The 142,144-nt window shown below is 52.3% G+C and overlaps 1 protein-coding gene across 1 annotated transcript; it reads left to right on the forward strand.

The window, feature by feature from the left end:
• The first annotated feature begins 2,384 nt into the window (after positions 1 to 2,384).
• BMP7 (bone morphogenetic protein 7) lies at positions 2,385 to 74,079 on the forward strand. The gene is made up of 7 exons (XM_084775023.1): positions 2,385 to 3,363; positions 27,577 to 27,769; positions 49,928 to 50,076; positions 63,190 to 63,387; positions 67,747 to 67,823; positions 69,471 to 69,581; positions 72,170 to 74,079. The coding sequence occupies exons 1-7, from the start codon at positions 2,949 to 2,951 to the stop codon at positions 72,317 to 72,319; spliced, it is 1,293 nt and encodes a 430-aa protein (XP_084631149.1). The 5' UTR covers positions 2,385 to 2,948; the 3' UTR covers positions 72,320 to 74,079.
• The last annotated feature ends 68,065 nt before the right edge of the window (positions 74,080 to 142,144 follow it).

Here is a 142,144-nt window from a genome sequence, read left to right on the forward strand (position 1 = left end):
GCCTTTTCTTTTCTTTTTTTTTTTTTTTTGAGACAGGGTTTCTCTGTGTAGCCTTGGCCATTCTGGACTCACTTTGTAGACCAGGCTGGCCTCGAACTCACAGAGATCCGCCTGCCTCTGCCTCCCGAGCGCCACCATGCCCGGCTCAGGCCTTTTCAGGTAGAGGAGTCAGGAGGACCCCACCCCAACCACTACCACCACCACCACCACCACCACCACCACCACCACCACCAACACACACACACACACACACACACACCTGCTCCTCCCTCTGGGATGTCCTCACTCTGCTTGCTGGGGACATACTCCTAAAGATGAGGGTGCATCTGAACCAGGAGGCTTCTTTGAGCGACACACCTTAACTTTGGTGGCATTCTAGACTTTGGAAGGAGACCTCTTCCTTCAACGAAGCTGGCAGTGGGATCAACACAGTGTCTGTAGGGGCCTCGGCCAAGGCCGCAGGCAGAGCTGGGGCACGTGCTGGCTGGGCTCTTCTCTTAAAAATCTCTCCTTCAGAAACCCTCTGTCCCACCTGTCACCTCACTGTGTGGCCCACTCTCTCTGTGGGGACTGGAGTGACCTGGGGTCTCATTTTGTGTATTGTTCTATGGACCCTGCAAGCAGCCGCTTTCCTGTCACCTCCTCTGCAGCCCCTGTCCTCTTCTACCCAAAGCCTAGCCAGGTGTCCCATCTTTACCCTCTTGGGTGCCTCCTCCATGTGGCTTTGCTGCTTCCCATGGAGAAGAAAATTAAAAGGATTTTACTGAGGGACCCTGTTGTTTCCAGGGGCCCGAGAACCAGCCCACCATGGAGGTCACCTCGTTGGCTCACTCACTGTTTTGTCTTCCTGCCTGGTCCTATGTGTGATACCCAGGGTGCCCACCGGGTTCTGAAGTGAAAGTAGGGCCCCTTTGTTTATTCAGTATCAAGAACGCAGACCAGAGGTCTTATCACCAGCTCACAGCCTGCATGGCCTCAGTTCACAAGCCATAGCAGGTCCATGGGGGGGGGGTGCTCTTCTCAGGGCTGCACTGGCCAGGGACTCAGTACTGTTGGCACCCATAGTCTGCGCTGAGACCTGCAGGCCATCCCTGAGGCCCTCAAATAGCCACCTCATCTAAAATCTCCACAAAGAGGCCCCAAGAGTCCCATGGTTGCCATCTCTGTTCCAAGAAGCCTGAAAGACCAGGCTGTCCCTTCTCACTCTAGAACATCAAGAGGGACCCCTACTCAACGTCCTTCCCCAAGCTCTACCATCACTCTTCAGACTCGCCTGGAGCCTCTTGAAGCAGAGCAGGGAGGCCTGGCCTACACCCCCACATGCCCAGAGCCACTCTGGGTGACTGCTGCTTTGCTCCTATTTCTCAGATAGGGAAAGTGAGGACCCAAAGCGCAGCAATCCACTAAAAGCCCAACCATTGTATGGGGGCCTTTCTTTGTGTGAGGAGAGGGTCGCTGGTCCTTTGGGACAGGAAAATGCATCTGGGAAGGCTCCTGGACTTGACCAGCTTCCTGCTCCTCAGGCCCTGCCAGGGGCTGGGGGGTGGGGTGGTGTTAGAGAGTGAGGGACCAAAGGATTCCTGACAGGATAAGGGGTGGGTGGAACCTCTACCCCTCCCCCCCAAAAAAGAGGAGAGGGTGAGAGTCTCAGATTTCACTTATGCACTCAACAGAGCTGCAACATCAGGGGGTCCCACAGGCTCTGGGTTCAAAATACTAGGGAGAAGCAGCCTAGAAAGCACCTGAACCCCCTGGGTGCTGAACTTGGGGTGTGTGTGTGTGTGTGTGTGTGTGTGTGTGTGTGTGTGTGTGTGTGTGACAATAGACTGTAAATCGAGGGGGGGGGGAAGGAGGGAGGCGTGTCGGGTGGGTGTGAAGTGAAGAAAAAGAAAAGTAACATCTGTAGGGGGAAACAATCTTATCTCCACATTATCTCTGCCCGACCAGGAAGGTTCCCAGAGGAAGTGGCACCCGAGGGGGGAAGGGCCGGGAGAGAATGTCCTCTGAGGAGGAATGGGCAGGGCAGCAGAGCTGGCAGGCAAGTAGGAGTGTGGAGGGGGTCTGTATGACTGGAGCAAATGGAGGAAGGAAAGATGAGCCAGGTCCAAGGCCAGCCACCTCCAAGGAGCCTTCTCAGATTCCTGCGCTCGCTCCCCGATGTTGGCCACTTCCAAGCGCTAGTTCCGAGAGGGCAAGGCTGCCTTGGATTTTTCTCTCCGAACTCCTGGGGCGTCCGTCCCTGTACCGGACACCCGGTGGGCACTCAGTAAATATTTTTAGAGCGCCCTGGGAGGAATGAATGAAGCCATTGGGCTAGGCTTGAGGAGGGCGGGGCCGGCGCAGGTGGGAGGCCGCGGGCGCGGGAGGGGCGGGGAGGTTGGTCCTCCCGCTCCTCCTCCCCCTTCTCCTCTTGCCGGGCCCCAGCGCGCCCAACTCTGGGGCTCCCGAGGCAGCTGGCGGGCGGTCGGGGCGCCCAAGGCTGGAGAAGCGACCTGGGACCCCTGTGCTGGGCGCGGGAGGTAGGAAGAGGGTTTGTTGCGGGTGCCCGCCGGCCCAGGCGCGACAACAGCGGGAGGAGGGAGAGAGGGCTCCCCGGCGCCCAGCCGCCTCCCCGGCACTCGCTCTCCGGACTTGTAGGTCTGCAAGCTGCTGCTCCTCCCACCCCGGCCCGCCTCCTCGCTCTCTCGCCTGCTCTCCAGAGCTGCTGTACCAGCCGTGCCGTGTGTCCCGGCGAGTGAGGGCCGAGGGGCCCCGGGCCAGAGCTGAGCTGAGGACAGGGGCGTCCAGGGCAGAGCGCAGCCGGCCGGGAAGTGGCCATGTGTGGCGAGGCCGCAGCGAAGCTTGTCTGCTCCAAGTGACCTCGGGTCGTGGACCGCTGCCCTGCCCCCTCCGCTGCCACCTGGGGCGGTGCGGGCTCGGTGCCCCGGATCGCGCATAGAGCCGGCGGGATGCACGTGCGCTCGCTGCGCGCTGCGGCGCCACACAGCTTCGTGGCGCTCTGGGCGCCTCTGTTCTTGTTGCGCTCCGCCCTGGCCGACTTCAGCCTGGACAACGAGGTGCACTCTAGCTTCATCCACCGGCGCCTCCGCAGCCAGGAGCGGCGGGAGATGCAGCGGGAGATTCTGTCCATCTTGGGCTTGCCCCATCGCCCGCGCCCGCACCTCCAGGGAAAGCATAACTCAGCGCCCATGTTCATGTTGGACCTGTACAACGCCATGGCGGTGGAGGAGAGCGGACCCGACGGCCAGGGCTTTTCCTACCCCTACAAGGCCGTCTTCAGTACTCAGGGTCCCCCTTTAGCCAGCCTGCAGGATAGCCACTTTCTCACCGACGCCGACATGGTCATGAGCTTCGTCAACCTAGGTGAGTGGCGGAGGGAGGAGGTATATCTCAGACGGGAGCCACTTTGGGACGGGGAGAGGGTCGCTGCTTACGAGCCACCTTGGTCCACCTTCCCATTTACAAAATATCAGTGCCCTCCAGAGGCACCGGGGTCTTAATGAACCCTAAGCTCTGCGCGTCTCCGGTAGGTCTTGCTGGCTTGGAGGGTTTGTAGGGGCTCACAGGAGGGAAGAACCAGCCCTGACTTTCTTTGCCTGCTCCTCCGCGGCGGGTTCAGGAGCCGGAGGTGCGGGCCAGGCAGCGGCTCAGTTCAAAGCGCCAGGCTGGGTCATGTGAGCTGAACCGGCCATAGCGGCCCTCGCTACCTGTGAGAGGGCCCTTGTGGGCAAGGCTGCCTTCCCGCCCTTCCTCCACTCCTCCACTCCTCTCAGTCCATCTTGGCTCCGGTATCCCGCTCATCCCCTTCCCTTCCCCACTCGGGCCAGCCCTACCTGTCCCTTTGCCGTGCGCCAGCCTCAGCGCGCGCTCAGAGTGCCGCGACGTTCCTCTCCCAGCCGCCCGTCTCCCACCTTTGGGCTCTTGGTTGGAGTCGGGGAAAGAACGTTGCCATTGCGAGCTTTCTATTTTAAATATTTAATGATAGGTCCCGGGCGGGCAGAATCCATTTTCAGAGTTTATCACGTGTGGCGCGCAAACCACGGGTTTTGGCGATTGGGTAGCTGGGGACCTCGGAACAGAGGCCGCCACGGAGTGGCTGGGGAACCCGCTCTCCTACTGGAGTCCCAGCCAACCCAGTGATGCGAGGCTGGTTTGCGGTTGGTCTGGGACAGCTCCCCCTGCATCTAGCGCGCACGTATCTTACTTGCTCAAACTAACCCCTGGCTGGGTGCTGTGGGACTGATCGTCAAATATTTGGCTTTGGTGATAACACGCCCTGATACTACCGTTTCCTGAGTCGTTTTTATTCTGCTTGTGGAAGTTGCTGAGAAAACCCCAAGGCACCAAACACACCGCGGGCACAGTGTCAACTTGGAAATCATGAAGCTTGAAGGCCACCCCTCCCTCCCTGGGCACCCGGGGCGCAGAAGGGGGTCTCCGGGAAGACAGGGGCCACGCTAATCCTTTCAGCTCCAGATAATGGCTCAGGAGTCCCTGGGAAGCCATTGTCTGTCTCCATTAAAGGTCAAAAATATAGAGCACCTTTAAATTCTCCGTAGGCACTGTTAAGAAGAGGATCTGCTTTGGAACAGCCTTCAGGTGGTGAAGGTAGGAAAAGCCAGGTGCTGGTCAGCCATAGATACCTGGGAATTGCAGAGAGATTTTCCTGAGGGTAGGGCTTAGGGTGCTGGGAGACAGAGGCTGTTTTTCACTGTGTCAACTTAAAAAAAAAAGTGGATTTATTACCAAAAACTAAAGAAGACCCCTCAAATATGTGTTCAGCAGCATGTGCTCAGCATGGGTGTGTGAAGCCATCCAAAGGCAGGGGTAAACAGGGCTTTTTCTTTGGTGTGAGGGTAGGGGCTTATGGCATCTTCTGTTCTCTCCTGTGATCTCCAGGATGGTAGTAGGTCCTAGCTGATGGTTCAGAACCTTGCTGGGCTCATCAAGCAGAGGTACATAATCCCTGACTTTGGTGGCAGGTCAGGCAGTGTGGCCCCAGAGGGCCAGGGCGGCTCCTAGGGCCCTTCTGGGAACTTGGCGAGGTGGTTGCTCCTGCCCCCCCCCCCCCATCTCGGGTACAAGCTGGGGCATGCTGGGGAGGCCACAGCTGGGTGGCTTCCTCTGACTGCACACACCTTTCAGTCCATTCTTTCATGTTGAAAGGACAAAGACTGGCTTGTCTGGGCCTCTTAATCAGTGGGGCCAGCTTTGGGCTTTTGTGGGATGGTCCTGACTTTCTCAGGCCTGGCCTTCTGGATCACCGCTCCCAATTAGATAGCAGAGTGGCTTTTAACAGAACCCTGGACCCAGGGTCTTGTTTTCTTTCTCTTTCTGTCCCTAAACTAGAGGTAATTAGGGGAAGCCCCAAACTGCAGCTGCTAAGGACTTCCTGTAGGTGCATCTTTAATCTCTGCTGGGCCACAGCACGAGCATGAACCTCCTGCCCCTGTGAGTGTGACTGGGGCCGGCAGCTGCGTGACCTAGAGACCGGTGGTATGACTGGAAACTTGTCCCAACACTGAGTTTGCTGAGAAAGCTTAGTCAGATTGCCAGTCCTGTGGATCAGAAACAAACAAAGTTTTAGAAGCCCAGGTCTACCCTAACCCTTCTCTCCTGGGTGAGAAAATGTTGCTGATTCTTGTCAAACCATGTCTTGTCACCCTTACAGCATTTGGTGTTGGTGGCAGAGACTGACTCCCCAATCACCCCCAATGCCCTCCCGCCAGGCCTGCCTGATCGGGGACACCCCCCCACCCCCCACCCTCCCACCCCCCACCCCCCCACCCCCGCCTCAAATCCTGAAGGCTTTTACAGATCAACTGCTGTTACCCTTCTGTCTGCAGCCAAACTGGTTTTTATTCTTGTAAGTTGTTCTCCCTGGAATCTGAGCAGTTTGCCAGGCCGAGTGGGATCTCCACTAGAGGAAAATTTACAACAAAACCAGGTGCAGCATGTGAAGACTTGACCAGCCCACACTATAAAGCCCCTGGAAAAGCCAGTGAGCCAGCTGCTTGCCTGGGACACCCATCTTCCCGGCTCTGGCCCTTGAGTTCAATGGCAGGATCTATAAACTGGTTTGGATTAACAAGCCCCCTACTCCTCTGGGTAGATTTGATTTGGAATTCAAAACAGGCCACACTCTCTCAAACAATCCCCAGGCAAAGTTGATCCTGCAGAGTCTAGCCACCAGCCCTGACCACACTTTCTTTGGGATCCCAGCATCCCCATTCAGAATCTTCTAGAAAGCCAAGTGACTTGGAGAGGGTGTATGTGACCCCATGCTTATTGCTGGGCCAGGCTAGGAAGGAATGAAATTTGTTTAATCTTCGAAGCTAAGTTAGAAAAAAGGAGCCAGTTAGAGCCCTGTCATTATTGTAGCCAGCACATAAAAGTGGCTTTTGTTAACTTGTTCTGGGAAGCAGAGGCGAGGCCTAGCAGTTCGGTTTTCACTTTACCCCATCTGGCTGTCCTTTCCTTAGACAAGTGTTTGGCGTTAAGATCTCTCCTTTACCCCTCGGAACAGGGCCCTACCACTGGGGAGCAGTAGGGAAAGGTTCTGTTACAATTTAAACATGTCCTTTGGGGAGTGCTCCACAGAGCATGGCTGCAGGCGCCTGCAGCTGTAAGCTGGCCCGCCTAGAATTTGGAAGGGGCTCCTTTGCATTCCAGCCCTTTCTGGTTAGCAGGGGAAGGTTAATACAGATGTCACATGGCCTCCCCCTTCGCTTGTGTGTGTGTGTGTGTGTGTGTGTGTGTGTGTGTGTGTGTGCGCGCGCGCGTGCACACGCGCTTTCCCCCCCCAGATCAACTTCACCATAGGGGTGCACCGACAGCTGTGTTTTCCGTAACCCTTTCAAAATCACTTTTAAACCTCATTTTCCTGGGCCTATAAATCAAAGATTCCCCCCCTCCCCTTTTCCCAAGGATATTATGTGACCCAGATTTGAACTGTTTTGGATCTTTTGTGTACTTCCCTTCTGCAATCAAGACAGGCTAAGGCTGGGCCCTGGGTGGCAGCTCAGATGGCTGGTTTGGGTTCTTATCCCAGGGCAGTCATTTGGGTCTGAGATTCCTTGGAAGGCAGGAGGTGGTGGGGAGAAGAGCGAGAGAGCAGTTGATTGTTTCCCTGCATGGAGAGAAGAAAGGGAGACCCTCTGAGACCCAGCTTCAGGGAACTGGGTTGGGGCCTTACCTCAGCAGCGGTGGTGGCAGCCGGCAAGCCCTTGCCTAGATAAACACAGAGCACTGACATGCCTGTGATGTGAGCGCATGTCACATGCCTGCTGAACTGGGAGACAAGTGATGATTTCATCCCAGGCAGAGTCCTGTGGATGATTGATCGCCCCGATCACTTTCATATCTCGCCCACCCCGTTTGCTAAGGTCATATTTGGCCGTCGTTGAGCCGCACAGTGTCCTCCGGCTGCCTCCTCCACCCTTCCCGCCCTGCCTCTTGGTGTAGCTGTGGAATGGAGACCTTCCCACCCAGACTGGTGGCTGGGGCCCGTTGTCGTTGACACACAGGGGATGTGGCTGGCCACTGCACAGCTTGCCTTCAAGGGTCCTGCTGTTCTCTGGGGTCAGGGCGCAGGCAGGGATGTATAGGATCTGTCTTGTTATTGTCAAGAGGAATGCACTGGGGGGATTAGCAGGAGAGCATGGGGGTTGGAGGGAGCCACAGCTGTGTACACTTATTATAAAAGATTTAAGTCCCACTGGTAAAATCAATATATTGAATTGCACAGCACTCTGCTTTTAATTAGTTTAAATCAAACGTGCCCATGCTGTTTTGCCTTCCCTTGCCTCCATGGGGTGAGGAAACACCAATATTTACATAGAAACTGATAACACGTTCAGCTTCACACACTCCAATGGCCCAGGCTTGGCTTCATGGATCCCAGATCGATGTGGCATTGGGAGGGATGGTGGACATTGATGATGCCCGGGACTCCCCCCCCCCCCCCGCCAGAACCCCCTACTCCCCCCCCCCCAGTGTGGGGACATAATAGGTGTCCAGGGGCAGTGTTGGTGAGCTTGAACTTTCAACAAAAGAGCTCACTTTTTGTATAGGCAGTCAGAAAAGCTGAGATTCACCAATTCTCTCCCTAGAACATTCTTGCAAAACCATTCAGGGGCTCCGCCAGCATGTGGGGTTCTTTGTGCCGGGGCAGCTCAGGGCGCATGCTTTATTTGTTCCAGAACTTGCCTTCCTAGTCCCTGCAACTGTTTATAGAGGCAGGAGGGCTTGCCTTGCAAGCGATCGCATGCAGCACCATGGCTATTATGTGAGCTAGTCGGCATTAGCTGTGTGCTCAGCTGGGATTGAATTCCCTGGGTTTTTGCAGCAAATGGCATTTGACAAATACTATTTGACAAAAAATGTGACTTGGTATTTCTTAATGTGGAACAGATATTTCACGGTTAACCTCCCCCGGGTGAAAAATCGCTCGACCCCCAAGTGCAATGGCGGTGCAGATGAACACCAGGACTGGGCCGGGTACATCCCCCCTCCAGGATGGGCTGTTTATGATTTGGAGGATGTCAGGAGTGCACGGAGCCTGACACGCCCCGTTGTGAAGCTCAGAGTAGCATGTGCCAGGCTGTCCTTTCAACATTTGTGTCGGAAGGCATCGCGGGGAGCGGCGCAAAGCCTCCGCTGATCCTCGAGGAGTGGATCGAATTAATGAGGCCTCAGCGAGCACCAGGGTTTGGGTAACTGCTTTATTGTTTGGGAGCCAGAGTGCTTATAATCTGGTTCCTGTACCAACATGTTTAACGTGTGTTAATGCATTTCCAAACCGGAGCCTCTCAGCACAGCCCTGCTTTTCATTAATTGATGTCAGTAGCATGGTACAGTATTTCAAAGGGCCGGCCAAGCATAAACTGTGTTTCCAATTTCCTTCCTTTCCTGTGTTTGGGATGCCATTGTTAATTTGTTCCCATGCAGGAGCCGGGGCTGCCAACCGGCTTTCTATAAAGGGCTTCACAGTGAAAGCTTCCAGCCCTCGCTCATGCTCCGGCCGCCTGGCCAAGTTTCCTGACACTTTGCAGTTAATTCTGGATGATCTATGGGGTGGGGGGTTGGGGGCTTCCCTGGCGAGGAACGGAAGTTCTTGGTGACAGCAGTGGGTGTGGCTTGGCAAGGGAGCCCTGAGGAACATCCACAGTAATTCTCTTTAGACACGGCTTAAACCCATGCGCCTGTTTCCACCCTGGTAGGGTAGTGGCTGCGTGACCTTGGGCAAGCTACTTGAACGTCTCTGAGTCTGTCCCCTCATGCCATAAAAATTGGATGACAGTCCTCTACTTAACAGATTCTCAAGAAAACACAAGTCCCACCACCCCAGAGATAGTAGGTATATAACAGATGTGCTTCCTGTTGTTGATTGGGGGTGGGTAAAGCCCTATTTCTTTTGGTATGTTAGTCTAAATTTCAGTTAAATTATTTTGTAACACTCATTTATTTTTAAAAGACATTTATTATTTATACAGTATTCTAGCCAGAAGAGGGCACAAGATCTCATTATAGATGGTTGTGAGCTACCACGTGGTTGCTGGGAATTGAACTCAGGACCTTTCGAAGAACAGACAGTGCTCTTAACCTCTGAGTCACCTATTCAGCCCCTACTTATTTATTGGGCAGGAGGTGCCTCTATGGCACATGGGGAAGCCAGTTTTCCCTTTCCACCACGGTGGCTTTGGAGATCCAACTCAGCTGGTCAGGCTTGGCAGCATGTGTCTCCCCTTGCTTTGGTTTAAAAAGATTATTTCATTTTTTTTCTATGTGTGTGTGTACATGTACTCACACACGCCCACTGAAGACAGAAGAGGATGTCTGATCCTTTGAAGTTACAGCCATTTGTGAACCTCTCTATGTGGGTGCTGGGGTCACAATTGGGAGCTTCATGGCTGAGCAGTAAGCTCCCTTCAGCACCAAGTCACCTCTCCAGCCGAGAGCAAGTGTTGCCATACTTGTCCCTTGGTCATCAGAGTTCTTCGTCCAGCATATAGGAGGCCCCAGGTCTGATACCCAGTGCCACATCAAGTCAGGCCTGTAATTCCAGCACTTGGGAGGGAGAGGGAGGAAGATCAGGAGTACAAGGATAGCCTTGGCTGTGGGGCATGTTCAAGGCCAGCCTGGGCCACACAAGAATCTATCTCAATATCTCAAGTATCTCAGTATACAGATACCAAGGTCAAGTATTTGAAGTGTAAGCAAATGTCCCTAGTTAAGTTTCCCTCTTTTTTCAAAGACTTGGAAGCTGACTTTCTCCATCCACTCTACTGGGTTCAGCAAAGCCACTCCTCATGATGCCCTCCAACTCAACTGGGAGCAGAGCAAATGCTGACTCTTTCTCTGGATTTTAACATCTGCGCTTATTTGAAAAAAAAAAAAAATCACTACCTGGGAGACCAAAATGGAATTAAAGGGTCTGTATAGAAAGTTCAAATAAAAACTTATTCCAACATGAAAAAGTTTAATTAAAAGAGAAATCTCATTACTCAAGTATTTCTTCCACCCCTTTCTGGAAGCTGGTCAAAGTACAAATAGTCTTTCCCTTGGGGCAGGGAGTGACAAGCCCAGAGCATTCATTAACTGAGCCTGTAGTTTCCCACTTGTGATTGGAGCAGGTGCAAGGTGCCCCTGACTCCTGCAGCTGGGTCTGTGCAGACCAATAAAGCCTGGTGTGGATTCCTCAGAGGCCAGAGATGCAGAGATCATGTCCGAGGCTTGAGGCAGATGTGGGCCTCCTTCCAGGGCCTCCCAAATTCCTGTCAGCTCTCCATGTCATTTGGAGAGTCCACCGTGGTATGTAGATTTCTCAGTATCTCCGAGGCCATGGGTTTGGCCCCTTCTTTATCTCCCCAAAGCCTCAGGCTCCCCTCTCTAGTCATGCTTAGTTGAATTTGTCTGTGAGTAAGAACTTGCACTTGGTGTTCGGAGGCCTTAAAGTCTCAGCGTCACTGTTGTTTTCATGTGGCACTGAACACTAGCTACACTCTATAGCTGGTGGACCAGGTGCTCACCTGCCGGGTAGCTCTACACAATCATGCGCATGCAGATACAGGCACAAACACAGGCGTGCATGCACTTGCAAAAAAGCGTGCTTGCAAGCATGTGCAATATCCGCACGTGTGCGCACGTATATTATGCATGCAGCCTAGGGCCAGTGTCTGGTGGCTTTGGCTTTGGATGAAGGACTCCTTCCTTGATGGGTTTCTCAGCCCCCCTTGCTGGCTTGCACAAGGTCCCAGGGTGCACCAGGTGTGTTCACATGTTGGCCGCCTGGCTCTGTGTACATGGGAATGTACGTGTGTATGTTCCAGCCAGAGACCTGTAAATGTGACTGATCTCGTGGTCCCTCCCCGGTACATTTACAATGTGCAGCCTACATAGACAGTGTTAAGCAGGGGCCCTAGAGAGAAAAAAAACAACATGGCATCCTCATGTTTGTTTATCAAAAGGGGTTGAGTGTGAGCTGTCCCCCGCCCGCCCACCCGTGGGTCTGACCACCTGGTGCCCAGCTGGTGGGGGTGTTTGGTAACCACTTAGGGTTTATGGGTGAGAGCCTGGGGATGAGGACACAGCGGTTGCTGTTTTCCCAGAATTCCGGGTCTTATCTAACCCTCCCTGAAAGGGGTCAGGCTGATCTGGCACATTTAGAGCTAGCTCTCTGTGTAGTCCTTCATTAGGATCCCCCCCTCCAACTTCAGCCCCACCAATTCTCCCCCCCCCTCCCTCCACCCCCCATTGACCTCTCCAGTTTTCTGAGGAGTAGGTGCCATGGGGTAGCCCTACCTTTCCTGGTAAGCATGGGCTGTACATGCCAATGAGTACATGCCTCCTGGGGCTGGGAGGAGGCACGGTAGATGATACAGGCTATTAGAAATAGATAAAGATAGACGCTAGGCCTTGACCTTGACTTTGTGGTCCCTTCTGATGGGTGAGAGAAAGAGAGGCAGGCACACCTCTCTCCCTCTGGCTCTCCATCCTAAGTGCAATCAGACCTCTGTCTGTCATTATGGCTAGAAAAGAATTGTCAGGGCCAAGGGCCTGTGTGCCCATAAGTGGGGCCCTACGTGTATCCTACTCCCTCTGAGGAAACCCTGGGGCGGCTACAGGGCTGTGTGGAAAGTTCTGTGGAAACAGCCTTCCCATGTGCCAGAGCTTCCAACATTGCAGCTGTGTTTCGATCAGGAGAGTCGCCCTTCCCTGGGTGTCCTCCAGCACGTGTGTGTGTGTGTGTGTGTGTGTGTGTGTGTGTGCATGTGGCATACATATTGTGGGGAACATTCCGATGGCCCTGAGAGTAGATACAGCTGTGCAGTTCAAATGCAAAGACCTCTCTGTGTGACTTAGAACCTGTCGAGAGAGGAGGTGAGGAGCAGAGCCTGTTTAGGATAATGTGGACATTTGTAGGCTCAGCACATAGGTTCACTGGGTCCGGGGTGTGCGTGCGTGCGTGCGTGCATGCGTGCGTGCGTGCGTGCGTCTGTCTGTCTGTCTGTCTGTCTGCAGACTGTGAGCTTCTATGCACTGTAGTAGGGCCCTGAGCATGGAAGGGACTCAGGACCTGCTGGGGGAGGCCAAGAGAAGAGGTAAAGACCAGGCACACGTGTCCCAGTTGAATTCCTTTCTTGTGTGTGTGTGTGTGTGTGTGTGTGTGTGTGTGTGTGTGTGTATGTATGTGGTGTATGCATTTATACACTTATGAGTGTGTGCATATGCCAAGGTGTGTATACACCTGTCAGGTGTGTTTATACTTGTATGTGGAGGAACACGTGGTATCTTTCTTTCCCAATAACTGTCCACTCCTTTTCCCCCAATGAACCTGGAGCTCCATGTTAGAAGGGCTGACAGACCAGTGAGCTCTAGGGATCCATTTGTCTTTCCCTTCCCGTTGCTGTGGTAACAGGTGTGTGTGTGTGTGTGTGTGTGTGTGTGTGTGTGTGTGTGTGTCTCATGTAGCTTTTTATGTGAAAGTGGAGGATCCACAGTCTGCTCTTCAAGCTTGCATGGCAACTGACTGAGCCATCTGCTCAGCCCCTCAGGCTTTCATTCTTGTCTCAGTGAGAAACCAAAGGGGGGAAGCACAACATGATGTCTTGGGGTCAGACCTTGGGCAGGACAGCAGTGACACACTCATTCCCAAAGCTCCCAGCACTCGGGGTCAGCAGCACACCAGCATGACTCTCAGTTCTGCTGTGTACAGAACTCACACGGGGGAACTGGGTAAAAGGCGTAGGTAGCAACTCTACACACCGGCTTTGAGAGTCCCTTGCAAATCTCCTTATTCCAAAAAGAATTGATCTTATTTTATTCTCGTGGAGGCCTGGTCTCTCTAGTTTGCTATGAGATCAAGCTTTTCCCAAGCCCGGGCACACCAGACCGCATCCTACTGGAGATGCCGCCATGAACAGCCCACATTGGGTCTTTCTGTGGCAGGGCGGCCCCTCTACGGTGGTGCCATGGTATCATGCCTCAAGGATCAATAACCAATAAGTCTCCAGACCCCTGAGCACAAAAGGGCCAGCGAGCAACTGGAGACCCAGTGGGGCAGTGCCCGGAGACATTTAAAGCTCCCTTGCCTGTCTTGAAAGTGCTTAGAAGAAAGCAGGCATTTGTTCACGGGGCTGGGGGAATCTGGGGTCTTTCCCTTTGCTTCTCAGTCTTGAACTTTGTGAAACACCCCCCCGCCACCCCTTCCCCTTCTCAAGTTCCACTTTCTGACTGACTTGACCTTAACATTTGTTGAGAGACAAGCCCTTAAAAATGGCAGTGGGGGCCTGGAACTTTCCAGGGCCAGTAAATGTTTATAGGATGGAGGCACTAGTTGGTCATTCCCCTCAGGAGGAAACAATAAATGAAGTGACTTACCTTTCACCCACTCAATGCGATCTGGGTTGTCTTAATGTAGCGGTGGGGGTTGGGTAGGTGGAGGGGGGGGTGGGGAAGGGGATCTGGGAGGGGCCGGTGGTGTGGCTCAGCCCCCTGGGAACATGGAGGTACCCTTTGTAGGCAGCATGTGGCTGCTGATGAGTGTGGTCTGTGGAGTCACCCTGCTCTGTGTACTGTGGAATTGTCAGCCATTCCCTGGGCCCTCCAGCAAGATGCCAGGAGTGCCTATGCCCCACGTGTAACCTCACACCTGGCCCCTCCTCCCAGTTGGAAACCATTGATTCTGGGTGATTTTTCACAAGTTTAGAGAGTTAGCTGCAGTTTTGCAGCAGCCAAGCAAGGAGTGGGGATTCTGCATTTTTGGGGGTGTGGGTCCTTTTATGTCTGCAATGAAGAAAGACTGGACTCTTGGACCCTGCTGCCTTCCTGAAAGATGCCCCAGAGATCAAGGTGGAGAGGGACGCCATGAGAACCCCTGGAGCCCAGAGAGACACGCCCCCCCCTCCCTACAAGCTCACGGTGCTTCAGTGTGCACCTGGACCTGTGGCCTGCCTGGGCCCACGCTAGGTCTACTCACAAGCTCTCTTCCAGTGTCCCCAAGAGGAGACTGGATGTCCTTGCCCGGTGATCTTTTTGGATGGACAAGATGGGCAAGCCAGCTTCCTTCCTATGGGCTTCAAAGCTCCTCAGATCGGAGAAACCGCCTTAGGCCTCAGCTGGTGTCAGATCACAGCCTCAGACTCAGCCTAGCCACCCTGTGATCTCAGGACGGTTTGTTTGTTCATCTAAAACACGTGTCAGGTAATCAGGAGACATGATGATTGCCCACAACCCAAGTGTCAGGGATGCCGAATGCACAGGCCGGGTGTGTTCTCTGAGGCCATTTTCAGCCTATAGTGGCCCGCCAGTGTGGCTTTGTCAGACAGTGTGGCGGCCAAAGCTTGAGTGTCCTGATTGGCCTGCCACAGGCATTTGTAGACCCCTGTAGTGAACATTGCTGACCTGATCTGTGAACAGACTGTTGTCTGGGCACACCATCCTTGTGCAGGGGCTCTCTTTGTCTCAGCGCATCCCCTTCCTGGTTTGGTTGGACCTATATCACCTCTGATGTGGTTCCCCACCCTCACTCCAGGGCAATGCTCCACCCCACCTGGCTTTTCCCCAATTTTGAAGATTTTGTTGTTGTTGTTTTGTTTTGTTTCTGTTTTTGTTTTTGTTTGAGACAGGATTTCTCTGTGTTAGCCTTGGCTGTCCTGGACTCACTTTGTAGACCAGGCTGGCCTTGAACTCACAGCGATCCGCCTGCCCTGCCTCCTGAGTGCTGGGATTAAAGGTGTGCTCCACTACGCCCAGCTGAAGATTTTTTTAAAGCACCCCAGCTCTGGGGCCCCTTCCTGCCCCTTGGTGGATCCAGGATTTGGTTCCATCTCTACAGCTGACCCTGATCCACCCCTGGAGCCGGCTTGACAGGAGGAGAGAAGAGACTGGTGTGTTGGTGTGTTGTCACTAACTCACCCTGGTCCGTCCAAGTGCCCTGCATCTGGGGCGCTGGATGGATGTGGCATGCCTGAACAGAGAGACACCTGCTCAGACAGAAGCTTGCCTGTGTTGACAGGGCATGAGGAAAAACAGGAAGTTGGTGTTATCATGCTGGGGCTGATCCTGTTACACTAGTAAGTTTATCTCTTGGCTGATTAAGATCTGCTATTGGTCAGGGTTTCTTAAAGAAACAGCGCTGGGTACCAGCTGGAGGAGTGCCCCAATGGAGTGCTGGCAACCTCCCCTGTGGTTCCCTAGAAGATGTTGCCTTCTTTGACTCAGCTGCAAGCAAGGGCAGAGAGGAGTGCTCCAGCCTCTAGCCAGCTGTGCTCTGGAAGACAAGGGGAGCGTAGGCTGGCTGTCGGAGCCATATTCAGTGGAGTAAAATGGTCTCTCCTTCTTGTGTTTTCCTACATTGCATACTTGTATTTAGGAAGGCATTGTATGTGTGGGTGAGTAAAGCCGAGGCTAACCAAAGACTGCGCCAAAGCCTGCAAACATAGCAGTGTGCTGCCGTGTGTGTTCACAGAAGGCTGGTTGCATTTGGTGTTTTATGTTTATTGGTACTGGGAACGGAACCCAGGGCCTTGAACCTACTGGCGAATGCACCACCTCTGTCCTGTGACCTTGGCACATTGCTGTTAACCAAACTGCAGACTACTAGTGGTTTCTCATGAACCCCAGCCCCAAAGGTCTGGTCTTGAAGACCCAGCAGAAGTTGGGCATTTGCTGCAAACATGACCTGTAGAACACTTCCTATGTCCTTCCACAGGGCGAAAGCTCTTGACAGTGATCAGAGGAGGCCAGAAGTCCTGTCCCCTAGGTGGAAGTACAGCTGGGTGGGTCTCTGTCTGAGTCCTGCTCAGGGACCCTTGACAGCTGCCTCCCTGCTCAGTGTATACACAAGGACAAGGTGCAGTGAGTGCCACCAGGAGTCTAGTCCACATGTGAGCCGTGTGGCCAAGGCCTTCTGCCTGAGAGCTGTGGGTGGGGCCTGAACCCTGGCAGACCCTACATCGGTGGGTAGGGTCTAGCCTCGACCCTTCTGCTGCTCGGTCCCCCTGCGGGATGCTGGGCCAAAGCCTGCGTGTTTCTCCTGCTGGGTGGTGGGGGAGGAAGAGGAAGGGAGGTCGGAGATATTTGTAGGATGCTTTCTGGCCAGCGTGTATTTGTCAGAATTCCCTGGTCGTGGGCATTGAAGCTCAGTAGTGAGTGGCTTATGGGGGTGGGGGGAGATCAGCGCCTCCCCAAGTGTTAAGAAAGGACACACTAAGCCAACAGCTGCCGAGTCCTGGAGAGGATGTAGGATCTGTTTAATAGAGGTGCTCAGTGCTGTCAGTAGACAGACCATGAGCCCTTTCTGCCTCTCCGCTACCTGGCCTGTTGGAGCACACACCAGCTCCTGATTACAGGATGAGCCCTCCCTCCACCCCCTTTGCTTGCTCAGCTTCCCTGAAGCTTGAAATGGCCTTGGGGTGTTATTCTAATTAGCAGACACGACAGGAAACCTGTTGGTTGTACAGCAGGCTGAGAGGTGGTTCAGAAATAATATTTGGCTTCCCACTGAATGACTGCCAACCAAACAAAATGCTGTCTTCCCCCTCCTTTCCTTGCCTTGAGTGTGGTTCTGTGAAGACATGATGCATGGTGCTGTGGCAGCTCTTTTGTGACCAAGAGGCTTGGGGGCCCTGTCTGTGGCTTGGCATGTGTCTGCCGTCGGAAGAACCTCTTCCTCAGTTCCACAGTGGGTCCACAAGGTCTCAACACACAGCCCTGGCTGGCCTGGACTCAACAGAGATCCCTCTGCCCTTCCTGTCTCTGCCTCTGCCTTGAGGGCTAGGATTAAAGGCAGTGTGCATCCTCGCCACCATGCCTGACTCCACATTTTTTTGTAGTTTAGACCAAGAGTTCGAGTGTCATTTTTAGAAATGTGAACTTGAGGAAGTGAGAGCCTTGAAGATTTCCAATTTCCACCAAACCATCTCTAGCTACTCAGATGAGGTCTTTATATAGGTCCACACCAGCCCTTTCCCAGGAGCGAAGTCACTACAAAAGACTCTTATTTTGAAGGGGAGATGGCGCCTGCTCCTCTCTGAGGCACCTGCATCTCTGGGGCTAATGAGTTTAGGTTGATGGAACCCAGACCTCAGGAAGGATTATAAATTCTCATGTGATCTGACTTGCTGCTGAGTACCTGGAAGCAGCTGTGCTTGCCCAGCTGACCTGCAGCCCCAGCTGCCTGGGGCGGTCTGGGTCTCCCCTCACCCAGTGGGGAAGGAGAAGGGCAACAGCCCCACTCACACCTGGCTGGTGGTCCCCCGCCCCTGCCAGGCTGGTCATGTCCTTAGGACCTTGGTCTGCCACATTGAGTGCTGGCCTCTGTTGTCTCTACTTTTCACTAGACTCCCATAAGTAGGGGTCTCTTTGTGGCCTCGTGTCACAGGGGGAAGCTGAGCCTTCTAGAGATGGGCTAACTTGTCCTGAGTCCCTGTCAGCGGTTGGACAAAAGCTGCACCCCATTGGACCTCCAGGCCCTGGAATTACATAAAGCTTTTTTTTTTTGCCTCCTGGAGTGGAATGGGGCCAGAAATGGAGTTCTGGGAACTGAGAGATGTTGGTTAGACTATCCCTCTGCCACCTTCCCAGAGAAGCTGCTGAGCACCCGGCTGCTGAGTGGTAGGCAGAGCTGAGGTGAACGGGAGAGTGAAGGCAGCCATCCTTGAAGATCTTTGAGTGTGCTGGAGGCGCCACAGCTGTCATGTATCCCAGCAGTTGTCAAAATGGGGTCTCCAGGCAGCGGTTACCCTTGGGAGTAGGGGGTCTCCAGGCAGCGGTCACCCTTAGGATAGGCTGTGTCCGACCTTAGCACCTGTTTGACCATGTTGCAGGTGAGGTTCAGGCATAAACATGGTGACAGTCTGCATCTAGGGGAGCAGTCTTGACCTCCCTGTGGCCCAGGTCACTGGGTCCAGAGCAAGAGCCACATTCCCAGAGTGTGGGGCCAGGACTCACCCCAGCTCGGACTCACAGTCGAAACTGGTGTGCGGTTCCTGTAGTAGGCAGCAGATGAGCAGCCGGGTTCTAGACGGGAAAGGATGGAGGCTCTGATTTCTGGACAGCTGGGAAGGGACCAGGGACCAAGGGCCAGGTGGGTCTGGAGCACAGCCCTGCATGTTGTCACCTGGGCATGTCTGACAAGTGTCTGTACAATGACATTAGCCACATGTGAGGTGTGAGCATCTGCTCCCAGGGACTCTGTGACCTGAGCAGGGCTCTTTCTGCTTGCTGTGTGGGCAGAACCAGGAACAGCAGTCTCCAGAGTCCATGAAACCCACATGTGAGCCTCAGACCCCAAGCTCTGGAGTGTGTGTGTGTGTATGTGTGTGTGTGTGCAGGTGCATGTGGAGGACAGAGGTTAATATTGGGTGTGGATCTCTTTCCCTCTTTTGGGAGTGGGGTGGAGTCTCTCAATGAACCCAGAGATGATCGATTCAGCTACACTGGTTGGTCAGTGAGCCTCAGGGATCCTTGTCACTTCCCAGCACTGGCCTTCAGATGCATGCTGCTGTGCCCGGCGTTTATGTGGGTGCTAGGGGTCCAAACCCACGACTTCATGCTTCTGTCACAGTTACTTTATCCATAGAGCTATCTCTACAGCCCTTTAGTGGAATTCTGATGTCCATAGAGCTTCTCACCTTAAAGCCTCCCCTTTGAAGACAGCCATCTTGCGTGTCCCACACGTGCCTCTTCCCTCTTTGCATCAACTCTACATTTGTTGGCTGATTTGGAGCAGGTGGTACCTGGAGCTGCAGAGCAATGCTGATCCACAGAACTTTCTACCATGCTGCAGGAAGTCCACAGGCCACATGTGGCTATTTAAGTTTGAATTAACCACAACAACAAAAGCAAAGCACCCAGCCATGGTGGCCACATGTGGTCCGTGGCTCCTGCCGTGGTCAATGTGCGTGGATAGAGAGGCCCATCCTGAGCCACATGTAGGTCAGGTTGGTGGGGTGCTGGCAAGTGTGTGTGACATGACCCACTGGAAGAGAAAGAGGACTGCAGAGTGATGAAAGGCATCGGGGTCCCACCCAGCTGGCTGACAGCCCAGATAGCAATCAAGTCCAGCATCCTTGACCTCTTGAGGTCTGGTTAGCTCAGAGCCTCTCAACACTGCACAGTAACATCTGGGAGGCATTGTGGAACACGCCTGCAGCACTAGGGCTGAGGAGATGGAGATGGGAGGATCAGGAGTTCAAGGCTGTCCTTAGCTACATAGCAAGTTCAAAATTAGCCTAAGCTACAAGAAATTGCATCTCAAAAAAAATCAGAAATGGGCTTAGGGCTATAGCTCAGTGGTAGAGGGCTTGTCTGGGGTGTATTTAAGGCCCTGGGTTTAAATCCTATCTTTCTTTATTTTTTTAAATTTACTTTTTATTAATTTATTCAGATTATATCTCAATTGTTATCCCATCACTTGTATCCTCCCGTTCCTCCCTCCCTCCCTCTCTCTTTCACCCTATTCCCCTCCCCTAGATCTGTGACAGAAGGGGACCTCCTCTCCCACCATACGGTCACAGCTTATCCAGTCTTATCTTGGTAGCCTATCTTTATAATGGATTAACAAATGAAGAAGAAAGAAAAGGGAAAAAAAAAATAGAGTGAGTCTCACCATTTCGCTGGGCTGTCCTTGAACCTGTAGGATCAAGTGACTTCCTCCCCTCCCCGATTCTTGTTTTGTGTTTTCAAGACAGGGTTTTTCTGTGTAGCTCTGGCTATCCTGGAACTTACTCTGTAGACCAGGCTGGTTTCAAACTTACAGAGAACACCTGCCTCTGACTCCCAAGTGCTGGGATTACAGGTGACCCTATTACAGTGGCTTTCACAGTAGCCAAGATCCCAGAAACGAGCCACTGTTAATCCTCCATTCAGCATGCTGGGTCTGTGCAGTGCTTTGTAGGGCATGGCAACATTATGGCCTCATCCTACTAGATTCTGGTAACCCCACGCACCTGTGTGATGCCTATAGCTACATCCAGGTGCCGCTCAGAGTGGCCATGTGCAGAAGGGGTTGGGGACAATCTTCCCTGGACGGGGGAAGCTGGTCTAGTGGACCTTCATCATGACTTCTGTTGTTTTCCTGTTAGTAGAGGATGAGACTGGGACCAAACAGCCCTGGGTATCTGATCTTCATGCAGGGAACGCGAATGATAAGTCAAGGCTGACCACTGGTTGGTAGAGGGAAGAAGGCCCTAGACCGTGGACCATCTTTTCACTCTGGGTCTTTTTAGGCAAACAACTGGCCCAGCCCTGGAGAGACAATTAGACACGTCTTTCCCCCCTCTCCACCCAGCCAGAACCCTCAGCTTCATCCAGTTTACAGTGATGATTTGTTCGAGCTCTGCAGCACATATGTGGACACTAACGTGTTTAATCGTGCAGCAAAGACCTTACTTCAGCCTCAGCTTTGCCTCTGTTCCCACATCTCTGTAGGCTGCAGGCTGCAGGCTGCAGGCTGAGGACAGAAAGGGCCCCCTATGCCAAAGTAGAGAGAAACCCACAATGCCAAAGTAGAAACACACCCCATGCCAAAGTAGAGAGACACCTCCATGTCAAAGCAGAAAGACACCTCCAGTGCCAAAGCCTCCTAGGACCCTGTCAGAGAGCTGGTGTGGGGACTCTGGGGGCCTGCCGGTCACAACAAATATTTGGTGGAGTTCCAGAGCTGAAGTGACAGTGAGATGAATGTGAACCTTCGGGGAATTGCTGAGGGCTCTGTGCACATCCAGCTCCCATGCTCAGATGCACCCCCACACGCCGGGTGGTGGTGGGGCTTGGCGCTGGTCTGTGGGCCTCCAGGTCTCTGTGGCTGTAGCCAATGACTTTCATGCTGAGCATTAAGTGTCCTGAGCTGTGAGACTCACGAGACACACCTGCCTTGGAGCAGGAGTTGCCTAAGGGTCAAGGATGTGACCTGTGGGATGGAGATGGGGCATCAGGCCAGTGAGGGGGTATGTGAGGGGGTGTGGGGGGTGGGGTATTGTGAGGTGTGTATGTGTGTGAGGTGTAAGTGTATATATATGTGTGTGTGGTGTGTCTGTGTGTGGTGTATGTGTGTGTCTGTCTGGGTGGGTGGTGGTGGTGGTGGTGGTGTGTGTATGTGTGTGTGTGTGTGTGTGTGTGTGTGTGTGTGTGTGTGTGTGTGGGGACTGGAGGTCAGCCTGAGGTATCATATGTCAGAAGTTGTTCACCTTATTTTTTAAGTCACAGTGTCTCTCTGTGACCTGAAACTCGGCAGTTTAAGCAAGGTTGGCTGGACAGTGGCCCCACAGACAACGTGTCTCCAACCACACCCCACACCCCCCAACTGCTGTGGCCTTGGGTACATGCCACTATGTCTGTTTTTTCCATATTGGTCCAGGGGATTGAATTCATATTTTCAGGCTTTTGCAGTGAGTACTTTACTGTCTTTCCCAGCTGAGAGGGCTCTTAAGACAGTGCCCCCCCTCCACACCTGTCGGCTGCAGTGACCACTTGCAGTCTCTGATGACATGTGGAGAAGTCGGGGCACAGTGTACTGTGGGTGGAATGGGCAGCCACTCTGGCTGACAGTGGTGGAACAAGCAGAGTTGGTGTCTGGGTCAGCCATTCCTCCTCTTGCTCTCTACCCCAAAGAATGCTAAACAGGGTGTCCAGGAACCGCTGTACATCCATGCTGACGGGACACTTGTCGCCATAGCTGGGACAGAAGCTGTTCAAATTCCACTGGAGGATTAATAGATAACAGGGTGAGGTCTAGCCACTCGAAGGATTATTATTCAGCCCTGAAAAGGGATGTTCTGACACCTGTTAACTCTTGGCCAATCTTGAGGACTTTGTGGAATGAAATGAGCCAATCACAGGACAGATTCTGATAGGAGGTCCTTGGAGGAATGCAGTTCACAGTGGCGGGAAGTGAAGTGTCCAGGGCTGGGGAAGTGGAGCATAAGTGAGTGTTCAGTGTGGACTGAGTTTCAATTTTCCAGATGTTCTAGATACAGCAGAGTGTGAATGTGTCTCACACAACAGAATGGCATGTGTGCAGGTGGCAGGACAGTGTTTTGTTACCCACATTTTCCCATGTGAACATTAAAGTTTAGCAGTTGTAGAGGGCTGGAGAGATGGCTCAGCACTTAAGAGCATTTGCTGCACCTCTAAAGGACTCAGAGTTCAGTTCCCAGCACCCTCATCAGCTGGCTCACAAACCACCTGTAACTCTAACTCCAGGGCATCCAACACATTCTTCTTCTTGCCTCCACAGGCATGCATAGTCATGCACACTTATGCATACGGCACCCACACCCACACCCATACCCACACACCCACCTAAAATCAGCGAAAAGGAATCTTAAAACTCATTGAGTATAGGGGATTTTTGTGTTGCCTGGCTTAGAGGCCACACTGGAAAATATATTGTGGATGCTATGGGCTCCACACATTTCTCTCTGATACTGACTAGCCAGGGTCTGGAATCCAAGCCTCAGCCTCCATGAGCATCGTGTTGACTGATGCTGTAGCTATGGAAACTGTTACCTTGCAAGCCTACTTCCTCCCTCCCCAAGGAGCAATGTGGACATCCCAACCTCTCCAGTATGACACTGCTGCCCTGTTAGTGGGGACACATTTCCCTTAAGAGTCCCAGGGTTTCTGGATCACTCGGCTTCCATAGACTTCCAGCGGCCTTGCCAAGCTCTTTACTCATTGCCCTTCCTGGATATTTCTCTCTGCTTTCTGTTGCAGTTTAAGATGTGATCTCTCGGCTTACGGCTCCAGCTGCCATGCCTCCTGCTGCTGTAGTCTCTCTCTACTGTGGTGGTGGACTCTGAGCCCTCTGGAACCAGGGGTTCAAATAAACCTTTCCTTCTAACATTGCCTGATTGAGCTCTGTGTCATAGCCCCAGAGAAATAAATAACACAGCCCCTTTTTGTTTATTTTTATTTACTTATTTATTTATTGCCTCATGATTCCTTGTTTTTCTTTTGTAAGTGAGCCTATCCCGGTGTTGTGACGTAAACACCCACAGGTACATCCTGTTGTCTGCACTGATCGGTGTTCTCCTGCCTCATCATTTAGAGGCCCCGTGACAGTGGCAGACACCCTTTGCTATTACTTCTTAAGAGCCACCCTCTGTGACTGCCAGGCCCATTACTGCTATCCTCTGAGAGCACAGGTCACATGATCCAGGCCACACAAATAGTCAGTGGCACATCAGAGACCAAACTTGCAGGCCTCAGAGAATAGAGGTCAAAAGTGTGGAGCCACAAGATCCAGTCGCCCCTTTTGCACTGGGGGTAAGCTAACTGGCTTTCCTCAACTCCAGTTTCCTCTCTGCAAAGCAGGGATCCCTCCAACCTCACTGGAGCCCCCTCAAGGCAATAGCCAAAGATTTTCATCATGGGGTACCTTCGAGCAGTAGCAGGCCAGTCCTCTTTTCTGGCTGATCTTTTCATTTGCCAGTGGGACTGTTCTGAAGCCTGGAGGCCCAGGAATAAAACTTGGTGTTGGGATGGCTGACTACATTCCAGCTGAAAGCCCATGGTGCTTCTGGGCAGACACATGGGGCAGCCCTCTTTGCTGGGTGTGGAAGCATCACATGCACAGGGAAACATGGCCTGCTCCAGGAGGGGAAGGAAAGGCTCTTCCTGGTATCTTCTGTAGGGGGAGCAAGGAAGAAGTTGGAAGACACAGTGAGGGCTGCCTCTCACCAATCCTGACACTCCACAGCGTCACCAGACCCCAAGCAGATGTCCCCATGAGAGCCTGGTCCCATCTATAGGCACAGTCACCCAAGTTCAGCTGTGCAGCTGGAGAGCAAGGAAAGGATGGAAGGGAGGACATAGAACTGCTGATGAGCGTTAGGATGAGGAAGAGAGAGGGATGGCACATCTGGGGTGTTTGGGAGAGGGTTCTGCTGGAGCAGACAAGGATGAAGGCTGTTTGGTCAACGTGAAAACGTATGAATGAGTTGGGGACTGACTTGTCCTTGATCTGAGAGGCCTACATCTGGCAGTGTCAAGAAAGGGCAGGGCGCATGAGCAGGAGGCTCAGGGGAGACAGCCAGGTACCAGGGTAAGCCATGTGAGGATCATTTATATGCTGAGAGCTATCCCCGTGTTGGAGCCATTAGTGTGTAGGTGGTCATCTGTAGGTGGGGTCATTTTCATGCAGGGAGCCATCTGCCTGTGGGTTGTAACTTCCCCTTGGGTGGATGGGCTCTCCCTGGGGAGGCTACAGAGCGTGAGGAAGCCAAACTGGAGTCTAGGGAATGCTTGCAAGGTGGACGGAAGATGACATCTCAGCAGCTAGGGCCAAGAAGAGATGGTTAAGGAGTCAGGAAGGCCCCCAACAGTTCCTAGTGCAGGAGATAGGAAAGGGCGACATGCATTCAAAGGCAGGGGCTACGTGTTGAGTGCTACCCTCTGGCGGCTAGCAAGACTAGGGCTGCCCATTTGGGTTCCAGCTAGTCACAGGGTGGCCTTTTGTGACCTTGCTTGGGTAGAGGCTTAGGGGTGTGCAGTGGGGGTCTTTTTGGGGGCAAGCAGATGGGGTGCGGGGCAAGGAACTGGCTGCTTGCTGAGATGCTCTCGGGACTTGTGTCTTCCTCCTGAGCCTCAGGCCCCCTGTGGCTTCACCCTTCCTAGTCCCCTTCATAGGACCATCCTCCTGTAGTTCAGGTCCCACGTGCACCCTCATAAACCTCCCTGCCACTTTAGGAAAAGAGTACTATCTTAGGGTTTCTGTCGCTATGATGAAACACTGTGACCAAAATAACTTGGGGAGGGAAGGGTTTGTTTGGCTTACACTCCCACAGTGTTGTTCATCGTCAAAGGAAGTCAGGGCAGGAACTCAAACAAGGCAGGAACCTGGTGGCAGGAGCTGATGCAGAGGCTGTTGGAGGGGTGCTGCTTACTGGCTTGCTCCCCAGCAGCCACCAGCCCAGGGATGGCCCCGTTCACAACGGCCTGTGCCCTTGCATGCCAACCACTAGTTAAGGCAGTGCCCTCCAGGCTTGCCTACTGTCCGGTCTCATGGAAGCATCTTCTTAATCGAGATTCCCTCCTTTCTAATGACTTTAGCTTGTGCCAAGTTGACACAGAACTATGCGGAACAGGTATGCACAAGCAATGCCACCAACAAAACATATTCTCCGTGTCAGAGCGATGCTGACCTAAGAGTCCCTCCCAGGAGCTGTGGAGCAGGGAGTTCTGATGGAGTCAAGCTGTGGCGGCTTAGGCAGCCCCAGACAGTCACAGTAACAGCATTAGAAACATGTTGTTAAGGAAATTAGATGCGGAAGAGCCTGCACCCTCACCGTCATTCCTGTCAGAGCGTTGTAAACAGCAACAACAGCCCCCAGCTGGAGGGTCCCGGCCAGGCAGGACTGGCGTGCTCTAGCGTGATGATCCAGAGGGGATCCCACCAGGAGGACTTTTGTGAGGGTCTGTCGGGTTACACACGTGTTTCCTGAACACACGTGTAATAGCACAATGTGACACCTGTTAAACAAGTAGAGAGCTGATGCCGCCAAGCTGCTCTCACTATCGCCGTGGACTTGGGGTGGTGAAGGTCCCGGGCTTGGTAGGTCCTGGTTTGAATCCCAGCTTTGTGACTCCAGGCAGGCTGTTAGACACCATGGGGTCTCAGGTGCATGCTTGGCCACTGCTGTGTTACACCCCTCTCCTAAGGTGCCTTGGGCACATGCGCTGGTTCATTTTAACTCAGTTGGTACCACCTAGAAGTCACATGGGAAGTCAAGGCATGGTCTAGATCAGGCTGCTCTGTGAGCTTGTCTGCGGAGGACTGTCTCGATTGTCATAGAGAGACCAAGGCCTGTGTGCACATTGGCATCCCATAGGTGGGGAGGCCCTGACTAGAAACCTAACAAGCCAGAAGGCAGCGTGGATGCATCCGTGTGTCTCTGCTCTTGTCTGTGATCAAGTCCTTACCTCTAACTTCCCTGAAATGATAGATTGTAACCTGGAATTTTAAGCCAAATAAACCCTTTCCTCTCAAGTTGCCTTGTGTCCGGTGTTTTCTCAGCAACAGAAATGAAGCTTAGCCAGGATGAAAGGAACTAGCAGATGACAGGGACTGTCCTGGGCTTTGCGCCTTGCCTCCTTATCCAGCGTCACCTCCCTAGGGCTCTCAACATCCAAGAAGTCGACTGCCGTAGTCAGAGGCTGCTGCAGCAAAGGAGCATTGGCCTGTCAATAGACCCGAGGGCCTGGTGGCATCTCTCATCCGTCTTTCTCATATTAGCTGGGCTTTCCTGTGGGTTGATATAGAAGGGATGTGCTTCTTGTGAGACAAAGAGTAGTCAGGAGGAGAGTCAACAGCAGGAGACAAATGGAGGGTTTCTGGAGCATTCTCTCTGGCCAGCTCTTGATCCCTTTTGGAGCAGTCGTGGTGGGCCTCTCTTCCTACCTGTGAGGTCAGTGGCTTTGTGTCAGCAATTGAACTCTCTTAGGATGGTAGCATTTACACTATAGGAATTGGCAAGCCCTTCTGAGAGCTGGTTATATTACCAGCCCACCATGACCAGGCATCTTTAATTGCTAATAGCATCCACAGTCATTATTTTATGCAGCCAGGGCTGAGGACCACTGTCCTACACTGTCCCAGGACAGGTCTAACAAGGCACATGTTCACCAGTGGCAGTTACCTAGCCATAACATTATCTAGCCGCTAGCCATAACTAGCCGCTTATGTGAATTAGGTCCCTCACCCATCAGAGCCTCACTTTCCATGTGGCAGAACCGAATTCCAGATGGGGTATCATGAATCTTTCTACTGCCATGGTGCTACTTAGTGGCCGAGGCTGGATTCGAACCTAGTCCTGGGCTGATAGGAGTCCAGTCGAGTGTGGCTGTTGCTGTGGTCCTGCTTCACCTTCCCCAGCAGGCTGGGTACAGAGCCGAGCTCTTGTTCAAGATGGCCCTGGGGTCTGGGCCTGTGATAGTCAGATCCACAATGTGCCTATATGGGATGGAAGGTTGTCACATAGGCAGTGTCCACCCAGCTCAGGTCAATTGCATGGACAGAAAGGAACCAGACACTAAACTGTTTTGGTGCTGGTGTGTTTTCTTCCCCTCCAGTGGAACACGACAAGGAATTCTTCCACCCTCGCTACCACCATCGGGAGTTCCGATTTGATCTTTCCAAGATCCCTGAGGGGGAAGCAGTGACTGCAGCTGAATTCAGGATCTATAAGGACTACATCCGGGAGCGATTTGACAATGAGACCTTTCAGATCAGAGTCTACCAGGTGCTCCAGGAACACTCAGGCAGGTAGGTTCTGCCTCCTCTGTGTCGGGGTGGGATGCTGAGCTTCCTGTAGCTGTGGAGGAAGGAGCGGGTGACTGGCTGAGGGTCGGGCCAGCAACAGTCCTGTGGCCGCCTTTATCAGTCCCCAGTCCAGAGGAGCATCTTAAAGGTGTGATGTGTGGACTGTTCCCTCAAACTGTGACCCTGTACAGTCTTGGGTAGGGATACTGGGAGGCTGGGATGCCTGGGGCTTTGCCTCCATGGGCAGGTCTACAGGAGTGGTCCAGGAATGGTGGTGTGTTCAGAGAGCGAGGCGGGAGGGAGAGGTGGTTTTGACTGTCCTTCCATTCACTGTTCTAAGCAATGGATGATGTCAGTGTCAGGCAGCCAATGAAAATGGCCACTTATGGTCAAATGCCAAGGGGGAGAGAAACAAAACAAAACAAAACAAACAAAACAAAAAACCAAAAGCAAAGAGCTGGAGAACTCTTGGCTGTCCAAGAATTGCTAGGTCAGGGACCAACAGTTTGGTTTGAAAGACTGATTTCTGGAGATCCTTTCACTTTGGAGCCCCAAGAAAGGCTTAGAGCTCAGAGGTGATGGCGAGCAGCCCCTCAGACACATTCCAGCCGCCTTTCTTTGTGGCTGGGCTTTTGGGCTCTGAAGCTGTGGGGCTTTTGTCACGGCCCACAGATGCTGTGGCATGGAAGTTAGTGGGAGACTCTTCAGCTAGGACAGGGCAGGGACAAGGGACACCTGGTTCTGGTGCTGCTGTTGGGCAGCCCATCTTGGTGTTGAGGGAAACAGAACTGTGGTGTGTTTCTAGTGCCTCGCACCCGTGCATCATCACTTCCTGTGCACACCAGACCAGCACTCTGCCGTAAGGAGCCTGTGAAATGGGCAGGATCAGAGTATCCTAAAACCACCACAGAAGGGGAGAGAGAGAGAGAGAGAGAGAGAGAGAGAGAGAGAGAGAGAGAGAGAGAGAGAGAGAGAGAGAGAGAGAAGGAGGGAGGGAGGGGGGGAGGGAGGGAGGGAGGGAGGGGGAGAGAGCTGCTGCATGAGAATTTGGCCTGGTTTTGGGGAACTAGAGACCAGGCTTATGAAAAGCCTTTCTGATAACGATTTAATTTTGAGCTGACTTTGGTGGTACCCAGCCACCCAGGAGGCTGAGACAGGAGGACCGTGTTCTTTTAGTTATACCGTGACTCAAACTGAAAAGTAAAATAAGAGGTCTGGGGCCGGAGCACAGCTGTAGAGTGCTTGCCTAGAGTACACAAGGCCCTGGGTTTAATTCTCAGTGAAGCAAGGAAGAAAAACTTAGTTTTAGATGGGCGACACACACACACACACACACACACACACACACACACACACACACACACACACACACACACACTCTTCTCCCATCTCTCCCTGCAGGAACATGTACCCTCCCGGGGGCTGAGGGTCATTGGGTCTCTGGAGATCACCTCTGACCCCTCTGACCCGAGTGCCTCTTACCTGTGCAGAACTCACTCCCTGATACCACAACCTTGCACTCTCTTCTTTCTGAGCGGCAGTGGGTGTGGGGGTAGGAGCATGTCTCTGTCCTGTGCCTGTGTGTCCCTGCTATACCCTGTGGTGGAAGGTGCTGGAGGCCAGGTGGCTTTCCTGACATTGATGAACAGTGGGCTCTGTGATTTACTTATGAGCCACTTTTGTGTGCATGCATGCCAGGTGCTGTTCGCAGAGGTCAGGCAGTGGGAATAAATGGGGGAGGGCTGTGAGGGCATGAATGTCATGTGACGTTTGATGGTGGTACATCTGAGTTTCCGAGGATGCTGTCTTGCTGAAGTTCCACAAACAGGGCAGCCGAGAGCACTGGGACTGGATTCCCTGGAGGCTGTAACTTCAGAATTAGTGGGACCTGTCCCCTCTGAAACCTGAGTGTGTGCATGCATGCGTGCGTGTGTGTATGTGTGTGTGCACATGTGTGTGTGCACATGTGTGAGCATGCATACGTGTGTGAATGTGCATGTGTGCATGCATGCGTGTGAGCGTGTGTGTGTACACACATGCGTGTACCTGATTCTGCTCTTTTTGAAAGTTCCTGACATGGCTGTTAGCTGCGGTGCATTTAGGCCCAGTCTCCTCTCAGCATGACGCCGACTGTTTTCACCTGGACTCCTCTCCCCCTGTGTCTCCTGTGGCAGGAGGGGGTTTACCCCACTGTGCTATGGGTACCATTTAACTCGTGTCTGCAGAGACACTGGTTCTGAGTGAGGATGATTCCATTGACAGGTCTGGGGGCTTAGGGAGGAGATGTGAGTTCAGGAGCAAGTGTGGAGAGAAGTGGATGGCTTGGAGCTGAGGGGGAAGGTGGTGGCAAAGTCACCAATGCCCTTGTTGAGCTGGGGGTGTTTTGAGTGACAGCAGCACTGTCAGTGAAGGGCAGATGCAGCATCTGTGGGGGAACCACAGGAGTCTTAGGGTCACATGAGGGAAGAGAGAGAGACTTGCAGGTGTTGGTATGGTTTGGACCACTCAGGATTTGCATAAAAGACAAGCCTTTGTGTATCTTCCTCCCTCGGCTCCTGAGACCCAGTGATGGATCCTGACATCTCTGGGAGGTGAGGAGGTGTGCATTTTCTGACAGAGGGACATGTGGTATAGAAGTCTTCAGTGCCCTGCTGTGTCAGGGATGGCTTATTGCTGAGCCTCTGGGGGCTTCTTACTGAGGAGAGGAGGGGGACACAGAACAGCTGGAAGAAGCAGAGTTGATTGACAGCAGGAAGGCGGGGACAGTGGGCTACTAGGTATCCTTGCTGACCTCCACAGGCGGAAGCAATGAGACCTATCTCCAGGAGGCAAAGTTTTAGCTTTCTCTGCTTTGTGTTCTGGGTTGCTTTTGAACCTAGGTGCTTGTGCGGAGGCATGGGGGTGGGCCGGGCCGCCTTACAGGAGCATGGGCTCAAGTCCTGCTAGAGTGGTCGTGGGAGCCATGGCTCAGTTTCTCCTCTGCGAAGAGATGATCCTGGGGTCTCCCTCCCAGGGTTATGGGGAGGTGCTTTAGAGAATGACTTCCACAAGGTAAGTGCTCACAAAGCGTCCATCCAGTAATGGTCTCTGCTTTTTTCCTTACTGTAAGTGGGGGAATCCATAGCAGAGTGGAGAGCTTCCGGCAACTCTGCCTGCTTCTCTGGGATTCTGAATACTTGAAGCCTAAGAATATGCTGGGGACAGAGGCATGAACTGGGTCCATATAAAGGGCTCCTTTGCCTGTCCGCAGCTGCGCATCTTCCATTACAGCCTCCTGCTTGCCTAGCCCTCCCCGAGTCCTGCTACCATCCTGGGCTCTGTGCTTAGAGGATGTAGCTCTGCTGCCCCCCTCCAGCCACCCAGCTGTTCAGGGCCTGGACATCTGGTTCCTTGGCAGGCTCCAGGGACGCTCCAGGGGTGCAGGGATTAGCCAGCTGTGGGCTGGCCTCAGCATTTCTCTCCCGTGGGAGTCACTTTCTACAAAGTCCTCTTGATCTCTTGGAGTTGGAGGCCTTCCACGGTCTGTCCCTGCCTCAAGCCAAGCTCCAGATAGCTGAAAAGGCGGGGAGAGGTATGCCAGAGCCACTCTTGGCCAGCTGTGGGAGAGCTCAGAGGTGGGCCTTGCGATGGTGCTTGGTTCTGGAGGCTTGGCTGGGTTGATACAGGAGGATCAGCAGCTTAGCTTTACTTCCTGGACCCTGGGCCTGAGGCTAGACCAGCCAGCTCCTGGGACCTGGGCTTGCTTCTGTCCTTGTTGATTCTTTCTGCAGGCTGGGGGTCACCCTAGGCACTCCATCCCAACCTGTGCCCTTCCTGGGAGCTTCCAGGCTTGCTCCTCCTGCACTGGAGGGCTGTGCTTGCACCAGGAGCCTCAGGAGGCCAGGCCCTGTCACCACTGAGGTTGAGATGTTGTCTGCAGCTGGATGAAAAATGTCCCCTGCTCCATTGCAGGGGGGTTGGCTGCCAGGAGGGTGACCTCAGCTTTTCCAGTGCCATGATTTGGCTCAACTTCAGCCCGAGTCACCATGAGGGAGAGGGTCTAGTTCTGCCTGTTCTTCCAGAGAGAGACTGGGGCAGAGGAGGCCAAAGGATGGCTTACTGGCTCCCTCCTCAACCAAGTCCAGCCCTTCTTGTTCCCGAGTGCCCCTAGATGGGGACAGCAGCCCTCCCTAGGACATCTGGCTCTTGGTCCCACGTAGAGGAGATGTCCCTACCAGAGTGCCCCTGCTGCAAGAACATGTACACACCTGTCCACAGCTGTTCCTTGTAGCCTGTTGCACCCAACCTCTGAGGCATCTTAGCATGGCCTCTTATCCACACCAGAACAGGCTGTGCCTCTGTACCGTAGGGCACACACATGGAGGACCACAGGGCACACATGGAGGACCACCGGACACACGTGGAGGACCACAGGGCACACATGGAGGATCACAGGGCACACATGGAGGATCACAAGACACACATGGAGTACCAGAGGGCGCACATGGAGGACCACAGGGCACACATGGAGGGCCACAGGACACACATGGAGGACCACAGGGCACACATGGAGGACCACAGGACACATGGAGGACCACAGGGCACACATGGAGGACCACAGGGCATACATGGAGGACCACAGGGATTTGCTGCAGAGGTTTGCTGGGGCTGAGGGCAAGAGAAAGGGCATCTGGTCTTCATACCCCACAGTGGTCTCAAGGTAGCCCCTGGGGTGACACCTTGCTTTACCCTGTCCTTTGTGGGTACTTTCAGGTGCCATCACTTTGGCTGTAGGCTCAGGACTTGATGACCATAGTATGGAAAGGCTTTCATATAACCACATTTATGCAGAGGTCATGGACACAGCACTAAGACATCACCAGACTGTGAGGACTGAGGCCTCTCCCGCTTTGGTGTTTGCTATTTGCAGTAATGTGGTGGGTGTTCCACCTCCACAGTGGGTCTTCTCAGTGTTAACCCCCTTCCACAGACTGGGTGGCTCAGCTGAGGCCACATAGTCAGGAAGTGTCCGATGCAGGTCTTGAACCCAGGTCTTTGTGACCCCACTCCCTCACTTGTGTTCTGAGCTGTGGTGAGATTCTCAACCATGGCCATGCATTATTATCAGTTAGGTTGATCAAGATCCATCAAAGCTTCCTGTGTAGATGGGTTGAGCTGGGTGTTGATATTTCTTGAGACAGCCCACTTGTTCCAAATGCCAGGCTCTGAGCAGGTGCCTGTCATCCCTCATGTCGTGTCTTGGCCTACTCATCTATCAGATAAGTGGAACATAGGTCATTTCTGCTTCAGCCTTGGCTACCAGAGGTGTGCTTCCTTGTAGATTTGTTCTCCTTCTCACAGGACAGAGACCTATTCATGTGTCTGACTCTGATTGCCCATCTCACTGGCATAGGCAAACGACTAGCTGAGAGTCGGGATCCTTCCAGAAGCTTCCAGCTTCCCACTACTGAAGGCCACTGTGCCGGCTTTCTGTGTCTCCTGCCTGGCATCTACCTCTTGCCACTACACCTCAGCCCCAGGGCATAAGCTTAGGATTTGAGCTCCCTTAGCTGTGAACACTAGCTACCTGTAGTGCCAGTGATGTCCCTGAAGGTCATAGGAGAGGACCATGAAAAGCCTGGGTTAGGCTGCCCGGGCACCTCTCTTTGAGGCCCCTTTCTCTGGGTGCCACTCCAGACCCCAGCTCTGAGCCTCGGACAAGGTATGGACCTTAGCACTGCTTGGTTCCCTAAGGGCGCACTCAATAATTCACAAGGATCATTCTGGAAAAAGCTTACATTCAATGCCACACAGCAGGGCAGGACAGCAAGCCACTGTGTCCAATCTAGTTAGTTGTGGAAAGGCTGTCAGCTGGTCCCGCTCTGTGTCCTGGAGCCAGATGCCCACTGGCTTCCTGTCCTGTGGTCTGAGGCCAACTGGTGGGCTTTGGCGGCTGTTTTGATCTCTGTGCCTTTTTTCTCCTTTCCGTCATTTATCCACCGCCTGGCTTCTTGGGGACTGGGTGGCAGCGGTAACAGGGTGTATCTGTGGGGCACTTGTGATAAGGTCCTGTGGGGCCTCAACAGTGGTCTTGATGGGTGGGGGAGGGGCTCTCATTTTCTTGGACTCCTCTCAGTCTGGCCAGGGGTGCCAAGTCAGGCTCAGCATCATTGCAGCCCTGTGCATGAGGAGGCTTGTTCCTTACAGCTCGGCTCTTCTGCCCAGTGATCTGCCTCTGTGCCGGAAGCAGTAGCTGTCCTCTTGAGCCTCCTGTCCTCTCTGGACACAGATTCTGCCCATGTGGCTACAGCAACACCCCAGGAGAGGCTTCCTCATCACCCGTTTTGCAGAAAACCAAGGCACGTGACGCCAAGATGAAAGCTGATGAGGGCAACCTGTCCATTCTCTTCACACAGTTCTGAAAACTGGGCGATAAGTCAACTGAATTTCCACCAGGGAAACTGAGGCAGAGAGGACAAATGACTTTCCTAGCTTGTCCTAACAATGCTGTGAGGAGGCCCAGACTGCCACCTGCAGCCAGCTACCTTCAGTTTCACAGCTGTGTGGGAGTTGGCAGCCTGCTGGCCTGGCTTCATTGACTGCTGAGTGAATTCTGAGTGGCAGCCGCTGAGGCTTTCAGTAGGAGGGAAGTCTATGGCACACAGTAAGCACTCAGGGGGCTACCTACTGCAGGGTCTCCTGCTGTGGGGGTAGGGCCTCTTGTATGGAGGTATTACGGGGACATGCCCACAGGTACCTGCTACGTGCGCGGGTGCCAAGTGCGTCTCCTCGTGGGCTGGTTGGTCCACCCAGCACACTTTGCATGCTCCCACTGCGTTGTTTTCAGTCCTCTTGCTTCAGCATCTGAGCGCAATTTCCAAAAAGTGAAAATTGCCTGTAATTATACTGTGTTCGATTCTCCGAAAGCTTTGCCGTGATGACTGTAATTATATTCTGGGGAGCCAGGGGCTGCCAGGGGGTCCAGAGGTCAGTGGACTCTCTTTGACAGTGACAGGGAAATGGAGGCATGTGCCGGGGCCCTGGGTTCTTAGTGCTGGGCTGCATCCGGGGACAGTGGGCTTTAGGATCGTGCTGTCTGGATAACTTGATCAGATGCTTTAATTCCACAAGCACTCCATTTTTGGATCGGGACCTCTGCTTGCCTATAGGAACCTACTTTTCCAAATGTATTAACATATGTGTTTCATATCAGGGCCTGTAATTGCTTTAGCCTTCTTGGCAGGAAACAAAGGGAATTAATATTTTTCAATTTGGTTGTAAGCACTCCTCTCTGTAGCCAGGATAACAAATGCCTTCTCAGATGCTAACTCTGTGAGGAGGGGGGAAACAGGTGCCCCCGGGGGAAAGCATTGTTTCCAAGTGGCCAACTATTTCCACAAAGGCCTCTGCTATCTCAAACATGGGATCAGAAGCAGTGAGTGTTCAAGGCTTTTTCAAACTCTGGTCTCTTCCTCTTCCCACGGTCACCCCCATTAGCACCATCTTTCTCCTTGAATTGTGTTTGCTGCTTCAAGTATGGAAGGAGAGAAACTGGACATTTGGCCTCTATTCTAACACGCTCTGCCCTAGTCTCCCTCTGGGAGCCAAGGCAGGCATGACTAATGGATCACAGCACTCCTTCCTGCAGTGCTCAGTGCAGCTGCATGAAAGGGAAGCAGCCACTGGTGACCAAGTGAAGTCTCCAGCAAGGGAAGCCTGCTTTGGTCAAGGTTTCTTCAGGGTCAACTGTGAAGTGTGTGTGTGTGTGTGTGTGTGTGTGTGTGTGTGTGTCTGTCTGTCTGTCTGTCTGTCTGTCTGTGTAAACCAGAACACAACATCAGGTGTCTCCCTCAATCACTCTGCACTTTCAGTTTTGAGAGAGGGTCTTTCACTGAGTCTGCAGGTTGGCTAGACTGGCTGGCCAGTAAGCCAGGGTCCCTTGCCCTCTTGTCATCCTCAGCACTGGGCTTATAGGTGCATCTTCTCGCCTGGCTTGCTGTGAACGCATAAGGACCTGAGATGGGTCCCCAGCACCCTCCTAAACGCCATCGTCCGAGCCTGAGATGAGAGTTTGTGACAGGTTCCTAGAAGAGACCCATAGAACCATAGAAATACAGCGGGTGGGGCCAGGAGGGGAGGATGGTGCTGTGCAGGGCCCCGAGGGGGATAGGTGTGATCCGCTCCCCTGCTGTGGATGCGGAGACAGAGCCACATACTCTCCCTGCAGTAGTTGGGCAGGAACTCCATAGGGCATCGGTTCAGGCAGGGCTCCCAACTTTGGTGCTGTGGGCTTTTGACCCTTTCCTGGGGCAGGCTGATGGTGTGTTCGGCAGCCTCTCCAGCCTTGGTACATAAGATGCCGGGCACACCTTACAGCACCCAGGTGCAGAAACAGAATAGCCAGTGAACTTTGTTCTGTAGGGTCAGAGTGGTCCAGGTGGGGTAGGGATTCCAATTCACAAGGAGCCAACAGTGAGACCCCCCTGGGGCCTTGGTGCCCCAGCAGGAAGGTCCAGAGGTGCCAGCCTTGGGGAAGGCCCCTGTGGAGGCCACCAGAGCTGGCTGTACTTGGAGTGGGAAGTACTGCAACTCCGTCGCTTCATCCGACCTCATGGCTCCTTATGCTTGCCCGTGCCGCCCGCTTCCCACTGTCCGCAGAATCCCACTCAGATCAGAGAGACCCTCAGTTCTAACCCAGCTGTTAAGAAATCTAGAAGCAGCCGGGTGGTGGTGGCTCACACCTTTAATCCCAGCACTTGGGAGGCAAAGGCAGGTGGATCGCTGTGAATTTGAGGCCAGCCTGATCTACAAAAATGAGCCTAGGACACTCAAGGCTACACAGAGAAACCCTGTCTACAAAAACAAAAACACAAACACAAAAAAAGAAGAAAAAAGGAAATCTAGAGGCGTTCACTCTTGTTAATACATGCTCTCGGGACTAGCCCCACATAGAGAAAAAGTGGATATATAAATGTGTGAAAATGCCATCTATAATCTTGGTCCTCAAAAGGCAGAGGCAGGAGGATGGCCATAAGTTCAAGGCCAGCCTTGTTGACACAGTGACTTCCAGTCCAGCCAGGATAACATAGTGAGACCCTGTCTTTAAACAAAACAACAAACAACAAACAACCAAGCAACCTGAGCCCTGTTCCCAGCGTGTTTAGTGTCTGGCCTGGCTCTCGACACTTGGCAAGTGCCTAAGTATGATCCATTTTTCTTAGCTTCCCCTTTTCCTTGCTCTCTCCGGCCCTCTGCCTTGCTTCCCGGAGCTCCCATTTGCCTTAGCTATGGAGAATCAAGTTTGGGAATGATCACAACCACTTGTCAGCAACACAGCATTTCAGGTCTGTGTTTGTCTAGCATCAGAGTTTATCGAAGAACATCCGCAAGCTACATCGGTTTCCTTGGTGTGGGGATACTTGAGCCATTGATACTATAGACTTAGAGACTATGGGGGTCTGTGTGCTCACTACCCCCTTGGTGGGACCCACTTGGACACAGTGCAAGTACTGAGCCACCGTGTTCATCTGGTGACACATCGAACATCATCACAGTGAGACAGCAAAACCTTAGGAGCCCCCCCCCCCAAGAAACCGTGAGGAGCCCTGTGGAGCTTCTGAGTCAGCTCGGTGTCCTCTTGATGGACCTTGACTGCGGCTGGTGGCCCAGAGGCAGATCTTTCCAGACTCCCTTGGTTGCTGCATTTCTGAAATGCCACAAGCTAGTAAACAGCGTTCCCCGTGGCCTCTAGAGTAGCTCTCCCCTAGTGTGGGTACTAGGGGTCAGACTCAGGTCATCATGTTTGGTGGCAAGTACCTCAAGCCACTGAGGATACTGTGGTCTTCACACTTGGTCATTAGGCTTGGAGGCAAATGCCTTTGCCTGCTGAGCCGTCTCGCTGGCCCAGGTGCCCCCAACTTTGCATGATCCAGGTGAAGTAGGTGCGTCTTTCCTTGGCGTTATATATGTCTAAAAAACAAATGGGCCTGCTCACTGTGATACGGTTTTGCATATGCTCATGTGTGTGCATGTTTGTGTGTAGGTGTGGCCCTGTATCCTTGTGTGTTGAAGCCAGGACAACCACAGATAATAATCCTTGGTTTTTGGTTTTGTTTTGTTTTCTTTTTTCTTTTTTACATAAAGCCTTCATTGGCCTGGAGCTCACTATGTAGGCTAGCCTGGATAGCCAATGGTCTCTGGACACCTGCCTATGGTTGCCTCCTTGGTGGTGAGGTTACATGCACACACCCCAGCTTTTACATACTTGCTGGGGAATTGGGCTCAGGTCCTGGTACTTGCAAGGCAAGCACCTTACCAACTGATCCGTGTCTTTAGCTCTCTGAGGTGGTTTTGATACACCCACATGTCCACTTGTTCCAGACTTAGTTTGATTAATTTGATAGCTGGTAACATTTCATTTGCATAAATCAGTTGTTTATCTGTTCATGCCTCATGATCTGGGCTGGAGAGAGGAGTGTTGACTTGCAAAAGTAAGATTGGCATCCTCAGAAGCCGCATTTGACGCTCAGAATAGTGGTAGCCTCTGTCTTTGAGGGTAAGATAAGCCTAAAGGTGACAAGACTGTCTGTATACTTTGGAGGGGCTCGGTGTAGGGCACAGCCTGCCTTCCAGAGGCATAGCATTGCTTGCTTCTGTCTGCAGCTTCATGGGCTGCCACTGTCAAGTTCGTTTTCTTACTCCCCTCCCCTTTTGGTCTCTGGGTTTTGGAGTCTTGAAACAGTCTGTCTGTGGTTCTTTTTTTCCCTTAAGGTTGGAGAGATGACGCGGTGGGCAAGCTGTCAGCGTTGGCTTGTTCCTACCCTGAGAGTTGGTGAGGAGACTGAGGTTACCTTGCCCTGGTTCAGTCTAGGCTGGAGGAAATGCAGCAGCCAGGGGACGTCTGGAAAGATCCGCCTTTGCACAGCCGCAGGCAGGGGTCCATCAAGAGGACACCAAGCTGACTCAGAAGCTCCACAGAGCTCCCCACAGTTTCTTGGGGGGAACCTCCTTAGGTCTCGTCTATCTCACTGTGATGATATTGGATGTGTCACTGGGTAAACAGGGTGGCTCAGTCCTTGCACTGGCTAAGTGGATCTCACCAAGGGGGAATGAGTGAGCAGCCGCTGCCCCCAAGTTTCCAAGTCTATGACCCCAGGCAGGGTTCCTGTGGGAGGTGGGAGGAGGTGCCCAGGGTCTCTCCTTAGTCAGTGTGGGTGATCACCCAGGGTTTGGGAGTTGGTTTCCAAGGTGATCAGAGTAGGACCTGTGGGCACAGGCCCTGGGGAATTGGGAATCCAATCCGTTTCTGGTGATACTTATGAAATGCAAAAATTTTGTCACTCTTTTTCCTTTAATTTTTTACATACATATTCATTTTCTGTACATGTGTGTGCGTGCGTGCGTGCGTGCGTGTGTGTGCATGTGTGTGATCAGAGGACAATTTACAGAAGTTGGTTCTCTCCTACTGTGTGGGTCCTGGGCATAGAACTCAGGTCAGCATGTTTGGTGGCAAGCACCTTAAGCCACTGAGACTCCTAAAGGCCCCTCAGAGCTTTTAATGTATATGCATACAGCAAGACATCTGTGAAGATCAGTGAGCTTGTTTCACGAATAGCCCTTTTGGCCATTGGCCCTCTGCTAATGAGCCACACTTTGGCGACCCCGATAAGCTTCAAACCCATCTTCTTGCAGGCAGGCTCTGGAAGCCGTGAACAGGAATGGCTGCTCATTCCCTGCCTGGTAGCCGTTCTGGTTTCTGTGCAGGATGTCCCAGGCCTTCCAGGATGCCTGGTGGGCTTCCTCGGTGGGCAGCCTGCCAGTCCTGGAGTGGATGGGAAGGCTGTGGGTGGCCCCAGCTCATTCTGTGGTAGGAGGTGCTGTGGCTTTTCATCTGTTTTTCCACCTTTCTCCCAAACGACTTAATTCAGGTCTTCCTGGATGTGTAAGGCCTCAAGAAAGTGGTTTATAAAAAGCATCGGCCTCTGACTTCATCGGCCAGTCTCAGGGACGCCAGGACCACTTAGGTCCTTGTTGGAAAAGCCGGGCATTTCCTAACACTGAGGTGGGCAGCTCCAGGCGCCTGGTGACCCGCCCCTGCAGGGCTCAGGACTTTGATCTGCCCCCTGGGCCTCCCTGCAGCCTGGAGTGCTCATGCTGGGCTGGCTCCAGGTGCAGGATCCAAGTGCCTTCTCTCCTGAGTCATGAGTGCTCGACCCACATGACATCATGCTAGCCTGGGAAAGCTCCCTTCACTCTTTGGCTCTCTCTCTCTCCCTGCCATGTTCTCTCTCTCCCCTCCCTCCCTCCTTCTCCCTCCTCCCCTCCCTTCCACTTATGCCCAATACAGTGAAGGTGTGGAGGGCAGGGAGGGGGATGGGGTCACTAGCAAAGATTCTACACACACACCCCACCCCCCAACATGCTCCATTTTCTTCAGTTCTTAGCACCTGACTTGCAGTGGCCAGAAGTCTGCACAACCACCTGTACCCCCTCCTCACAGGTCTCTTATACTTTCCATACGGTCTGTTCCCCTGTCAGAAACACTTGTACCAAACATCTCGTCTGTATTGGCTTTCTTCATTCTTCTCTCGTCCTGATAGGGTGTCCCCTTGGAACTTTCTTCTCCGCAACTCTTGTACTGTTCTTTTGCTCTTTCAGAAATATTTTCTTCCGTATGCTTTGTCAGCATTTTAGTCACTCACCCAATTTGTGTGTTGCTATCCTGGCCTCTGGTCCTCAGACTCCATTCTGGCTGCTCTTGTCCCTAGTTTGGCCATAAGACAAGGCGTCCCCTGCTGATGACTGGATTGCTGTAACAAGGAACCGTACATTTAATGGCTTAAAATAGGAATTCTGGGGCTGAGGAGATAGCTCTGTGGGTAAAGACCTCGATGCATAAACGTGAAGACCCGAATCTGGATCTCATCACACACATGAAAGCTGGGAACTGCCAGGCACAGTGGCCACGCCTCCAATCCCAGCATTCAGGGGGTAGAGGCAGGTAGATCTCTGTGGATTTGAGGCCAGCCTTGTCTACACAGGGAGACCCTACTGCTCTCCTCCTCCTCCTTCTAAATACAGGGCACAGTGATGTGAATCGGTGTTGTAGAGGGCAGAGACAGGTGTGTCCTGGGGTTCTTGCTGGCCAGCTGGTTTGGTCAACCCTGAACATGAGTGGTTTTAAGTTCTCAGAGAGACCCTCTCTCAAGAACTCAGATGGCAGAGTGTAGAGGAAGACACTAGATGTCTGAATTGGACTCCAGAGGAGAACTCAGCTCCTAGCCTTTTCTGGCTTCTAGAAGTGACCTCTTTTCTTGGTTGGGGATGCCCCACCAACAGTCACATCACACTGACAGCATCTGACCCTCCACTCTCTTCTTTAACTCACAAAGACTCTGGTGACTTTGAACCACCGGGACCACCTGGAAAATTGCCTCAGTCCAGGCGTCCCTCATTTCTTCTGTCTTTGGACCCCTCTGCCACCCATGTCGGCACACTCAGGTCCTGGCCCTCCACTCAGGACTTCTGAGGACCTGCTATTCTGTTTGCCTGTTATCTCAAATGCGTTTCGTTTTGTTTGGTAGTGGAGTCATTCAAAACCAAGCTCCTGTCACCTCCTATGACTTGTGGTGTGATTCCTGGCTGGCACTGTCCATGACGATTGCCCAAAGTGTTTCTCTGTAACAGCCTGGGGCACTTACCCAGCAGGCACTCTGGTCCCCAACCACCTCCACCACTAAGTAGGGGATCACTCTTGTACCTGTATCACAGGATGCAGGGAGGTTGGGTGAGAGAGACAGGTGCCTGGCTGGGTACTAAGGCCTCCTGGAGACTCTGGGGAATTCCAAAGGCTGTCCTTTTCAATCTGCGGCATGTGTCTGCTCCCTGTAAGTGGTGAGCTATGCCTGAGGGTCCCTCCAAGTGGTGGGCTGTGTCTGAGGGTCCCTGCAGGTAGTGGGCTGTGTCTGGGGGGAGGTCCCTGCAGATGGTACACTGTGCCAGAGGGCCTCTGGGGGAGCACCAACTGAGTCTCAGGCTGTGATATTGGGAACCCCTCCCTCAATGGCGAAGTTTGAATCCAGGGCCCAGAGTCTGCTGAGGATGCACTTTGCCACCGAGCTGCATCTTTTTCTGTCCTGTTCCCTCCCCCATCTGTCCCTCACTGTCACTCTCTGCCTCTCGTTTTTTATCTTGAGGCAGAGTCTAGCCAGCTTTCCCAGACTGGCCTTGAACTTGAAGTTGTCCCGATAGCTACAATTGTAGGTCTATACCACCTTGTCTGATTTTCAGAATACTTTTAATTACACCACTTAAGATTGTGGCTGTCACACAGATTCCCTCCCATCGGGTACCAGCAGCAGCAGCAGCAGCAGCAGCAGCAGCGATACAGATGCTCCCCACCTTCACCTGAAGCCAAGATGTCATGCAGGGACTCCAAGATCCTCCTGGGCCCTCGAGGCTGGCGCTGGCTTCTAAACAGAAATTCACTTATGGCTGAGTGTCCTCAGATTTTCCAGAGGGCCCTTCGGTTTTTGTTTTTGTTTTTTGTTTGTTTTGTTTTTCAGGAAAAAGACTACCCTCGGTATCCTTGATATGAGGACATGTGGCTATCTCTAGAGGAGGGTTGAAGGCCCCTGGGGATTGCAGACTAGAAATAGCCTCAGAGTAGCCAGAAGTCCCAGACAGGACTCTCCACCCTCCCACACTGGAGATTTAAAATACCCACTTTCCACAGTGGTAGAACTTTCCAGGGGAGGTTGTGTTGAGAGTCCTGATGTATGGGGGGCGGAGGCTCTGCCCACTTCCCCTCCAGGGTTAGGTTTCTGCTGTTCATGAGTTTCCTTGGGAGGAGGTGCCATGGACCCAGTAGCTTGCAGTGCACAGCCAGGTGGTTAATTATTAACATCACAGTGCCAGCTCAGGGTCAGCCTGGGTTCACGCCTTACAGAGCAGAGCTCTGGGGTAACCTGGGTTTCTAGAGGGGAGAAGGTGACCTTCTGTGTCTTCCTGCTGCTGCTGGTGTGTGTGTGTGTGTGTGTGTGTGTGTGTGTGTGTGTGTGTGTGTGTGTGTAGCAGAGTCTACTAGAGTGCACAAGCAGGTTTCCTGTGTGAGGGATGCAAACTTTAGGAAGTTATTCCTGCAGGGGGTGCTATGCTGAGTATCATACACCCTCACCCTTGAGTTTTATTCATTTAAAAAATAGAGTATAACCTAGTGCATCTCTCAGCTCCCATCAGAGAAGCTTCTTTTTGCAATAGATGGTGATTAACACAGAGACTCACAGCTGGTCAAGGTACAGACAGTAAGAAACCATGGGATGCTCAGCCTTAGATGACACATCTCTATTACACACACACACACACACACACTCCCCCAAGACTCAAGGATCATTGCAGGGGAGGTGGTACATGACTGCAAAGGAACATTGTTGTCTGGACACAGCAGGGCAGCTGCTTATAGGATGCACAGCAGGTGTGGCAGAGGACAAGGTCTGTTCACACTCAAGCCAGAAAAAGAAATTACAGCCTGGAGAGGAGAGGGAGCACAAAGTCCTTCCCACCTCCGCCAGATTTCTGTGTGAGAGTAACAGAGAGTGTGTGTGCACGTGTTCCTGTGAGTTCACGTATTGGGTGGGGTGCATGTGCTTGTGTTAGAGGTGGGAGCCTGAAATGCAGTCTGCCTTCTTATTTGAGACAGCATTTCTCGCTGAAGCCGGTGCTCACCAATTCAGCGAGGTTGGCTGCTAATCAAACCCCAGGGTTCCACCTGTCTCCGCCTTCCAAGCACCGCCGCACCCAGTTTTTAACAAAGGTGCTGGGGATTTGAACTTGGGTTCTCATGTTTGCACTACAAGTGCTTTGCTGACTGAACCGTCTCCCCTGTTCTTTATATCTTTCACATTTTGTTTGTTAGTTTGCAGAGGACAACCTGGGGCGCCTCTCTAGCCTGTGGATTCTGGGAATTGAACTCTGGTCACCAGGCTTGGCAGCAAGCATCTTTGCCCATTTTAATTTTCATTTGCTTTCCCCCCTGGCAGCTAATGCAACTGCACGTGTGTGTGTGTGTGCGTGCGTGTGTGTGTGTGTGTGTGTGTGTGTGTGTGTGTGTGTGTGTATCTGTGTGTCCATGTCCACTGGGGTTGTTTGTTGTGTGTTTAGAGAACAGCCTGTCAAGATTGGCTGTGTCTATCCTCTGAGGCAGTGGCGTGCTAGCTTTGCTGTGTGGGCTTGGAACTTGTCCTCCACTTTCTGGACCAGCTGAACAGGAAGGAATTCCTGTTGGTTTTGGTTATGAGCCTTTAAGGGCTGAGCCATCTCTCCAGCCCTACTGTTGACTTTGTAAAAACCACTCAAAGCAGATTGTATCCTCAGATGCTTACATGTCACACATTCTGCCGTGCACACCTTTTGGTCAGTGTCTGTTTCCCTTTGCTACCAAGTAGGAATGTGGTTCTGTGAAGCAGCTGTAGAGTGCTGTCTTGCCTTGGACATACGTGGTGGTTTTTTGTTTTTTGTTTTGTTTCTTCTCCTCCTCCTTCTTCTTCTTCTCCTTCTTCTCCTCCTCCTCCTCTTCCTCTTCCTCCTTTCTTTCTTTCTTTTTGGTTTTTCCAGACAGAGTTTCTCTGTGTACCTTGACCGTCCTGGACTCACTTCGTAGGCCAGGCTGGCCTCGAACTCACATACCATAGTGTTTTAAGAGGTCCTCCTGGGAGATAGTTTTCAGTTTTTCTGCAATGTGCATCATGAGTGTTGCCTGGGTTGTCTTTTTTTCTGGGACTGACCATCTACAGTGAGTGGCTTACAATGACTGCCATGCTGCCCATTCGGAAAGTGTTTAACACCAGGCGCTTCTTCTGTTCCTGGGGCCGTGAAGCTGGGAGCTGAGAGGCCTAAGCTGATGCATCACCTGGGGGATGGCTTGGTCTCTTCCCTCCTTGCTATGCAGGCTCCCTCAGATTTGAAGACTCAATCCCCGCCTGGTGATGTCTGGGGAACTTTTAGGAGGTGCGGCCTTGTTGGAGGAAGTGCGCCACTGGGGGGGGACGGGCTTTGCTGGAGGAAGTGGGTCACTGGGGGCGGGCTTTGAGGCTTTCTAGCCTCATCCACTTCCTGTTCTCTTGCTCTATGTTCTGCAGGGCAGTTGAGCTGTCATCTGCCAGCTTTCTGCTCTTGCTGCTGGGCTTGTTTTGATTGACAGCGAGTCTTCCCTGTCATGGTAGAATGCCTCTGCTTTCTGGAGACATAGTTAAAGCAAATTCTTTTTGTTTAAGTTGCTTTTGGCCATAGTGTTTATCACAGCAGCAGCAAAGTCTCCCCTGAGCCATCTCTTTCTCCCTCTTCAGGAGGCATTGTAGTCAGGGTCACTAGTGCTGCGATGAAAACACTGTGACCAAAAGCAAACTGGGGAGGAAAGGGTTTACTTGGCTCACACTTCCACATCACTGTTCATCATTGGAGGAAGCCAGGACAGGAACTCACACAGGGCAGGAACCTGAAGGCAGGAGCTGATGCAGAGGCCACAGAGGGGTGCTGCTCACTGGCTTGCTCCTCAAGGCTTGCTGAGCCTGCTTTCTTATAGCACCCAGGATGGGCTGGGCCTGCCCACATTAATCACTAATTTAAAAAATGTTCTGAGCCGGGCGTGGTGGCACACGCCTTTAGTCCTAGCACTTGGGAGGCAGAGGCAGGTGGATCACTGTGAGTTGGAGGCCAGCCTGGTCTACAAAGTGAGTCCAGGACAGCCAAGGCTACACAGAGAGACCCTGTCTCGAAAAACAAAAACAAAACAAAACAAAAAAATGTGCTGCAGGCTGCGTACAGCCTGATCCTACAGAGGAATTTTTCTAATTGAGTTCCCTCCTCTCAGATGACTTTAGCTCGTGTCCAGTTGATATAAACCCACCCAGCACAGGAGCATCCTGCCATTCTCCCCTCCCCCTCCCCCCAGTGCAGTAAGGCTTGCTGACTCAATTTCCAGGCCAGGGGGCAGATCCAGAAGAAACCCAGATTCTCAAGGCCTGGTCCCAGCTGGACCTTGTTCCCACAGGGACCCGTTGACACAGTGGGTCACACCATCAGCCTAGACATCAAAGATGGAGGCCAGCCTCTTCTACTGTATAAGGGGGTAGGTCCTGGATGCAGACAAGAGGGATTGCTGATCATATCTAGAGAGCCTCTCACAGCTGTGAGCGCCTCTTTGCGCGTGTGTGAAGCCCACCGTTGACAGTCTTTACGTGGATGGAGGCTTTTAGTGTCAGAGCTTCTCAAGCAAGTCCTGACCTCAGAGTGGCCCCACTGTAGGATTTCCTAGAGCACAGCAGGAAGAAGTCACCCATTCTGCCATAACTGGTACCGTGTGTGTCTCGGGAACACTGGGAGTGTATGCCCTGTCTTCACTTGGCTCTTCCTAATTGCCATTCAAGATGACACTGTCCTCGTATTACCCAGGAAGACACCAAGATGAGCTGTCTTGGCTTCTCTATTCACCCTCCTGGCTCCCGGCCTTCTCTCATGTTGTCCCTGTTCCATGTAATTCAGATACAGCCTTGTCATTCTCCCTCCTGCTGAGAAGCAATGGGGACAAGGCTTAGGGATAGAGACTCTTAAGTTAGGTTTCGTATGCCACACCTAAGTCCACCATATAGAAGGCTTGCCTTGGGGCAGTAACACCATGTCCCCATGCCCACTTGTGTGACATGGTAACCACGGTAACCATACCTACTGCCTGGAACTCATTACACAGATCAGATTTATAGCTGTCCTGTACCTGCCTCACTGGTGCTGGGATTACAGGTGTGTGCCACCATGCCCAATGTGGGAGTGACCTCTGCCATGAGCGAGGGCTGGGGGAAGTTCAGAGTTCCAGGCTTGGAAAGCACCCAGGCTTCAGGAGTGGTGAAGGTAAATGAATGCGTGTCTGTTCCTTGGGGCCCCAGCACCTGCGCCTTCCTCACCTCTGTACTTACCTGGGATGGGCAGGTAAATAAGAGTGTCCCAGAGGTCCATTCACGGCTCTCTCAGCTGTACAACCAGTGTTTGCAATGCTATGAGAGGGACCAGGAATTCACTTTCCCACTCAGTTGGGAGCATGCTGTGGAGTGTATACCTGCTGTCCCCTTTCCCATGGTCCTGCCTCTGTTCTGGTGAGGTGTCTCTATGCCTCCATCCCACTCCTGTCCCTTCAGATGAGGTGTGGCTCTTCCATGCGTGCCTGAGATAAACTGCAACTGTGATGGGTACGAGGAGTGGCCGCCTTCTTGGTGATCTGGGGATGAGTCACTTCTGGCCTGACACATCTGGCCTTGGTGTCCTGGCCTTTAATGAAAGAAGGCTTAGCGTGCGTGGGCAGGGAAGCCTGTGTGAAGGCTTGCTCTGTCCCCTGGTCACGGGCATTGCTTCCTGTGCCAGCATCTGCTCCCATCCTCCTGCACATCTGACTTCCCAGCAATGCCACCACCCAGGTTTCTCATCTCGGGCTTGGAGCAAATGTCCCACCCTTGACTTGGAATGGCATCTTTTTGCTTCCGTCCACTGACTGTCAGGGTAGCGAGCCACTTCACTGACAGTCCCAGGAGCTCTCCAGTGTCAGGGAAGCCCTCGTCAGGCAAACTAAAGATGGAGCTAGTCAGATGTGCCTGTATGTGGCTTTGAAAGCCATGTAGGATATCCCCTCAAACAGGTCCTGACATCACTGCATCCGGGTAGGAGAGTAAGTGGGTACTGAAGACTAGGTTGTTATGATTGTTCAGCTTGGCGGTCAAAGTCAAATTTAGGGTCTCTCAAACCCCGTGTGACCCTAACGAAGCTTCTGTCCCTGTAAAGAGTAACCGAGAGGACAAACTACTACAGCTCTGTAGGGACTTTGGTCTGGCCTCCTAAGGGACAACATAGGCTCTTGTCCGCCTGCTGATTCACTGCTGGTTTAAGATGAGCATTTGTAGCATCTTAGTTTGTTTCTGCGGCTGTAACAAATTTCCCAAGACTGGAAAACTTACAAGAACAGAAATTTGTGTTCATAGTTTTGGAGGCAGGAGGTCAAGGCACCGGTGGGGACTGTATCTGTGTCCGGCAGTGTCCGAAAATGTTAACTCTGTTTCAAGATGGCACCTTGTTACTACATCCTGTGGAAGGGGAGTGCACAAAGGGGATCAAATGCTGTTCCTCGAACCTCTCCTGAAGACTAGTCCCATCACAAGGGCAGTGCCTGCGTTGCCTAACCTTGAACAGCTCCCACCTCTTAGTAGTGCCACATTGTAGATTAGCTTCCAACATGAGTTTGGGAAGAGGCACGGCACTCTGGCTGGAACAATGACGTCATTCAACATCTTCTAAGTCAGGCGTGAGGGAGTGTGCGTGGGGACCACCCACGCCTCCACCTCTGGTCTTGGTGATGCTGTCCATGTCTGAAGTGCCCTGGCCACCACTTCCAAGCCTCGGCATGAGACTTGCCTAGGCCACCTAGGTTCTCTGTGCCCACTCTTTTGATGGGAGGAATGAGCAGTGGGAGAAACAGTTCAGAGCATTCCTTTGATGACTTTGACCCATGAGAGCGCCAGTCCCCTCATGGCTGCCTTGGCACTGGCTCACTGAGTCTGGCTGTGTCCACATTTGGTTTCTGAGCAACTGTTGAACTCCCAGAGCAATGCCAATGGGTTCTGAGTGAAGAGAAGTTGAAAACGCTGGCTATGGGTCTAAGTGCTAAGGGTCCATTTACAATTTCACTCGCTGCCTTGTGTGTGTTGGTGGACCTGGTGGCTGTAAAATGCACTATGGCTTCCAGCAGAGAGAGAGAGAGAACTCAGAGATGTCTGAGATTGTGAGACTGATGACTGGGGGTGTCCAGCAGTAGTTTAGGAGGAGGAGGGAGCTGGGGCCGACTGGAGAGACTTTCTAGACTGCCATCAGGTGTGGTTCTGACAGTGGAACACACAGCAACGAGTGTGACTTGTCAAGGCTCCGAGAGCCTAGACAAAGCCCCACCGGCCTGCCTTCTGCCTTTCTGTGCTGCCCAGGGAGATGTGCCCAGTGATTGTTTCGAGGACCCGGTGACAGGATTCTGGCTGAGCTTTCTTCTCCAGAGCCTACCGAGGGAACTGTGCTCAGCCAACAGTTGCCGCATCTGTGGCCTTTGCGTGTGAGCAGCGAAAACGTACCCTGTTCCGGGGAGGGCTCGGGGAAGGGTCCAGGTTGGAGAGGTGCCTCACTGCACCCCCAGTGCCAGAACAGCATAGGTGCTCTAGTATTTCAGTCGGCCCCCGAAGGGCTCCGAATGTTGACGCTGAGTCTCGATATAACTAAAAGCCCACAGAGCTGTATGAATCCCTCACATATTGCATGCAAGGCAGGGGCGGTGTCCATCGAACCACTCATCTGTCCTCCTCCTACCTCCACATCCACCCGCCCGCCCGTCTCCTTCTCTTCACCAGTCCTCCCATGTACCTCTCTATCCATCCACCCGTCACCCAGCCATATGTCATCTATCGAGTATTTCAACTCATCCATTATCCACTCATCCATCTATCCACCGTATTCCCATCCGTTCACTTATCCGTGCATTCACCTATGCTCTCATCCACCCATCCACCCATCTACTCATCCATTCCTCCCATCGTCTGTCCATCTCTCACCTCTCCACCTACGTGTCCACCTACTTACCCACCCATTCACCTTTCACCTGCCTATTCGTCCACTCGCTTAACCTACCCATCTACATAACTACCCATCCATCTATTGCTCCAACCCCTGGCCAGCCAGCCAGCCAGCCAGCCAGCCACCTTCCGCCTCTCACAGGGTGCATGGAGTTCTTGGTGTGGTACCGAACACCTGGTGAGTTACCTTGTTGGCATTGCCTTCTCCCCTAGAAACTTGTAGATGGAATATTCCTGCCTCTCCTGTGTCCTGCTGGGGCCCCCCCCTGACATCTGGTAGAGAGAGATGGCCTTGGGTCTGTTCCCCACTTCCTGGAAATCCTATACTTTTTTTTTTCCTCCATCACAGCTGCTAAGAGGCCATTGTGCCCGGGTCTCTTCTGACAAGCCCGTGTGTGTAGGGGACTGGTGCCCAGCCGCGACTTGTCCTGTTTGTTACACAGGGCTTCTCCTGTCTGGTAAGCTACTGACTGTCAAGGTGGCTGAGCTGTGACCTGCCTAATCCCGAGCCTGTGTCTCTCTCTTCTCTTTCCAGGGAGTCTGACCTCTTCTTGCTGGATAGCCGCACCCTCTGGGCTTCTGAGGAGGGCTGGCTGGTGTTTGACATCACAGCCACCAGCAACCACTGGGTGGTCAACCCTCGGCACAACCTGGGCCTGCAGCTGTCTGTGGAGACCCTGGATGGTGAGTTCTAAGCATCAGCACCTCTAGCCCAAAGGGAACCTCCAGGAGGGGCTCCTCGGCCGCCCAACACGCTCGTTTTGTCCTCTGCCTGCTCCCGCCTCGGTCAGGCCTCACCTCTGGTTTCTCACCTACACCCAGCACATCCTCTTGTTCCTCACAGGAAAAGATCAGGAGCTGGGCAGGCTGGCTAGGGGTGGCCTCACTGCTCACAGGGTGGCAGTCGCTTAGAAATGTGGAAGTTTGGGTCAGTCCAGTCCTGCTTCAGGAGAACTGCATAAGGTCCCCAAGGTGACACAGCACACACAGCACAGCAGGGTATACCAGGCAGGTTTTTGCCTCCTTGCCCTTGGCACTCCTGGCATCCTTAGCAATGGAACATGGTGGCCAGCATCCCTGACCATCTAAGCGCTGGATGGTAATACTACCACCCAAAACGTCTTCAGATGTTGCTCGGGTTCTCTGTGGGCTGAGACTGATGCACCAAAGACACAATAGTGGTCTGAGTTGCAAAGTCCAGGAGAAGCCATTGTTAGTAGTAGGGAGCTGGGGCAATCCTGGTTGTGGGCCCCCCTTGTCGCCACACACACACCTTCTAGAGCATTCCTTTTGCCTGATCTTCAGAAAGCTCACCTAAGTTCAAGGCTATGTGGAGGCCGCCCTGTTTTGATCACTCCCTCTCAGTCTTTATCAGCTTTTCCCGAGACCCACAGAGGTCTCTGGAGACACTAGAGCTCCGTTTTCTGTGTTAGGGGTTGGTAAACAAGCGACACCCTGAAGGCCCCTTTCAGCTTGAAGCCTATTTTTGTCACTTTTGACTTTTCCTATGTTTTACTGTGTGAGTGAACGTGTCTGTGTGTGTAGGCGTGGGTACGCAGGGGGTGGGTGTGCATGATACATATATACACACACGGGTGCGTTGGAGGTCAGAGGTCAAGGCCAGCTGTCTTCCCCTGTCACTCTCTATCACCTGCCTCCCCTCCCCAGCCACTGAGCCGTAATGCTGGAGTTAGTTACCCACGCATGCAGCCATGCTCCGCTTTTTACATGGTTGCTGGGGATCCGGTCACATCCTTGTGCCTGCCTGGAGAGCACTTTGCCCACCGGTCACCTCCCCAGCCTGAGTTTTCATATTTTTTAAATGATTTCCGACAAACCAGAAGAAAACTGCTTGGCCCAAGGAGTGATATGATAGTCACTTCATTGTCCCCAAATGTGTCAGGTGGCAGCAGTTACGCCCATCTGTCCCTGCGGTCCACAGCCCCTTTAGAGCTCCAGTCACAGAGTTGGGTAGCTGTGACAGACACCCGATAACCTGCCAAGCTGGGCATATGTAGTGGCCCTTTTGACAAAGACAACTTCTCAGGAAAGTGTACAGCACTGGGCCTGCACCAGCCTTCCTCAGCCAGTGCTCCCTGAAGAGCTGCAGGTGGCCCTCTGAGGGAAGGACTCACGGTCTGTTAAGTACGAGGAATGCCAGGCGAAAAAAACTAAACAGGCTTCTTCTCTTCAGGACTTACCAGAGACCATTTTGCCAGTGCCCCTTGTTAATCTCATGGTGAGGGTTTCGCATACAAGAATTCAGAATGTTTGCTGTCACAGAATAATTCATCTCTTAAAAGTCCCCGTGGGGCTGGGCGTGGTGGCTCACGCCTTTAATCCCAACACTCGGGGAGGCAGAGGCAGGCGGATCGCTGAGTTCGAGACCAGCCTGGTCTACAAAGCAAGTCCAGGACAGCCAAGGCTACACAGAGAAACCCTGTCTCAAAAAAATAAAAACAAACAAACAAACAAACAAACAAACAGTCCCTGTGGGCATGTGGGAGATGAGAGAAAGATGAGGACGGAGTGTGGAGGTGAGGGTGAGCTTCACTTCCCTCTTCACTTCCCTCTTCACTGTGGCCGTTTCTTTGGATTTGGGGACACCTGTTGGGGCTTCTAGCTTGACCCCGTGGATCCTGGGTGTCTGTATCCTGCCGGCCTTGCTGGCTCCCGGGCTTAGCTTTGATTTTCCTCTTAGGAGGCTTGTCCTCAGTGGCCAGGGTTACCCTCTTCTCTCCTTTCCCAGAACTGCTTTGGGACTCAGCAGGCTTTGGGGTAGGGCAGTTTGGGGCTTAGAGCCAGGTGGCCCAGGCTCAAATCCCAGCCTTGCTATTCCCAGGATAGATTATCAAGAACAGCTCTCTTCTCGAAAATGGGCCAATAGCAGTTCCTGTGTGGGGCAGTTCAGGATGCTCATCCATCCACTTGGCCAAGTGGCAGCCAGTCTGCACGAGAATCTTACTTCGTTGCCTCTGGATATGCCATGGCCACACAGTAAGGAGATGTCATCATCAACAGTTCACAGTGCAGGAGAGGAAGCCAAGTACCAGAGTGCCCACTGGTTGCTCTAAATATCAACAGCCTATCTGGAAGGCCCCTCCAGCCTGTCCTGTCAGGGTGAGGCTCAGGCTGTACCTGCCTCCTGGGTGAGGCACAGAAGGGAAGGCATACCTGCCCAGGTGTAGAGATTTCCCAGGAAGGGCTTTCATTGGTCACCTGGCCAGGGAAGGCCTGCCCTCAGACCATCCTGACAGCTATGCCGAGGAGGTCATTTGGCTGTGTGGGTGAGGGCCTCTGGGGACGTGTTACAGAGTAAGGTGACTGGCACTTCCTACCCTCAGGCTCATAGTCTTCTCCATCTGGTGGCCACCAGTGCGCAGGGTCCCCATCCACACGCCCCAACAGAAAGTCCCCAAAGGTGACTCATGACCGTGTTCTTGGACACCTTGGGGTCTGGCTAGGTAACAACAACAAGAGTGATCCTCTCACACCCCATGTTGGGGACACCCTGCTTATGTGGAGAGCTGGCTGACTGACAGACGCCGCACTCGCAACTGCATGGGTGAAAGGCTCACGAGCCCACTAGGAAGTCAGTGTCATTAGCAGCCACTGTGTGCTGAGCCCTGAGCTAACAGCAGAGTCCCCTGTGCCCACCCCGAGGATCTGAACTAACTCAGGGAACCTCAGTGTTTGGCATAGCTCCTACAGAGGGCAAGCTCAGGGTGACACCAGGGTGGAAGGAAGCAGGGTACCAATCCTCACCCTGGCGCTAACAGTGAAATCCAGACTGCCAAGCCTTGAGGCTACACCCCCTGGGTGAAGAAGGCCAGCCTTTGGCCAGAATTGGAAGCTGGTTTGCCTGTCAGGCCTCAGTTTCCCTCCATGCTCAAGGACATCTGCCTCCATCCAAGTGCCAACACCACAGAGTTCTTTCTGGCAGCCTGATGTTTTTTTGGCCTGACATCAGACCCTACCGGATGGCAAGTTGCAGAGTCCCCCAGCACGCTCATCGCTCACTTCCTCCATCTGGCCCTGAGGGAGGTCCTGGGTCAGAGGTGCCCTTCCCAGACCACCCAGGCAGTGTGTAAAGCCTGCCCCTGTTACCCCTCCTTCCAGCTGCAGCCCCCTGTTAGTCACCAGAGCATCACAGCTGGCCTCCGGTGTCGAGCATGTGGTGTTGGATGGAAGTCGACACCTTCTGGACTCCTTGGCTCTCAGAAGACAGGCATGCAGCATGGGATGGATGGATGGATGGATGGATGGGGGGGAAGGGGCTCCCGACTCTGCTTTTCACACAGAAGAGACCACAGGAAAGGTGGTGGCCCCTCCTGCCAAAGCCCAATGGCCTACTTTCTCTACTCCCGGGCCAGCCATGTCCTTCTTGCACACCAGGCTGGTGCTGCTCGTGGGGATGTAGGGTAGGGTAGAATAGGAGAGAAGAGAGGATGGTTACCCAAGCAGGCTCCTGTGGCTTTGACTCTCTCTCACCTGTAGCTACTGGAAGCAGGACAGTCCTGTGGTCCCTGGGCCACCATTGCTGCTCCTCAGGTCCCTGTGAGGTTTCAGCCCATCCAACCTCTTGGAGTCTCCATCCTTTCATACTCTCCATGGGCAGATAGATAACATGACCTCCTCTGCAGCAGCTGGGAGGATGACGAGTTGAGTTCATGGAAGATGCTGAGCCTCGGGGCAGCCCTGAATCCGTGCTTCCGAAGGGCAGATATCTATGTTACTGCCGATTTTCTTAATTCTTGCAGTCGCCCTGCCCAGGGAGCACAGCAGCCCCTCACAACCTTTTGTAAACAAGGAAACTGAAGTGGAGGAAGCTGGGGGTTTAAGTCATGTGTGGCTCTCAGTTCAGAACGCAGAACTTGGGTTCTTCACTGGAAACACCTTTAGGGAATGTGGTACCTGTGACCTGGTGAGGGAGGGAGTTGTGGGGACAGTGGATGCTTAAGAGGCTGTGCTGGGGTCACCAGGGCCAATCAGAAGAGGCCCAAGCCTCTCTCCTGGGGTAAAGAGAGAAGGAATTCCCTGTGGGGCCTGCGGGATGAGCGTGTCTCCACATGGCATGGCCTGCATTCCACTTTTTATGGCTGTGTTGGCATGAATAATCCTGGCGGGAGGTGAAAATAAAACCTTTTCTCAGCAGGGTGTGGTGCGGGGCTTACATCTGTTATCACAGCAAATGGGAGGTAGACGCAGGTGGATTGCCACGAATTTGATGTTAGACTGAGTTACATAGTTGCAGGCCACCTTGAGCTATAGATTGGGACTCAAATAGAAAACAAAAACCAAACCAAAAAAAAAAAAAAAAAAAAAGAAAGAAAGAAAGGTTTCTTTTCTGTTTGAAGAGATGCCAGAGCCCTCAGTGTCCTGGTTGATGTGGTGGTCCAGGGCACCGTGGAGTCACGCTGACCCCAACCCCATGCCCATGTGTTCAAAGCAGCTTCTGCAGCCAATAGCCTATTGATCTGCAGAGGTTGGAAACTTGTGTAGCCATTCAACAAACAGCCTAAAAAAAAAAGTAGATTTACTATCAGGTGACCCACAGCCTCTCCCAAGGAAATGGACAGTGGCAGAGGCCTCACACTGAAGGAGAGGGTCAAAGACTCTCTTTGCATTGTGGGGAGTGCTCAGAAGGGCTCCTGTGATGCACAAGTGGACATGCCTACGTTCCCAACTTGCCCTTCATCTCCAGAGTCTACTGTAGGGAGTGGAGTCACTCACAGACAGACGCTGACTCCTGCCCAGGCAGAGGCACCTTGTTTCCATCAAGAGGGTCCCAGCCACCCTGTTCCCAGTGTCTGTGGTCATCCCCCAGCCCCAACTCTTCGCTCACTTGCCTGCTCCAAGAAGAAACACCTATTGACCCCGCCAATCTCAGAAGACGGCCTGGCGCTCCCATCCACCCCACCCACCTCCCTCCCCTCACCACGGTTTCTTCAGGAAGCAGGACTTATGCCTCATCTCCTAAACTTCGAGGCCACAGTGCGCCTTCTCTTTTTTTTCCCCACCCTACTTCTACCTTCCAAAGCATGTGTGCCCCCTCCCTCCTTCCCCGCCTCCTCTCTGTGTGTATGTGTGTGTTGCCCCTGGATTTTCTGCTCTGGCACATGGGAACTCGTGTTCCTCCTCTTGACCATCCCAGGTGGATCAGATATGGTCACATGGCATTTAAAGGACCAAAGGGCACGTGTTGTCCAAATGTGATGCTGAGTCAGCTGGGAAGAAGGCAGGGACTGAGCCTCCGGCCTGTAGTTGGGGACAGACACTGCGGCGTAAAGCTAGTCTGATGGGTAATCTCACAACACAGCTGGTTAGAGGCGCCTCTGCACTCCAACATGACTTCACTTCCTTTTCACCGAGAATCCCAGAAGACAGAGAACAGAACAGGCCCAATGGCCCAGCAGCTGAGATCTAGCCTCCCAGGATAGGCTCTCTAGGTGTGGGCTGAATTGGTTCGCTGGGGCCAGAAAGAGGTCACAAGGGTTAACTGCATTCTCACTTGTCGCTGGGACCTTGAGCCTTCCGAAGCACTGGCTGGAACCCATTTTTCTATAATTAATGAAGAGCATTCTTGGGCTCTCCGTGGTATGGCTAGGGTCCTGGGCCTAGAGAGCAAAGAAGCCACAGGAAAGCGGGACACCGCCCTCGATGTGGGAGGATGCACCCTCCTTTTCCAGAAGCCCCATTTGTACTCTCTGCCTGCTCTGGAATATTTCTAAGAGCTCTCAGCTGCTGAGCTCTCTGATTCTGCCCATGCCCCGAGTGCCCCAGTGCATGCTGGTCCCTGCCCTTAACTCATTGCCCAGGGCTCCATGCCAACCTGATGGCTTCCTGGAAGACCCCCCTCAAGCCTGGTCCTGACATCTGCCTGGACACTTTGGCAAGTGGTACAAAGTGAAGTAGGCCATCTTGAGTCAACTAGCCAGGTATGGATTCCATCTCCACCCTCTGCTGCAGTGCCTCACATTGGTGTGAAGAAGGGTGGGATGTCACACTGGCACTTAGCAGAAACATGATGGGGTCTTATCTCTGGGGCGTACCAATGGTTTTCCTTTTTCCTTTCTGTCTTTCTTTCTTTTTTTAAGTTAAGGCCTCATGCAGCTCAAACTGGTCTCAAACTTGTTATATTTAGTTAAGGGTGACCTTAAACTTCCAATCTTTCTTCCTCTGCCTTAGCAATGCTAACAGTAAGGCCTGTACCACCAGGCCTGGTTTTATGCAGAATCAGAGATTGATCCTAGGGCTCTGTGCATGCTAGACCAGCACTCTACCAACTAGAAATAAGCAGGTCCAGAATCAGTGTGGGTTAGAGTGAATGTCAGCAAACACCTCTAGAACATTCCAGAGGCTGGGTGTTTCATGTTTGGAGGGGGAGTTGTTAGCACGAGGGCAGCCAGAGGCTGCATTTCTGACTATGCACCGGCTGTGTTCTAATAAAACTTTATTTGATAAAGCAGGCAGTTGGCCAGATGTACTTTGCTGATTCCTGGGCTAGAGTGTCTGTGGTATCACGGCTTTTCTCTTTTGGCCCATCACTTAAGTACATTGGCATTTTGGCCCAGACCTTAGCACAGCACACTTGGCAAAATGACTGCCTCCAGCTCAGGCCCCCAGGTGTGGAGGGAGAAGGGATTCACACTTCTCATGCCAGCCTTGTTAGGGAGGAAGACACTTCCTAGAAGCCGGCAGCGCCCAGCCCCAGAACAAGTGAGGTGGGAGAAATTCTAGTCGGCCTCCAAGGAGGAGGGAGGGCCAGAGAGCAGGGGTGGGCAGAGAGGCCAGCAGCTGGCTCCCTCTGCCCTCTAGACTCTCTGCCTGGGCCTCTGGACGAGCCTCGCTGAGCTCTTCTGGCCCTTCCTCTGCAGTGTGCTGAGTTGGGTTGGAGGAGCTGGGGACATGAAGGATCTTCTACTCTGCATCAGGAAATGAGAAGGCAGGATCCCATGACAACCTGTGTGTGGCTGCTTCCCACCATATACAAAATCACCAGTCCTGGGCACTACCCAGGGTCTCATCCAGTGACCAGACAAATGGACTCTGATGTGTGTTGTGACATACTACTCAGCAATATAAGGAAATAATGGAAACAGGGCTTCATGGAAGAATCTGGAAGCTACAAACACTGAAGTAGGTCAGTGCAGAAGACTGGCAAGTGCATGTGATGGAGCCCTAGTGAGGCCCCAAATCGCACTTAGTGGATCAAGATGGTCCCCTGAGGGATTTGCCAGGGGCGTCGGGATCCCCCTGACATTTACATCCCTAGACCATGGTGTGTGGCAGGAGCCCCCTGCTGAGAACTAGAAGAGGCAGTGGTGTGTGGTGTATGTGGTAGGTGTGCATGTATGTGTGTGTGTGTGTGTGTGTGTGTGTGTGTGTATGTAGTGTGTAGTGTATGTGGTGTGTATGTATGTATTTATGTGTGTATGTGGTGTGTGTGTGTGTGTAGTGTGTAGTGTATGTGGTATGTATGTATATATGTGTGTGTATGTATTTATGTGTGTATATGTGGTGTGTGTATGTAGTGTGTAGTGTATGTGGTGTGTATGTATGTATTTATGTGTGTATGTGGTGTGTGTGTGTGTGTAGTGTGTAGTGTATGTGGTATGTATGTATATATGTGTATGTATGTATTTATGTGTGTATGTGGTGTGTGTGTGTGATGTTATGGCAGCACTATTATGTATTGACTCAACTGGCTGTTGGCAGGCATTGGACACACATGTCAGAATACAGATTTGCAAATAAAACACCATTAAAAAAAAACCTCAACCTCTAAAAAGTCATTTTTACTATTATTTAAAAAAGAAAGAAAGTAAACAGGCGGGGCTGTGACTTGGTGGAGACTTCCCACCTTGTTTGAAGTCCTGGGTTTGATCTCTAGCACCTCGTAAAGGGGCTGTGTGGTGCACGCCTGGAGTTCCAGCCCTCTAGAGGTCGAGGCAGGAGGACAGGAAGTTCAAGGCCAGCCCCTGCTCTATAATGAATTTAACACTAGCCTGGGCTATGTGAGACCTTGTCTCAAAACACAAAACGAGGGAGCAACAACACAGAGGACCAGCATGAGTTCCAGGAGGGACCAGCCACCTCGGGCCTCACCCTGCCTGCCTGGCAGGCTCAGGTACGCCTGCCCCTCCTGCGTGTTGTAGCTCCAAAGAGGTCCTTAGGACACAGTGAGAAAACTGTCCCAACCCAGGCTTAGGAGACAGAAGATGCCAGTTGAATTTGTGTGACAGTGAACACTTGTATAGTTTCATTTGGGGCAACCTGCTTTTGTATTTCCAAACCCTGCCTTTTCATAGGCAAATCTGTGGGCTTGGACAAAAATACTCATCTAGCTAACCCTCAGCTAAATTAGAAAGATTTAAATTTTTTTTTTTTTTTTTTTTTTTTTTTTGCCAAAGCCAGAGATTTTATGGTTCAAAGTATTATGTGTATATCTTTTTTTTTTTCTGCCTGGATTAATTACTTCACCCACTTGTACCCCATACCTTGGTTCAGGAACTTGCTGAATATTTAAATACAAACAGTCAAAACAAGTAATTAGGAGCACTAACTGAAAGTGTCATGCAGAAACATCTCAAAGGGAAATGAATTCTTACAATCGCTCTTTGGAAACTTCCCCCTTGTTCAATATCAAAAGGAAGAGCACAGCAATGTGGCTCATGCCTGTAACCCCAACCCTCCCGAGGAGAAGTAGGTTCAAGGCTGGGCCTGGGATATGTAATGAGACCATATATCAAATATGTATGCGTGTGTGTATATGTGTGTGTGTGTGTGTGTGTGTGTGTGTGTGTGTGTGTGTGTGTGCCTGTGTGTATATATGTATGACTGTCTACAGACACACCTCTGTATAGAACAGGTCAGTTGTGGTTTGTCATCTACCAAATGCTGGGCATGACCCAGGGCCTCCCTCATGCTGGACAAGTGCTCTGCCTGGGAGCCACACATCAATGATTGTTTTGATTACGTTGTATATGAACATCTATGACAGCTGTAGCTTTCCATCCAGGGTCTTTTGCTTCTGAGGAGACGTGTGACAGTGTCTGGGGTTCTGGGTGGAGGCTGCTTGAGCACCCTGCAGTGCATAGAACACTCTCTGGGACCCATACCTATAGTGTACCCTTCCTGCCCTCTTTGTACCCCATGTGCCATGCTGGGCTTTTTGCTTCCAGACTATTGCGAATGGTGCTGCTGTGGACTTGATGTGTGGTGTGTGATGTGGGCTGTGTTAGCCACATGGCTGTGGCAAAACACCCCACAAATGCAGCTTAAAGGAGCAGGGGGCCTTCTTTGCCTCATGGTTTGAGGGGACAGTCTGTCACCGCAGAGACACTGGCAGCTGGTCATGGTGCGTCGGCCGTCAGGAAGCAGAGAGCTAGGTGAGTGAATGCTGCAGCTCGGCTTGCTCCCTCTCACTCAGTGTGGGCCTGTGGGCCACCACGTTCGTGGTGGTCTGCCTTCTCCAGTTGAGCCTCTTGAGAAAGTTCCTCAGACTCTCCCAGGGGTGTGTCTCTGGTTCTAAATTTAGCCACCCTGGCAGAGAAGGGGAGCCGTCACTCTTAATAGGGTGTGTTTATGTCTTTCTAAAGATGCCCCAGCCGGTTTCCCGACCCTGCTTTCTGCTGAAGGCAAATGAATGCAGTTGGGATGTCTTCCAGGCTTTACATAGAAAACCTGAACCTGTCCCCACGTTAGGTGATGAAGTCAGAAGGAGCAATCGCTCCTGAGGGCCAGCTCCATGCTGGGCCCAAAGTCTGTCTGTGCCCATGTTCTTCTATCCACAGCCTTTGGGGGTGGGGGTGGGAGTGGGGGTGGGGGAGGAACAGCCATATACCAGGTTCTAGATTTAGTCTTCAAGGTAGGGCATTCATGGTGATGGTTGGGATGAGAATCCAGGCTGCAGGCTCCCTTGAATCCTGTGACAGCTATGTCACAAGAGGCCCTGTCTGTGCGGTTCCTCCCATGGGTAGCCCTTGTTTGAAAACATGGTTTCCCTGAACTCAGTAGATGGAGATATTTGTACACTGGCAACCCCTACAATGCAGGCAACTCCTACACTACTGAGAGAATAGGTTTCTTCTGAACATAATAGCAGCAAGTATGTTTTCTAGAAATTTCCAGGACACCTCTCTTCAATGTTTTGGCTGAACTGGGTCATATCTCACCCTGGAGCAGTGACAGCAACTGTGCAAGAGGATTAGGTGCCTCTTAAACCACCTTGTACCCAGCCTGGAGGCCAGGGTGGAGTCAGCTTGAGCAAATCTACCTGGGTGAAAAGGGCTCCATTAACTAGGGAAACAGGGACCTGAGACTGGTGGCCTCATCCTGGTGGCAGGCGTGGGTTTTGGTTCCTTCTTAGCAGAGGTTGTGACAGCTGGAGATGGCTTTGCTGGCAGCCTCCAGCACTAGCCGGCAGGTCAAGAGGGCTGCCGGGACTGGGGCCACTCTTGGCACCTGGATTTTAAGGGGTCCAGAGGGGCATCAGGGTTTCAGGCAAGGCATTTTTATTCTGCCCTAAAAGCCTTCCAGGGGGGAAGCACAATTCCTCGGGGGCCTGCTTTAATGGTTTCTTTTATAGACTTACTCTTGTTATATAGATGGATGAACTGGGGGGGACCCTGCTCAAGAATGCACAAGAACTGGATGCTGACGGGGGGGGGGTGAACCATGGGGGTTGGGGAAATGTGTGTTTTTAAACATGAACTCTTAAAAACCATTCCAACTGCCGGGACTGAGCCAGGCCCTGGAGGCTGGCTTCCCTGTGTCTGACCTGCCTGGGGGACACTAGCTGATGTGACTTCCTGATGGGCCAAGGCTCTCCCAACCATCACTTTGCTGGCCTTGGCTCTGTCACTGAACTTGGGGGTGTTGTAGCTGCAAGAGTGAAGCCACACGCACTCACGCATGCACACACGCACACATGCACGTACGCACGCGCTCACACACAACTCAGCCTCACCTGGGGTTGGGTTCAGTGTCATTGCTTTCTGACTCTCTCAGCCTCTCTAGTCTTGTTCTGCTGTGAGCAGTCGGCATTGTCTCTCTGCTCTGAAGCATCCATCACCAGGTATGACGTTCATTTTTGTTTCTAAGAGTCTCCTTGATGTTGGCCCGTGGGGAGATGGACAACGTATCCTTATCGCCAGAGCTTTGGGACAGGCCAGGACCTGTGTGTGCTGTTAATATTCTCAGTGCTGTGACAAATTAGCAAAAGCAACTTAGGAAAGGTCAGCTTTGCCTCTTGACTTGAGGGTACAGTCCATCATGGCGTCAGGGGCGCGAGGCAGCTGGGCACGCTGTGTCCACAGCTGGGAAGCAGACAGAGATGGACACTAGTGCTCAGCTCTTTTCTCACTCTAGCATCCCAGCCCGTGGGATAACACTGTCCTCCCAGCTCAGCCACCCCAGCCTAGAGACTTGCTCACTGACGTAACCAAAGGACTGCTTCCATTGACGGTCACGAATGACTGTTGCAGCCCGGATGCTATTTCCTGTACTTCTAACTCTGGTTTCTGGGTTACCAGGCTCTCTCGGAGTTCCTTCCTTCTGCCCATGCATTTCAAGACCCTGGACACTGGAAGAGAGAGGGTATCTAGGCCCATGTTTGTCTAACCTCAAGTCTCAAACAGAACTGAGCCCAGCTCTGTACCATGGTGGGGGGAGAAGGGTTGTTAAAGTGAGGAGGACTCAGGAGCCTAGCTGTACTCATTCTCCAGGTAAAGCTTGTCCATTCGCTCTGCTAGGTCCTGCCCAGCCCAGTGAGGACCTCCTGCGGCCCGCATGACTCTAACCCTAACCCTTGGTACCGAGAAGGGATTCACGCAGCATCTGTAACACTAAACTAAACTTTGTCTCCCGTGCTTGACGCCGCAGCCCCCTGCCTCGGCTGCCATCTTGTAAAGCCTTCGTGGCTGAATGGCCAAGGACGTGCCAGTCTCTACACCCTCTTCCTGTTCCATTTTGGGTCTCCCTGACCAAGTTCCACACACTGGCAGTTTTCAAGCACCAGGGCCTTGCTGTCCCCTTGTAAAAGCACGGATCCTGTACCCAGGTGTCCCTCCCCACACCCCCTGCAGGCAGCCTCAGCTCCTGGCATCTGTTGGTGATGTGTGGCCTCTCCCTTCCTTTTTGCGAAGCCACTGGTGCCTGGAGAGAAGCCTGTCCTGCATGGCCTGGCTGCTTCTTAAGGACTTACACCTACAAAGACCTTGTTCAGGCAAAATGCTTGCCACTGGGCCGGAGGTGCTCTCTAGCCTATTACCAGTTCTCACCCTGTGCGGCTGTTCTCTCTCCCAGCAGGCTCTCACACTCCTGGAATCCAGCCTCGGCTCTTCCTGCCAGGCCTTTAATTCTGCAGGGCCCTCCACCCACAGCACCCTTCCCGACTCAGGGCTCATTCCTCCCTGTCACCTGGTCTCTCCTCCGGTGGCCTCTCCATTGTCATTGGGCTGTTGTCAGCCATGCACACACAACAGTTATATTTCCTACCCCTCAAAGCCTGACTGACCAAGTGACCAACCCTGGCCAGTGAAGTGTGAGCCACGCATTGCCGAGCTCTCTAGCCTGAGACCTGCAGGTCTTAGCCTGGCTTTGCCTTTCCTTGCCCTTCACCCTTCAGGGCTCAACAGAACAGGGCACCTCTAAAATAGCTCCTGGAATGCATCCGATAGTCCTTGTCAGATGAATTGATAGCAAGTGTACACGAGTGGGGTGTGAGGGGAGAACAGAATCGCGTCCCGCCCTCCCCTGTGTCCTCACCACGATATAATGAACCCCTCTCCACAGGTCAGAGCATCAACCCCAAGCTGGCAGGCCTGATTGGACGGCATGGACCCCAGAACAAGCAACCCTTCATGGTGGCCTTTTTCAAGGCCACAGAGGTCCATCTGCGCAGCATCCGGTCCACCGGAGGGAAGCAGCGCAGCCAGAACCGCTCCAAGACGCCAAAAAACCAAGAGGCACTCAGGATGGCTAGTGTGGCAGGTAGGCCAATGCAGGTTCGGGCAGTCAGAGGAGACCAGCTGCGTTGTAGAGGCTTCCAGAACACATCAGCCTGTGAGCTGGGGCGTGCCAGTCCAGCATGTAGCTTCTCCAGGCCTCTGGTGACCTTGAGGCAAGGGCTAGACACAAGCAAACCAAGCATGTGTGAGGGCTCTAAGCCGACTCAGTCTTCTAGCTCCTGGGGGATTCTGAGGAAACACCCTGGGGGGTTTGGGCTGTTTAGAATTAAGTGTGAGACCACCAGGCCATTCCACTCCCCTGCCCTGCCCCTCCCCTCCCTCCCGTCCACTCCAGGTCACCTTGCATTACACGCAGCTTCTTCCTCTTGTCTTGAAATTGATAGTCATTTTATTTCTCAAGAGAGAAGGTAGCCTATGGGGCGCAGTTAGACTTACTGGTTCTAGTGTGTCCCCAGTGTCCCGGGTAGATGTTGCTGGGTAGAGGGAGTTATGTCAGAAATATAGACCGGCACAATCTTATCTTTCCACAGCATAAGAATTTAATATTGACTCAGAGCCTATGCCAGTTTCATTAGCTTTAATTCACCATGTACCACTTCCCCTTGGTAGACAGGGCCACTTCCAATGACATGTTTTTATTCCAATCCTAAGTCAGTCTTAACTACTTAACTTATATCAAAAGCTCTTAGCGCACATTAAATACGTATAGGATGATATATTGAATATCTAACACACACGGCACAGAGTGGCTAAAAAGTGGCTCAGAAAGAGGCAGCACTGCTCAGCGAGACTGCCCTAACTCTAGGGATGCAGAGCTGGTCTGGCCACAGGCAAAGTCTCTCTGGGGACCAAATAAAGGGGTCTTAGGACCAGCTCTGAGCTGTTTGGGACAGAGTCTCCAAATGCAGATCTAGGTGAGTTTTGGTGTTAATTTGCAGAGGTCTGAGGGTGACAGGCAGAGGCTGAAGCTGGGGCCAAGGGACAGGTGGAGTCCCCCGCTGTGGCAATGTCCTTGGGCAAGGCTCGTGATAGTGATGAGGGCCTGGGCCACTGTGCCTGCGTGTCTGTGTTGGCTGTTCCTCTGACCTAGTCCAGGTGGGAGTGTTCCTCCTGGTCTGGCGTATGGCTTGGGAGTCCAGTGTTTCTGACATCAATATGTCCCTAGATAACATTGTTTATAGACGCAAGTAAATTGCTTGTTGGCTGAGTTTCTGGTGTGGAGTGTTGCGGTGCCGTGTTAAATAAGATGCAGAGTTGGTCAGCTTCGGCGCCAGACCCAACATGAAGCAAGTCAAGGCAGCATAGCAAAACAGGTTAAGTGTGGGCGAAGTGCGCGCTGCCAGCAGCCGTTGTGAGCACAGAGTTGCCTGCCTGCTCTCTGCTGGTGGCCGGTGGCTCCTTGTGGATAGCATTCTCTTCTGTCAGGTGAGGCCTTTTAGACACCTCAAAGGGGTGTGTGAGCCCCCAAATAAAAACTGAGTTCCTTCATATCTGGGGACCTTGTTTACGCTAGGATTGGAATTCCATGGTGGAAGTCTAGAGATAGGAGCCATTTGGGAAAGGTGGGTGTGGCTGTCCCCCTTATCCCTGTGCAGTGACAGGCCCGGGATAGGGGCTGGTGACTGGGTAGCTCATTTCAGCGGCGCAGAAATAACTTCCCGCGGGAACCGAGCTGAGAGCTGAGAGCGAGGCAAGGGTGGTCCCACTCATGAGGCCCATCCACCCGGAGGGCACAGAGTCTCATGGCTTAGCTTTTCTGACTTTTCTCACTGGCCTTTACGGCTGATGGCTGGGAGGGAGGAGGCAGCTGAAGCTATGGGTGGGTGGGAGGGACATTCTCTTGAGTTTGAAGTCCATCCCCAGCAGGAGTGGGAGTCTGATGGTTTCGGGCTGTGTTCGGTGTAGGTGTGAGGTCGTGTTGGCTGCTCTGGGAACGGTGGGTGTAGCACAGGGTGAAGGAGGGCTCCTTTCAGAATCTGAAGCTTTCCAGAGGTCTTGGCAAACTCAGCTGGCAAAAGGTGCTGGCAAGTCCCATCCCAGCAAAGGTGGCCTTGTCTTATGGGTCTACAGTGTAGAGCTTATAGGTCTATGACATTCGGCTGTAGAGTGAGAGGAATGCTGGGGGGCTGGCAGCTGGCCACCCCACTGGGCCCCACTGAATGCCCACTTCCATAGCTCCAGGACAAGCCCTCACTCCCTCATATGACAGTTAGTCCATCTGGCTCGGAGTCTGCCCACCCCTGTAGATTTTAGCTCCCTACCCTTGTTTCAAGTTCTTCCAAACCCTGCTTGGAAGTTTAACATTAAAAAAAAAAAATACTAGGGCTGAGGCCCCACCCTGGTTTAGTAAGGCAGCGTGTGTGTGTGTGTGTGTGTGTGTGTGTTTGTGTGTGTGTGTGTGTGTGTGTGTAGGCGTGTGCCTAGTGCCTTTGAAGTGCTCACACCTCACATGATAGGCCACACAAGTTGAATCCTCTCTTGCACGCACATCATCCTTTATGTGTCCGGCTGCAGACACATGTCCCAGCATGCCTCTGCGTGGAAGTCTCTTTCCTGTGAGCCACCCCTGCCCCAGGGCTCCAACTGCTTCTGAGATGCAGGTGGAGAACCTCGGTCCCCTGTCTGCTTCAGGCCAACACCCTAGTAATTGGCCACCTACTTCAGCTGACCCTCGGGTGTGGAAGCAAGTCTGAGCACCTGTCTGGGGCAGGGCCTTTGCGAGGTAGCTGAGCCCTCTGCTGTGCTGAGTGGAATAGGTGGATCAGGATTGGAGGTGGGAAGAGGGGTGCTGGGTGGCTCCTCTATTTCCTTCCCTTGCTTTTCTGCTAAGAAGGACCTGAGAATGCTGGGGAATTCCAGCCCCGCCCCCCTGCCCCACCCCACCCCACCCCACCTCCCCTGCTCCAAGGCCACAACTCCAGATCGGATAAGTGAAGGCCCATTCCCCACAGCATGCCCACAGCTAGCTTCCAACCTTCAACCAAAGCTCTTCACTGGAAGCTACCTCTTCCCTGTACTTGACAGACAGCATTAATTAATAATCAGGGCACTTTTCCTCTATCTCACTTCAGGATTAGCCGTGACTAAGGACTGGGAACTGTGTCCCCAGTGATCCTACTCAGAACTGTATCTCGCTCAGGCTGCTTCACCCTGGGCTGAGAAGGTGATCCTCATCCCCCCATCTTTTCTCCCTCAGGGAAGAAGGGACTTGAGCTGTGGGGTGCATAGTGGCAGCTGCAGCCCCCAGTTTTGCACAGTGGTGAATTGTGCCATAGATATTCATGCCGTAGCTGTTCCAGGAGGTAGACCAGTTGTCCAGTTCTGTGGACTGTGCTCTGATAGTGCCCAGACTCTTGACCTTTGCATGTCAGCGACAGCCTGGCCTGTACTCTTTCTTCCTGACCTCAGAGCTGTGCAGGTGGAATCTCTGTGTATCCTGGGAAGCTGATTCTGAGGGGTGTGTCAGTTATCACCAGACACCTGGTGGCCTGTCAGCCCCTGTCAGTGGGTTCAGAGGGAGCAGTCATGCTTGGAGAATCGCAGGGTGTGTGGGGATGAGAAGTCACCTGACTGCTCAGACACCCAACCTGTAGGGTTCTGTGGTGCGACCAGGGGCCTGGGCTTTATGGGCAAGGAAAGCTCTGAGTCAACTCAGGTTAAGGAGAGGCATTAATTACCAACCATTTGTGCAGCTGCAAGGTAGAGGAAGAGCCATTGCTGCACCTGAGGGACAGACAGACAGATGCCTTCGGTATTTACAGAGTGCAGTCTCTGGCACAAATGCTGCAATCTTAAATCCTAGAAAACACAAGCACACTGTTCTTGCTCCTTAAAGAAACTCAGCAGCCAGGTAGGGTGGCACACACCTTTAATCCCAGCACTCTGGAGGCGGAGGCAGAGGCAGAGGCAGGCGGATCGCTGTGAGTTCAAGGCCAACCTGATCTACAAAGGGAGTCCAAGACAGCAAAGGCTACACAGTGAAACCTTGTCTAAGAAAACAAAAACAAACAGCTCAGCAGGTGCTCCTGGGGGCTGTGCATTTTCCTCTGGTTTCTTTCTGGTGATGCCCCATCTCAGTTTGCACCTCCAGGACTGCAACTGCATGAGCGTCTTGGGGATCACTTGCTGGGCTTCCTCAGGCAGGGCGGTCTGGAAGCAGGATAGTCTGAGCAGGCCTGGGGACCTCTGCTAAAGGGCAGAGGTGACCATGAAGGCTGGCAGGTCCTCAAGCCAGCTTCTAAACTATCACTGTCCTACAGCCCCTGAATCCAATGGCTGCTCCCCCTCCCCCCCCACTGCAGGACCAAGGGGATTTGAATGTGTGTTTCTCTCTCCTCCCTGTGTTGTTCCCCCCACCCCCTTCACCACCTTGACCATGCAGAAAACAGCAGCAGTGACCAGAGGCAGGCCTGCAAGAAACACGAGCTGTACGTCAGCTTCCGAGACCTTGGTTGGCAGGTAAGGATGGCTGAAGTTCCACACACTGGATGGGGCATGCTCTGTCCCTGCCCACCACAGGGCTGTCTTCATGGGTATAGTGTGTGGCAGTTCATTCCCCACCCCCACCCCCCAACTAGGGACAGGGTCCCATATGTCCCAGGCTGGCATCAAACTCACTATAGCCTAAGATGACCCTCATGCCTCCACCTCTCAGGTTCTGGGATTACAGGAGTGTGCCACCATGCCTAGCTTGTGCTGTGATAGGGACAGAACCCAGAGTTCCTTGTGTGTTAAGCAAGCACTTTACCAGCCTCAGTACCAGCCCCAGCCCCAGCCCACAGTTCTTGTCTCTGCTGGTGAGGTATTCGATGCCCCAGCTGAGAGAGGAGTATTTGGCTTGTACATATGAGGACATCCGTGACGTCCTGTGACACCCAAGGTGTGATTGCCTCTAGGGCCAGAACTTAAAACACACCCTTCTAAAATCTGAATTTCATTCTTCATTCACACCGTAGTCCCACCCTATGGCTGGCTGCTTCTCCCATATAAGGACGTGTGTTCAAATCCAGCCTTAGAGCGCCAGCTTCCTCTGCCCTTCCTCTGTCCCGTTCTGTGACTCAGGTTCCTGAGCCCAGTAGGTCACGTGGTGGGAGTGAGGGTTCTGCACATGACAGGTGTTCCTGGCGTGCTGTTCCCTGCGTCCCAGCAGGAGCTCTCTGCTTCCAATCCCTGCAACGCACCGCTTTACGCAGCAGCGTGGCACATTTCCAGAGTTTAGGAGGTGCCCTGGCCAGATTACCTGAGCCACACTGGGACACTAATCTCTTGCTCGAGAAAGTGCACCAGGCAGGGAAGTTTGTGTTAGACTCATGAACGTGTCCAGTCTTGACAGCAGGACAGACTGTTATCATCTACAGAGTTCACTCTGAAACTGCACATCCAAAGAAGACGCAAAACCGAACAAACTAAAACCCACAAAACAAGACAAAGAAGCAACAGACAAAATACGTAAAATGTTTTTTAGCGAAGTTTATGGCATTGTGCTGGATGTCATTCGTAGCTATCTGTACCCAGTGAATGCAAGGTCTAGGCTGTCACATGGACACACCTGCGAGCAAGCTGAAGCATGCCACCCCAGCAGGGACAGGGTGGTTCTAAGTGTAGTCTCTGACCCATGTCTCACTCCCTGCTGCTAGGCCACCTCTCCAGGCCTTGAGTCTTTTCTTTTTTTTCTTTTTCTTGCTTTTTCCTTATGCTGGGGTCACCTCCCTGCTCCTGCAGGGATCTCACACACACAGCACAGGAGAGCATAGCCTGAGCCTGCTAGGCTGTGTCCCTTGGGCGTAAGGAAGGAGTCCATACAGAGGTGGGGTACACAGGTGGGACACACAGAGTGGGACACACAAGGGTAGAACACACAGGGGTGGGACACATAGGAGTGGGACACATAGGAGTGGGACAACAGGAGTAGGACACATGGGGCTGGGACACAGGGGTGGGAGGACACACGGGGTGGGGTACATGGGTGGGACACACGAGTGGGACACAAAGCAGTAGGACACACAGGGGTGGGATACACAGGGGTGGGACACACAGGGGTGCGACACTGCCTTGGGCTCTCTGCTGGCCTTAGGCAGACCTGTCCCCACTCTCCTCTCTCTGTAGGATTGGATCATTGCACCTGAAGGCTACGCTGCCTACTACTGTGAGGGAGAGTGTGCCTTCCCTCTGAACTCCTACATGAATGCCACAAACCACGCCATCGTCCAGACACTGGTGGGTGCCTCCGGGGGGTGTGGCCAGTGGGGGGGTGTTAGTGGCGTTTACTGCCTTTGACACAGGACCTGAGCTGCTGTCAGCCCTGGTGTGTCACAACGCTTTCAGTTATCTGCTCTATATAAGGGTGGAGAAAATGATGTTTTAGGCACATGGAGGACCCTAAAATTCGTTTATTTCTGTATTTGTTTTAATTTTAAAAGTTAAAGAGTTTTATGGGCCCCCGTGTTGTCACTGTTCCTCACTGAGGATTGGGTCCTCTCCTGGTGGGGACTGTCCTCTGGGGTGTCAGCTTGTCATCCTGTGTTATAAGACCTGACTGCTGGCACCTGGCCCTCCTCTCCTGCGAAAGGTAGACAAGTTTGTTGGGCCCTCGGGCGCATCTTTGAACTTGAACAAGAGGCTTTCTCCTGTTGTCTGCTGCGTGCCAGGAGCTGGGGACACTGCAGGGAGCAGCTCAATATGCTTCACCTTAGGGCTTTACTGTCCAGGGGAGGAAACAGACCGAGCAGATGAGAGAATTTCAGAGGGAGAGAGCGCATGAAAGGGTAGATGACGGCAGGAGGTGGCAGCTGATTCAAGTCAACCCTCCCTCTGTGGGTCACCGGAAAGAGCCATGCGCAATGACAGTGGTGCCCAAGCCTGTGCTGATGCACAGAGCCTCTGGTAGATGCTGCGATTGTTGCTTCACCCTGGGCTCTAGGAGACTTTGTTGTCCGCAGCGGCCTTCGTCTGGGCTTCTCTTGACAACTGGTCATCCATGCTGGTTTGAACTCTGGTGCCAAAGAGCTCCCCCCCTGACCCCCCCAACCCTGTGCAGCTCTGTTTGCTATTCTAATTTATGTCACTGCCACCCCAACTCGTAAGCCCTGGACAGGAGGCTCTGCCATGCTCTTCATTACCCTTTGGCGGAGGAAGGGTGCCCCACTCATCACCGTCCCCCCTTCTTCTCCCTCTTCCTTTTCTCCTGCTTTTCCTCCCGCTCTTGTTTTCATGGTTGAAATGAGAACCCCCAGAGCCCCAACCATGGTAGGCAAGCTCTCTACAACCTGGTTCTTTGGCCCTTAGGTTTCACTAAACTATCCAACCTGGTCATGATCTCACTGTGACCTTGTAATCCTCCTGCCTCAGACCCTGAGAAGCTGGAATTACAGGTCTGCACACCAAGGCCAGCAGCAAGGGATCTCCAAGTACTGGTACTAAGGACTAAGGGATATCTAAGTACTGGTACTAAGTACTAAGGGCTATTTAAGGACTGGTTTTCCAACATTTTCCCTCCCTCTGAACTATAAGCTCCCAAACTACATTTGAGATGGAGTCTGAAGCCAGGGACAGAGTGACCTCTGCCTGTATTGCCTGTGGGACCTTCCCTGAGTATCAACAGCGCTGTGTCCTGTTGGTTTTAGGACTCCTCTCTAGCACCCTTTGCCACTGCCTTTGTGGTCCAGGGGCAGGGTTGCAGCTCCCCAGGGAACTCCTGCTTCTGTTAGCATCTCCCTAGGGGATCAACAGAGGACAGAGGAGGCTTCCTCCAAGGGTACATGGCACAGGGTGACTCCTTGGCTGCCACTCACACTAGAAGTGTGAAACCCACACACCTGGGGCCCTGTTAAAGTTGTTCAAAGAGGAGCAAGTTGGAGGGGGTAAGGGTTTGGTGCAGTTCATCAGAAGAGATGGAAGGAGCCACACTGGAGGTCACAGCCTGGAAGCTGTGAGCTGAGAGCCAGCTGCCGAGATACATTTGCTTTGCCATAGCTGGTTGGCCCAATACCTAGAAGTTGCCCTAGCAACACATCAGGAGCTGGGGGTCTGGCTCTGCTGGGGATGGGCTGCTTGGGCAGCATGCACGAAGCCCTGGGACACAGTCCCCACTGTTGCATAAACTAGGTGGCTGAGGTGGCTTAGGTCTGTAGTTCCAGCCCAGCAAGTTCAAGGCCAGCCCTGGCCTTGTCTCAAACAAACCAGTAACACATGAGGAGAATGGAATCTCTGACCTGTCTTAAGCACTGGGCTTGCCTGATTGATGATGTGGACTGGTCAGCTTGGATGAAGAGTGGCCTCTCCCTTCCGTTTGCTTCACTCCCCACCACTCCCTGCTGCCTGCTCCGGCTTTACCTTGCTTGTCCGTGGTGCTCATGTGGTGCTCACATGGTACTCATGTGGTACCTGCAAGGCATTTGCGTTTTCCCTTGTCTTAACCACTGCTCTCTTCAGGGTGCACAGGTGCCCATGAGCAAAACAGACCTCTGCTTATTATTGTGATGCTGGGGATTGAACCCAGGGCCTTGTAAGTACCAGGCAAGCACTCTGCCACTGAGCTACAACCCCAGCCCTTAAGACAGAGCATGTTTTGAATGGGAAGGAGTCGGGGAGGATGCTCCACAGCCTCTTTGGAGCCACAGCTGTCTTCCAAATCAGAGGTGCGCATGAAGATGTGCACCCTGGTTCCCTGGTGTGCAGAGTGGAGTGACGTGCTTGGCTGTTGTTTATGGTCAGCTCAGCCAGACAGTACATGTTCTTCAGAGAAAGCTAGAAGCAGGCAGAGGGCCTCACCGCCTCTCACCATGGTTCCTATTGGTGGCTTACAGGTTCACTTCATCAACCCAGACACGGTGCCCAAGCCCTGCTGCGCGCCCACCCAGCTCAATGCCATCTCTGTCCTCTACTTTGACGACAGCTCCAATGTCATCCTGAAGAAGTACAGAAACATGGTGGTCCGGGCCTGTGGCTGCCACTAGCCCTCCAGAGAGCCTGGCCTTTGGGGGCCACATCTTTCCATAGCCATGATGATGTCTCACTGTCTAAGTCTCTCACTGCCCACCTTGTTGAGGAGCCAACAGGCCAGCCACCTCTCCTGAGCCCTTCCCCTCTGGAAACATGTAAGGCCTTAGAAGCCTGAGCGCCCAGTGGCTGCCGAGCACGCCTGCATCCTCTCTCATTGTGCACGAGGTCCCACAAGCTGCCACAGGAAACCTCTAGCAGGAAAAATATCTCCTAAGGAAGAGTCCGTTGGCCATGTGGTCCCTGCGGTGCACCGAGCCTTTGATGGGTAACTGCGGGCACACTTCAGCTGCCGCAGGAGGAAGGGCATCGCCAGGGTGGGCGCATCCGTCTGTGCTGCAGGAAAAGCAAAGCAGAAGTCCCTGTAATAAAATGTCACAATAAAACCCATGAATGAAAATAGTTAGGATGTTATAGGTATGTTTTCCTAAACAGTTTATCCCTGTTTCTTGGTTTACTCTGACTTCATAAACAGAGGCTGGGGCCTGGGGGAGCTGGGGAGGCCCCTCCCTTCCATCTTGGTTTCCTTCTGAGGCTTCAGGGCCTTGTGTTTACCCAGACTTACCCAAACCCACCCTGTAGGGAGGGGAAGGAGGATGTCTGCTCAAAAGAGGCCGGAGACTCATGGCTTCAAAGGCGGTGTGCTGCAGTGAAGATGGAGGGGGGTGCACGCATGTACACACACACACACACACACACACACACACACACACACACACACACGTGACTTCAAAATGGCCTCGCCAGCTCCTCAGCCCCAATTCCTGCCCTGTGAAAGGAGGAGATCAGTGAGAAAGTTCAAAGTGAACAAACACAGGTTGCAGGGTTGTTCGGGACATTGTCCTCTGCTCTGGCACCTCTCCAGGCCCTGCCTCTCCTCACTCGCAATCTCTGTCAGAAGGCCCTGCAACAAATTGCTTCTTCGATCTGAGGGAGACCACACAACAGTTGTCTCCTGGGAACAGGGTTGTACTGACTTAGAACCTCTTCGTCACACTTTCTTCCTCAGAGGTGGGATGTCTGGTCTGTCATGGCTCAAGCAAGCCTGCTCTGCCTGGGTCTGTGGTGTCCTATCATGCACCAGCTCGTAGCCTCAAAGGCAAAGCTGTGGCTAGGGCTGCACTGTCTGCCAGTGTTTCCTGCATCCACACAAGATGTGAGGCTAGCCAGGCAGGATATACCTATGGCCCTGCAGCATCTGGTCAAAGGGGGATCCGGTTCTCTGTGTCTGTATTCCTGGAAACACTGAGCTCTCTGTCCTGTCCTGTTTTAATTTTTCTTCTTCAGTAGCTTGGGCTGCAGCTTCCACTCTGCCTGATCAATGGGGGAAGAGCATTTCTTCTTGTAATTTGTTTTGTGTGTTGGCAGATCTGGGGCTTTTTGTGTGGCTTCCCTCATGGTACACATGTTCCTGCTTGCAGCCCCGGCCCGCCTGCAGTTAGTGTCTCTTGTACATTTAAATGTGTAAATAGTTATGACAAGACAAAGAAATTATTTATTTCCATCTGAGGCTCTTTTCAAAGGCTCCTCATGGAGAACAATGGGGCCGCTTTCCTTCAATCTGTTTGTTTTCTTATTTAAGACTATTTATTAACAGTTGGACCGATGTACCCATAGCTGTCGAATAAAGTGGTCCTTAGTGAAAAATTCTGTATAAATAGAGTAAAAGGGGGTTTGAGTTTGCAATAAAAGGAAACATTTGGTTCTGGTTGTCGGACCTATGTGAGTACTTGTGTCTTTTTTTCTGCTCCCCCCACCCACCTACTCCTGGACATTGGCATTTCATCTGCTGAGAACCCTCGACCTTGATCTCTACCATTAACGGGATGTTTATCATCCTGGGCCGGGGGTGGGGGGGGTGGGGGGGTGGAGGGTGGGGGGGGGAGGGGGGAAGTGGGCGCTCGTCAATATTTGGTGCAGCTGTGTGGGGCTCCAGGCAGGAGAGATGGAACCAAACAACAAATGTGAGTTTGGTAGGCTGGATGGCAAGGATCCTTGATTGAATTACAGCCCAGCTGTCAGCAGCTGCTTCAAAGAGGCAGGGGGGAAATTAGCTGTGTTTACTGCTAACATAGTCTAAGGATTTAGTCATCCCAATAAAATAGAGGCACAAGAGAGAAAAGGGGGGTGTATACCCCAAACTTGAAAGCAGAACTGGCCTCACAGCTGGCGTCATTCAGTGCCCGTCACCCGGGCAGTTGTGGGCTGCCCTTGCAGGCCAGCTGTGGAGGTAGGCGGCCCACCACAGGCCTGGAGAAGGAGTGGGCTCCATCAAGCTTGGAGCGGTGTTCATCTGGCTCCATCTGTCTTTGAAGTGCGCACTAAGGTCACCTGATGGATGTTTCTAGAATCCCAGCCGGTCCTTGGGCAGGCTGCTCCCTCTTCCCCTGTTGACTCAGACCCAGCAGCCGCTCCTAACACATTCCAGCCCCTGTGATTTCTAAACCGTCCTGTCACTGTCCCGACAATTTAGCTTTTGTTCTGTTTTCCAGGCTGAAGACCAGAGCCACAAGCCGGAGGCCCAGATGTGGCCTCCCAGATGTGCCTGATCCCCCTCAACCCCACCCCCAGTGGTGTTTACACATTTTTAAAAAACACAAATTCGCTGCCAATATGTTTTTGCAAATCAGTTTGGGCTTCTCTCTCGCAGTCGGCAGAGTGGGCCACCTGGTTCCTCCCCGAGTGCCGCTCTTAACTGAACAGAGACGCCAGTGCCACTGTTAACACCACACTCCTTTGCCTCTTCCACAAAGGGGTGAGGTCAGCTGACATTTTTAAGAAGGCAGATGAGCGCCTGTTTGTGCCCAGGTCCCAGAAGGACTAGCACAAGAAAAGCTAATGCATGGGCTTCCGGACGGTGGCTTCAATGTTTGTTTTAAGCCGGCCTGTTCCCGAAGCAGGCTCTGTGGCCACGTGAGGTAGACCAGATGGTCTTCTCACCTATCACCTATCCTTTCTTGGTTTCCACCTCTCTGCCAAGTGCTGTTTAACATTGGGCACCAGCAGGTGACAGGCTTTGCTTAAAGCCCACCAGCTAACAATTTCTGAAGCCTAGGCTCCCAGACTTGGGATTTCCTCGAGCTGTTTAGGAAGCAAGGATTACTAATGCCCAGCTTTGATGGTGTCCACCCCCTGTGGGGCGCGCCCTTTCCCAACCCTCTATGTTAGTGGCTGAGTCCAGGCTGAGTCTCTGACCTGCTTGCCCAGCGGAGTCATCTCTCTCCTGCTTTCAGCCTGCTTGCGGGTCTGCATCTGCAGCCATGGCCTTGACCTGGGTTTCCTGTGACTGCTGCCCTGAGCAAGCAGCTTACCCACCGTGGTCCCTCCTCTTTCCTCCCTAGGCTTAGTGACCACTGTGGGAGCAGGGAGGGGTGTCAGTGCCATGGGGGTACCCTCCGTAGGGCCTCTCCTGGAACATTGTCCTTCCCACTACAAAGCTTTGGTGGAAGGTGTCAGAGTCCCCTGGAGCCAACAAAGGCCACTTCCTTGTCTGCAGAAGGCCCTTTGGAGACAGTGCCCACCGCATTTCAAGGAAGGACCTGCTGGACCCATGGCAGAATTCTTGAAAGCCTCATAAAACACTGCTTCATTGCACTCATCAGAAACCAGCACAGCGACTGCACAAACATTGTCAACCAGCAGCAAGCACAATTACAGGGCTATGCTGAATTCAGGGTTCCCATCAAGACCCCAGATAGGTGTCTAGAATGGTTACCTGTCACCCCAGTTTATTTAGGAGGTCAGTCCTTGCCCGGCTCCCTGGAGTGCCTGGAATGGGCTTGGGGCAGCCTGCTCAAGACACATAGAGTGCTGGGCAGGTGAGCACACTCAGGGTGGATCCAGGCCTCAGCAGTAGAAGCAGCACCGGTCTTAGTTGCCACGGTGCCGGTGCTCTTCCCTGGACAGGGCCCTACACAACTATTTGCACAGAGCATCCATAAAAAACGACACCTCTAGTCGAGCGCTGTCCGTGAAGTCAATGGGCAACGCCTCCAGGGAGTCGCACTGCCAGCCCTGGCCAGCATTACTCTCTTCTAGGACTCAGCATTGTCAGGTCTCCTGGTCCCAACCCACACTTGGGGTGGTGAGTGTCTACCCTTTCCAAAGATATGCGTGCCGACCTCTTTAGACACTTCCTATTGGCGCGTGGGCCCCATTCTCCTGGCTCAGACCCTGTTAGCGCTCTGGCGCTGGCCTCTCTTGGTTCCAGATTTGAGGAAATAAAAATAGAAGAGGAAAACACTCGGCTCTCCAAGGCTGTTTCGACAGCTGCTTGGATGGAGGCACGCTGCACCTGGCCAGGAGGGCCCGTGCTGCCCCCACCACATCAGCTCTGCTGCCCTCCGTCTCCCGCAGTTGTCTGTGACACCAAGGCAAGGCCCTGACACTGTGATCAGCTCGGATAAGACAGGAGGACTGACTCGCACCCACAAATCATCACCTCAAGCCTGCTCCCACCCACTGTCCTGCCAGCAGGGCACAGGCTCCACCCTTCAGAGGCCCCTGAGTGTAGTTGGGCATTCTGCTGTGGCCAGCTTGACTTGATCACTGCCTTTAGACAAGAGCCCCATATATATATTTTTTTCATCTGGGGCCTCACAGATCCTGTGCCCAAGGGATAGAGTAGGGCATCCATGACATGTCATCCACCAAAGATATTCTTCGAGTCTGTGCCCCTTAGGTGGTGCCCTGGGCATGGCGTGCTGGTCGTGATGGGCTGTGGACAGCAGGAGGTGAGGTCCTTCGGCAGGTGAATGAACAGAAAGCGATAAGCCAGTTAGCCACCAGCAAGAGCTCACAGGAGCGTACCACGCAGGAGGTCTCAGAAGGAAGAAAGATCTGCTCAAGTGATGACAGCTCGAGGTGGGTGGAGGGAAGTGGGCAGGGGTCACATGGAGAGCAGGCAGGCACAGGGCAGAGTATAGGGGCGGGGCCTTGTGATGAGCTGGGCTCAGCCGCTTAAACTCTTCCTCCCATGGCCAGAGTCTCCTAAAAAGGTGAGCAGAGGTCTGGAGAGATGGATCAGCTCAGTTATGAGCGCTGGCTGCTCTCGCAGAGGATCTGGGTTTGATTGCCAGCACCTCCACGGTTATTCGTAACTGTTTGTCACTCAAGTTCCATAGGATATGATGCCCTCTTCTGGCCTTCTCAGGAACTGCATGCGTGTGGTACACAGACTTAGATGCATGAAAAACACAGGAACTAAGCATTAGTAAGCCTACAGATAACAACAGCAAGGGAGTGGAGGAGATTTGGTGCTTGTCCTAGCACAGTTTCTGACACCCTTGGAGTTCCTTGGTAGGGGTGACGAGAACATCTGCTGTCCCTCACAGCAAGCCCTGTCCGTCATACCTGAGCCTGGGATGATTCTTAATGGCAGGTCAACCAACCTTCGGTCAAGAGAGTTGGCCTTTGAGCCCCATGGACTGAGGGAGCAGCACTGCTGGCTCAGGAGGTCACTGATGGAAGCTCTCAGCACGTTGCACAGCTGACTGGATGTGTTTTGATAACTAGATGTGTCATTATTAACAGCCTGGGAGTCTGGAGACGAGGGGCTGCTCCAGCTAGTCACATGACCTTGGATGGTGTCTTAATGCTGCTCTTCTGGGCCTCCCCTTTCCATGTCAGTGTTAGACAACTTAGTGGGATCTTGCCACGGCACTCTGGTGGTAGTGGGCAGTGTTTGCAGCTCGCATGAGGTTTCTCAGGTGTGCACAGGATGGGGTCTGAGGGAGCCTGGGTCTTCGTTCTACACCATGTAGCTGTTTCCGATGCTTTTTCCTCATGGGAAAGGAAATGCCTGGGAATGCTAATGATGACACATCTGACCTTAGCCGCCTGTTTGTCCACACTCACGTCATTGTTTAATGCCATAACCAAGCCATGGACAGCAGACTAAATAAAATCCAAGGACAAGTTACGTGAGTGTGGTAGAAGCTGTGGGATGATGGCGGAAGTTGTGGGGCGAGGAGCCCGGCCACCATGAGCTCAGAGGTCTGCACCTTCCTACCTGACCTTTGATGATGGATGTTCGGTTTAACTAATGGTTAGGCTGCATTTAAAAAAAAAAAGCCAAAACCATCATTTCAATCCCTGAAGGAAGCAGAGACCCTAACAGAATCCAGAGACGAGCAAGAGGTCTGTCTGAGCAGGCTTTGACATGTCCCCTCCATGCAGAGTTGCATGGTAGAAGCTCTGTGCCTCCACCCTGCACAGCTGCCCTGGCTGTGGCGTGGGAGTTGTTCACCCAGGAGTGTGATGAGAGGCGGAGGCACACTGAACACATTCTTTTCCCTGCTGCCTTTTGGGAGGGGCTGTTTTCAGCTTGAGAATTCTCTCCTCTGTTTCTCACCTCCCCCACCTCCGTGTACAAGTGCTGGTCTTTGTTTGACCTGTTTAGGGTGTTGATGATGGAAACAGTGACAGGTGGCCTGGGCCTCCATTCCAGTGTGTCCTTTGAGTGGTCCCTAAAATAATACCATTAGTGGGCCGAGTTAAGGCTGCTTATCTCTACAAGGGCTTTGCTGATAATGCCAACCGGGTCCTCGTGGAATGCTGGGAGCCAGATGGAGAAGTGGCCGTGAGCCCCTGATGAATGGGCAGGTCTTAGCGTCGGCTGTCCTGATGACATTCCAAGGGGTATAACTAGTCCTTGGCGCCTGCGCGTGCAGCACGATGTTGGGAACATTAGCGTGGGCACACCTGGTATGTGACAGATGCTTTGCTCACACAGCTGGGCCTGTGAGGTCAAGGGACATGCAGGGACTGAGTCACAGTGCAGCCTTTGTCCAGCTGTGTTGGCCAGTGTCGCTTTCCCTCAACATCACGCCCACAGCATCCCCTGGCTGGAGCTGGCTCACCTGCAGAATTTCCTCTCGCCCTCATTCAGGCTTTCCCAAGCGTGGTTTGGAAATATTAGAAGGACATGAAGGGAGAGGAGGGAGACTGCCCAGAAAACCTGCTCTTCCTGCTGGACACTGGGATATTAGCTACGCTCACCTATGAGGATTGCTCCCACCCCTGTTCCTTATTGTTTTTAATCCTCCGCCTCTGAAACCTACTATTTCACAGAGTTCCACAGTGTAGTGCAGGCTACCTTCAGACTTACCAACGTCCTGCCTCAGCCTTCTTGGTACTGCCGTCCGCTTCACATTTGGTGGCCATCTGACTGAGCACACACAAGCCACCTAGGTTTCCATCCCCTGCTTTTGGTCCTCGGGCGTGGAAATTACTTTGAAGCTCATAACAAGGATGGGAGGATTAATTAAGGTACTTGGAGATGTGCCTGGTTCAGAATGCGCACAGAACAAGCATGAAGTTGACAACACTCTCAGGACCATCATGTTTATCGCCATCATCAGTACACCTATGACTGCCAGTATTGCCATCAGCATCAGCATCATCAGCATCACCACTATCAGCATCCCTATCACTTCCCTTTGCTGTGTGCTCTCCACGTATGCAACACCGTCCATTGGGCTTGGGGCAGGGAAGTGAGCACATGATGGGTTGACACAATATGGCCATCCTGTAGCTGTAGGTGTCGTGGCCACCCCACGTACTGTCCCAGTGACTAGAGAGAAGCAGAAAACCCAGGCATTCTGCCAAGCGTCTCAGAGTCCTAGAAAAGCATACAAGTGAGACAACCCTTCTGTCCCAAGCACATATGTTAGTCACCTCCGCCATAGGTGGAGGACACGTTGAGTGAGGGACAGGGAGTGTGCCATTGGTCAACAGCAACCCTGAGGTGGCTGGGTGACGGCAGGGGGGGAGGGGAGTCTCCTGTTTGTGGACACTGACTGGCAATGGTCCCTCTGAGCCTGTGTTCGTGCCTGTTAGGTGGGAGGGGGAGGCTGACGTCATGAGCTTGCCTCTGTGTTTTACTTGTGAGAAATCCGGACTGAGCTGAACAAGCAGGAGCCTGCCGCTGTGCTGCTGCTGGGAGGTGACACTGTGGAAGTTTGTGTGTTTCATGTTTCCTCCCATCACAGACACTGACCATATGTATCTTCTCTACACTGCTTGTACCTGTGAAGATGGCCCTTCCTTGCGCCCCTGTGACAGTCCTCCACGCCATCTGGTTACAGAATCCCCTTCCCTGGGGATACATTGTGTACATCCATTCAGATGTGGTTTGGCCTCTCTGAACTGCTACCAGTTCCTACAGAGATCTGCATCCGGGTCCTTTCAACTGCCTGGATGCCAGGGAAGCCCCTTTTGGCTCCAACTCTGGCATACTTGAGCTGGTTTGCTGGCCTTGGCCAACACAGGGCTCACCTGCACCCACCTGGCTGGGGCTCTACACAGGTGTACTTGAGGCTGGTCACACACCTGGCTGGGGCTCTACACAGGTGTGCCTGAGGCTGGTCACGTGAGGTCGTGATGACTTCCAAGAGCTCTCTGCTCACTCTGGTCTGCGGAGCTGCCCTCTGGCCACATGGGCATCTTGAAAGGTCCCACCAGCTCACCAAAGTCCAAAAGACAAAGCCTCCCCCTCCTGAGGGACCTTCATCTCTAGCCTCTTAAGACCTTCCTCAAGTACTCTTCACCCCCAACTCCAAACCTGTCCACTGAGCTCCACCTTGGGATGTCCCAGCAGACCCTCGCCAGCTCAGCTGCCCAGCATCCGCTACATGCACCCTCCTACCCAGCCTCTTCCTGGGCAGCTCTGGCCCTTGTCAACTCCCCTAAAGCCAGCTTGGCCCAACAAGCCTCCTGCTTGGACACCCACGGCCCACCACCTTTTACGTGCAGTAAAAGATGCTAGAATCCAAGTCCTCCAGAGTTAAGAGCAGGAAGATCAGGAGTTCGAGGTCATCCTTGACTACATAGTAAGTTCCAGGGCAGTGTGGGCCATGTGAGACCATGTCTTACATCCCACTCCCCAAACAAAGCAAAGCAAGTTAACACTAAACCAAAACAAATCATCAACAATAGCAATCATATTGGGTGGATGAGGATATTGGGCACATTTGTTGCCTGTAGCATTAAGATCATTTCTACATAATGAGAAAAAAAAACCTAAATACATATCTGGAAAATACATACATAAAATAAAACTGTGCTTATCAAATAGTATGTGTGTGTGTGTGTGTTAAGCAAGGAGACACAGCCTCCAAGTGAAGTCCCGAATCCTCAGGTCCTGTGAGCCCTCCTTCCTGGCCTAGCCTCAGCTACCATCCATACACCTTGGGTCCAGCCTCTAGGCTTTTTGAAGCCCTTGCTTCTTGGGGTTGGCCCTAAGCCTGACTGACCTTTATAGGGCCACCTCACTAAGTGGCTGCAGTGGTTTGAAAGGGAAAGTCCCCATAGCATTTGCATACTTGGCCCCAGTTAGTGGCGCTGTTTGAGGCTGTTTAGATGGTGTGGCCCTGCTGGAGGCAGCGTGCCCCACTGGAAGTGGTCTGTGAGCTAAGAAGCCTGGCAGGCTTTATGTTGGCACTCTGCTTTGTGTGCTCGCTGTTCAAGGCATGAAGGCTGATGCAGGCCCTGCTGCTAGCTGGCACACAGTCTCCCCCATGCTGAGCCCTCTGGAACCATAAGCAAAGTAAAACTTTCCATAAATTGTCTTGGGCACACAGACATTCTCTGGGCTTCTAATCCATCCCAACCTAAGAGCAAGTCGGGGCTGCTAGGCTTGTGTGCCTGTGTGGGACATCTGTTGCTTTCTTTCCCACAGAAAGCCGTCCTGCAGTTGTAAACTTTTATCTTTGTTTGTGTGTTTTGAGACAGGGTTTCTCTGTTTAGCCTTGAGTGTCCTGGACTTGCTTTGTAGACCAGGCTGGCCTCGAACTCACGGTGATCCTCCTACCTCTGCCTCCTGAGTGCTTGGATTAAAGGCATGCGCCACCACACTCGGCTATAAACTTCTATCTTAATGATAAAAAAAAAAACTTCATGTCTATCATGAGATTTAGAATTAAAAAGTAGCCGTGATGTTTCCCACCACTGGCCCCTACTCTCACAGGGACAGAAGTTTGTTGTTCCGTCTGGGCCACACTGGGAAATTACCAGGCCATTAAATCTGGTTCCTGGGTCCTCCCAAGAGCCTCTTCTCCTTTCGCTCCTTGCCTCTCCTGACATATGTGCCTCTGTTTAGATGATACTGACCACATACACAATGCTTTTTCTTCGCTTCCTACTTTAGCTATGACCCCACTGCCCTGGTCTGAGCGTCTGTAGTCTTCCAAATTCCTGGATTAAATCTAGACTACAGTCCAGGGTGAGATGTCCTAGTTCAGTTGCTGTGATAAAGCGCTGTCCAGACACAACCCAAAGAGGGAGGAATTGGTTTATTTAGTTTAAGTCGTCACATGACAGTCTATTATCAAAGGAAGCCAGATGTGCTGGTGTGGATGAGAACGGCTCCCATCGACTCATAGGTTTGAGTGCTTTGTCTGAACTTGGTGGAACTGCTTGGGATGGACTCTGCTTGGGAAAAATTAGGTGTGGCCTTGTTGGAAAAGGTGTGTCACTGGAGTGGGCTTTGAGGTTTCAATAGCTCATGGCGCTCTCTCTCTCTCTCTCTCTCTCTCTCTCTCTCTCTCTCTCTCTGTCCCATGCTTGTGGCTCAGATGTAAGTTTTCACTATTACTCTAGCATCATGCCTGACTGCCATGAAGGTCATAGACCCACCTTCTAAAACTGTAAACAAGTCCCCGGTTATATGCTTTCTTCTGTAAGTTGCCTTGGTCATGGCATCTCTTCACAGCAATGACTAAGGCATGGGAGCAGAAGCTCACAGCTGGAACCCAGGGGCAAGAACTGAAGCAGGAACCATGGGGGAATGCTGCTTACTGGCTTACTTCCTCTGACTTGCTCAGCCACCTTCCTTACACAGCACAGTCCCGGTGCCACCCACATTGCTACATCAAGGAGTAGGCAAAAAGTGCGCCCCCCCAAAGACACGCCCACAGGCCAGCCTGATGGAGACAGTTCTTCAGATGACCTTCCCTCTTCCTTGGTGACCTTTGTTTTGTGTCAAGCTGACAGCTGAAGCTAACTGTGGCATGATGGTACAGGAGACGGTCTTTGGAATCGGTATCCTCATGCAGCAAGCATGCATAGGGGACAGTTTAGGACCCATGGGCCCCCACTTAGTCTGGGTTACGCAAGCACATGCCTCTTGTCACATCGAGCTGACAGCCTAACTTCTTCACATGCACATACTGTGCACACACACACCCCTTTCTGAACAATACGCCTGGCCATCTCAGCGCCCGGAAAACCTGCATCAAGATGCATGTAATCCCATCTCTGAGCAATAGTGTAGATTTCTCTGCCCCTCTCCCACCACGGGCAACAATCAAATTTAAGACAGTTTCTATTCAAGCATGCTTGTGGCGTGTCAGGACACGAAGGATACAGTGGCTGATCTAGCCTGAACTGGTTTTGGGTACACGCTCAGGAAGGCAGAAATCCGTGTCCTCTAGGGACTGTTTATATAATCTGCTGCTTACCATCTATGCCTGTGCACTGACTGGCAACTGAGGCAATTCCGCCCCCACAGACAGGCTAATCTGACCTGAGAAATCCCTCCATTGGTGACTTGAAGACAACCGGGACAGTAATCACTGTGAGAAGGGAGCACTATCGAGGTCCACCATGGGAGGAGTCACACTGCATAGCAGGCCTGGAAGCTACCGAACAGAAACTAGGGTGGGGGTGGGGTGGGGGCATTAGAAAGCAAACCCCAAAGAAGTTGCCAATAGACGACCCAAGGTGCTCATGCTAGGAAAAGCTTTAGGGTCCTTGGTGAAAGTAAAGAACACAGTACAGTGATGTAAAAGCCTGCAACTTCCTCCCTCCGCGCTGGCTCTACTGCCCACATCTGCTGCTGCCTTCTTCCAGGGCTTTGGTCTCTGGTTCCCTAGGGCAGAAGATCAAGGGCTTTTACCTTCGTTCCCAGTGAGCTCAGAGGCCTGCTCGTCACTGTGTGATCACCCTGGGGGTAGAGACACTTGGGTCTCACCTCTGTAGGTTGGCACCCACTGCATTTCCAGAGAGGGGTGGGATGGGGAGTGCCTGCTCCCGGGGCCTCACAGTCCATATGCCACCTTCCCATATTCAGTGGTCCCCGGGGCTTTTCTCTTCCCATCGTCCTTGGTGTTTTTCCCTTTCTTTAACAATTCACACACTTCCCTTTGAAGAAAGGCAAAGGAAAAACACATGCATATGGTAACCCCATGTCCTTCTTTGCCTAGGATCTGTGGGGTTTCATACAGGGAGTCTTGCACCCCAGGAAACGCCATGGCACAAAGCCTCCTTCCAGGTGAACTGCTGAGGTCACCCCCTGGTGGATTGACTGGGAGCTCCCCCCGAGAGCCACCGTGGGGCCATATCTCCACAGCTCCCTGGGACCACAATGACTGGGTCACTCATCTCAAGCACTCACAAGTGTCTGGAAAAGTCCCTGTATTTCTGGAAACCCCAAAGATAAGTGGTGCACATGACTATCATTACCCAAATTGCTGGGGGCAGCGGAGTGGGCAAGCCTGGTGCGTTCCGCCCGCACATTCTCTGTAATTACAAGACAGCACTTTAAAAGCTTCCAGTCCAAACAAGAGCTGCATGCAAGGAGCATGATGAATGCTGGGGCTAGAGGGGGCAACTGGGGGGGGGCGGGGAGACTCAGACAAAGGCAGGGTGCTGGGCTGGTCCTACCAGTGGATGGTGGGGTTTGTAGATGGGGTCACCAGCAGGCACCAAAGTGCCCCTTTGGAGATGGGTGTGTGGGATGCGCCATTTATCACACTGCTGATGGTGTTGAGGGGGAGGGGATCCCTTTCCTGAATGGTCCCAGCCATGGGAGTCATTCTCGACTGTGGGGACAGGCCTAAGGGAAGGATACAGGGTTGGAGATGGGGCAGCTGGTGAGGAGGGAGACACGCCTTCAAGATGCTGAGGTGGGTGTATCCCAGCCTCACCCACTCGCTGGGTGTGTTATTTGGCCTTGGTGTTATTCAGAGCCTTGGTGTCCTCATCTGCAAAACGGGTATAATTATAGCAGCTGCTTCACAGGGCTGTGGGGAAAATGGAAAAAGGAGACAGCACCTTCGTGCCTGGTATGGTCACTGACGTGCGTGCAGCAGTAGTGACGGCGATGACATTACTGCCACTTTTATTTTTGCTGATCCCTGGAGGTAATCTGCCATAGCCACCAGACCTGGAGTGTGGCAGTCAACCGACCTTCATGGGAAGTTTGGTTGAATGAGACCACAGTAATGAGATCTCATCTCACTAGCCTGCTCATCTCTCCAGACCCCTTTCCCCCCCACCCCAGGCTACCCCAGGAACCCCATGACCAGTGGAGTGTGAGCCCTAGCCCTGCTGCACCCACCTGTGGCCCACAATCAATGGTCCTTCCCCACTGGGTGAGCACTGTGGGTGTGGGGCGGAGGTCCAGGTAAATTCATGGCCTTGGCCAAGACAGAGACACAGGCAGAGTCTCAGGAAGCTGCCTCATACTGTGGGGTTACAGGGAAAGATAGCCAGGAGCCTGCTTTGACCCCTTTTTCTCTAATGGGAGGAGTTTTGAGCTTCTTGCTGGTGGAGGAGACATTGTAGCCCAGTCGCCACACCCCTGTGTCTTCCCCACTCTCATCTCATGGGGGGGGGGGGGTGGACCTGACAGATAGGCACAGTCACACCAGACTGACAGAGCCCAGGTGCTCAGTAATGCTAGGGAGAGTTGGTAAGCCACCACGTGGGTGGATGTATAAACTGGTTAAAAAATAATTTTTCAAGTGACTGAGCCATGCATGTGCCACACACCTGTCATCCTGGCACTCGGGAGGTGGAGACAAGAGGGTCAGGAGTTCAAGTTCATCCTCAGCCGCACAGTGAGCTTGAGCCCAGCCTGGGCTAGTGAGGCCATGTCACAAACACACAATTAGTGGTGGGAGGAAGGGTGGAGGACCCGTGCGCTCAGCTGGTCCCCACCCCCATGCAGCTAGCTTCTCCAGCCCTTCCAATACTGTCTGTTAATTTTCCCATTTTTACTTCTCAAAAGCCCAAAAGCCAGCTGGGCTAACTGAAGAGCACAGGGGGGAAGGCAAAGCCCGGTGTAAACTGGGAACTCGGGGGGGGGGGGGGGGGATCTTTTACTTAGAAGACATTGAGAATTTCAAGACCTCGCTAGGATTTCTAAATCAAGTGCTGTGCTGCACACACCCGTGCTCCCAGTGATGGGGAGACAGAGGCAGGAGGCTCAGCAACTCAAGGCATCATCTGTAGCTGTAGTGCATGTTCAAAGCCATCCATGGCACATGGGATCCATCAATAGAAGAATTTTATGCAGAGCTTGGAGTTCTATGAGAGCGAAGCTGGTTCAACCCAGTTACACCCCAAATACCTGACATTTGCCATGTGGTGACAAAGTATAGGATTGTGCCAGACTCTAGACAACCCATCCTGACGCTTACCCATAGGATGTCTGCCTGTGGCGGGGAGACAGATGTGGGTGTGGCTTGCCTGGCCCTGGTTCTCCGGGCCAGTCCGAGTGTGGGGGTGAGATGGCGGTAACAGAGGGACTGTGCTGTTTTGTGGTGGGCTCATCTGTGGGGTTCATCTGGCTGCAGAAGGTGGCATAGGATTGTGGCGTGTGTTTGAGAGGCAGGGGAGCAAGGAACTGAGTCAGGGAAGGAGAGAGAACACCACAGGCATGTTTGGGGGCCAGGCTGGCTGTGGCTGCAGGGACTGTAAGGACAGTGCTGAAGGACTTCAGTGGAGCGCAGAGGCTGGCAGGCCTGCAGCCAGCACCCAGAGAGCCTGCCTGAGCTGTTGCCTCATGCTACCAGCTGCCCTATTTCATCTTGCCAACGACCTCGTGCATGCATGTGTGTGTGTGTGCGTGTTTGTGTGTGTGTTTGTGTATGTGTGTGTTAGTATGTGAGTGTGTGTTTGTGTGTGTGAGTGACTGTGTGTGTGTGAGTGTGTGTGTGTGTGTGTGTGTGTGTGTGTGTGTCTGTGTGTCTGTGTCTGTGTAGGTCAAAGGCTCACATCAGGTATATTCTGCTGCTTTCTCTCTCTTTCTTTCTCTTGATAAGGCTCTCATGAAGCCCAGACTGGTGTCAAACTTTCTACGTAGGTAAGGGTGATCCTGAACATCTGATCCTCTTGCCTTTACCTCCCAAGTGCTGGGTGACAGGGTCGCTGCCAGACTTGCCACTCAGAACTCAAATGGTGCCGAGGGTCGAACCCAGGGCACTCTGCACATGGGCAAGGTTTGTACCAGCAGAGCTGCACCCCTGCCCTCTTCTTTATTATTATGTATACGTGTGTCTGTGCACCACGTGCATGCAGTGCCTGTGAAGGCCAGAAGAGGGCACTAGATCTCCTGGAACTGGAATTAGGTTGGCTGCGCTCTTCCATGTGGGTGCTGGGAATTGAACCCAGACACTCTAGAAGAGCATTCAGTGCTCTTGGCCTCTGAGCCTTCTCTCTGGTCTCCTTCACCTTGTTTTTTGAGACAGGTTCTGTCACTAAACCTGGAGCTCACCAAAATGGCGAGACTGACCAGCCATTGAGTTCCACGACTCCACATGTCTCTGCCCATCTAGCTCTGGGGTTTCTGGTGCCTACTCAGTGCTAGACTTTTTACATGGGTCCTGGGAATCAGGGCTTGCACAGTAGGCACTATACTGGCTGAGCCATCTGTCCAGGCCCCTAGCAATCCCATTGTATAAATGGGCAAACTGAGGCCCAGGGGTTGAATTGCTTAATGACTAATGGGGCTGCAGCTTCAGGCCAGGGCATGCTGGGATCTGCAGGATGATGGTTCACACTGCCTGGCTTACAGGACAGAGCCTGGTCCAGCCTCTAAACTTGGAGACACAGCAGCCTGAGGTCCTCATATTCTCAGACGTATGCTAGGCCAGTGTCTCTGGACATGGCTTGCCTTGGCTATGCAGAGTTTGGGGCTCTGTCCTTGTGTTGTGGGACCCCCTCAGCCTGCCCACGCCAGCCACTTTGATGTGGTTGAGGCTCTCTGGCCTGCATCTGGCCTGCACATGAAGGGGTGTGCCTCCAGGCCTGTCCCTCTGATGTCCCTTCAGTGCTTCTCCGCGGCTGCTCGTGATCCCGACACCTTCCAGACCTGACCTCCTGCAAAGAGATCTGCCTGGAGCCACGGAGGCAGGGTGAGAGACACAGTTCTTGGGGACAAAGAACGCTTGCCTCAAAGCTCTGCTTATGCAGCAGGGCAGAGCTGGCTCCTGCCATGGCTGCAGGGACAGGAGCAGTTGGTAAGTTGTCTCTGAGCCCTTGAATGCCCCCTCAATGCAACATATAGAGAAATACTACTCATTTTAGGGAATGGCAGACATCTGCTCCGAGGACAATTCTAGACATTCTAAGGAGCCTCCCCTCCAAGGCCAGTGGTCAGGGAGGGGAGTTGATAGGCAGAACATGTCACATCAACCATGCACAGGCCACTGTCTATGGCCATAGCTCTCCTTCTAGTAGCTGCGTGGTTGTCATCTAGTGCCAGAAATGTGCCCCTCCCCCGCACCCACCCTCCACCTTTCGCCTTCTGTTATGTATCTGAGTGTCCCTGGGACCTATAGGATTGCTCAAAGAGCAAGTGTGTATGGTTCAAGTCCAGCTTCTAAGAGCCAAACATTGACCAGCTGTGCACAGCCTAGGAACCAACAGTATTGACTCAGCTGCAAGCTTCCGAGAGAACCGAAGCTCTTCTGGGTGGCTGAGTGACTTGGCCCCTGCCCTGGGGGTTGCTATTACACCTGGGAGTTGTTTGCAGAGTCCAGTATGAAAAGAAGATCGCGGGACTCAGGCCCCTGCAAGGCAGCCATGTGCGGCTCAAGTGCATGCTGGGAGCAAGAGCTCCGGTTTAGCCTTGTGACTGGCAACCCTTGGCTACAGCCCTCGCTGTGTGAACTCCTCCAGCCATGGTTTATGTGACACTCAGGGACAGAAAGGAAATGAAAGGCAGAGGAGAAAGGGGGCATAGTGGGGTGGGGGTGGGGGGTGAGAGGGGGTGAATTCTTCCTCTCTGAACAGCAACTCAGGACGTGTAAAAATGTAACATGGGCTCGCTTCCCCCTTTTAATAACAAAAGCCTTTTGAGTGAGTCCCAAGGAAAGTATATAATCTTCTAACACGGCCCACACTGCACTGAACAGCAGCCCAGGCTTGTGAGCCAAAGGGCTGGGGTCAAACATGGTCTCTAGAGTAGAGGTTGTGCTGCCTCCCGCTGGAGTACGACCTCTCTGGGGCTCAGTTTCCTCTTCTGCATGGAGCTGGTTGGGCAGTGTCGAGGACACACGCAGAAGTCCCTGGTCCAGTGCCTGGTCTGACATGGGGCTGTATAAACACTGGTCTTACTAAAGATAGTACTGTGAGAAAGCTTGAAGTGAGCAAACACATCACAGTTCGCAGTCACTAACATGCTCATTTCTGGGCAACCTCAGCTATGTGGCCAGGATTTATTATTATTATTTTGTTGTCGTTGTTGTTGTTGTTGTTGCATGCATGGTGTGTGTGTGTGCGTGTGTGTGTGTGTGTGTGTGTGTGTGTGTTCTCTCCTGTGTGGGGGCAGGTGTGTACATTTGTGTGTAGAGGTCATGGGACAGTGTCTGTTTGTGGTTCTCAGACACTTCCGTCTTTCTTTTGAGATGGTTTGTTTCTGGTCTGGAACTAGCTGGAGGACCTAGGCTGCCTCCGCTGAGCCTGGATTCGAACTCAGGTCCTTATGCTTGCAAGGTGGAGCCACCTCCCTGACCCTCAGCCTGAGAGCTGATACATGGTGGTGGCCAAAGGCTGGGACTTCTAAACTGCGGTGTTTCTGACGCTTGGGACTAAGCTCTTCTTGGCTGCGGGGTCACACTGCGCATGCTACGGACTCAGCAAGGCCCCCTTCTCCCAACCTGACTCTGGGCTGGGAGTTGATGCTGTGGAGAGACGCAGGACAAGAAGGAATTGCGCTCCATAGACTTTTCTCTTTCCTCAAGAAATCTTGAGAAAAACGGAATTGGATTAAGTCTGAGAAAACACCACAGCAAAGTGACAGACAGATTCTCAGCTTGGTGGCAGTTGAGAAGACTACAGAACCAAGAATTTACAACCCATGGGTGCCTAGACTGCTCAGCAGGTAAAGGCACTGACTGTGATGCCCTGGGACCTGAGTTCAATCCCGGAGACCCGGTGGAAGGAGACAGCATCTCTGCAGAGCTGTCGTCTAATGTTCACACACAGGCCACGGAGCATGCGCGCCTCCTGGGCACAACAATTAAATGTTATGTAAACAAGGATTTGCGGTCCAGCATTTCTGTCCCTCCTCTGCCTCTGCACAGGTGTGATTAAGACGCATTTTGCCACCTGTCACGTGGAGACCTACCTGGAGACATCTGATGGGTTCTCCAGCACTCGTGGCTCATCCATTGGGAGTGGCCCGAGTCTTCAGTCACTATCCTCCACAATTTTCATCTCTGTCTGTGAAATGACCACGTTTGCTATTTGCCATTTTCTTGACACTGACACCACTACCTGCTCCCATCCTGTCACCTTCAGCCTTTGCTTCTAAGCCACAGCCAGCTTCTTATGTTTTCCCAACATATTTAAAGATGAATACATAAGGGCTGCTGGTGTCCCACTGTCCAGACTGCCACGTTTGTCCTGCTGTGACAACATACCTGGTGACAGTGGTGGTAGGAAGGGTTTGGTTTTGGCCCTCTATTGGAGGATCCCTTAAGGCAGCAGGAGCACGAGGCAGCTGGCCACAGGGCATCCACAGGAGGAAAGAGAGAGAGGTGAGTGCTGGCGGCAGCCTTCTCAATTTCTCCCTTTTTATTCAGTCTGGGACGCCAGCTCACAGGACAGCATTGTCTACACTCAAGCAGAATCTTCTCTCCTCAGTTCAACCTCTCTGGAAATCCCCTCACAGTTTTGATGACTGTAAATCCAATTAAAATGACAATGAGGATAAACCGTTGCTCCCACCTTGGGAAATGGCCAGGCTCTTCCTAGTAGGAGGTGCCTAGGAAGGAGGTTAGAGTGCGCCCCATAGGGGGACCCTAAAAGAAAGAAAGAAAAAACAACAACAACATGCTGGACATGCAGTGCACACCTGCGATCCCAGCACTCGGGAGGCTGAGGCAGGAGAATTGTGCTGCAAATCAAAGGCCAGCCCAGTGTGCTTGAGGAGTTACAGGCCAGCCTGGGCTACATAATGAGACCCTGCCTAAAAGAAAAGAAGATAAATGAAGCACAAGAAATCACAACAAGAATAAGATGGGGGGGCGGCGGGGGAGGTTCTCTTAGAGGCAGGGGCGCAAGCAGCCCAGGCTAACTTTGAACTCAGTATGTAGCTGGCCTCAGATACTGATATTCCTGCCTCTACCTCCAGACTCTTCGGAGTGTGTGTGTTTGTGTGTGTGTGTGTGTGTGTGTGTGTGTGTGTGTGTGTGTGTGTATGTGTGTGTGTGTGTGTGTGTGCTGTCACACGTAGTCAAATGTAATGTTCTGATTTTTTAAAAATTACACGTATTTGTTTGTTTAGCTGTTGTGTTGATGGTGCACAGGCACCACAGCAACGAGTGTCTGTAGTCAGAGACCGACTCGCAGGACTTGGTTCTCTCAACCCTGTGGACCACTGGGATCAGCCCCAAGTCATCAGCACCTTTGCCCACTCAGCTATCTCAGTCCCCCTAATGTGTTTTAAACCATTAAGCATTAATGCAAAAATTCTCTACAATATATCAAAAAGCATGTAGAAAGATGGATGGGTTAGGGTGCCCTGGAGCCTGAGGAACATCAGACAGGTCAGAAATGTGGCCACATCCGTCCCTGTGATTCTGAGGCATATGGTGTTCTGTCTCCCGTTTTGAAATTGAGGTTTAGAGTGTATCTTAGTTACTGTTCTATTGCTGTGAAGAGAGACTATGACCAAGGCAATTTACACACAACACACACACACACACACACACACACACACACACACACACACACACACGTTGGAGGCATGCTTACAGTTTCAGAGGGTGAGTCCATGCTCATAACAGAGGAAGCATGGCAGCAGGCAGGCACGACACTGGATCAGTAGCTGAGGGCTCATATAGGACCTGAAAGTTGCTGGCAGACAGAGTGAGACTGGAGCTAGCTTTGGCTTTTGAAACTTCAAAGCCCACTCCCAGGGACACACCTTCCCCAGCCAGATCATATCTCCAAATCCTTCCTAAACAGTTCCACTAACTTTTCAAAATTGTGAGTCTATGGGGACATCCTTATTCAAACCACCACACAGTGCCAAGCCCACATGCCCTGCCCTTGTTCCAGCCTTGGCTTAAGGGGTGATCCCCGAGTACCTATGTCTCTTGTTGCCTACTTGATCTGCCTGTATGTCCCACAGTTTCCACCTGGCTCCTGACACCACTGTCCCTGCTGGCACTCTTAATCTGTCTCCACCAGAGCCACAGAGGTTTGCAAAACACAAATCAAAACTCATCCCCACAGATCTCCGATTTTTGTCCTTCCCTGCCCCCCCTCCCGCCCCCCGCCACCCGCAGGGTCCTGCTGTAGCCTGGCTGGCCTGGAGCTTTCAGTTATTGGAAGTCAACACCCCGTGTTTCAGTCACGGGCCAGTGACTCCCTTTTAATGCATGCATCAGCTCAGTACAGAGGCCTCAAGCCTTTCATGTTCCAGGCTCCACTCGGCAGCCTCTCCCACTGCCCTCCCTCCCATGGGTGACTGGCCTCACTGTGATGGGAACACTCCAAGCCTCCGCCCACCTCAGCACCTTAGATGTTTGCTTAGCTCACACCGTCCTTAGTTTGCTTGGAGTTCAGACTGTTGTCACTTCTTCAGAGAGCCTTCCTCAGCCACTGATCCAAGATGACTGATGCCCTTCCCTCATCCTTCAGGGCATATTCTGCCTTTTCTGTGTTCTGAATGTGGGCCATGCCCGTCTGGTATTTACTAGGTACGCTGGGGACCTGCACTCTGATCTCCGTTTTTGGGCACCAGGTGTGTTCAACAGTCACCAAGCCATAGGTCACGACTTGGAGTTTTTTTACTTGCTGATTTGTGTCCCTACCACTTAAAGGGTTTCTGTCCAGAATGTAAATTCCCCAAATGTAAAGCCATTGATTCTTTACTGTACCATCTGGACCGCAAAGCCCAGCCAGCTCTGTGAGCGTTTGGAGAACAAATGAATGAACAAATGAAGTTCTATCTCCAGACAAGAACCTCCCATCTCTCCTCAAAGCTCTGACAATGTCGCATCCCGCCTCCAGCCTAGGACACCCTTTGCAGCCAGTCCCCCCGGGTGTGTCCCCCTATATTTTCAGCCCCCCCCACACACACACCCTCTGTCTGGCTCAGATTACTGCTTGCTGCCAGCCACCCGCAGACAGCAAACGGGGACCAGCTGTGCTGCAGGAAGCTGCCTGCACCTCAACATGATGGCTCAGGATGTCTTCAGTTAGCGTAAATCGTCTCTGAAAGTTCGGGTTTTGCCTTTGTATAAAATGTTTATCATTAATTTTGACTTGGAGATCAAACAGTTAACAACGTGTTGATCCCCCACTTACTTCCGAGTGGTGTTTCAGACTGTCCCAGAGAGTTACTGGAGACCCTCTGACAAATGCACAGCGTCTGCCAGAGGCCGCCCAGCGGGAGCCCTGGGAGGAAGCAGACATGCCCACAGCCTCCAGCCTCCAGCCGCCTCATTCCTACGCTTCTCCTGAACACTGCTGTTTTTCTTTTGCTTTCTGCCTCCCCCCCCCCCCCCTTTCAACCATCTCTAATTCATCACTTTGGCCAGCATCAGAGGTAGGCCGGGAAATAAAAAGGCTTCATTGAGCTGCACTGGGTTTGCCCATCCCTCTGCAGATGTGGTCCTGCGTGACTGTTTTGTGAATGGACTTTTCTTCCTTTTCAGGCCTTGCTGCCTTCTCAGCAAAGTGGCTTTTCAGCACTTTGTACCCATAGTCCTAAGACAACACCACATCCTCAAATGCTCCAGATAAGGTACGAGCTCAAGCTGGGTGCCCGTATCCAGAGAGTGGTGGGAATTGTGGAAATTGCAGAACCCAGCCCAGCCAGCAGGAGGAGCCACTGTTCAAACTGTGGCCACCTGGGACCTCTTTGTAAGAGACTGAAGTTAGCTGTTCTGTTCTCAGGACCCCTTTGGGGTTCAACTGTTTCACAGGGGTCGCCTGAGACGGTTGCAAAATACAGATATTTACATTATGATTCATAACAGTAGCAAAATAACAGTTATGAAGTAGCAACAAAAAAAATTTTTTGTGCTTGGGGGTCACCACAACATGAGGAACTATATTAAAGGGTCACAGCATTAGCAAGGTTGAGAAACACTGAGAGAGAGAGAGAGACAGAGACAGAGACAGAGAAAGAGAGAGACACAGAGACACACAGAGAGAGACACACACGTAGAGAGACAGACAGACAGAGACAGAGACAAAGACAGAGTCTCCTGGCTGTCCGGTACATATTTAGCTTCTGGGACAAATCAGTGGGTGACAAAACCAGATATGTCCCAGAAGATCTGAGGCCCAATCTCTGCAAAAGATAATTATATTGTCACTGTGGTGTGAGAATCAGCCGCGGTGGCTAGTGCTTATCGTCAAGGATGGCAGGACGTAGGAGCATCCTAGAGATGGTCCTCTGGTCATGATGGTAGGAGAGCGACCTTGATGTGATCTCCCTACTCTTGAATCCAGGTAGAAAGAGCCCCCTCCCCCACTACCCCTCCCCCACTGCACTGCCACGCCCTGGCTTGACCCTGGACTGTATGAGTGGAGTGGCAGGGGGGGGCGTGGGGGAGGCTGGGCAGCAGCGGGTGCTCATAGCTCCCTGTTTCCCCATTGAGGAAGCAAGAGACCAGCTGCTTCGGGCTGGCTTCCCAGCATGAGAGATGAACCCTGGCCTGTGAGATAAGTCATTTTTGCCAGTATATTTTATCACAACATTGGGAGAGCAACTAAGATATCAGTTCCACCGTGCGAGACAAGTAAGTTGCTTCTATTGCAGTGGGAATCTCCGAAGGCCCTGACACAGAGGCCCCCATCCTGCTCCAAAGGCCCTGACACAGTGGCCCCCATCCTACTCTGAAGGCCCTGACACAGCAGCTCCCATCCTACTTGAGAGCATCTTCCTAGAGAAGCTGAGAAACTAGCCTTGACCTTCTCCTTCACACCGGGCCAAGCCACCCACCATTGAGCTATCCCACCACCACCACCTCTCTCTGCTTTTTATTTGGAGACAGGGGCTCACTAAGTTGCCACCGGGACCTTGAACTTGTGATCCTTCAGCCTCAGCTTCCTGAGTAATGGGGATGGCTGAGCAACCTTCCCCCCCCCCCCCCCCCCCAGAGACAGGTCTCTCTGTGTAGCATTAGCTGTCCTGGAGTCGCTTTGTAGACCAGGCTGGCCTCGAACTCACAGCGATCCGCCTGCCTCTGCCTCCCCCGTGCTGGGATTAAAGGCGTGCGCCACCACACATGAGCCACCATTTATAGCAAACTTGAGCACAGCTTTTAGGATCCGTCTCCCTGGATCCCTCTCCTCCCAGCTCTTTCTTCTTCCAGGAGGGAGGGCACAACTGCCCTTGACCCTGGCTGATGTGCGGCATGTGCTGACTGACACACGGCAGGAGCGAATGGCATTTGGAGGGATGTAGATGTGAGAATTGGTGTCCCCTTTAGGCATTTGCCTCGGTGGAACCCTGGCTGGCAGGGTTGGGGGCTGGGCCATGTCCTGTGATTTATAGACCTGTTATCAATCTCAGACCAGGCTGAAGGGCATTGTACTTGAGAGAGAAAGACTTGGAGAGAGTCTGCCAGCTGGAGCCTGGTGCGGGACCAAAAAAAAAAAAAAAAAAAAAAAAAAAAACACCACCCGGGCTGTAACAGGAACCCACCGAGCCAATTTGAGTAGATAGTTTTAATGTTTCCCGAATCTTGCAAAATGTGTATCCAATTAGCCACTTCTGAAGGGTCTTATTTATAAAATAATACTTCTGTGGTCAGGTTGCACTTTTCCATTTATTTTCTGGTGCGTGGGGCTCAAGTTGCAGATTGGGCCTGTGATTAATCGAGGCAAAAACACCGGCTTTCTGTTGGCATCCGCGCGCAGGGTGGAGTCGGGCCAGAGCTGGAATCCGGAGGCTCCTCCGTCCTTCAGGGGCCTCTCTGGAGGAACACAGGGCGAGGGAGGGTAGGGAGGGGGCAATGGCTAGAGGGGAAAAAATCACCGATGGCGCACAGAAGGGCACTGATAGAAAGTACCCACGACCCAGGCAGGCCTCACACAGCAGTGGCTAATTGGAGGGCAAAGTCTGGGGAGCTCTGGGCTGTGTGAGGAACGGTTGGCAGGCCCACTTGTGGGTCTAAGTTCCTGTAGGCTGGGTGGCTCTTTCTCTGGGCCTGAGCAGAGCATGCGCAGAAGAAGCAGTCAGGGCAGGGTCTAGAGAGTGATGCTGGGAAGAAAGTGGAGGCAGTGGGATGAAAAGCAGAGAGAATGGAGCCAGCCTGTTTGCGTCCTACCACAGCAAACTAGTCAAGGCACAAGCGAGGGGCCGTGGTTGTACCAGTAAAACTATATTCACGAAAATAGTCAGTGGCCAGATCTGGCCCTTGGGCCTTTATTTGTAGCCCTGCTTTAGAGCAGTGGGAACCGAGAGACAACGCTGAAGGGAGCTGACTGCTTGGGGGGTGGGGGAGGGGTAGGATTATTTGCCTTTGCCTTGGGCAGCACTTTGATCTGCTGTGCAAGGAGTGTAACTCTCTCGGCAGAAGTGAATGTTTACTTAAAGCCCCCGTTACAGGGAACAGGCTGTCCCTTTCGCTGAGCGTCTCTTCTCATCCGTGGGGTCTCAGAGCGTCTCAGGCACACGAGTGACATCTAGCGTGGGCCACCCTGGCACTTGAGAGGTCACCCTTTACCCCACGCCCACCCCTGTTGTCTGTGCCTTTTCCTTGGTTCTCTCTCAGCCAAAGCTCACCTGACAGCTCCAGGACCCAGGGAAGCTTCTGTGAGTTCCGTGAGGCTTTGCGCTGTGAGTGCACCGCAGATGCACGTTCCTACCACACCTGCTCCTTTCTGCATCCGTGGGAATGCCGAGGATTCCCCTGGAGTCTCTCTTCCTGGTGTCTAAGGCTGGGGAGGCCTACGAGTGGGAAGGTGGAGGCCTCTACCTATTTTTTTCTGGGATCATGTCCCAGGCAGAGACAGTCCAAAAGTAAGGGGCTGAGAGGCAACGGCATTACAGAACACACATGCACAATCGCTTCTCAGAGAGCCACCCTGCCCAGAATTTTGGAAAGAGTCTGATGGACACTAATGGAGGGGAAGTGTGTGTGTGTGTGTGTGTGTGTGTGTGTGTGTGTGTGTGTGTGTGTGTAATTCCAGGGACGGGTTGGGATTTCCCAGTATAGGATTTACTCCACCACTACATCCCCTTTTTGTCAGTGTACAGGGTTTCAAACGTGTGGCGGTGTCCGATGTTTGGTGGGAGCAGTCAATTCGTGAGACTAGTGATATGCAGATGTAGTAATAAGGAGCAGAGGTTGGTGAGCACCCTCTCTGTCCACCGTGCTGGTTCCAGCTGTGTTTTAGATGGTGTTAGGAGATGTTGTTTCTGTTTGAGCTGTGACACGATGCTGGCTCAGTGGCCGCACAAGCCTCTGGCTAGACCACATGATCTGTCCTTTGGCCTTTCATGTCCACCTAGCCCACCTTGGCTGTCACAGGTGTTCTGCAAGATCACAAGGTTCTGTCTCTCTCCGTTCTTGAACTCCAGAGTCCTGGAGACAGGGGAGGGTGCAAACCCCTTGTGTGACCATCATGTACTGGTCAGCTATGGACACCACGACACAGTTCAATGTGCTGCTTGGGAGAGATCTCTGCTCCAGCCTTAGGCCCACCAGACTTAGTTAAAAGGACATGGTGGCTCGCTCAGTTGGAGGGTGCTTGCTCTGGGGCCCAAGTGGAGGGGGCAATAGCTTACCCTGGGGGCAGCCCTGCTGAGTCACAAGCCAAGCAAAAGGTACGGGAACCTCAAAAGCCTCTGTGTACACTGCATCTGCCAGAGAGGGTCAGGCAGCCAGGTCTGCCAGGGAGGGTCCTGCCATAGAGAGATGGAGATGAAATGAGACTGTGTAGAGCAGTGTAGCCCAAGCTGCCATAACCAGCACACACACACACACACACACACACACACACACACACACACACACAAAGTCTGTTCCTAGTTACCCCTTCTTGGTCTTCTGACCAAATATCTGCAGAAGCAGCTGAAGGAAGAAGGGGGAGTTGCTTTTAGCTCACAGTCTCGGCAGAGTTTCCATCTGACACAGTGGAGAAGGCCCTGCCTAAGTCAGCTCTGCCTGGTGTGTACCTGCCTCATGGCTGGGCCCTGCTTAAGGCAGCTCTGGCTGGTGTATACCTGCCCCACGGCTGCTGGACCAGCAAGCAGAGCACAGACTGGAGATGAAAGTAAGAACAACCTTCAAGATGGTCCACAGCCCACAATCTAAAAGACTCCACAATTTCCTGCCACCAGCTGGTAACCAGGTGTTCAAGCACATGAGCCCGAGGGGGACACCTCTGACTTGCAGAGCCACAGAGTGTACCTGTTAGAAATATTTCTACCAGCAAGGAACAGAGCAGCCATCTGAGTATAGCTTGAGTTGTGTCACCTCTCCACCAAAAGCCTGGAGACTGATGGCCAAGGCTGCTTTGGTCCCTTACACGTCACCCCTACCTCCTCTGTGGCACCTTCTGGCCAGCCATTTCCAACACTTCTTGTTGTCTCATGGTGACAACATGGTAGCCCATGTCCCAGATCAACCTTCCATGACAGGTGTTCAGGCAAGGACACCTTTGCTGTTGGTCTCATGCAGTCTTCCTGCAGAGCCCTCAGGAATGCAGGGGTTCAATTTTCTTGGAGACAGTGTGGGAAAGGTGAAGGAGAGGGAGCCATGCCCCCTTCAGACCCTCCCACAAAGGTGCTGTCCCCTCTCCTCAGCTTCAGAGAGTAGGGACGAGTCCTTGCATTGAGCTACAGACACACTCCCAGGCTGGGGAGGGCTGAGGGCATGCAAGTGGGGCCCCAGCGGCACACATTGGACTCCTCTCTGTCCCATCTGCCTGCTTCCCCTTGGCTGTTAGAAGCATCTTTGCTGATCAGCTAATGTCCTGGGCTGACACTCACTATTGTCAAGTCTCAGAGGAGGCCTGTGGAGTGGACCTCCCAGAGGCAGCACTGTCCCCCAGTCAATGCTGACTAGCTCGTCACCATTAGCTACAGGCCAGCATCTGTTAGCCTATGCCACTCAAAGGCTGGACCAGAGCAAGAGGGAGGCCCGTGGAACACACCCCTTCAAAGATGATGCCACGTGCAGTAACCCCCTAAAACTATCAACTTGTCTTCTGGCCTAGGGAAACCCTGCCTTGGGGAGGATGGAGTGAGGGGATCAAAAGAGGGGATCAAGACAGCTAAAGTCACAGATGACTGAGCCTTGCTCCCACAGTGAGGCAGTGTGAGGAAGAGTCCTGTGAAATGGGGGCGTGGGGACAGCTGCCACGAGACTGCCGCTGTCTGCTTCTCCTGCCTCCAGAGGCCCAGCCTCTCACTCTTCTATCCTCTTGGCCAAACCCACTCCCTCACAGATCTACACAAAGTCCAGTGTGCCCACGCCTGGGTAGTCGAGTGTGTGTGTGTGTGTGTGTGTGTGTGTGTGTGTGTGTGTGTGTGTGTGTGTGGTTTTTTTTCATCCTCCTAGCTACAAGCTCCCTCTTCTCACCTCAGAAAACATGACACACAGACTTCCCCTCATACCTTGCTGTGGCCACTGCAGGCATCCTGAATGGCTCAGGCAGGTTTTGCCCTCACTCCTCAGCACAGTGCACACAGCCTAGGAGGGAGCGGGAGGATTCTCACCTGGCTCCCCAGGGCATCTCTAGGCTGTCCTCTCTAACCTCTTTCTTCTTCTGCATCCAATGAAACCATGGCCAAGGTAGAAGCGTCTTCCAGGCAGCATGAGGTTGTGGAATTTCAGAGGCTAGATCTGCAGACAGCCAGAGCCACTGGGCTCCTGCAGCAGCCCACAGCCCCGTTCCTAAATGACACTCTTCTGGTTTCCACCCTGCTGGGTGGGGAAGGCTTGGAACAGGGGTAACAGGAGTGTTAACTTTTACAGGTGCAGAATACAAATGTCCCTCCTGGAGGGTGCTCTCAATCCCGGGACGTTGCCCTCGGCTCGCAGAGTGGAGCCTTAGCTCTTGAATCCACAGAGCAGTGTGAGCAGGGCGCTCCTGCTCAGACTTCCACAACTGACCCTGAAGTGTGGCGCCACCTCCCTCCCTCCCTGCCCTCTCTCTCTCTTTGTGTGATCATCCCAGCTGAAGCATGCTTCCACACTGCGAAATGCTGCTCTGGGCAGAACTGGTCTTGGGTCTCTGTGTGTGCAGTTCAGACTTTTTTATTCAGCCCCCAGACCTTTTTCTTCATCAGCTGACGTCACCAGTATGCTTTGCAAAGAGCGGTTGGCAGAGGATTTGATTCGAGTTCTAGATTGGCTTTTTCTATTGGGTTTGCCAGTCACCACTCACATACTGACCGACCCTTATGAGATGGTTAAATAAAACAGCGTTTGTATGTGTTTGTATGTATGTGTGTGTATGTTTATGTATGTGTCATGTCTGTCTGTCTGTGCCTGTGTATGATTATGTGTATGTGTGTGTGCATGTATCTGTGTGTTTATGTATGTGTCATATCTGTCTGTCTGTGCCTGTGTATGATTATGTGTATGTGTGTGTATGTGCATGTATCTGTGTTTATGTATGTGTCATGTCTGTCTGAATGTGTTTGTGTATGTGTATGTTCATGTCTATATGTGTGTTGTGTGTATGTGTATGCATGTACATGCGTATGTTTGTGTATGTGTGTATATATGTCTGTGTGTTGTGTATGTCTGTGTATGTTGTGTGTGTATGTGTATATGAATATGTATGTATATGTGTTGTGTGTGTATGTGAAGTGTGTGTGTGTATGAGTATGTATGTATGTGTGTTGTGTGTGTATGTGAAGTGTGTGTGTGTATGAGTATGTATGTATGTGTGTTGTGTGTGTATGTGAAGTGTGTGTGTGTATGTGTGTGTGTGTTGTGTGTGTATGTGTGTGTGTTTATATGATATGGGGGCCAGAGGATGATGTCCAGTGTCCTCTTCTATGACTCTCCACCCTTGACAGAGGACATCTCATTGAACTTGGAGCTAGAGTGGTAGCCACCAACTCACAGCAATCCTCCTGTCTCCACCTTTCCTATCACAGCAGTGGGGTTATAGGTGTGTGAATGGGCACACCTGACTGTTTAAAATGTGCATGCTGGGGATTTGAATTCAGGTCCGCATGCTTGCACACTACACGGTTATTCGGGCCGGCTGCTGCTGAGTGCCAGAAGGCACTCCCCTTCCCAGGTCTCAGTGTCATCTACAACGGAGAAATGGCAATGTTTGTGAAGAGACCTGTCCCTTACTCTACATCTCCCCTTTTCCATGGACTCTGAAGCCTTTTCAACACATGACCAACTATAATAAAAAACAGGTATTTTGCAGCTTTTCTTGTGCCGATGACACACAAGAGGAAGTGGGGAGCCAGAATTCCATAGGGACAGAGTTGAGTTTTACAAGATGGGATGGGGCTGGAGACAATTGCCCCAAAATGTGAATGTTCTTGGTGGCACCAGGCTTGTCACCTAGACTCATATGACAAGCTATTGCTTTCATGCTCTGTGTATGTGTGTGTGGTGTGTGTGTGTATGTATATGTGTAAAATTCACATGTGTGTATATATGTATGTGTGTATATGTGTAGTGTGTGTATGTATATGAATCTGTGTATATGTGTGAATGTATGTACGTGTATATATACGTGTGTATATGTGTATATGTGTACATATGTACATATGTGTAGTGTGTAAGTGTGTGTGTGTGTGTGTGTGTGTGTGTGTGTAAACATCCCAACCCTGCTGAGGTTGAGAGGAGGGATTGGAGGTAACTTGGCTGGAATTCCCAGTGTCAGACCCAGAGGGAGCCTGCCTGTGATTGGCAGGCTGTCAGTCACATCCTCTCAGGCAGCCTTGGGGAAAGGTAGTGGGGTCAGCCTTCCAGAGAATTGCTTTGCCCATATGCTGAAGCTGCTGATTCTAAGGTCCCTTTCTAGGTGCACAGCATGGTTGCTTCCCTTGCAAGGTCTGCAATTGCTGCTCCCGAGGTGGAGGGTCAGGCCAGGTCAGGTTGGGGAAGTGGGTATTTCCTAATCTTCCTTAATGAAGGTGTGTGACTGCATCTTCACAGTAGGGGCAGTTTTTGAGATGAGAGCTCCACCCTCAGGCTGTGTGGCCTGGCCACCACCCACCTTCTTCCGCCTCTGCTCTCTGATGGGCGTGTCTCCTGAGCCCCTAGGCTTGGGTCCTCCATGTTGGGCTGGGCACTGTTCGTTTGCACTCTGCTATTCAAATTAGTGAGGTATCCTACCTGCAGTGGCAATTAAAACCAGTGTTTGCGGCACATTTCTTTTCTTGCATGAGGCCTCTGTGCCTTCTGAGAGGCTAAGCCGCTCGCCCAAGTCGCAAGGCAGACGGAGGCAGATCCGGGGTTGGAGCCCTGGTGTCACACTCAGACCAGGTAGTTGAGTTTTTGGGGACAGGTGCTCTGAGAACAGCATCCAGGGAGAGGTCTCTTTCCAACTGCAGTCTCACAGGCCAGGCCTTGACTCTCAGGACCGGTGCAGAGGGCTGGCCTCGGCAGGAGGCCTCGCCCCGAAGCCGCCTGGGGACTGCTCCAGCCTTCACATACTCATTAAGTTGAGTTGAAACGTAGGTCAGCTTTTACTGCCGGTCTTGAACGATCCTGGCTGCTCTGTCCGATCCAGAGACCGGGCCTACGGAAAGGCGGTCAGAGCTCTGCTGTGTGTGGAAGTGTTTACAACTCGGTGGCTGAATCTCCAGGACTTCCGGTTCCTCTGAGGTTGTTGGAATGCTGTGGGCTTGGCGGGGTACACATGTCTACTTTGGCTAATGGCAAGGGGCTCCTCCCAGGTTTTTTGGGGGGCCAGGGTGCCAAGGAAGGGTGTCCTAGGCTAGGGATAGAGAATCCAAGCAAGAGCCAGGGTCACAGAATCACAGCGGGAAGCAGTGACCTGCTGGTCCAGCCTCCTCCCTGGAGGTACAAAGAGAGGCGTACAGGGTGGCCAGCACATGGTACTCAAGGCAGATCCATTAGACAGCTGACCCCCCCCCCCAACTCCCTTGAGTTTCATGCTGTACCATGAGACAATGCTGTGCCACTTAATAGCAGCTGGCCTCCCTCCCTTCCTCCTGGATCCTGTGCTGACTTCTGGCCTGCCTGGGCTAAAAGACAGTGGGAGCGGGTATGCCATCTCACTGTTTCACCTGATCTCAGTTTCCTCACTCATAAAATTGGGGTAGCTTGGTGGTTGTGGAGGACTGGCAGCCGTTAGGCATTGCAAATACTATGACCAAGCCCAGGTGGCCTGTGGGACAGAAGGCCCAGCTGCAGTCACTACACCACGCCAACCCATGCTGGTCTCAGTCTTTAAGCTGGCCATGAGTGTTAAGTCCATATTGGCCAGGGAGATCCCAGGCTGGACCAGATGAACTCTCCAGGGGCCTGCACATCTGGGCAAAATGGCCAGTGGCTGCAGCATTGGGCTTGAGTTTGTGGTAGCTTGTTACACAGCTATGGGAGTCTGATGTGAACCCGACCCTTCTCTTCTGTGACACACTGTTTTTGAAGGTTCTTTTCTCCCGATCTCTGTTTTTGGTGTGTGTGGGGTGGGGGGTGGGGGTGGGGGGAGGCGGTCATCAAAATGTGACACCCACGACTCACTGACAAATCAAACGGATGTTGGAAGTGTCGATGTGACATGTATTTGTACTTGCCAAGGAGTTAAAGAAATATATTCTTACAGAGATTCACACATATCTGTGTCACCGTGTCCCCTTTCTTTCCAGCACTAATCTTAAATTCCCCTCAGAACAAAGGCCTCTCTGTTGGCAGCCCACCTCAAAGACAGAGCTTTGTTTAGGCTCACGCCGCGCCCCGCCCCCAACCCCCATGCTCATCCGGTGCCAACCAGCCCCTTGCCCCTGTAGTCGGGGGTTGGCATCCCTGTGCTAACTCGCGGTTGCAGCTCCCACCGGGGACCCTACTTGGGAGTTTAAGGCCTCTATATACTCTGCGGGATGAATTGGTGCACAGTACGTTGTTGTATCTAAGAGAAGAACCGGCTTTTAGCACAGTGTTTGGGCAGGAAAGCAGCGTCCCAAGGAAGCTCCGGGAGTGAGAGGAGACAGTGTTGGGGGAAGGGCCCCGACAGTGGGAAAAGGTCTTCAGTGGGCTCTCGGCGATCCCTTTTACGCTATTATCTTTCAGAAGTGCAGACAGTGGCCACAGATGGGCTGAAGTGGTCCTCCTTTCTTCTCAGAGCCTGGACACATTAGGCCGTGCCCAGTCGGGTTGCGGGCTCACAGTCAGGTGTCCCCCAGTCTGCCACTTCCTCATTTAGCCTTGGGGAAGGAGGACACAGGGCCTCTTCACAGGCCACAGGGCAGGAGTCCCTCCCGCCCCTGGCAGGCAGCCTCATTCTGTCCTAGCTGGCCACTTCCACTTGAACAGGGACTTTCTGCTAAGTCAGATCTACTTCCATTTTTGTTTGTTTGTTTGTTTGTTTGTTTTTGACAGGGGGGGTCTCATGAATCCCAGGCTGGCCCCAAACTCACTATTAGGCAGCTGGGCATGACTGACCTCCTGATCTGCCCCCTCTGCTTTCCAAGTTCTGAGATGAGAGACAGGCACCCCCACAACTAATTCATGAGTGCACACACTCAGGAACCGTGCACACCAAGCAAGCACTCAGAGAACTGAGCCACATGCCTGACCTCAGATCAGATCTTTTAGGCTCCTAATCTCGTCCAGGAGGCCTTTGACCCATCAAAGCCAGGCTTTCCTTAGAGTTACCTGTGCCGTAGAGCAGCCTCCGGTCATAGGAGCGGCAGCTTCTGAGATCTAAAGAGTCTGGGCCACAATGAAAGCGGGTAGGGGGCGGGAGGAGAAGGGGCGGTGAGGTGGGTAGACAGTGGCATGGACCATTGCCAGCACAGACACCTGCCTGCCACACCACTAGTAAATACTGGGTCTGAGATGCCTCCCCAACCCCCATAGACCTGGTCTCTCTACTAAGGCAAGGTGGGTGGAGTTTACTAAAATTTGGAGCTAAAGAGACGTGACGTAGATTTAAAACTTGTGCCATGTGGCCTGGGTGGGCAGAACAAGCCTGAGATGACCCCCGCCTGGTGTCACACGTTGAGGGCTGGCCATAGCACTCCTGAGATGACCCCAGGCACTCAGAGGCCCCCTAGTGCCACTCAGATGAGCATGTAAGTTGTGCAGAGAAGGATGGGAGAAAAAGAGAAGCAGAGTGGACCGCGCACGATGAAGAGACTCCGGAGACGTGAGGGTGGTGAGGGCAATGCCATCTGAGGTCATGGGGATTTCCTGGTCAGTGCTGCCACTGAGGGTCATGTCTAGGCCCGTGGCCCTGCAGCAGCAGCGGGTAGGGCTGGAGTGGGGGGTGGGGGGAGGTGGGGTCTGTTACTACCAAAGGCCATGCAGATGTCCTTTGTCTGGGCTGCTGCCTGGGGCCATGTTGATGGGGAGGGCTGTGCAGAGTTGTCCACCCTCACCGGCCCCACCCCTCACCTGGCCAAGGCTAGAGAGCTGGTCCAGGTAATGTGGATGTGAGAAAGCTCGCCCCAATGCTGTGACCCTGGGAGAGTTGGTTAGGCTGACCAACTCAGCTACCACCCAGGTCTAGATCCAGGGCTTTGAGTGGTCCACCCCAACATCTACCTCAGCTATGAACTGCTGGAGTATGTGAAAGGGACAGTTCTCTAGAACCAAAGCTGCAGGGTCTCCTTGACACAGGCAGGGCAACAACAGGATGTCTGAGAGGAGTTCCGGTGAGGATCCAGTATCATTAGTGTAGCAGAAGCCAGAGACCTGGAACCAGACCAACGGCTCATTGCAATGAACATTTATGAGTAAAGATATGTGGACAGAAGGGTATACTGTGTGACACAGCGCAGGTTCCACAATGAGATTTTTGTTTTATTTTGTTTTGGCGGGGAGGTTTGCAACAGTGGAGGGCGGATGTGGAGGAACAGGGAGATGAGCGGGTTTGTGGTTCATGATGTGAAAATCATGAAGAATCAATGAAAAGTTTTTCAAACTTGGCTCTCCAAGCCAGGCAAGGTGGTGCACACAGTAACCCCAACACTGACAAGGTCTGCACTGCGTCAGCTGCCTCGCTCCTACCGCCTGCCTGCACTAGGATTCGTCGTACATAAACTGTGAGCCAAAAGAAACCCTTTCCCTCTTGAGATAAGGCTCAGGGGCAAAGCATTTGCTTAGTGTTTGAAGGCTCTGGGTTCTACCCACACACAGCACATCAAAACAAAATAAAGATTCTGAAAGCAGATTCAAGCCTGTTTGTGTAGATCCTGGCACCTGCCCTGTGATCTAAGCAGCTGGGACTTTTATTCTGGTGAGGAGGCCTGGGATGGGAAGAACTTGCCGTGAACAAAACAGAGTGCTGACCTAGTTTGATGCCACTGTGGGTCACCACGGAGTCTGTGTCCCTCCCCTTCCATGTTTCAAGCCACTCACAGGGCCCTCCCGCAGGCAGCGCTCTGCCTCTTTGTGCCAAGGAAAGCGTGCTGGCCAGCCCTCCCCCGACAACCTGCTAGATCCTGCCTTTAAAGCTGGGCTACACACAGCCATCACCTGGCCGAGTGGCCTGGGACAGAGTATGAGAGTCAGGGAGACTTTTATGGGGGTGGGGGTCCTACTTCCAGGGAATTGTAGTGCATGCTTTTACAATCTCGACACCCCACCCCTATGCCACCCAGTCTGAAGGGAGGGATGGAGGCTGCTGAGAGGGTCTTTGGGAAATTTGGGATGGCTGTGAGACAGTGGCAAGCAGCTGGGGTGGAGCCCCTCAGTGGATTCCTCCTTTGGGTGCTCTTGGGGACACTAACCCTCCATTGTCCTCGACCAAGACCTGAATATGGCCCATGTAAAAGTAAGCCAAGGATGCCCGTGGATACGATTTTCACAATGAACTTCAGAGTCTGTCTACATAGGTATGGAGGACTCACGCCTAACCATGCCCCGCCCCCCTGCAGTAAGTGACATAGCCAAGGCTCGGGGGTACCCAGCCATCACTGTCTCTGCGTGACTGTCAATCCTGCTTCAGGATGCCCAGGGACCTAGAGTTGCACCCTGATGTGGAATCAGACAAACATGGCTGACCCTGTGCTATTTTCACACACTCCCTAGTACTGTCTGTGACATGGCAAAAGAGAAGCACTGGCTGTTTCCCTTGCACATGGGTAAGAGACGGCCTTGCCCCCTCTGGGCTCAGTCTTCACAGGGGTAGGAGGAGCTGGGAGTCACATGGTGTGGGTTTATATAGGCAGGACCTGAAGGGACCCTCGGCTGTGCCAGCTGATTGCATCAGGAATCCTCCCAGCCTGTGGTCCTAGCCAGGAATCACAGGCTAGGGACATAGCAGCCACCCTCCTAGTCCTGGCCCTCTATACAGGTTTATGACTTAATATTACCAGGGAAGACCAGGCCCAGGCTCCAGGTCTACCTCCTGACTGGCAGCTGGTCATCAATTTGAGTGGGCACAGTCAGCTGCCGGAGTAACAAGCCTGCTCAGGGGGCATGTCAGCTCAGTGGGAAGGAGTGAGCACATGTGCGTGCATTGCGTGTGTGTGTGTGTGTGTGTGTGTGTGTGTGTGTGTGTGTGTGTGTGTGTGTCCAGTCTGGGCCCAGGAACACACAGTGAAGTCAGAAGTCAAAGGCGCCCCCTGCTGGTGATTGAGTTTCTCTGACTTGTCGAAAATAATCGCAGCCAAGAGTTGCTTTGGCCTGAGCGGTTCTTCTGCATGGCAACCATTCCGTCCACAGCAAGAATTTGTGGAGCAGCTACTATCTGCCAGGTTGTAACCATCACCATGAGACAGCCTTCCCCATTGTGCTGCTGGGCCCCAGCATCCATGGCACACACCTTCCTGATGCTCCCATCTTCCTCTTGTGAGGGTTCGCGGTGGCTACATCCATACCCTGGTGTTCACTTCCCAGATGCATCTCTGAGAGGCCCCTGCAGCTGTGACAGATAGCATCATCTGGGTTCTGGGGATAAGGAGGAAGATGACAATTGAGGGTCACTGCTCAGAGCTCCTCCTGGGTGAATCACTTTGGTTCTGAACCTCTGCTTCTGCGGGAAGCTCTTGGGGCCTGAAGGAGGGTGGTCACAGTAAGGGTCTCCTCCCCACCACCCCATGGCAGGCATCCTTTTCAATAGGCCTAGCCACAGCAATAAAGAATGCTTCACAATACAGCAATATACGTGCACCCGAGGGCCCAGAGGCCACCACCAACCTTATCACGGGTCAAAGAGATCGGACTGTGCCCAGCAACCCCTAATGGTAACAGCCCATGGCTCCTCCTTGAAGCAGCTGTTGCTCTCTGCTGCCCTCTGCTGGCCACAAGGATTCTGCAGCAGCACTCTTGGCTGAGAGCCTGGCTTCCTTCTTCAGCATGGTGGTCCTCGCACTCCCTGCACATGCAGTGGACTCAGACCCTGTACTTACAAAGCGTTGTTATTCCTGAGATCTTTCTCTGGGCAGGGAGGATGGTAAACTGAGGCTGTGGGACCTAGGGAGTCACTGGTATTCAAGAACCTCCCAATCCTGAGCTGTGCGGGGGCCTGGCTGTGTGACGACCAGACAAACGACTTCACTTGAGTCTCCCTCTTGAAAAATGAGACCCAAGCCTGCCTCGCTGGGCAGGGCTTGTGTGACTGAGCCACAGCTCTCTTCTCTGGAGGCTTCTTGCCAGTATTTGTATGTTAACTTTTACCTGCATCCCGTTAGGGGCATTTCAGGAGATCAGGCTACAAGCCGTATCTGGATTCCTTTTTACAAGTGAGGAAACTGAGGCTCACAAACTCGGAGCCTCTGCTATAGCCTAAGCAGAGAACCAGGCTGCAGGCTCACAGCCGTGTAAACCAGCAGCCCTTCCTCGGTGTCTGGCCTAGCGTGTGTCCAGATTGGCCAACACAGATGTTCTTGATGATTTTTTTTTTAATGGGGGAGATGTTTGAAATAAAAGACACAATGAAAGCTCTTTGTTCAGTAACCACCGTCTGTCTGGGACGAGAGGTCCTCGGAGGCACGGAGGGGCTTCTCAGGCTTTGCTGTGTGTCGCTGTGGGTGTCTTGGCCTTCCTTTCTTGTCCACCCCTCCCCACACACACACACTTGGCCTTGCAGCTCACAGCAAGGGTCCCAGAGAGTGAGACACACCCAGATCTTGAGGTCCCAAGAAAGATGCCTTCAGGGCTCGCTTCCCATGCCTCATCAGTTGCACAACCCCGGGTGGGTTTAATATCGACTCTTTCTAATTTTACAAATGCTCGTAAGTTCAGGGCCAGCTCGGGTAACTGGGATTTTTGTAAGCTGTGTTTTGCTTCTCCTTAGGCGGTCATAAATCCCTTTGAGAGCATCTCTTTTGGGGTGAGTCGAACACCCTAATGCCCACTAGAAGATTCTGGAAGGGGTGTAGCTCCAAGGAGTCACAGTGCTGAAAGCTTCAGGGGGGAAAGACCTTGGATTTATAGACAATGACATGAGCTCGTGGGAGCTGAGGGGCTCCTCAAAGCCACACAGCTAGGCTAAAGCAAAGCCCCTACCCATCTTGAGCAGCGACTTTTGTTTGACAAGCCACTCTCCAAGGCTGCCGAGTTCTCTTTAAAGGACCTGTGAGGTTCAAGATCTCCATTCAGTGGTGTGGTAGAGGACACGGACCTTGGGCTGGAGTCTGCTGGGCCGTGGTCGCAGCAGATCAATCCCTCTGGAGAAACAGGGGCCTGGGGGGACATCCACTGAAGAGATTGTGGGGTAGAAGGATCCCAGGTGAATGACTCATCCCTGCCTCCCTCTTCAGGACCTTGGCTGTGAAAACAGGTTCATATTCAAGGGGTCCAGCTGACTCCAGAGGGAAATCATCAGCGACTGACATGAGGTCAGCTGGGTAGGCACGAGCCTCAGGCACTGGCAGTGTGGCGGCGATGGACACGGCCCACAGGGGGTCTGTGACTTATCCTGCCGCTGTGATAAACACCTGACAAAAGCACTTAAGGGAAAGGGATTTATTCAGCTTGCAGTTCTGGGTTATAGTCCATGGATGGCGCTGGAGGGGTGTGGTCACATCTGCACCAGAGATAGAGGCGCAGCTTTGGCGGTGCTCAGCTGCTCAGCTGCTCAGCCTGATCAAGATGTGTCTTTCCACATCAGCAAAGTTAGTCAAGACACTCTCCCAAAAGCATCAGAGAGCCATCTGGATTCAAGTTGCCAACGCTAACTGTCACACAACCTTAGATGCCCGCGGTGACCGTCCTTCACCATCGATCTGGTTGAAGAGGAGCTGCTAGGGGAAGGGACCACACCCTGGATGTGACGTCCCCAGCTGCTAGAAGCCATGACTTCTCCACAAAGTGCCCTCCCCTGTTCCCACTGCCCCCAGTGCTTTTTGCTTCTCTCTTGTCTCTGGAGAGCCTCCCTTGGTTCCTTGAAGCCATTCGGGTTCCTTTGTTGCATCAATTAGAAACACAATAAGTCAAAGCACAGAGAGCCACAGGATTGTCCCTGAGTCTGAGGGTGGCCTGAAGGCAGACAGAAGCCACCCAGAGCTGAGTGAGACTGGACTTCCCCGAAGATATGGCTGGGTGCAAATGAACCAGGGCTTGTAACATGGACAATTGTGTCCAGGACATTGGACAAGGACACAGGTGTCCAGGGTGTCCTCATCTGAGCATGGGGCAGCTTCGAGCTCTGCTGGCCAATGTGAGTCTACGGCAGCCCCAGGAATTCTTTGAGCTACTTCCTTGGAGGAAGAAGAGGAACAGCTGTGAGGCTTGGAGTCTGCCCCCCCCATACCCCCCCAAGCCTCATGGTGGAGGAAGCCTCCTGGGACAGTGGCAGCTGGTCTCCCCTAGTTCCTGGTCCTGGGAGCCCAGACCAGCCTAGGATCCAGTCTATGATCTTGGCAGAGGAGGGACAGCCAGCTCACCTGACTCAAGGCCACCAATTCCAGGGGCTTCTCACCCAGGCTCCAGGTGAGCCTAAAATACTGGAATGCCTCTAAATATCCTGACATGAGCAGGCCTGTGTTCACTCTCTTGGGTAGGAAGGGAGCTCCATCTCAGGGGTCATCCAGATTGGGTTACTCTTCCCGAATATTGTTTTTGTTTTGTTGTAGTTATTGTTGTTTTTCGAGACAGGTTTTCTCTGTATAGCAGGAGCCCTGGCTGGCCTGGACTTACTTTGTAGACCAGCCAGCCTCTGCCTCCCGAGTGCTGGGATTCAAGGCATGCACCACCACACCTGGCTTCCCCTCACCCACCCACCCACCTGCCCCAAATCTTACCAAAGCCCTAGGCTGACAGCCAAGCTGTGGGCTGCTGAAGGCTCCAGGGCCACTTTGTGGATGACTCAGGAACACCAGTTTGTCTGTAAGAGGAACTCTCTGGGCCAGTTTCCTGGGCCATGTGACCTATGACTTCAGAGATTGTTGGGACGGCAGGTGTGACTGTCTTGTGGTTCTGGAGGTGAAAGGTAGAGTGGGGACAGGCTTTGTTCTCCTAGGTCACTGAAAGAAGACTTTCCTGGGTCCCCAGATTCTGGGGGCCAGGTAAGGGTGCGGCTACAGCCCCTACTCAGCCTTTCTTGTCACAGACCTCTGCCTTTGTGTGTCTAAGGACATGTCACTGGATTTGGGGGTCCCAGGTACCCAGGGGCTTATGATCAACCTTCCTTCATGCTTTACTCCCTTGTTTGTTTGTTTGTTTGTTTGTGTGTCCAAGACAGAGTCTCACTACGTAGCTGGGCCTGTCCTGGAATTCATTAGGTAAACCAGGCTGGCCTCAAGCCCACAGAGAGCCACCTACCTCTGACTCCCAAGTGCTAGGAATAAAACTATGTGCCACTACACCCAGCTCTGGTGACCCTTGAAAGCATGTGTGGGGGTAGGGGTGGCCATGCTGGGTACAAAGCTTGCTCTGTCTCCACTCTGGTGCTGGTCACTCATTTGGAAGCCTGGTTAGCCACCAGCAGGGTGCCCAGCATGAGGCCACGCCCACCCCCAGGGCTTGACATGCTGTCACTCTGTGTTTTAGTTACCCTTTTTTCATTGCTATGACAGAAACAAGAAGTGGGAAGGGTTTGTCCTTGCTCATGGTCCAGGGCTCAGAGTCTGGCCTGCAGGAAAGCGCGGCATGAGATTGGCGCTCTGTGTCAGGAACCCTTGGCCGGGGTTGTCTGTTCATGACACTAATAAAGCCTGCCTGCTTCCTCCAGTGCGAAGGTTCGTGTACTTCCAACACTGCTGCCAGCTGGGGTACAAGTGTTCTAGCACATGAGCCTGGGGAGGAGGGGGGGGCAGTGGCCAGGCCATGTCACATTCAAGCCAAACACTCAGTCGCTGGGGCGTGGCCCCTAAGCCTCCAGGGTTCATCTTAAGGAAAGCAACCCTCCCACCCCCCCACCCCCACCCCCACCCCCACCCCCACCCCCTATCCCCCACTCTCTCCTGCACCCTGAAAGCTGCATCTCCAGCTGTGGGGCATTTGCTGAGATAACTAGACCCCATGTGACAACCGCTGAGAACTGGTGTTGGTTGGGTTTCGAGGTCAGCTGCGTGAACCCCGGTGGTCCCCATCTGCTTAGGGACAGCCGAGGGCTGTCCTTCAAGGCAGAGAATGTGAATTCCTGGAGGAGGAACACTGGTCCTTTGAGGCTAAGGCCACATCCCTTTTTCTCTACTCCAAGCTGGCCTTAGCCACACAGCAACCATCCTGTTTCAGCCTCTTGAATGCTGGGAGTTCAGACCTGTGCCACCATGCCCATGAGACCAGCCTTTGTTCCCAGCTACCTGGCACAGCAGAAGGCTCCCTCTTCCCCCATACAAGAGGGCACCGCCTGAACCTTGAGGGAAAGGAAATACGGACAGGAGAAGGAATCAGCCCATAGGTTCTCAGCTGTCTGAGCTGGGGCCTCTTCCGTCACCCAGGCCCTGGACAGGGGTTTGTATCCTCAGCCCGCAGCTTTTAGCCTTCTGACTTGACTAGTGTCACACCACTGGCTGCTGGGTCTCCAGCTGTCAGTCACCAGGGCTGAGGACCCAGAGACACAGCACCTTCTATGTCACATCAGCCCTTCCCCACCAACATGTATACATGGTCTGTCACTTCTCCCGAGAGCCTTGCCAAATACCCCTACTGTCCCAACCTTCCCATGAAGGGGAGGCTCAGAGAAGTGAGGTCCTTTGTCCTCAGTCTCTGGGGAAGGATTCTGGAGTTGAAGTCTCCTTGGCCCTGCTTCAGAGCACTGGCCACCTCCCAAGCACCCCCACCCCTGCCCCGCCCATCACAACGCCACACATTCCGTCGCCCCTAATGGCACAATTATAATCAAGTGAGACACTGAACCAGGAGGCCTGGTTGTGATTTGGGCCAATCAGCTTGGCCTCATCGCCAATCAGAACAACGGTAAATGGGAAACAAAGAGGACACACCCATAGCAGGGACCCTGGAACCCCCGTGGCACTTGGTGGGGTCTCTGCCAGGGTGAAAGCCACCAGCACATCTAGCATTAATTGGTTCCTCCACCATGCTTCATGGCTCCAGGGACTCACATCCCCTGTCAGCAACCTGACACTAAAGTGTGGAATGGAGTCTCCCAGCAAGACACACAAGCTCAGAAGAGGCCAAGGAGAGCTCCCTGTCCCTAGGCTGTGACAGGATGGGGGAGTGGAAGGAGCCACCAGAGTCCCCTGCTAGCTCCCTTTCACTAGCCCCTACCTGGGGTGCTGTGGCGACTGTCCAGCTTGCAGAGAAACTGTCAAGGACAGAAAAGCTATAGGAAAGTCAGGCAGGCCCGTACTGCCACAGCCCACCACCACTGCCTGGACAGGTTCACAGGCAGTATGCTCACAAAGAGGAAGCCCTGTCACATGCTCGGAAAGGGACATCAACCATCATCGTGACTTCCAAATTGGTCATCATTTTTCGGAGTCACTGGCTAGGCCAACTTCAGTCCCCCTGTAACAGGGCCAGGTAGTGTGGCCATTGGGTGCTGCCTGTCTAGATCCTGAGCTGTCTGCCTCTCTCTCTCTCTCTCTCTCTCTCTCTCTCTCTCTCTCTCTCTCTCTCCTTATTTTATTTCATTTTAATTTATGTGGATTGGTGTGAGGGTGTCAGATCTTGGAGTTACAGACAGTTGTGAGCTGCCATGTGGGTGCTGGGAATTAAACCCAGGTCCTTTGGAAGAGCAGGCAGTGCTCTTAACCCCTGAGTCATCTCTCCGGCCCCCTGTCTGCCTTTCTTATGTCTTCCCTCCATTTCTCCTTCCTTTTTACCTCCTCCCTCTCTCCTCTCTCCCAATCTGAAGCCTCCATACAATTCTTGTCTATTACTAGAGGGACGCATCTTCCAGGACACGGTGAGCTGTTGGGGAGACTCAGTGTGGCCTCTGCCTCTAGAGGCAGGTCCACAGCTCCAATCTGGAGAGCTAATAACAAAATAACGCAGTTTCAGCAGTGCCACTCTCGAGCCCCGCTCCCTGGTGACAGGGAAGACTTTTCTAATGGTAACCTTAAAGAAATGTGCCCCTCGTCCTGTGTGATGTGTCCAAGTGGCTGAGTGATGACCAGGAGCAGGGGTCATCCTGGCAGTGCCAGGTGGCAAACAAAGTGGGCATTGCCTCCTCCCAACTCAAACGGGACACACTGCTGCTTCTGGCCAGGCTTGGAGAGTCTGTGCTTACATTATATTACATGCTCTGGGACCCAGGGAAGCAAAGAAGAACTGCCTAGTCTCTGAGTGGGACCAGAGTGGGACCAGAGACTCAGCTGAAGAGCTGAGCATGGATACCGTGCTTTCACTATAGAGCTGGTGAGCCACCCCAAAGCAACCTATGGCTCAGGGGGACCTCAACCTTGCAAGCAGAGCAGCAAGCACTTCTGCCCTCTGCTGGGATCAGAGGCATAGTCCTCAGCTGGAGGCACTGTTGAGATCTCTGGGGCTCTGGTGTCACCAGGAGGTCACTGAGGTGTGCCTCTGAAGACCCTATTCTGTCCCTGACTGCTCCTTGTCCCACTCTGCTTTCTGGCTCCTACGAGTGAGCACCCTTCTGCCCTCTGCGTTTCTGCCCATCCCCTGCATCCCTCCCCCACATCAATGGAGTCAGGCAAGCCCAAAAGGGATGGATACCACCTTCCTCACTCCAGCTGCTGCTGCTGCTTGCTGGCTGGCCAAGATCTGTGAGTGACAGGGTGTCACAGCGGAGCCACACCCAAGGTTAAGAAGTGTATCTCACCAAGAGGGAAACAATGCCTCCAGGAGAGGACAACTTGAAGGTTCAGGAGCTACAAAAACAACAACAACAACAACAACACATGCATCCTTCTGCTCTGCTACTCTCCCCATATCCTCTTCGCCCTGCGGCATCCCTCCGGGTTGCTAGGTGGGTGCCAGAGCTCTGTATGTAACCTGTGCATCCCAGTACAGACAGGATGAGAGAGAGACGGGTTTCCTTCACTGGATGAAAAGCTCTTTTTCCTCAGGCGCCACGAGATCCAGATGTCCTCCTCCACTGTCACCGGCCAGAATCGTGTCACGTGATGTTTGTTTTCTAAGCCAGTACTGGCCAGCAATAGAATATGTCATGACTGATGGCGCACCAATAAGGGTTGGTCCTCGGGAGCAAACCGCTCATGGAGCCCATGGAGTTCCAGATAACTGAACACAAACAAGGCGAAGGAGTGAGGCAGGTGCTAGGAGTCTGAGATTACAGAAAACCATGACTACATAGATAGAAGAGAAATATTTTTTTTTAAAAGCCCAGCTAACTGTATAGTCTGACAAGTAACCAGCCTTTAACATTAGGCATGTCTCGAGCGGCGCTTGAGGCATGCGATGCCGTCAGAACCCTACACAACCCTTGCTGGCGGGGATTCCAAGGCGGTGGGGTTCACCACACTTTCTCTGCCTGCCTAGCAGCCACTCAGTTGTGTTTGACAGAGCTGTACCATCGCTGCCAACGACTGCCCACGGGCTGTGGGCTGATCTATTATTCTCCAGTCGCGGTCCTGTGTTTCCGTTGGAAGCTCCTTCCCTTTGTGGAGTGGTGGGATGGTGGCTGGGATCTCACATCCATGGCTGGAAACCCCCTTCCGAGAACTAGGCTGTGCAGCCTCCTGCTGTGTGGCCACCGCCCAGGAAGACACAGCCTTGAGGCCCCAGTGAGGAGAGCGTCCTCCGCCAGCAGAGGGGGCCGCAGGAGCGTGCATCCAACCCCAACGGGGCCTCCCCTGCTGGGGTTTTCACCAGCGAAGATTACAGAATTCTGCGGCATCTACCTGGCTAGGCTTCATTGCGCACTTTGTCGGATAATCGCTTCCCTTGTAAAAGGGGCCATCTTTAACCGCCTGCTTGGGTTGCAAGAGTGGATAAATAGGTGTAGAGCATTAAAACCCTCTGCCCGGGCTGCAATGCCTGCTGGGTATCCAAGCCCTTAACACCGCTGTTCTAATTCAATCAAGTAGAGATGAGGTGTGTGTGTGTGTTTGTGTGTGTGTGTGTGTGTGTGTGTGTGTGTGTGTGTGTCCTCACCTGGGTGTAATAGTGCATGCCTATAATTCCAGCGTTTGGAAGGCTGAGGAAAGCTGATCCTGAGCTCAAGACCAGCCTGAGTTTCATAATAAGACACTGACTCAAAAAGAAAAAAAAATTTAATTAATTAAATTAAAAAAAAAAAACATTGGGGGAAGAGTGCTGAGGGCTCCCTTCCTGGAGGGGACGGCAAGGCGGCGGGGGTGGGGGTGGGGGGAACGCAACCCTGGGGTCTTTGTAGCTGGGCCACCCTGGCAAGCCTTGGGGAGCAGCTGGGTGGCTGCCCTGGGCAGCGGGGCCTGCAGAGTGAAGCAGGAAGGCAAGTACAGACCGCTCGAGGGCGTGTTTCTTAATAATAATCTTCCCAACACAAAGAATAATTCAAAGTTTATGCAAGGCGATAGAAACCCCAGTGACTCAAAAGGTATTCTGGGAGCGGAGCGGCTCCTCCCCCCGGGGTCAGGATGAGCAATCCCTCGCGATTACCAGCCACTTATTAAAACTGTCTCTAGGGTGAAAATCCAAAATAAAGGGATCTTTTGACAAAATGGCCTCTTAGACCCTTTGGACAGGTGTTTGCCGGCGAGGCCTCCTTCCCAAGTAGGGCTTTCCTAAAATACCAACTGCTTTAAGTCACAGTCAGGCTAGTTACGGCCCTGGAGGAAACCCCAGGTGATCTCAAGACTGTGCTAAACAGTCCAGAAGTGCTAGGGGGTGGGGGAGGTGGTGATGGTGGTGGGGTGGGGTAGTGTAGTGGGGGGGTTAGGAGGTGGTGGGGGTGGTGGTGTGGTGGGGGGGTGAGGTAGTGTGTTGGGGGTTAGGGGCAGTGGTGGTGTGGTGGGGTAGTGGGGTGGGGGTTGGGGGTGGTAGCAGTGGTGGTGGCGGCTCTCCACTTCTTGGAAATGACCTGTCTGCCTAACAGTAGGAATTCACACCCACACCTGAGGAGTGGGGCCTAGATCCTCCAGTTGTTCATAGTGAGTCATCTGCCTCAGTGGTGAGGAAGGCATGGCCGGACCTCACAGCCTACCACCACACCCCTTCTTTTGACTCTTCCTCCCCAATCATTTGAATTTTAGCATTTCCCCCAGGCAGTCTGTGTCCCGGCATAGCCTCTGTGCTGCAGGGATCCAGGGGACCACCCAGAGCTACAGTCACAACAGAACCCAGAACACTCTGGCCCCCATTTTTCCTATTAGGTACAAGTCAAGAAAGCCGGGCCAAAGCATTTGAGGGCGCCTGTGGCCCCCTGCTTCCGTTTTTAAAGGTCTGTACTTCTTTAACCTGTCTGCAGAGAATCCTCCTTCAACTCATGGCTTTGTTTTTATTTTGAGGGGCTTTATTTATTTTGAGACAGAGTCTCATGTAAGCCCGGGTAACCCCAAGATGGAATTGTAGCTAAGTATGACCTTGAACTTCCGAACCTCCTGCCCCACCTGTTAGTTCTGGCATTGCCCAGCATGTGCTGTGCTGGGGATTAAAGGCAGGGTGTGTGTAGTGAGTGAATAGCTACCACATGAACCCCATCTCCAGCTCCCCAGACTCTGTGAGCAGAAGGAAGTCTGTGCTTAGTACTGTGGCTTTCAGAAGAAAACAAATGAATAATAAAAAAAAGCTGCAGAGTAGGGGGAGCCGGTGCCCTCCCCCCAGCACCATGGCCCTGAGGCACAACCCAGGCTCAAATGGGAACTCTAGGCCTGGGGCAGGTCACTTCCCACAGCCAGAGGGGCCTCCTTTCCATCTGCAAGGAAAGCTGGCAATACAGCCTGCGGAGCCCATATCCAGGGCTCCAGAAAGATCGGCTGCTATTAAGCAATAAATATGAAAACAGTATATTTCGATCAATCATCAACGAAGCCTGGTTTATCCCAAGTCTCCATGTAGTAAAAATTGGCTCCAATATAACTTAGCCCACATCAGAAGCTGGACTTGGAGGGAGTACTGCAGAGAAACTACAAATTACAATTTTAAAGATTGGTCTGTAATTACAGGCCTAATTAATTACACGAGGCAGCTGTTCTTGAAAAGGTGTGGACCATGTGGCCTGTTGCGACCGGGGAGTTGCCGGGCTAGAGAGAGTCTTATCTTTGCTTCGGATCTGCAAGCATGGGTGTGGCCATCCCTATAGGGCTTTGACCTAAATGGAACCCACTTGCTCTGCCAGTTGGAAATTCTACATGTCATTTTTAAAGGAAACAAAGGGACATAACTTGGGGAAGGGAGGAGAAGGTTACACTCCAAACAGAAGACAGGTTGAAAATAGGACGTTAGCTTTCACTGTCCCAGACACACGCTCTAGGTCTGTCTTGCCGCGTGCTCATGCAATGCTCTGTTACCTGAACTATGGCTGTGTTCACACTCTCTGCGTTTTGTTCTGTGTGCCAGGCAGGTGCTCTGCTATGGCGCCAAGCTGGAGACAGAAGCACACCAAGTCACCCAGGCTGGCCTTGAACTTGCGATCTTCCAAGCCTCCATTTCTGAGTAGCTGGTGTGTGAGGCCTGCAGCACTAGACTCAGCTATAAACCTTGTTTTTGCTGTGGTCACACCATTCGCCCAGTCACAGGCAGGGACCCCTTTCTCTGAGATTAGAAGCAAGCGCTGCAATGCCCGCCTTTATTTTTAACGTGGGTTCTTGGGATTGAACTCAGGTCCTGGTGCTTGCAGAGTGAGCACTTCAACCAACTTAGCCATTTCCCCAGCCCCCTGTGATGATGTTCTTATGGGAGGCAACGGTGGCTAGAGGACCAGCTCATTCTGGTCTGCAGAAGGAAGTTCCATGTCCCAGGATGCCTTGCCTGGGCAGTCAGGCCCCTTGTTTGCAGACACGGAAGAATTCTATAGTTGTCTCTTGGGAACTCTGTCAGTGCCAAAATTAAGAGTGGATGGTTTGTGCTCACCAGAGGACAGATGTGGGGCAGTAGCCATCTGCTGAGGGCTCAGCGCCACCACCTGGTCTCCTTGGTGCTGGCTTGAAGCATATTTAGCCTAGCTCTGTGCTCCTGTCAGAAGGGTTTATACACACGACTGCTATTTTATTGGTGTTTGGTGGATGACGAATGGCAGGCAGGATGCTCACTGAAGCCCTGGCCTCGGCAGTGAACCCAGCGAGACCTTGGGAAGCCCAGAGGCCCTTCCTGGAGTTTGTTCTTCTAGGCCAGCCCGTGCCCTTCAGCTTCTGTGTATAGCTCAGGCCTTGAGATTTCAGACCCAGGCTTCCAGACCTGGCTCGTTCCCAGTTGGACACACCCAGAAGCTGTGAGAGAAGGCTGTGTCGGCAACAGGCTGAGACTTGACAGGTCCCACCCCTCCCGAGGCACCCATAGAACCACGTGCTGGGTCCCCTACCCAGACTCCTTTGGCAGAGTCTGGCTGAGTAAGCTTGGAGCTCTGGTGCCTATGGTATGCCAAGAGGCTGAATGGGAACCCTGGATCCCATGATGCCATGTGGTTCGGGTACAGCTGGGGCCCCTACTCGCTGCAGGGCAGGCATCCAAGGTCTAAGTCTTCTGCCAGCCTCAGCAGTCATGTCCTCAACCCCCTTTCAGAGCAGGGGGAAGCTCCAAGAGGAGGTGGGGTCTTCGGTAGCATCCTGTTTTACATCACAGCTACCCCAGTGTCCCCAGTCAAACTGTGCTGATGCTATCGCCCACAGTTCTTAAAACGTCTTTTAAAAGTATGTGCACGTGTGTCCATACGCATAGATAGGTACAGGTTAGTACAGGGCCTCACAGAGGCCAGAGGCGTAGGCCCCCTGAACTGGGGTTAAAGGTGGCTATAAGCTGCCCATGTGGGTCCTGGCGATGGAACTCAGGCCCTCTGGAAGAAGAAAAAAAAGTGCTCTTAATTGCTGAGCTCTCTCTAGCCCTGATTTTAAAACTTTCAAAAACATAGTTGCAAAGGTAGCATTTTAAATATTGAGAGAGTGGGTTGGGCGACCTGGACTCCTTGTATGTGTAGGTGAGAGGGTATACATCCGCGCAGATGTGCATGCAACCATGTGCATGCGCAGGCCTGAGGTCAACATCAGGTGCCTTTCTCTATTGCTCTCCAACTTATCTTTTGAGACAGCCCCAGAGATGTTTGCATCTCAGCCCCCAGCCCCAGCTCTGGGATTAGGTACCCCCTCCCACCGCTTTTACATAGGTGGTTGGGACACCTATGCGTCTTCAGCCTGTGCAGAAACACTTTCGCCCACTGAGCCATCTCTCCTGCTCCTGGGCTTTTTAGGTTCCCTGGCGCACTTAACAAAAAACTAGAATTTATTAACAGGCCTGGCTATTCCCAGCTACTGCAGGCCCCACCACCCCCTCCCTAGACACTGGCGTTTGAGACCTTGCCCTGTGTCACTGTGAGATTGGATTTCCAAACCTTCTAGAAGCTTGGGGACAAAGGCACTGTGGGACCTGTCATGGGTCCTGGGGTCGCTGGGCACCTACTTGTTGTCTTTCCAACCTTCCTTGCCAAGAGTGTCCTGTCTCTGTGATAAGCAGTCATGTCACAGCTGATGACAGTATTTCTAATGTGGCCAATGAGGGAGCCTCGGCATGCTGCTCCTTAAGGGAAAGTGGCTCAGGTGATAACTGTTCCTGTCTTTCTTCTTCTGCCTTAGCGGCCCCTCCCCTTCTTTCTTTCGCCGTGGTTAAGTCATATTGGCTGGGGATCCAGGTTCCTGATGACCTTGGTGTCCTGGGTGGCCCACCTTGGAAGTGGCCTGCTATAGGTGACTCTGTGTACTTATAACAATGGCCCCTTCCTCGTAAAGGCTACCAGCACTGCCTCAAACTTCCTTCAGGCTGACTCAGCCAGGACATGGGTACCCAAAACTTAGCAGAAAGTAGCTAGCACCATAGTTCTGTGGTCCCCCAAAAACATTCTGGCATATGCACTTCATCAGACAATCAACTGAGGCGCGCGCGCGCGCACACACACACACACACACACACACACACACACACACACACAGAACCCACCCTGTCTCTTTAAAACTGGCTCCATGCATACCACATCATGGGCTGTCCTGAAGGGCCAGCCACACGCCTAAAGTCCTTGACTGGAAATGGCCTCATGGGCAGCCCCTGCTGTCGCCAAGCCCTCTCTCCGTCGGTGTCAGCCTTTGGAGGGCAGAGTCCTCGTTCTGTCTCGCCAGCTGGCACTCAGAGCTACAAGAAGTCAAAAGTCTGGGCTGGAGAGATGGCTCAGAGGTTAAGAGCACTCACTGACTGCTCTTCCAAAGGACCTTGGAAGACCATGGCAAAGACCAAAGGACTATGGCACTCACAATTGTCTGTAATTCCAGTTCCAGGGGATCTGACACCCTCACACAGGCATGCATACATGCATGCAAGCAGAACATCAGTGTGCATAAAAGAAACATAAATTTAAAAGAAAGAAAGAAAGAAAAAAAGAAAGAAAGAAAGAAAGAAAGAACTCAAAAGTCATAGGCATCTAGTTGATCCCCTCTTAATTTCCTTCCAGGAGAAGTGAGGCAGCTGCCAGCTGTGCGGGGGCCTTCATCTTTGGATGGAATATGTGCTGAAACTGGTGACCTCACAGCCAAGATTCGGCACTCAGGCTTTCCAGAGGAACGTGAATAGTTCTTGGTGTCGCTGAAGCCATCACTCCATAGCTGCTGACCTTTGACCTGGAAGCCAGAGGTTCTGACTTTGGGGCTCCTGCCACTGGTCTTGTTGTGGTGCAGTCTTCCAACATAGGCATCCTGCCTTGTCCTTTGAACAGGAAGAGCTTTGGAGGATGAGATTGGATCCAGAGAGGAAGTGTGGTGGCTAACGTTATATTTTAAGTTTAAATTACTGTGCTTAGCAGATCTATTAAACAAACAAGCAAACAAACAGAAAAAAGCCTCTAATTTTTAAGCCCCAGTTATCCAAGGACAGATAACTTCCTGGAATGCTGGGGGCTGTTGTTCATGTATGAGCTTGGTTGCCCCAACTGCACAGGTGTGTGCTTCAGCACGTGTAGTCAGGAAGTACCTCAGGATGTATGCTTGCTTCTGATTGGATGAAGGTGGGAAGTGTGCAGCCTTGTGGGGTTTGCCTTTATAAGCCCCTGACTGCCGTAATTCAGCGGCATTCTCTGAACATAAGTCTCGGGTGCGGACCTAGCCAGTGTTTTATAAAGCCTCTTATTGGTTAAAATGTACCCGTGGTCAGACCGGTGGACCTCAGAATGACCCTACACACCCATAGAGTTAAAGACAAAATGGTTAATAGATAGATGCTAAGAGCTCCCTGGGAGCCAGGCTACTGGGTGTCCAGCCAGGCACCTTGTGATGTTTTCGAAACCAAGTTATGAGATGATCTTGTCAATGCCCACTGACATGGGGGAGACTTTGAGATGCACAGAGCTTCAGACGGCAAAGGAAATGTCAAGATCTGAACCTGGCTCTAAAATCGGCCTCCCTCCTTCCTCCTCCATCCACCCACACCCCACCCCCTCCCACCCGCTCCTCCCACCCTGGTACTGGAAGTCAGGACCTTGCACACAGGTGTTAAGCAGCATTTCACCACCTAGCGGTGACCCTGGCTCTGAAGCTTTACTGAGTAAAGACGGTTTGATTTCTATGAGGCAGGCCATGAGACCTAGTATTTCTTGCATGTGCGTGCAAGGGCGTGGTCACTGCGCCCTGAGCCTGCAGCCTGCAGCCCTCCTCTTAGGCGCCTGTGCATACTTCCTACCACACAGCCTCAGTGTTGTCCCCTAAGACTGCTTTGTGCCCTGGAAGGCCTAGAAGAGAAACAGTCTCCATGCTAGGAGTGTCCGGTCCACCTGAGCGTTCAGATAAGCGACGAAGAGTTTTGAGGTGTGAGGGTATCTCAAGCAGTCCTGTGGCAGCCCCAGATGGGCAAGCATGATCTACCCCATGGCTGACAGGAACGTGCAGGCTTCTGGAAACTTGGGGTACATGTCAGGCACGGGCCATTCTCACTACAGACTTCTATAGGACCCGCACTTCAAGAAAAAACAATCAAGGTACCCCAGGTCCCTGTGACGTGCAGAGGAGCCGGAGAGCTGATTGAGTGTGCAGCGGCTGGGCCTTGACTGTGCTTCCCTGCCACAATAATTCACAGGCTGCCCCGGGGGACAGCAGGGTGGGGCCCGTGTCTCTGATTTGCTGCCAAGCCGAGTCAACCGGAGACTCTCATCAATCTTTTGCTTAATCATTTAGCAGTTGTAAAGGCCTCGTTAAAAACACTGAGGTCTGTAGGCAACACCTCCCAGTGCTCAGAGGCAGCCCAAGCCAGCCCTGTACCCTGTGTGCACTCCTGCGGGGGTCCTCAATTGCCTCAGTGCCATTTAGGAAAGGGAGGGGGAAATGGATGCTGAGACTGTAGAGGGGGCAGCGCTGAGCCCTGTAGAGCTGGATGCAGGTGACTGGTCCAGATGTTGGCTCTGTGAGACAACCCTCTTCCTGCCTCACTGCTGGCTCCAGTGGGCGTGGTGGGCATGGCTCCCATGGCCTGGCACCTGTGATCCGCAGACTCCGCCACTTGAAACAACTATGAAAGCAAAGACAGTGTTTGCCTGGCAATCTCCGAGTTGCAGCCTGTGTGTGGGGTCTGGCCCTCTGGAGAGTGGGGACTTTGGGGCCACAATGACCAAGCTGGAACTGGTGGGGAGCAAGCTTCCCTGGCCTCACCTCCAGGCTCAGCCTTGCCCCTCCTGTTCCTTTCTATGGTAGCACCACCATTGTTTTCATCTGTGCCTTCTGGATTCCCCTACGCTCTTCATCCGCTTCCCTGAGCCGATGTCCAGGTGTGGAATAGATGCTTCAGAACAAGAGCTCACAGCCCAGGATGCTCCACAGACACCTTCTCCTTCTACCCTGGGCTGTGCAGCCTCCTGCCTGGTCCCTGACTTCCACCCTAGGCCCTAAGGCACCTGTCCTCATGGGGCTGAGGCCACTGCAGTGACTTGGTGTCTGGGATGTGCTGTTCCCTCTGCCCAGTGTGCAGTGACAGCCAAGGCTCTACATGGATGCTTGTGACATTCTGGGCTGCAGCACCCTTCTCTTAGGTTGGCTGCATTAGGCTTTGTGGGATGTTAGTACCATCCTTGGCCTCCACCTCACAGATAGTAAGTAGTCCCCCAACTCTAATGCCCAAACATGTCTCTAGAAGTTACTCTGTGTCCCCTGAGGACAAAGTTGTCCCCCCAGCTAAGAACAGTGGGCAATTTCTACCCTGCCCCCTGGCTGAGGCCACACTGGCACCCATCCAGGGCTCTTGATCCAGCTCAGCACTTGGGCTCCGCTGTCTCCTTGGAGCCCATCCCATGGACCCTTACCTGCTTAGCGCCATGACCCTTCCCTATGAGACAGAGAGCTCACACAGACAGACACACATCTGGTGATGCCAGCCTGAAACTTCAGGTACCTGAGAGGTGGGGCAGAGGAATGACAAGTTCAAGGCTAATGAAGGACTCATTGAGAAAGGGCATTCTCACTGGCCAAGTCCCACCTCCCAGAAGCACCTAACATACAGAAGAGGATTGAGACCCTCAGGAGGGTTTCTGCCTGCCAGCTGCCCCCAGAGATACTTGCCTGGAAACTGTGTGTGATCAGGGAGAGCATAAAGGCAGACATATGCTACATTTACAGACTAAGGTTCAAGTTTTTTTTAAAGAAGGTGTGTCTGTGTGTGTGTCATGTGTGTCTGTGTATCTGTCTGCCCCCTCTCCGTCTGTGTCTGTCTCTGTGTCTGTGTCTCTGTCTGTGTCTGTCTGTCTGTCTGTCTGTCTGTCTGTCTGTCTCTCTCTCTCTCTCTCTCTCTCTCTCTCTCTCTCTCTCTCTCTCTGTGTGTGTGTGTGTGTGTGTGTGTGTGTAAATGGGTGAAGGTGTTTGTAACTACCAGGAGGTACTAGATGCCCTGAAGCTGGAGTTAATAGGTAGTTGTGAGCCACCACATGGGTGTTGGGAACTGAACTGATCCTGTGGAAGAGCAGCGAGTGTTCTTAACCACTAAGCCATCTCTCTGGCCCCTATTGTTGTTAGTTTTTAAAAATCATTATTTGTTTGTTTGTGTTTAGGTGACAAGATTGTATTTGGGCATTTTAACAATGATCAGTATTAAGTATACCCATGATCCTTTGCACTTTGTCCGGCTTACCAGAACTAGAGTCTTTTAAATGGGATGACATCTCTCCCGAGTCCTTACATTCATCCCCGCCCATTTGGCTGCCCCCAGGGGCTCTGTACAGACGTTTCCACTTTTCACCAGGTGCTAGGTGACTGGCTCCAGATGAGACATGGGTCCAGGGATTCTGCACTCACTGCTCTTACAGAGGGCCCAGGTTTGACTCCCAGCATCCATGTGGCTGTTCATAACAGCTTGTAACTCCAGTTCCGGGCATTCAGTGCCCTCTCCTGGCCTCCTTAGACAGACAGACAGACAGACAGATGCATGTGCGCGCGCGTGCGCGCACACACACACACATACACACACACACACACACACACACACTCATGCAAACACACACGTCCCATAACATCACACCACACAAATACATAAGACCTCCAGGCTTTCTCTTTAGTTCTGTGGTGCATGTGTGTGCACATTTACATGTGTGTACAATGTGTGAGCATGAAGTCCAGGGTTCGACATCAAATATCTTCTTCAGTCACCGCCCACCTTGTTTTTTAAGCCAGGGTCTCTTGTCAGTCCTGGAGCTCACCAGTTTGACTAGTCTTTCTGACCAGTGCACCCCAGAGATCATCCTGTGTCAGCCTCCCCAGGCCCAGGATTATAGTCATATGCCATGCGCCTGTCTTCTTTCGTGGATTTTTGCCAACTATGTGTGTTTCTACTGAGCCATCTCCCAAGCCCCCACACTTTAAATTAGTATTTAACCCAAATCAGCCAATCTTACCCAGTGTGTGACAGGGACAGATCGAGAGCTCCAGTCCCAGGATGCCCATCCTTCTGGGTACAAAACCCAGAAATCACACATTCGGGATGTGCCTGGTGTGGGGTTCAGACAGCAGCGAACAGGATGAGCCAGATCCATGCATTCAGTAGGCGCTTCCTATGTGCTCATTTGTATGGGCGACATTTTAGGCACGGGGGACAACAGCAAATGAGACAGAACCAGTTCTGTGAGGGTGACACTCTAGTGACAGAAAGGCTGTTCAGGCGTGACGATTCACGCCTATAGTCACAGCACTACAGGGGAAGAAATGGGGGGGTGCGGAGGCAGGAGGATCTCTGCATGTTTGAGGCCAGCTTGGGCTAACTAGCAAGTTGTAGGCTCCAGAAAAGACCTTCTCTCAAACACTAAAGCCTGTCTAACTAAATACCAAAACCTCCAAGCTTTAGCCAACTAAAGCCATCACTATTCTGTTGATTTAGAGAAAAGGAAACATGCTCAGAGAGGTCAAGGGGCTCACTCAGCATCACACAGCGTCAGGGGTCTGAACTTGGTCTGATCTTCCATTCCCAGGGAGCACTGTCTAGGGTAGAAGGCCTTTGCAGCAAGGCCCTGAGCTGGGGTCTGCATGGGAGGGCAGGGTTGTGGGCTGAGAACCCAAGTCCCAGGGCCACTTGTTGGGGCAGGCCACACCGTGTGTGCAAACTCCAAAGGCAGCCGGCTTTCCTTGTCCTTCCCTTTTATCCCCAGGAAACTTAGTGTTCTTATTCACCGGAGATAAACATCAGCCATTCAAGTCAGTCCAAGTTGCAGACAGTTAAAGGCAGGCCGGCTGCCCAGCTCGTGGGGCTGTGCTGGAGCTGAGCACAGGCTGCTGTCAGCAGGAGCCGAGCCCGGGGAGCTCATGAGGAAACTCCTGGCAAGTGTTTTGCAATAGGAACAAGGCAGTTTTTTTTTTTCTTCTGGGAACTGCCACCCACTCCCTGGTGTCTTTACAGAGAGCACACCGCAGGTGTTGGGCACTTATGCTGACACCATGTGTGTCACATTGCACACCCCCCACCCCTGCGTGTGTGTCCACAACTGTTTCAGTGCACACTGTGACCCCTCCTCTGCTTTCCTCAGATAGATCTTGCAATCAGTCCTTTCATGTTTCAAATAACTGTGTTCAGGAGAGGGAACTGTGCCCTCACTCCCTTCATCCTCATATACTGAGAACACTGGTTAGCTCCAAGTAGCCACATAAAATTAGCAGTTTTATATTCAATTAGTTTTAACTTTAAAACAGTTTTTTTTTTTAACTTAAAAAAAAAAGTCAGGTGAAGACTTTATCACCTTAACAATTTGCCCTGAGATGGCAGATGAATATGGGCACACACAGGTGGGCAGAGTCTCTGGGTGACAGTGGCTGTGTCCAGGTAGGATCAAGAACAATCTCTGTGCCCAGCCAGTGGTGGGGGCTGGCCAGATGTTGGCACAGCAGCAGAGGCGGCAGCTGTGGCGGCAGCGCAGCCGCAGTGTGGGACAACATATTGCGCAAGCCTGGAAGAAGCTGTTTTCCAAGAGAAAGAAAGGACATGGGAAAATTTGCAGGGCTTGTACTTAGATGATTAAAACCTTCGTTCTAAACTGGTAATGAAAGAGGCTTATATAATTAGATCTCAAATTTGTATCGAGTGAGTTAGAGCAGGAGGAGACGCCAGCACTTTTACATCTCGGGGATGGACTTGAAAACGGCTTTATTTCCTACAGTTTCTACTTATCTCTAACTTCAGAGAACCATCTGGAACAAAGACAGTCTTTAGAAGAGTAGAGAACACCTCTTTAAAGGGTGAGAATTCTGGTGCTTTTTAGAGCAATTTTTAGGGTCCACGAGATGGTCTTTGGGTAAAGGCACTTGCTGCTGATCCTCAAGTTCAGCTTTCACGCCCCGAAAAAATAATGCTAGAGAGAGTCATCTCCTGTAGGTTGTCATCTGGAATCCACTCCTGTGTCAGGCCCTGTGTCACCCTCTCGCATGAATAAATAAAAATGTAACAAAAAAAAAGATTTACAGTTTTAAAGGCCTGTTTAACAGTTTTGTTCGTGTGTATAATACATTTTGTTTATGTGCACCTTCAGTTACCTGCTTATCCACCCCCCCAGCTCCTACTACTCATTTTCTCAACCTGCTTCCTCCTGCTTTCTTTCTTAAAGCTTGTTTACTTTTATTCTTTTAAAAATATTTGTTTATATTCATTTGATGTGTCTGAATATTTACCCATGTATATGTTAAGCGCACTGCCGGTGAGTCTGGTTCCCACAGCAGCAAAAGAAGAGACTGGATCAGGGCTCCTTACTACTGAGCCATCTCTCCAGCCCCATTGTGTGTGTGTGTGTGTGTGTGTGTGTGTGTGTATTCATGTGGGTGTGTGTGCTTGTGTGTATACACATGTGGGGGGGTGCACTGGGTATGAGTGTGCAAGTGCGTGTACATGCTTGTATGTGAGAGTGTATGTGTGCTTGTGTGTGTGTGTGTGTGTGTGTGTGTGTGTGTGTGTGTGTGTGTAGGTCAGAGGACAACTTTTCAGTATTACCTCTCTTCTTCTACCTTTCTGTGACTTCCAGGAACTGTACTCAGGTCATTGAGTTCGGGCAGCAAGCCCTTCCCACTCTGAGCCATCTCACTAGCCCCTTGCTCTTACTTTATTATGGTTGTGTGTGTATGAAGGGGGATGTCCATGGTTGTGTGGGCTTTGTGCACACTTATGTTTGTGTGCACGCAGAGGCCAGAGGCAACCTTGGGTGTCTTTCTTAGCTGCTGTCCACTTTGTTTTGACCCAGGGTCTCACAGAGACCTTAGGCTCATCAGCTGGGCCAGCTTGTCTGCCAGTGAGTCCCACACAGCCCTTTATCTTCCTCCTGGCTGCTGACATGACAAGGGAATCCCGCCTTGCTTGCTGATCTTTCTTTTTATGTGGGTGCTAGGAACTGACCCAGGCCCTCGCTTTTCCAGAAGCGTTTGGCTGAGCATCTTCATGAACACCCGGCCCTTATAAAGGATGCCTGTGTTTTTCATTTTCTTTTCAGTAGAAAGACTGGAGAGCATCCTTAGAGCAAGGGGCAGGGAAGGCTGTCCTGGTCAAATCACACAGTGCTGCAGCAGCACTGATGCCTGCACACACTTCCCTGTTGCTTTGGCAGCCACCGGCACATTCTTAATCCTCAGCTCCTGAAAGAAATTAAAACACAAAGCTCGTAAAGCAAAAACGCCGACCCGAAGAAAAGATTGATCTGCTGAGAGTTCCTGGAGCACAGAAACAAGACTCTGTGTCTTTCTGAACACGCTTCCCTTTCTCTCCACCGCTCCCTCCTATTGTTTGAAACCAGGACAAAAACCTTGCCATTCCCAGCGTGTCCTGTTTTCCCAAAGCCTACACCCCCATCTGGATTGTGTCACCTCTGTGTTCTTCTTCTTGGCCATCATGGGTGACTTGCTGAGCTCTGTCTTCCACCTTTCAGGCCCTGCAATGTCTCCTGACTCCAAAGATGCTCTCAGACCCAGAGCATGCTGGGAGAATTCTGTAACACCAACCCTCTACCCTCCACCAAAACGGGAAACCGAGGCTAAGAAAGAGTAAAGAATTGACACCCCTCCACCCAGCCAAGAAATAGACATGTGGCCGTCGCAGATCAGGGAGATGGTTTGGCAGGTAAAGCTCTCTCGTTGCTATGTGAGCACAAGACTCAAGTTCGAGCCACAACACCAGTGTAAAAGCCATATGTGATGGTAACTGGAGGTAGTTCCAGTGCTGGGGGAGTAGAGACAAGAGGGGCCTTGAAGCTCAGGAGGACATCTGATGTCAAGCCCTGGCTTCAACACGCACACACACACACACAGACACACACACAGACACACACACAGACACACACACACACACACACACACACACACACACACACACACACACACGGAGAGAGAGGAATCCTCCAACCCAGAATAGAACATGCCGCTAAATGAAGTCCAGGTGGCAGTCAGGCAGAAAAGTGAGTACACACTGCACAATCACGGGTACTCAGCAAATTCAGCTGGGCAGGGGAGTGGGAAAGAACCCAGGTTCTAAGGAAGGGGTACCCATTCCCGCCACCTGGGTGGGTCCCCCTGGAGCCCAGCGATGAGCACCCCTTAGCTCCGCAGCTGGAAGCCAACTTCGCCTTTAAGCCGCCCGCTGGCTGTCAACAAGGACTTGTCATGAGCTCCAGAGATGCCCAGCAGGTGAAAAGAGCTGGCAGACAAGGAGGAGAGAACCTCCTCTCCCAGCGTGGGGCCGGCCCTGAAGAGCTATAAATCAAGAACTTGCAACACAGTAGCTGTCTGAAGCCGAGCCCAGCAATAAACAACAGTCCAGTCGTTTTTATTATTACTTTTTTTTTTCCTTTTTGAAACTAATCAGTTCAGCATGAGTCACTTTGGCAAAGCTGAGACCTTCCCTAGGGAAGTGACGGAGCCAGGAGCAAGTCTATCTACAGGAGCATCTCAAAGATGAAGCCCTTGTTCCAGAAGATTCCGGGAAATGATTCCCACCCAATCCCACGGAAAGCAAGGAAGGAGATACGCCCAAACTGCTGTGCTATAGCAGCAATGTCAGATAAAATATAGCTTGTGCTATGAGACATGTACTGAGGCTAGTTCAAATGTGCCCGTGCTTCCGGTATTTGGCCTGTGCTTATAAATCAGTCTGGTTCTTTGAGGTGATACATGACCAGCAGGAATGCACAAGGCAGACAGGAGACTTCCAGATCCCAGTATGACCCTCACATTCTCTTGCTTGAAACCCTGTTGCCTGTTGCTTCTAGCCACGGTTTGCAAAAGGAGCCTCTAAGTCACTGCACTCACTGCCTCTGAGAACCCAGGTCTCCATTCTGCCTTCCGTTGCTGGCTCTGAAGTTCTGGGCTGGGGCACAAGACTATAACTTCTGCAGGTTCTCAGAGAATCCAGGTCCTGGGTCTGCAGACTGAAAAACGTGTGTTTAGGGTACACATGGAATCACACATTGGCCCTACCTGGCCCAGTCTCTCAAACCAGTCTCCTGTGTTCTCCGTGCTCACTAGAGAACTTCTCCCAAGCGCCCACAGGACCTTTGCACGTGCTGTCTCTGCCTAACATGCTCCTTGTTCTGTGGCTATTTCCTTAGACTGAGAGGCGGTCTTTATCCCTGTTTTCAGATGTGGAAGCTAAGCTTCGGAGGACCTAAGTCCTTGACCAAGGCTAAGCTGAGAGACAGCTGGGACTGTGAACTAGATTCTAGCTGCCTGTCTTGTGACGCCCTGCCCACCAAGACAGGCCAGGCCACCTTACCACATGGTGGCCCTTCTGCAACACTGTCTTTTGTTTTGTTTTGTTTGTTTGTTCAATTTCTCTTTAACAAATACTTGTTTTCAAACCCAGTCCCTGAAATTTAACTTTTTGTTTTTGAAAACAAACACATTCAAATTCATGATCAATATACTGTTCAAGACTTAGCTTCCATCCTCTCCAATGATCTATTGGTTGTCTGAGCTTGAGTGCTATCCAGGGAGAGAGAGAGAGAGAGAGAGAGAGAGAGAGAGAGAGAGAGAGAGAGAGAGGGAGAGAGAGAGAGAGAGAGAGAGGGAACTGCAGTAAGGTGGCATCACCTTTGTCATCTTCTTGAGAAGGATCTCAACCTTTGGCATTTGCCCTCGAATGGGCCCAAGTGGCTGAGTGGAGCTCAAGCTGTGTAGTTAAGAACCAAGATACTCATGCTGGGCTTTCTCAGATCAGAGAAGCTTGGGCTTTGTCTTGGTGCTTTCTAGACTGTCTGTCCATCTATCTGTCCGTCCATCTGTCCTTTTGTCTAACCATCCATTCATCCATCTACTCAAGCATCCATCAGTCCCTCTGTCCATTTACCAGTCAATTCTTCCAATGCTCCATCTACTCATCCCTCTGCCACTGTCTGTTCAACCGCACATCTACCTGTTTGTCTTTTCATCCATACACACACACACACACACACACACACACACACACACACACTCACACACACGCGCGCTCGCGCAAACATACACCTACCCATATATATACTTACATACACATATATACATACATATACAAACATACACCTACCCATATACATATATGGAGATATATATATATATATATATATATATATATATATATATATATATATACTTACATATACTTACCCATATATTCATACACATACATACATATATGCACGCACCCAACCATCCTCTCATCCATCTGTCTGTCTATCCACCATCCATATGTCCATGAGTGAGTAAATGGATGGACAGAGCAAGAGACAGTGAGATAAAACCTAACCTATTGAGATCAGAGAAAGCCGAAAAAGATGACTCAAGACCCAAAGATCTTATTCTTTAGTAGAAAGTCTGTCCAGCTTTCTATCTATCCATTTGTCCATAGGTTCTTCCACCCAAGCACCCTCCCTCCCTCCCTCCCTCCCTCCCTCCTATTTACTCATGTGACCCTCCAATCATATATGCAGCATCCACTCATGGATCTCTCTTTCACACACTGGCTGACTATGCGGCACATTCCTGAGGCACTGCTTAGCAGAAGTAGATATGGCTTCTGGCCTTGGCACCCTCACCATCCAGGCAGACACAAGAGGACTGTTTGGGCCGTGCTCAGCACAGTCAAGAAGGCCAGGAGGCTGTGGGGACCTCCAGTTAGCAGTCCCAAGTCTGAGAGGCAGGCAGCCTGCTGGAAGCTGGTACTTTGTAACTCACCCAGGAGCACAGGCCCAGCAAGCTCCTGTAATGCGTCAAGTCCTCCCACTCTGGAACAAAGGTCCCGCTGCTTCCTCAGCCAGAGGCATCCTTCCCCAGATCTCACGGGACTGCATGATAGCTAGCTCTATCCATTAAGGGCGGGACACTTCCTCCCGAGCCCTTGAAGTTAACGGTGAGCCCTTGCTGCAGTTGTCTCTGGGTACCTGCTCTGCTCCAGGTACTGGGGACAGCAGTGAGTAGGTGTGCTGCTTCTCCTCATGGAGCAGGATTCTGTCCTTTCCTTGAGCCTTCCCCACTCTCCATGCTTCTTGCTTATGGGTGGCTCTCTTGTCTCTCTGCTCCACCATAGGCTCTTTGAGGGTGAGGGTCTTCTTGTTCTCTGTGGCATCCTCAGGGGCTGGAACAATGAGGGAACGAATGAATGAATGAGTGAGTGAGTGAATGAAAGAACAAATGAATGAATGAACAAATGAATGAATGAATGAACAAATGAATGAATGAATAAATGCCTACGATCCTGAAGAACGATAGCTCTCAACTGGACATTAATTAGCCCCAGGAGTCACTTAGAAGTATCTGAGGTCATTTTTTGGTTTTGTTTGTATAACTGGGGTGTTGCCCCTGACCTCTGGAAGAAGAGAGACCAGGGTTGCTGGCGATGCTCAACGGTGCCCGGGAGGGTCCCTCACAAGATACAGTGTGACCCCTGCCCTGGAGGCTCCTGAGGCTCTGAGACCCCAGCCTGCCTCCTCCTTGTCCACAGAGGGTTAAGAATACTGTCTCTTCTGAGAGACTGCATGTCGTTTCTAGCTCTCCAGTGGGCAGAGTCCTGACTTGCAGGGAGCTTTGAGCAGGTGCCAGGGAAGTAATCTGTGGTGCTGGGAGCAGAGGCTGCCAGGGAGGGCTCACCTGGCTCATCGTGGGCTGAGTTAATCCCTCAGGCTCTGGGGCTTGCTCTTAATGGCAGAAGGCCTTTTTTGCCCCCAGATCCCATGGGCACCGGCCCAATACCCAGCAGGTTCTTCCTACAGGAGGAACCGTACAGATTTTGTGGGTGTTCTGACTGTTACTTTTTTTGTTGCCTGGTATTGACCCATTAGTGTGAGGATCAGGGAGACCCAGAAGCTCTGTCTCTTCCTCATGTGGCTTGCCATCTGGGACATGTGTGAACAATGCAGTAAATACATGTCAGTGTCCATAGCAAGAAGGGGGTTCCAGGACAAGAGGTGTATGGGATTCGTTTGGGAGGGTAAAGCTAGGCTGGCTGCAGAAGAGCCAGGGAGGACGAGGGCTCTTCCTCTTTGGGCCAGAGAAGAGTTTGGTCAGAGGAGATCATCTGGTCATCCATGGGCCCTTGTGGGGTGGGGAGCAATGGGTAACTTCCCGTGAGGTGAGGTGCATTTTCAGGGGAGTGGTTACAGGCTGTCTTAGGGAACTTGACCTTTTCTCATAAGGGTTGGCATCTGTGACTAGAGCATGTGGCATGTGTGAGTGGGTTTCATGTCCCATGTTTCTTAGGGAAAGATTGCTCTGTGGCTATGGAGAGAGGGCAATGGAGGGAGGGCACCAAGAGAGACCCTCAGCTGCCCACTGCCATGTTCAGTCTGGGCACAAGCTGCCAGGCAAGGGGATTAAGTGGGGCATGAGTTCAAGGTCACTTTCAAAGGAGTGCTGGATGGATGTGGCGTGAAAAGAAGAGGGTGCCATTCCCCGGGATCCTAGTTCTTGGCTGGGATCCATGATGGGTCTTTCACCCAGCCAAGAGAGTGGGAGGACCAGGCAGCCTCAATCAGATAGGCTAGTTTGGCATGCATCTGAAACTCCTGTGCTCAGAAGCAGGAGCGTCTTGAGTTCAAGGAACTACGTGGCAAGTTCAAGGCCAGCCTGGGCTGAAGAGTGAGCCCTGTCCCCCCAAAATGTGGAAGAATAAAGGTGGGGAGATGCCTAGTGAATCAACTCGATTTAAACACAAGTACTAAGGCTGCGCTGGTGCTTAGCTGATGGAGTGCTTGTCTGACAAGCAGAAGGCCCCGAGTTCGATCCCCAAGAGGCCATATATGGGCATGGTTGGTGCATGCCTTTAACTCCAGCACTCAGGAGGATCCTGAGTTCGAGGTCATCCCTGGCTGAGGCAAGCTTGAGGCCAACCTGGGCTCCATGGGATCTTTTTTATTTTTTTAAGTGTGGTTCAGCCAGCATTGGGCTGAGTGGTACAGCCTGTGACAGGGTAAGGGTCATCACTACAACATCCTTGGTGCTCCCTGTGGAATACTCTTGTACCTGGAGCTGTTCCCCTCAGAGATGACACCCTCATGGGTCACTAGTGACATCAGTACACACTCAGCATCATAAAACAACAGGCAGGGTCCCACTGGGTCCTCTTTGCAGGAGGCTGTGACCTACACGTCCCTCAGGCATAGGGGCTGTCTCAGGGAAGGCTGCTTCTGCCTGCTTCCTCCTTGGGAGTGGCCACAAGTTGGTTCTCCAAGGATAGACAGAGTCACTATGGTTTCGGGCCCTTGTCTGGAAGCTACCCTCTGTTCTGCTCTGTGGGTCTCTCTGGCCTTTTGTTTCCTTGAAGCAGGTGTGTTGAGAAGGCCACAGAGGGCATCTGCTAGGGACAGAGGTCACAATCTTCAATAACCAATCAGAAGAGCCAACAGTCTTCCACTGTGTGGGAAGAGCTCTGGGAGGGCTGAAGTGTCAGAGGGACACGTAGGGCACACACACACACACACACACACACACACACACACACACACACACACACACACTAGCCAGTGAGTGAGAAAATAGACTTCTGGGAGGCATGGGTGACAGGAGCACAGTGTCATTGACTGTCTGATGCAGGGGATTGCTTGCATCTGGCCTGTGGCATGGGCCTCTGCCTGTTTGCTCCCTGAACATCATAGACAGGGATAGGGGCCTGACTTCTGGGACACTTCAGGTAATAGGTTTACTTCCTGTTTGAGGTTCACCATCACCACCACCACCACCACTATCACCATCAGCAGCAGTAGCAGCAGCAGCAGCACCATCATCTTGATTGAATGCTCCTAGCTTGGGGCTTGGGGATTTGGTTAATGGCATAGATTTTCATCTTTGTGGGAATGGATGAGAAAACTTCCATCCCACTTCTCCCTGGAATATAGTCTATGGTTTTAGTCTGTTTCTTTGTTTCTTTGTGTGTTTGTTGGTTGGTTTTGTTTTTGTTTTTTGTTTTTTAAGGCAAAGTTTCTCTATGTAATCCTAGTTGTTCTAGAATTTTTGAACTCACAGTGTTCCACTTACCTCTCTCTGCCTCTGCAGTTCTGGGATTAAAGGCGTGTGCCATCACCTGGCTTCAATTTATTTTCTTAAACAACTCAGGTGTAGTTCTTAAACAACCTGGAGTAGCAGCACCCACAGTGGGCTGGGCTCTCCCACATTAATCAAGAAAATGACCCACAGACTTGCCTACAGCCTGATCTTATGGAGGCATTTTCTCAGTTGAGGTTTCTTTCTCTCAGATAACTCTAGCTTGTGTCAAGTTGGCAAAAAGAGTAGCCAGCTATATAGATAATATCATCCCCTTTTGTTCAGCATGCATGCGCGCACGCGCGCACACACACACACACATACACACGTGTGCAGGCGCATGGAACCCTGCCATTTAAGGAAGTATGGCATCTCCAGAAAGCCCCTGAGCTCAGTATGAAAATGACAGACTCCTGCCAGGCAGTGGTGGTGCACACCTTTAATGCCAGCACTCGGGAGGCAGAAGCAGGAGGATCACTGCGAGTTCGAGGCCAGCCTGGTCTACAAAGTGAGTCCAGGACAGCCAAGGACAGCTACACAGAGAAACCCTGTCTCGAAAAAGAAAGAAAGAAAGAAAGAAAGAAAGAAAGAAAGAAAGAAAGGGAAAAAAACTGATTCCCTTTTCTCAGTGGCGTTCTGGGGAACCCCAGAACCCCTAAGGAGCATCACATAGCCCTCAGGGAAGATTACTGGCCATTTTCTGATAAGAAACCTGTTCAGCAAGCACCTGGGGATTACTGAAGACACCCACCCTATGCTAATGAGATGTCTTGGTGTCTTGGCTTTCAACCAATGACCTTTAACTATGCCTGGAGATCCTCACCCACCCATAGGATAATTAAGTACTGCTTTTCCCTCTTAGGACATGGCTGTTTGTTATATGTAGATTAAGTATCCCTGGCACCCCTAGCCCCAGCAAATCAAATGCATTTACGCTCGAAACCCCTCCCACTGCCCAAGGGTTATAATGTCTTTGACTCATGAAATAAAGGCTGCTTGCTTGCTCTCTCACTTCACCACGACTGTCCAGGATTCATCATTCACCTTGTGGGGCTTGTTATTTATTCCAGGGAAAGAAGAGCTCCTGAAGAATTGAGGATGAGTGCACGGGGCTTGCCTGTCAATCAGGTAGCCACCCGCCAGGCCTCAGCAAGCTTCTGGGCTGCTGTTTGCTGGCACGTAAAACTGCGTCTCGTTGGCCCTGCTTTCTGTCAGGTTTCAGGCCTCCACCCACACCCTCTGCCGCGCTTAACCACGGCAGCTTAACTAAGGGCTGTAACACTTTTTGGTGTCATCACGGGCTCTTGGAATCCCCGAGCTTCCACTGCGGCCTGATTCCAGCAATCTCATTTTTAAAGAGCTAACTGTAACACCCAGTGGGAAAACTTGATTTCCACCTCCCCTGGTGAGACCGGGAGCCTCGCCTAAGCCCGCGGGCCTCACCACAAGTGCTCTAAGCTACTCCTAAAAAAAGAACAGGACCTTGGATCTTGAAGTCTCTCTGTTTCCATCTGGAAGCAAACAACGCCTTGACCAGCCCACTGGACGTGGAACCCAGAGCACCGCTGGACGAGGACCAATACACACACAGGTGTCCATGGAGGTGGAGAGGGGAACGGAGCCCCTCCATAAGCCAGGATGGCCGCCCTCTATGTTTGATCTTCCACAGCAAATGCAAGGGCAGAACCGGGCTCTTCCAAAATGTCACAGGTTCCGTTCATCTTCACTGTGGACCTCCCAGTGTGGAGCAGGCTCTGCATGATGACGAGACAGAACTGGAGTCCGCTGGTCAGGTCAGGCAGGAGGCCCTGGGGCTTTGATCTTAGACACCCTGCCTCTCTTGGCTTCTTCTAACCCAGCCACAGGCCAAGGAAATAAGTGGAGAGTGCCGTGGAGGCGGCCTCATGAAGGAGAGCATTGACCTGTCCCCTCTCCTCAAAACCCACGGCTAGTCTCTGAGCTCACGGCTTCCCTTCTGTTGATGTGCGTGTGGCAGGGGGAGTCCTGTGTGGTGGGAGCGGTTTGGATCACAAGGTGTGGTTGTAGTCAGTGTTCTATTGTTGTGAAGAGACACCACGACCGTGCAAGTCTTATAAAGGCAGGCATTTGATTGGGGCTAGCTTACAGTTTCAGAGGTTTAGTTCGTTAATATCATGGCAGGGAGCATGGTGGCATGCAGACAGACATGGTACTGGAAAAAGAGCTGAGAGTTCTACAGATGAATATTCAGGCAGCAGGGAGAGAGAGAGAGAGAGAGGGGGGGGGGGAGAGGGAGAGACTGGGCCTGGCTTAGACCTTTGAAACCCCAAAGCCAACCCCCTAGTGACATACTTCCTCCAACAAGGCCACACCTCCTAATCCTTCTCAGGTAGTGCCACTCCCTGATCACTGAGCATCCAGATATATGAGCCTATGGCGGTCATTCTTACTCTTATTCAAACCACCACAGTGTTGAGCAACATTTATGGCTGCTTCCCACTGGATCCTGTCAGCAGTGTTTTACCTGTTTCCATAGCCAATGATGTCCCTGGACATTGTTGAACGTCTGTGGGCTGTGAGACAGAGGACGATGCCTCTGCTTGAGAGTAGCAGTCTGGCTAAGCTGGTGGGTCTCGTTATGCCGTCGCCTTCCCCCTGCCTTCATCCTGTTACCTTCCCTCATGGCTACTGTGTCAGGGTCTTTTTCTCCAGGCTGCAACCAAAGGCCCAAGGAACAACTGAAGAGAGGAAGGGTTTGTTGTGGCTTACAGTTTGAGGGGACACAGTCCACTGTGACAGGGAAGGAACAGTGGCAGAAATGAGAAGCTTCCCATCACACTGCATCTGTAGCCAGGAAGCAGAGAGTGGACCAGAAGTGGGGCCACAGAACCTCAAAGTCACTCCAGCCACCTACTTCCTCCGGTGAGTCTCTACTTCCTAAATATTCCACAACCTCCCCAAACAGTATTGCCATCTGGGGACCTAGCATTCAAGCATATGAGCCTGTAGGGGACTTTACATTTACGCACTCAGGGCTTTTCCTAGGGTAGCATTCAACACTTGTTCCTGGGTGGCGGTATCCACAAGCCAAGGAGGATGATGGGATATAATCTATGCTCAGCAAATGCCTGCCTGGTGCATCCTGGCCATTCTTCTCAGCAACCTTTGCATCTTCTGTTCTGAGCCCAACTTCCTGTGGCTTGCAGCCAGGTTCCTCCCTTCAGAACCTCTCAAGCACTTGCTGAGGGCAACAGCATCCTCCCACATCCTTGTCACAGATGAGGAAGCTGGTGTTCAGGGTGGCTACAACAAAGTTTCCAGGATCTTACAGAAGATAAGTAGCTTTGACACAGACTGGTCTAACCCCAAAGCCAAAATAGGGTCAAAGAAATTTCCCCAGGGCCTAAAAGATGGCTCAGTAGGTAAATGAGACTTGCCCTCAAGCTCATATATTGGAGTACACAGTCACCAGGCACTGTGTTTGGGAAGGGTTAGGAGGTGTGGCCTTGTTAGAGGAGGTGTGTCACTGGGGATGAGCTATCAAAATGCCATGCCAGATTCATCCTCCCATCTCTCTGTCTCTCTCTGTCTCTCTCACTCCCCCCTCTCTGTCTTTCTCTGTCTCTCTGTGTCTCTCTCCTCTCTCTGTCTCTCTGACTCTCTTTCTCTGTGTGTGTCTCTCTCCTCTCCCTCTCTTTCTCTCTCTCTGTGTCTCTCCTCTCTCTGCCTCTCTCTCTCTCTGTTTCTCTCTGTGTGTGTCTTTTTCCTCTATCTGTCTCTCTCTGTGTGTGTCTCTTTCTGTGCCTCTCTCCTCTCTGTCTCTCTCTTTCTCTCTGTCTCTCTCCTCTTTCTGTCTCTCTCTGTCTCTGTCTCTGTCTCTGTCTCTTTCTCTGTGCCTCTCTCCTCTCTCTCTCTGTCTCTCTCCTCTCTTTGTCTCTCTTTGTCTGTCTCTCCTCTCTCTGTGTCTCTCTCCTCTCTTTCCTCTCTCTCTCTCTCTCTCTCTCTCTCTCTCTCTCTCTCTCTCTGTGTGTGTGTGTGTGTGTGTGTGTGTGTGTCTTTCTCCTCTGTCTCTCTCTGTGTGTCTCTGTGTGTACCTCTCTCCTCTCTCTCTCTCTGTCTCTCTCTTTCTGTCTCTCTTCTCTCCCTGTATCTCTCTGTGTCTCTCTCCTCTCTCCCCCCTCTCTGTCTCTCTCTGTCTCTGTCTCTGTCTGTCTGTCTGTCTGTCTCTCTGTCTCTCTCTTTCTCTCCCCCACCCCTCCGCCTCCTGCCTACAGATCAGGATGTAAGCTCTCTCAGCTATCTTTCCAGTGCCGTGCCTGCCTGCCCTGCTGCCCGCCTGCCTCCATACACTCCACTGTGATGATCGTGGGCTCACTCACCCTTGGAAGCTGTAAACAAGTTGCCAATTAAATTCTTCTGCAAGCTGCATCGGTCGTGATGTTTTTTCACATCAGAAGAACAGTGACTAAGACAAGCAGGTTTGATGACCTGAGTTTATCCCTGAGACCCGTATGGTAGGGGGTGAGGACTGGCCCCCATAAGTTGTCTTCTGACCTTCACATCTATGCATGTCAAGGTATGCACATGCACATGCATGTGAATATATACACACAAAATAGATAAATAAAAATGTAGAAAGGGATTTCTCCAATATACACCTGAATCCTATCTAATCAACAAGAAAGACGTCTGCAGGAAGCTGACCAGTCACTGGGCTCTTCCCTCCAGCACTTTTTTTTTTTTAAGATTTATTTTATTTATTATGTATACAACATCCTGCCTGCATGTGGGCCTGCCAGCCAGAAGAGAGCACCAGATCTCATTACAGATGGTTGGGAGCCACCATGTGGTTGCTGGGAATTGAACTCAGGACCTTTGGAAGAGCAGCCAGTGCTCTTAACCGCTGAGCCATCTCTCCAGCCCCCCTCCAGCACTTTGAGTGGCAGCTTTTGGTTTCTCTTTTGTGGTCTCTGAACACTTATGGGGTTCTACAGGGCTTGGACTCCAGCTTGACCTCTGTGGTCCACAGGCAGATGTACCCCAGTTT

The sequence above is a fragment of the Acomys minous genome, assembly GCF_964271855.1.
Source record: "Acomys minous genome assembly, chromosome: 3".
NCBI lineage: Eukaryota > Metazoa > Chordata > Mammalia > Rodentia > Muridae > Acomys > Acomys minous.

Bases quoted from the DNA above. Each gene is read 5' to 3' on its own strand.
- BMP7 (XM_084775023.1), top strand. From the start codon at position 2,949: ATGCACGTGCGCTCGCTGCGCGCTGCGGCGCCACACAGCTTCGTGGCG. The intron at 50,077-63,189 runs GTGAGTTCTAAG...CCCTCTCCACAG, and splicing joins GTCTGTGGAGACCCTGGATG to GTCAGAGCATCAACCCCAAG. The intron at 67,824-69,470 runs GTAAGGATGGCT...CTCTCTCTGTAG, and splicing joins TCCGAGACCTTGGTTGGCAG to GATTGGATCATTGCACCTGA.